Source organism: Papio anubis, chromosome 1 (genome assembly GCF_008728515.1).
Source record: "Papio anubis isolate 15944 chromosome 1, Panubis1.0, whole genome shotgun sequence".
NCBI classification, from domain to species: Eukaryota; Metazoa; Chordata; class Mammalia; order Primates; family Cercopithecidae; genus Papio; species Papio anubis.
Window position 1 is genome coordinate 24,824,099 of NC_044976.1, and position 142,564 is coordinate 24,966,662.

At 48.1% G+C, this 142,564-nt stretch overlaps 1 protein-coding gene, 1 non-coding gene and 2 pseudogenes across 6 annotated transcripts; 2 read left to right on the forward strand and 2 right to left on the reverse strand.

Annotated features, from left to right (window-relative positions):
* Nucleotides 1-8,352: 8,352 nt before the first annotated feature.
* LOC101007318 lies at nucleotides 8,353-9,793 on the reverse strand (annotated as a pseudogene).
* Nucleotides 9,794-18,568: 8,775 nt separating this feature from the next.
* Nucleotides 18,569-64,158, forward strand: RPS6KA1 (ribosomal protein S6 kinase A1). 5 transcript variants are annotated; one of them, XM_003891392.4, is made up of 22 exons: nucleotides 18,569-18,801; nucleotides 25,713-25,757; nucleotides 35,716-35,832; nucleotides 36,038-36,119; nucleotides 40,315-40,395; nucleotides 40,562-40,641; nucleotides 42,482-42,588; nucleotides 43,304-43,341; nucleotides 43,685-43,827; nucleotides 44,241-44,311; nucleotides 44,619-44,707; nucleotides 45,735-45,799; nucleotides 46,074-46,176; nucleotides 48,144-48,274; nucleotides 50,078-50,203; nucleotides 50,398-50,487; nucleotides 50,843-51,001; nucleotides 60,190-60,351; nucleotides 60,589-60,665; nucleotides 60,890-61,007; nucleotides 61,920-62,057; nucleotides 63,209-64,158. In XM_003891392.4, exons 1-22 carry the CDS (start codon nucleotides 18,739-18,741, stop codon nucleotides 63,329-63,331), a joined length of 2,208 nt encoding a protein of 735 aa, XP_003891441.1. In that variant the 5' UTR covers nucleotides 18,569-18,738; the 3' UTR covers nucleotides 63,332-64,158. The 5 variants fall into 5 exon arrangements, with proteins under 5 accessions (XP_003891441.1, XP_009200878.1, XP_021793760.1 ...); XM_009202614.4 differs by lacking the exons at nucleotides 18,569-18,801; nucleotides 25,713-25,757 and adding an exon at nucleotides 31,644-32,019; XM_003891391.5 differs by lacking the exons at nucleotides 18,569-18,801; nucleotides 25,713-25,757 and adding an exon at nucleotides 34,269-34,886.
* A 25,763-nt stretch (nucleotides 64,159-89,921) lies between these two features.
* LOC116272119 lies at nucleotides 89,922-89,960 on the forward strand (annotated as a pseudogene).
* A 47,479-nt stretch (nucleotides 89,961-137,439) lies between these two features.
* LOC116272455 lies at nucleotides 137,440-137,543 on the reverse strand. The gene has a single exon (XR_004181132.1). It is a non-coding gene; the product is annotated as a small nucleolar RNA U13 (small nucleolar RNA).
* Nucleotides 137,544-142,564: the final 5,021 nt, after the last annotated feature.

Consider the following 142,564-nt stretch of genomic DNA (forward strand, 5'->3'; position numbering starts at 1 on the left):
ACTTTTCTTTTTTTGAGACAGAGTCTCGCTCTATCGCCCAGGCTGGAGTGCAGTGGCCTGATCTCGGCTCACTGCAACCTCCACCTCCCAGGTTAAAGCAATTCTACCTCAGCCTCCCAAGTAGCTGCAACTACAGATGCCCGCCACCACGCCTGGCAAATTTTTAAAAAATTTTTAGTAGAGACGGGGTTTCACCGTGTTAGCCAGGATGGTCTTGATCTACTGACCTTGTGATCCGCCCACCTCGACCTCCCAAAGTGCTAGGATTACAGGTGTAAGCCACCGTTCCTGGCCTGTGCCTCACTTTTCTTATCTGTAACATTGGGTAATTATAGCACTTTACAGGATTTTTGCAAGGGTTAAATGAGCAAGGTCAGGACTAGGGGGAGGTTAATGAGGTACTCCTTTTAAAGCACAAAATTTAAGGAGACATCAAAAATCTCAATAATCAAGACAATAACTGGGTTTTTTTTTCTTTTTTTCATTTTTTTAAGAAAGAGGCTAGGCATGGTGGCTCACGCTTCCCTGAGCACTTTAGGAGGCTGAGGAGGGCAGACAACTTGAGCCCAGGAGTTTGAGCCCAGCCTGGGCAACATGCCAAACTCCGCCTCTACAAAAAATACAAAAATTAGCTAGACATGGTGGTGCATGCCTGTGGTCCCAGCTACTAGGGAGGCTGAGGTGGGCGGATTGCTTGAGCCGGGGAAGTCGAGGCTCCAGTGAGCCACGAGTGTGCCACTGCATTCTAGCATGGGAGACAGAGTAAGACCGTGTCTCAAAAAAATAAAATAAAGGCCAGGCACGGTGGCTTATGCCTGTAATCCCAGCACTTTGGAAGGCCAAAGTGGGTGGATCACCTGAGGTCAGGAGTTCAAGACCAGCCTGGCCAACACGGTGAAACCCCATCTCTACTAAAATTATAAAAATTAGCTGGGTGTGGTGGTGCACGCCTGTAATCTAAGCTACTCGGGAGGCTAAGATAGGAGAGTCACTTGAGCCTGGAAAGTGGAGGTTACAGTGAACCAAAATCACTCCACTGCACTCTAGCTCAGGAGACAGAGTGAGACTTCATCTCAAAATAAATAAATAAATAAATACATACATACATACATACATACATACATAAAATCAAATAAAAAAGAGACGGAGTCTCACTATGTTACTCAGGCTGTTCTCAAAATCCTGGGATCAAGTGATGCTCCCCCTCAGCCTCTCAAAGTGCTGGGATTACAGGCATTAGCTACCATGCCCAGCCAATAATCAAGACATATATTTTAGTATAATTTTGTTTTTCTTTTTTTTGAGATGGAGTCTCTCTCTGTTGCCCAGCCTGGAGTGCAGTGGTGTAGTCTCAGCTCACTGCAACCTCCACCCCCTGGGTTCAAATGATTCTCCTGCCTCAGCCTCCCGAGTAGCTGGGATTACAGGCACATGCCACCATGCCCGGATAATTTTTGTAATTTTAGTAGACACAAGATTTCAACATGTTGGCCAGGCTGGTCTTGAACTCCTGGCCTCAAGTGATCTACCCACCTCAGCCTCCCAAAGTGCTGAGATTACAGGCATGAGCCCCTATGCCCAGCCTTAATGTAATTTTTAAAACTCAAAAATATTGCAAAAAACTCCATGATGAACAAAACATCAACATTTTAAATAATGACTGAATTTGACACTTGGGTGGGCACTTGCATGACTGGGGTTTACTGGTCTCACCCTAATCTCAGTCTTGTGGGATCCTGTCTGTATTGAAATTTTTAAATGAGATGCTACATATCAAACCTTAGAACAGTGTCTGGCACCATGCAAGTACTCAGTAAAATTATAATGATGAGGCCAGGTGCAGTGAATCACTCCTGTAATCCCAGTACTTCGGGAAGCCAAGGCAGGAGGATCACTTGAGCCCAGGAGTTTGAAACCAGCCTGGGCAACATAGCAAGACCCTGTCTCTACGAAAATAAAAATTAAGGCCAGGCACGGTGGCTTACAAGTGTAATCCTAGCACTTTGGGAGGCCAAGGTGGGTGGATCACGAGGTCTAGCAACTCGAGACCAACCCGGCCAACATGGCAAAACCCTGTCTCTACTAAAAATACAAAAAATTAGCTGGGTGTGGTGGCACACACCTGTAGTCCCAGCTACTCAGGAGGCTGAGGCAGGAGAATTGCTTGAACCTGGGAGGCAGAGGTTGCAGTGAGCAGAGATCACACCATTGCACTCCAGCCTGGGTGACAGCGCAAGACTCTATCTCAAAAAAAAAAAAAAAAAAAAAAAAAAGTAGTCAGGTGTGGTGGTTAACGCCTGTAGTACTAGCTCCTTGGTAGGCTGAGATGAAAGAATCACTTCAGCCCAGGAGTTTGAGGCTACAGTGAGCTCCACCACACTTCAGCCTGGGTGACAGGGCAAGACCTGTGTCCAAAATAGATAAATAAATAAAATGATGATTATGATGGATAACATAATGATGTAAGCCACTGTGGGTCCTATTCTGTCTTCAGGTCAATGGTACACATAATGTATTTGACACACAGAATCATATTTTAACCTCCATATGTCAGAATTTTTATCAGTAACAATTATGAAATAAAACAAATAATCATGGCCAGAAAGTAAACATAGTGAAAATCTTATTTTTTATTTTTATTTTTTTTGAGATGGAGTCTCGCTCTGTTGCCTGGGATGGAGTGCAGTGGCGCGATCTTGGCTTACAGAAAGCTCTGCCTCCCAGGTTTATGCTATTCTCCTGCCTCAGCCTCCCGAGTAGCTGGGACTACAGGTGCCCGCCACCATGCCCAGCTAATTTTTTTGTATTTTTAATACAGATGGGGTTTCACCATGTTAGCCAGGATGGTCTCGATCTCCTGTCCTCATGATCCACCTGCCTCGGCCTCCCAAAGTGCTGGGATTACAGGTGTGGGCCACCATGCCTGGCCAAAAAATTTATTTTATTTAACTACATACATATACTCAAACTAATAAAAATGTCTTGAAAATGAAATAAAAAGCCGGGCGCAGTGGCTCAAGCCTGTAATCCCAGCACTTTGGGAGGCTGAGACGGGCAGATCACGAGGTCAGGAGATCGAGACCATCCTGGCTAACATGGTGAAACCCCGTCTCTACTAAAAATACAAAAAACTAGCCGGGCGCGGTGGCGGGTGCCTGTAGTCCCAGCTACTCCGGAGGCTGAGGCAGGAGGATGGTGTAAATCCGGGAGGCGGAGCTTGCAGTGAGCTGAGATCAGGCCACTGCACTCCAGCCCGGGTGACAGAGCAAGACTCCGTATCAAAAAAAAAAAAAAAAAAAAAGAAAATGAAATAAAAATTACACTCCATAATGGAAATGTAGGGGGCTATGCATGGTGGCTCATACCTGTAATCCTAGCAGTTTGGGAGGCTGAGGCAGGTGGATGGCTTGAGCCCAGGAGTTCAAGACCAGCCTGGGCAACATGGCAAAACCCTGTCTCTACAAAAATTGCAAAGATTGGCTGGGCACAGTGGCTCACGCCCGCAGTCCTAGCACTTTGACAGGCCAAAGCGGGTGAATCACCTGAGGTCAGGAGTTCGAGACCAGCCTGGCCAACATGGTGAAACCCCATCTCTTCTAAAAATACAAAAATTAACTGGGCATGGTGGTACATGCCTGTAATCCCAGCTACTTGGGAGGCTGAGGCAGGAGAATCGCTTGAACCTGGGAGGTGGAGGTTACAGTGAGCTGAGATTGTGCCACTGCACTCCAGCCTGGGCAACAAGAGTAAAACTCCATCTCAAAAAAAAAAAAAAAATTAGCTAGGCATGGTGGTGGGCATCTGCAGTCCCAGCTACCCGAGAGGCTGAAGCAGGAGGATTACCAGAGCCAGGGAAGTCAAGGCTGCAGTAAGCTATAATCACACCACTGCACTCCAGCCTGGGTGACAGGGCAAGACCCTATCTCGAAAAAAAAAGAAAAAACAAATGTTGGGGAGGGCGGGCACAGTGGCTCACACCTGTAATCCCAGAACTTTGGGAGACTGAGGTGGGTGAATCACTTGAGCCCAGGAGTTTGAGACCAGCCTGGGCAACATGGTGAAACCCCATCTCTACCAAAAATACAAAAATTAGCCAGTGTCATAACTTGGTCTCAAAATAAATAAATAAATAGATTTAAAAAATTTTTTAAGCACAAAAGGGAAAAAAGTAATGGACTAATAGTTTTTAATTATATTTATGGATTTTTTTTTTTTTTTTTTTTTTTTTTTTTACAAAAGGGAACATACGTACACCCAAAAAGAAATACCTCCAAAAATGTGGACTTGGCTGGGTGCAGAGAATAATTTGCACAAAGAATGACAGAATTGAAGCAATTCAAATTTTTTTCCCTTGCTTTTTTTTTTTTTTTTGGTTTGAGACGGCGTCTTGCTCTGTAGCCCAGGCTGGGGTGCACTGGCACCATCTTGGCTCCCTGCAAGCTCCACCTCCCACGTTCACGCCATTCTCCTGCCTCAGCCTCCTGAGTAGCTGGGACTACAGGCACCCGCCACCACGCCTGGCTAATTTTTTGTATTTTCAGTAAAGATGGGGTTTCACTGTGTTAGTCAGGATGGTCTCGATCTCCTGGCCTCGTGATCCACCCGCCTTGGCCTCCCAAAGTGTTGGGATTACAGGCGTGAGCCACTGCGCCCGGCTCTTCCCTTGTTTTTGCAGTTACTGTGCTATCACTGTTGATTTCAAATTTGTTGTTTAAATGCAAGGATGTGGAGACATGAACTACTCCCAAAGTGAGCTCCCATGATTTCGACCCACTGGGGACTCTCAAACTAAAGGTGTTTTGTAGCTGACTCCCTGGGTGCTGGGGGCCAAGTGTATAACTCAAAGTTATCCAAATTAGCTTCCATGTAGAATATATTACTTATTAAACGTTAGGTAATAAAAACATATGAATCTGCAGCTTACATATATTCCTAAAACTTACAGTAGTCCCTCTGCTTTGGGAGGCCGCGGTGGGAGGATCCCTTGAGCCCAGGAATTCGAGGCTGCAGCGAGCTGTGATTGTGCCACTGCCCTTCAGCCTGGCTGACAGAGGGAAACTCTGTCTCTTAAAACCCCCCCCCCAAAAAAAAAAAGAAAAAGAGCAAAAAACAAAAACCTCACAGCAATCACAACAATTAGTACTTTGACCAACAGAGGGATCTCTTTAGGAAGGATGATTTTACCACCAACATTATTTAGAATTGCCAAGCCATGGTGATAGTAAAAAGCAGACCTACCCAGTTTCATTGATGTTTCTATTTTATCTTTTTTTTTTTTTTTTTTTTTTGTAGAGATGGGGTTTCGCCATGTTGCCCAGGTTGGTCTTGAACTCCTGGGCTCAAGCAATCCGCCTGTCTCAGCCTCCCAAAGTGTTGGGAGTACAGGCGTGAGCCATGGCACCTGGCCTCACTAATGTTTTAAAATTCTCTACAGACAAAGCATGCCTTATTTCTTCCACATGGCAGACTCACCACCACCCTTACCTGATTCACCTCTGCCTCAGGCTACCAGTTTCCCATCTTTGGCCAAGACAAAGGCCCCTTCCAAAGCTGACAACATTCCACTACTTTTTTTTTTTTGAGATGGAGTCTCGCCCTGTCACCCAGACTGGAGTGCAATGGCACGATCTCAGCTCACTGCAACCTCTGCCTCCTGGGTTCAAGCCACTTTCCTGCCCCAGCCTTCCAAGTAGCTGGGATTGCAGGCGTGCACCACCACTCCCCGCTAATCTTTAGTAGAGACAGGGTTTCACCATGTTGGCCAGGCATGGTCTCGAACTCCTGACTTTGTGATCCACCCACCTCAGCCTCCCAAAGTGCTGGAATTACAAGCATGAGCCACTGCGCCCAGTCCTTTTTTTTTTTTTTTTTTTGAGATGGAGTCTTGCTCTGTCACCCAGGCGGGAGTGCAGTGGCGTGAATTTTTATTTCCCGGTTTCAAGTGATTCTCCTGCCTCAGTCTCCCAAGTAGCTGGGATTATAGGCGTGCACCTTGATGCCCGGCTAATTTTTGTAGTTTTAGTAGAGACGGGATCTCGCCATGTTGGCCAGGCTGGTCTCAAACTCCTGACCTCAAATGATCCATCCGCTTCAGTCTTGCAAAGTGCTGGGATTACAGGCATGAACCACCGCACCTGGCCAACTTTCTTTTATTAATTCTTTCTTTTATAAAAAGAGACAAAGACTACCTCTAAATCCACTCTTTCTAATTTTGGCTCCACAAGCTATTTCCAGCCAATGACCCTGGGTACGTCAGTTCATCTCTTTAAGCCTGTTTTCTCATCTGGAAATGGAAGTAACAGTCCCTGCCCATGCCTTACCCCTGTGAGGGCTCCATTAAGCAGTGGGGGAGAAGAGTGTTTAGAAAGAGGGAGGCACCACCCAGGTGGCAGGTGTACACAGATGGCAGGCCTTGACAACAAAGTTGATTATGTTCTTCTGAGGTCACTGGATCCAGGATCTGGGAGAGGGGAAGGGGATCTGGTGGGTGCTAGACTGCAATCACTGAGTTAGATTTTTTCCTTCCAGGAAAAGGCTAGATCCTCTTGGCCAGGAGGCAGAGGACTGATCACCATGACCTGGCCTGCTCTGCTGCTGGATCAGAGCCTGACTGGATAGAGAAGTTCTCTTCCAGTGGAAGGTGGCCAAGGAGTAGGGTACAAAGAAACACTGAAGCCCACTGGCTCTTGTCCTGGGAAGCACCCGGAAAAGAGCTTACCTATTTGTTTAACTGTCTTCCCCAAAGAAAATGTAACTTTTTTTTTTTTTTTTTTTTTTTGGAGACAGGGCCTCATTCTGTCTCCCAGGCTGGAGTGCAGTGCCATAATCATTGCTCAGTGCAGCCTTAACATCTCAGGTTCAAACTATCCTCCTGCCTCAGCCTTCTGATTAGCCGGGACTACAGGCACATGGCACCAGGCATTTTTGTAGAGACGGGGTTTCACTGTGTTGCCCAGGCTGGCCTCAAACTCCTGGGCTCAAGCAAGCCTGCCTCAATCTCCCAAACTGCTGGAATTACAGGCATTAGCCACCGTGTCTAGCCAGAGAATGTAACTTTCTAGAGCGGGAGTCTTTTTTTGGGGGGAGCTCAAACAGCAGAAATTTATTTCTCACAGTTCTAGAGGTTGGGAAATCCAAGATCAAGGTGCTACCAAGGTAGATTTCATTCTGAGGACTCTTCCCTTGACTTGTCATCAGCCACCATCTTGCTGTGTGCTCACATGACCACATGACCTCTTCTTTGTGAGCTTGAGAGACAGGGAGTAAGCTATCTGGTGCCTCTTCTTATTAGGCACTGTCTTAGTCCATCTAGGCTGCTACAACAAAATACTTTACAGTGGGTAATTTATCAAAGACGGAAATTTATTTCTCCCAGTTCTGGAGGCTAGGAAGTCCAGGATCAAGGCCCCAGAAGATTTGGTGTCTAGTGATGACCAGTTCCTCATCCAGAGCACTTTCTATGTGTCCTCACACGGCAGAAAGGCAAGGCAGCTCTCTGGTGCCTCCTTTTTTTTTTTTTAATTTCTATTTATTTATTTTTAGACAGAGTTTACCTCTTTTTGCCCAGGTGATCCGCCTGCCTCAGCCTCCCAAAGTGCTGGGATTACAGGCATGAGCCACTACACCCGGCCTCTGGTACCTCTTTTTTTTTTTTTTTTTTTATACTTTACATTCTGTGATACATGTGCAGAACATGTAGGTCTGTTACACAGGTATACACATGCCATGGTGGTTTCCTGCACCCATCAACCCGTCATCTACATTAGGTATTTCTCTTAATGCTGTCCCTCCCCTAACCTACCTCACCCCCTGAACAAACTTTTTTCCAAAAGAGCCAGCTAGTAAATATTTTAGGCTTTTCAGGCCATATGGTCTCTGTTGCAAGTACTCAACTCTGCTGTTGTAGTGAGAAAGCAGCCATAGACGATACGTAAACGGAGCGTGGCTGTGTTCCAATAAAACTTTATTTATGGATACTACAGTATGAATTTCATATAACTTTCACATGTCATGAAATATTCTTCTTTTGACTTTTAAAATGATTTAAAAATCTAAAAACCATTAACTTGCGAGCATACAAACACAGTAGGCCAGATTTATCGTGTGGGCCACAGTTTGTGTGCCTCTATCCTAGAGGGCAGAGACCGTCTTCTCCACTGCTGTATTCCCAGTGCCTAGAACAGTGCCTGGCATGTAGCTGGTGCTCAGTAACTATTTGTTGGTGATCAGCTGCTCCCTCTTCTGCCCCTTTTAACTCCAATTCCCTCCCCAACTCTTCCTGCTACTATATCACCTCTGCTGTCACCTCCTGTCCTCTCTGATGCCAGCAACCAAATTCAGCCTCACCCCCGGACTCCAGGACAGTGGTACTGCTCTGTGGAGGAGCTCACTGCCTAATTCTCCGCCTTGCTCTCCTTCACTCTCTGCAGTCCTGGACCATCCCACCTGCATGCTTCTGTTCCTCCTCTTCCTCTCTGACCACTCCCCCTTTTTTTTTTTTTTTTTTTTTGCCAATTGCAGTGACTTTATTTTAAAGGGTTTTCAGACTTATAGAAAGGGGCTTTTTAGATGGGGCTGTGTCACTAGTCAACCATCTTCACTGTGGAGTCCTAATCACTATGACGCTTGTTTTGTAGATCACAAGGATTCATTCAAATTGTCTCTTCCATTCCTTCATAATAGGTTACGTAGTCCGAAAGTACACCCCTCCTTCTCTAGTACATTGCATTCAAACAGGTTGCTGCTACTTCTCTATTGTCATTCATCTTTTCATCATCTTCTTATTCCTCTTAGCACAGTTGGGGCATAACATATTATCTTCTATGCCTGGGGCGGGGGGGGGGTTGGGAAAATGCAGACAGGTGACAAGAAGAGAGAAATCATCCTCCTGTGAGTGGTAGGCACCCAGGCCTGACCTGCATGAAACTGCAGGCGCACCCAACCCTTTGTGTCTGCCGAGAGAAGTCTGCCATGGACCACACACCACCTGACTCCAGAGGCTTGCATCAAAAAGGCCTCAAGAGAAACAGGAATGGAACATGAATTCACAGCCTTAGGCTGAACAGCCCTTGCAGCAATTCTTGCCCGTGATGCCAACATGGCTCCCTCGCTGAAGTTATCACTTCAACTGTATTAGTCTCTTCTGCTCTCTCATTCATCTCATAAGTTTTCTGAAGCCTTGCTGTCTTGGTCACTGCCTTGCATTTCCTCGAACATCGCTGTAATCTGGTCCCTTGTGACACTTCAGGTATATCTTGCTGTTGTTCAGGGCAAGCATGCCTACAGACCCTCAGATAAACTTCGATTTTCTTGCCATTGGTACTCAAACTGAGTTGTTGACACCAGTCCCGCAAAGAGTCCCAACACACCTTATTAATGGGAGGCAAAATGGTTGGCAAGGGAAGAGCTGGTATTTTGCATCTAGCTTTTTGTGGAGCTGTAAATTGTTCATTTGTTTGAAGTAGATGACCTTGATTGTATTTCATAGGCTTCTCCAGTTTGACACCAGAAGTTGAAGAAACACTTGGTTCCGTTTGTTCCATATTTGGATCATCTTTAACTGGCACCAATGTCAAAATCACACTTTCCTCATCATCTACTTCCCCCTCAAAGAAATTCTTCTTGCTGCTATCCAAATTTGAGTCTGACATTTTCAGCAACACCCGTCTTGCCCATTCGGTGATATGTTGTTTCAAAAATTAGGCCGGGCAAGATGGCTCATGCCTGTAATCCCAGCACTGTGGGAGGCCCAGGCAGGCAGATCACTTGAGTCCAGGAGTTCGAGATCAGCCTGGGAAACATGGCGAGACCCCTGTCTCTACCAAAAAATACAAAAATTAGGCAGGCGTTGTGGCGTGTGCCTGTAATCCCACCTACTTGGGAGGGGGTAGTGGGAGGACTACCACTCCCTCTTTTTTTTTTTTTTTGGCAACGCAGTCTCACTCTGTGGCCCAGGCTGGAGTGCAATGGCACAATCTCGGCTCACTGCAACCTCCACCTCATGGGTTCAAGTGATTCTCCTGCTCAGCCTCCCGAGTGGCTGGAACTACAGGCGTGTGCCACCACGCCTGGCTAATTTTTGTATTTTTAGTAGAGATGGGTTTCACCATGTTGGCCAGGCTTGAAACCACTCCCTCTTTGGCTTCATTGTCTACCAGTCCCTGACCACAGTCAGGGGAGTTCCTCTAGGCTGAGGCCTCATGCCTTCACTGCACACAAGTGCAGAACCCACTCAGTGAACCCCAGGCCCCAGTCTCTGGCTCTCCCGCTTCTTTGCAGGGGGAAGAATTTGGAGAAAAGAAGGAAGTCTGTGATTGTCACCTACCATTTCTTTTTTTCTTTTTCTTTTCTTTTTTTTTTTTGAGACAGAGTCTCACTCTGTTGCTCAGGTTGGAGTGCAGTGGTGAGATCTTGGCTCACCGCAAGCTCCACCTCCCGGGTTCACGCCATTCTCCTGCCTCAGCCTCCCAAGTAGCTGGGACTACAGGCGCCCGCCACCACACCTGGCTAATTTTTTGTAGTTTTAGTAGAGACGGGGTTTCACCGTGTTAGCCAGGATGGTCTCGATCTCCTGACCTCGTGATCCACCCACCTCGGCCTCCCAAAGTGCTGGGATTATAGGCATGAGCCACCACGCCTGGCTGTCACCTACCATTTCTATGGAGCACCTATCGTGTGCCAGGTGCTACACAGGTATTTTATTGCCTGATCTCACTTAATACTCATAACCACCTCTAGTTTTCCAAGGCACAAACTGAGGCTCAGAGGGGTTAACTGAAATACTCAAAGTCACACAGCTAGGAGGTAGCCAGACTGGGATTAGAGCCAGGGTTGGTGTGGCTCCATTCACAAGTACATTTTGAGGGCCTATAGTATATCATATGTATCCAGAGAAACAGCAGTAAACAGACAAGTGCTGCCTCATGGAGCTTTGTTCTAGTGGGAGAAACAAACAGGTAAATATATAACAGCACTGCTAGTAAAGAGGTTTGCCATGAAAAATAAAAAGATAACATAGGTTATATCGCTGTTATGGAGAGCTTTTTTTTTTTTTTCAGACAGTCTCGCTCTGTCACTCAGGCTGCAGTGCAATGGCGCAATCTTGGCTCACTGCAAACTCTGCCTTCTGGGTTCAAGTGATTCTCCTGCCTCAGCCTCCCAGGGAGCTGGGATAACAGGCGTGCACGCCAACACGACTGGCTGATTTTTGTATTTTTAGTAGAGACGGGGTTTCACCGTGTTGGCCAGACTGGTCTCAAACTTCTGACCTCAAGTGATCCGCCCACCTCAGCCTCCCAAAGTGCTGGGATTACATGCGTGAGCCACCGTGCCTGGCCAAGGGGAACTATTTTAGATAAGAAAAGCAAAGTCCTCTCCAGGAGGTGACATTTGAGCAGAGGTGTGAATGAAGTAAGAGAGTGAACCCTGAGAACTGGAGAAAGAACGTTCCAGGTGGAGGGCGCAGCAGGAGCAGAGCCTGATGGGAGCATACCGGGCATGTCCAGTGATCCGCAAAGATACCTGGTGGCAGGAGGGCAGCAAACTAGGGACAGAGTGGTAGGAGAGGGTGACCGAGGGAGTGGGCTGGGGCCTGGGGGCCTTCTCAGATTTGGCCAAGACTTCGGATTTTGTTTGAACTGTGATGGGGGAGGCACAGGAGGGTTTCAAGCAGAAAGATGACACCTGACACCATTCCCATCCCTCAGATGAGGGATGAGACAGACAAGAGACTCTGCCCCCTGGCTCCATCACTGCCACCCACTGTGTGCACACTGAGCTCTCCTGGACCCCCTTCTGAACTTAGCATAGTGAAGTGATCAAGAGCACTGGCTTTCAGGTCTGAGAGAAGTGAGTTCCCAGCCCAGCTGCAATACTTACTGGCTGTCTGACCATGGGCAATCCTGTTCCTCTCTAAGCCTCAGTTTTCTCATCTGGAAAATGGGGACAAATGGGAACAATAATTTTTTTTTTTTTTTTAAACTGAATCTCGCTCTGTTGCCCAGGCTGGAGTGCAGTGGTGCAATCTCGGCTCATTGCAAGCTCCACCTCCTGGGTTCATGCCATTCTCCTGCCTCAGCCTCCCGAGTAGCTGGGACTACAGGCGCCCACCACCACGCCCGGCTAATTTTTTGTATTTTTAGTAGAGACAGGGTTTCACCGTGTTAGCCAGGATGGTCTCGATCTCCTGACCTCGTGGTCCGCCTACCTCGGCCTCCCAAAGTGCTGGGATTACAGGCGTGAGCCACCCCGCCCAGCCGATGACAATAATTTTTGTCTCATGGCATTGTATCGTTGGGGTGGTTTGATGATCTCTTACTTGTAAAACACTCAGCTCCAGGCAGGCTACATAGTGCTCTCTCAATAAGCACTCATAGTTTGTTACGATTTTTTTTTTTAAGTTTTTTGAGGCAGGATCTTGCTCTTTTGCCCAGGCTGCAGTGCAGTGGCTCAATCATAGCTCACTGCAACCTCAAACTCCTGGGCTCAAGCTATCCTCTGGCCTCAGCCTCCAAGTAGCTAGGACTACGAGTGCGTGCCACCATGCCTGGCTAATATTTTTGTTTTTAGTAGAGATGGGATCTTGCTATGTTGCCTAGGCTAGCCTCAAACTCCTGGTCTCAGGCAATCCTCTTGGCTCAGCCTCCCAAAGTGCTGGAATTACCAGCATGAGCCACTGCACCCCACTTGTGATTATTATTATTTAAAGTCTCAGCTCTGTTCTGGCACTTTGTAACAGCTCATTAAAGGTAACTATCATTATGATTATTCTCCTCACCCTGTTCCACCTGTTAAAGACACATTAGCCAGGAACCCCCTTTACTGAGAGGCCAAGAAAGAATAATGATGACAGACCCTCTCCCCAGGGCAGGTCCCTTCCAGAACCTCTGCTCTTGAACATTATAGAAAAACCTCGGCCGGGTGTGGAGGCTAACGCCTGTAATCCCAGCACTTTGGGAGGCCAAGGCGGGCAGATCACAAGGTCAGGAGATCAAGACCATCCCGGCTAACACGGTGAAACCCTGTCTCTACTAAAAATACAAAAATTTAGCCAGGCGTGGTGGCACATGCCTGTAGTCCCAGCTACTCGGGAGGCTGAGGCAGGAGAATCGCTTGAACTCAGGAGGCAGTGAGCCGAGATCGTGCCATTGCACTCCAGCCTGGGGGACAAGGGCGAAACTCTGTCTCAAAAAAAAAAAAAAAAAAAAAAGCCAGATGTTAATCAAATAGTCACATAAACACATGTAAGAAAGTACAACTTTGAGAAGCACTGTAAAGTATTGATTGCTATGGGCATGAGTACTATGGAGGTGAGGACAAATGTCCTGGAGGAAGTGATGTAGAGCTGAGCTGGCTTGAAGAACACAGAATACTGTTTCAAGTACAAGGAGTGACATGTGCAAAAGCCCTGTGGCAGAACTGAAGGAAAGCCAGTGTGGCTGCAGCCGCGAGAGAGGTGGAACAACGTGTGCACTGAAACTGCAGCAGCATCAGCACTTGTGGATTACGGTTTGTTCTGCACAGCTCTCTGATGAGTGAGTGCTATGCCTACCCCAGAGATGGGCAAGATGACCTGGAGAAGCTCTCCAGGTAGAGCCCAGATGTCCTTTGGGCTCCATTCTTACCAGCATGATCCACTCGTGGGAGAGGGGACACAGGAAGTGAAGCTTATTCATAAAAGGTTGAAAGCACAACCAATCAATCAGTCCTTAAGTGAGAGGATGCACTTGACAGGGAGATTACTTTGAGAGGGAGAAGAAAGAGGGTCAGGGGCCCAGGATGGGGGAAAGCTGAAGGTAGAACCACTCCTGCTTTCCCTCACTTCCTCTATTCCTGCCATCCACCCCACCTCTCTGGCCCAGCCCGTCACCCTTCTTCTGTGGGTCTCAGTGTCTCTCTTCCTAACTTAAATGTGGCTGACTGCAAGTCAGGTATCTGGCATCTGTGTGCGATCTGTTTCAACTCCTGAGTACGATTACTGGATCTAGCAAATCAAAATACATGATGCCCAGTTAAATTTGAATTTCAGACAAACAACACATAAACTTTTAGTCAAAATATGTTCAAGTATAACAGCTCAAACTGGGAGCAGCAAGAGCTGGGGCATCACAAACTGCTTCCAGGTAACTGAACTGGATGATCCCCACACTGATGTGAATAATGGCTTCCATCTCTGGTCCAGGCTGCTGTCTGTTTTGTCACCTTTTCTCATTAGGGAGGTGGAGACTATGTGAACAAAAGAACACACTCTGGGCTGGGCATGGTGGCTCAGGCCTGTAATCCCAGCATTTTGGGAGGTCGATGGGGGCAGATCACCTGAGGTCAGAATCTCAAGACCAGCCTGGTCACCATGGTGAAACCCCATCTCTATTGAAAATACAAAAAAATTAGCTGGACGTGGTGGCAGGCACCTGTAATCCCAGCTACTCGAGAGGCTGAGGCAGGAGAATGGCTTGAACCCGGGACGTAAAGGCTGCAGTGGGCTGAGATCATACCATTGCACTCCAGCCTGGGCAACAAGAGTGAAACTCTGTCTAATAAATAAATAAATAACACACTCTGGAGCCAGACTGTCAGGTTGTCTCTCCGCTCTGCCATTTTTCAGTCCTGTGGCTTTTTTGTTTTTTTTTTTAGATGGAGTTTCCCTCTTGTCACCAAGGCTGGAGTACAATGGCACAATCTCAGCTCACTAAAACCTCCACCTCCCAGGTTCAAGCGATTCTCCTGCATCAGCCTCCTCAGTTACTAGGATTACAGGCACCTGCCACCACGTCGAGCTTTTTTTTTTTTTTTTTTTTTTTGTATTTTTAGTAGACACAGGATTTCACCGTTTGGCCAGGCTGGTCTGGAACTCCTGACCTCAGGTGATCCACCCGCCTTGGCCTCCCAAAGGGCTGGGATTACAGGTGTGAGCCACCGTGCCTGGCCACAGTCCTGTGGCCTTGGAGGGACCCAAGTAATGGGATGCTTACTTTCTCTGCCCTCAGTTTCCTCATCTGTACACTGGAGAGAATAATAGCACATAACCCATAAGATTACAAGGATTACCTTAGTTTATGCAGATAAAAAATGTGTAGAACAGTGCCTGGTCCATAGTAAGTGCTATGTTAGTGTTAGCTGTCATTATTTATTTAGTTACACCACAATGAATGTAAACTCCATACCGGCAAATACTTTATTTATTATGTATTTTATTATTTATTTTTCAGCAATGGGGTCTCACTCTGTTGCCCAGGCTGGAATGAAATAGCGTGATCATAGCTCACTAGAGTCTCGAATTCCTGAGCTCGATGGATCATTCTACCTCAGCCTCCTGAGTAGCTAGGATTACAGGCACCCAACTAAGGACTTTGATTTATTCATTGCTATATTCTCAGCCTCTAGTAGAAAGCCTGAGCCATGCCCCCTGGTGTGCTGAGGCAAAAGGATTGCTTGAGGTCAGGAGTTCAAGGCTGTAGTGTGCTATGGTTGCCTCTATGAATAGTCACTGCACTCCAGCCTGGGCAACACAGCGAGACTCCATCTTTAAAAATAATAATAATAGGTCGGGCGCAGTGGCTCATGCCTGTAATCCCAGCACTTTGGGAGGCCAAGGCGAGCAGATCACGAGGTCAGGAGATCGAGACCATACTGGCAAACATGGTGAAACCTTGTCTCTACTAAAAAATATATACATAAAATTAGCCAGGTGTGGTGGCACACGCCTATACAAAAATTATCCAGGTGTGGTGGCACATGCCTATAGTCCCTGCTACTTGGGAGGCTGAGGCAGGAGAATTGTTTGAACCCCGGAGGCAGAGGTTACAGTGAGCCAAGATCAGGCCACTGCACTGCACTCCAGCCTGGGCGACAGAGTGAGACTCCATCTCAAAATAATAATAATAAAAAGAAGGCTTGACTTACAATACATGCTCAGAAAGAGGGCCTAGTGTGTAATATATAGCCATAAATAAACCAGGTGTGGTGGCTGTAATTCCAGCATTTTGGGAGGCTGGAGGATCGCTTGAGGCTAGGAGTTTAAGACCAGCCTGGGCAAGATAGTGAGATTCCATCTCTACAAAAACAAAACATATAGAAAATTAGCTGGGGGCCTGGTGCAGTGGCTCACGCTTGTAATCCCAGCACTTTGGGAGGCCAAGGCGGGAGGATCATGAGGTCAGGAGATTGAGACCATCCCAGCTAATACAGTGAAACCCCGTCTCTACTGAAAATACAAAATGTTAGCCGAGCATGGTGGCATGCACCTGTAGTCCCAGCTACTCGGCAGGCTGAGGCAGGAGAATTGCTTGAACCTGGGAGGTAGAGGTTGCAGTGAGCTGAGATTGAGCCACTGCACTCCAGCTTGGGTGACAGAGCGAGACTCTATCTCAAAAGAAAATAAAAAAAAATTAGCTGGGCATGGTGGCACACACCTGAAATGCTAGCTACTTGTGGGAGATAGGAGGATCACTTGAGCCCAGAAGTTCAAGGCTGCAGTGAGCTATGATCTTACCACTGCACTGTAGCCTGGGCAACAGAGTGAGACCCTGTCTCTAAAAAACAAATAAAAAATATATAGATGTATGGCGTAACCCTGGGAGGCGGAGCTTGCAGTGAGCTGAGATCCGGCCACTGCACTCCAGCCTGGGCGACAGAGCGAGACTCCGCCTCAAAAAAAAAAAAAAAAAAAAATATATATATATATATAGATGTAAATAATTTATTGAATTAAAATGAATCTTGTCCTATATACCTGAAAGATTGAGATTATAATTCCCGTTTTATAGATGGAGAAATTGAGGTTTAGAGCCGTAAAATGAGTTTCCCAATGTTAAGAAGGTAGCAGAGCTGGAAGTCAAACCCAGATTTGTTGGGTTCCAAAGTCCTTTCCACTCAAAATTCAGTTCAACAGCGGAGGTCCTACCCTGGGAAAGCCATGGAAAAGGGGGAGCGTGTGGATTCTGGAGAAATCCTCATCCACTTTGATTTTTTTTTTTTTTTTTTTTTTTTTTTTTTTTTGAGATGGAGTCTCCCTCTGTCGTCCAGGCTGGAGTGCAGTGGCACTATCTGGGTTCACTGCAAGCTCCGCCTCCTGGGTTCACGCCATTCTCCTGCCTAAGCTTCCCGAGTAGCTGGGACTATAGGTGCCCGCCACCACGCCTGACTAATTTTTTGTATTTTTAGTAGAGACAGGGTTTCACCATGTTAGCCAGGATGGTTTGGATCTCCTGACCTCGTGATCCGCCCGTCTCGGCCTCCCAAAGTGCTCGGATTACAGGTGTGACACTGATTTTTTTAAGCCTTAGTCTGTTCTCAACTTCTTGTGTGACCTTGGGTAAGTCACTTCATCTTTCTGAGCCTGTTTCATGATTTGTAAACTAGGTGGTGGTAATCACTCAAGGAAATCACATGGCTCGCAGGAAGCTTTTGATAAACATTCCTTCCCATCCCCCTGCCTTACAACAGCTTTGCAGATAACTGACCAGTCTTCCTGCCTGCTAAACCAGCAAGCTTGTCCCTCCAGCAAGCTCACTCCTCACACGTGAATACATCTCACCACACCCGGACCCCTAAGACTCTTCAGGTGGAGGCTGAATCTCTCTGGGGGAACCAGTTTCCTGGCCTTTCACTCCGAGTCCCACCAAGCCACAGTTCATCCTGGGAGCCTGGTCCCTCCTCAGAGAGTCGCAAACCTAAACCAGTCCAGAGCTGGGGCTGCAGGTGACTCCAGGGAGACCTGGCCTGAAAGGACTCCCTTCAAAGGGCAGAGCACAGATTGCAAAAACGCATATTAAGAAATCACTCTTGGCGGGGCGCAGTAGCTCACTCCTGTAATCCCAGCACTTTGGGAGGCCGAGGCAGGAGGATCGCTTGAGCCCAGGAGTCAGAGACCAGCCTAGGTAACAGCGAAACTTCATGTCTCTCTCTCTCTCACTATATACACACATACATACCTATATATGTGTATATATATTTATTTATGGATGTAATATTTATATACATTATGTAAAATCAGTCGATCAAACAATCAATCACTCTATGGTGGCGCTGTGGGTCCTGATTGTGGTAACAACTGCTGATGCCTATCTGGGCCTGGGGCACTGAGATCGCCCGGAGATCCCAGTGTTAGCTTCAGTGCGGGATAGAAATTAGTAGAGGACAGGGGATCTCTAGGGCCTGGTGAGTTGAGGGCCTAAGGGGAGCAGGTCCCAGGCTCCTTCCAAGCCTCAGCCCAGATCAGGCCCAGGAACCCAGTGTGAATGTGTGTGCGGGGGGTGGGGACAGGGTGCTTCCCTCCCCTTGGAAGGAGAAGGAACATCTGGGCTGGGATTCCAAATGAGCTGAGCGGGGGAGAACGGTGGCCCTGGTGTGGTGTGTCCAGGGGAACACCGCTGCGAGGGAAGAAGCCAGCAGGGCCTCTCGGGCTGAGCCAAGCGCGGGCCGGGGGCTTGCGGCGGGGACCCGGCCGGCCCTCGGGGCGCGGCGGGGGCGGGGGTCCGCGCTGGGAATGCCGCGCCGCGGGGGCTGGGGCGGGGCTTCTCCGGCTCCGCCCCCGCGCAGGTAGCCAATGGGCGCGGCGGCGCCGGGTGACGGAGGGAGCCGAAGTGCTAGTGCCGCGGCGGCGGCTGCGGACGGCCCAGCCGGAGCGCGAGGGGCTCGGGGGGGCGCGGCGGTTCGGGTCGCAGAGCCAGGGACCCCTGGACCCGGGAGGCGGCGCAGCCGGCGCCGCCGGAGGAGCGCTGGTGGCCCGGCGGCGGCGCGATGCCGCTCGCCCAGCTCAAGGAGCCCTGGCCGCTCATGGAGCTAGTGCCGCTGGACCCGGAGGTGAGTGAGCTGGGCGGGGGACGGGCGCCCGCGGCCGGCGAGCCCGGATCCTCACAGGGGCGGGGCGGCCCGAAGCGCCGCTGTAGCCCGGCAGGCGCCCGCGAGGGCGCGAGTGCCCTCCGATTTCTTGCCCACTGTCCGGCTCCACCCCCCTATGCCCCGGGTGTTCGTGTGCGAGGGACAGTTCCGCCAAGCGCCGACTACCTCCCCGCCATAGCCAGGAGAGGGGATCCTATGGGGCGCTGAGATCTGGCCGCCTTCACCCCACATCTAGGACCCGTCCCGGCATCTGTCCAGAGCTGTCGGAGCTTCCTCCATTAGTGCAAACGGGGAGATCTTCAGTGCCAGATGTCTGGGATTCTATCAGAGACAGGGGTTATGGGACCCCCCACTTCTCCCAGGGCCTTCCGCCAAGAGCCCTGCATCTGGCTTCATCGCCGCTGAGCCTAGAAGGATTTCCCCTCTTGACCCCTGGCGGTTGTGGAGTGTGGGATGGCACCACCCTTCTGGGACTGGAACTCCTGATTTTCTTTGCCCTGAGGCTAGGGCCAGAGGACACCTGTGTTCCCTACCCTGGGCTGTGGAGAAGAGAGTGGGGAAGAGCCCTTAGACCTTGTGAAGATGATTCCTGGCAGGGCGTGGGGGGATCTTGGTGCCTGCCTCTCTTCTTATGCCCCTTCCGGTAGGAAGGGCTGGGCCCTTGGGGAGTTTGGCTTCTGCCAGCCCAGATTCCCCAGACAACTCAGCTCCTTCTCTCCCAGAAGCAGCTCCTGTCCTCCCTTGAGGACTCTGTAGCTCCAGTCCCTAAGCGTGCAGAAGGCCACCTCTTCCTGTGCCTTTTGACCCCAGGGTCAAGGTCAAGCTCCCGAACGAGCTGGTGGAAAACTTCCTCCTTAACCTCTTGCTGGGAAGGAAGCAGGTGATACTGTCCTTCCCAGGTGATTGTTGCGGGTATGCAGGGAGGGAATGGAGGCCTCATTTGAGCCCAGGATCTGAGATGACTTTCTTCCAGGTTGGGCCTGGAGACCCTGCCTCAGTCCCCTCTGCCCTCTCTTACCTAGGGCAGCCACCAAGTGTCCTGCCTCTCAGGACCACAGCCTAAGATCAGGGTGAGCACCCAGGGTCCCCAGCCCCCAGGGTGTGCTGCCCCTTTAAAGGGATGGCCGACACTGGCTATTGGAGGGTGGGCGCGGCAGGATTAGGTAACCAACCTGAAGGCGCAATTTGGAGTAAATTGCTCTGGGATTCCTGCCATGGGGATTTTACAGGCACTGCTAGGCTGCTCAGAGGTTCTCTCGCTGACTCACCCTCTGAGGTGAGGAACACTGCCCTCTGCAGCCCCTGTACTGCCACCCCCTACTAGGACTGGGGCATAAGGTCCAGGGGGTGGTGCTCAGAGGTGGATTCCTTTGCCCAGGCACGCCCCGGGACCAGGCCTCCAAAGGGGAAGGTAGGGCTGGGAAAGGCTGGGGAGAGACTATGCTGATAGGGAGGGTGGACACCCAGGAGCTCGATCCTCGGTCTGGGGCACTACTTCCTGCTCCTCTTTAGGGAATCCTGAGGCAGGGGCCAGCTTCCCAAGGGGCCAGATTTAACTGGGAAACTATCTCAGTTTTGAGTTCTGTAACACCTGAGGTCTGTGAGAGGCGAAGACCAGCGGACTTCCTGAGATTCGTGGGACAGGGGGACGCGATTTCCTCAGGAGTTTCGCTCCAGAAACGCTGTGTGATCCTCAGTCAGTCCTCAGCCTGTCTGGGCCTCTGCTTCTCCAGTGGCAAGTGCTAGGTTCTAGCCTCCACTTCTTGGGCCTGAGAGGGTGCAGAGTGTTGAGTACTGTTGTCTGGTCCCCCCTCCCCCACTCCTGGAGGTGCCAGGCGACTGGGTGTTATTGTTTGGGTAACAGGAGCCACAGGGCAGCCACGGTGCAGGTTGGGCTGTTCTCACTGGAGAACAGGGCCTCGCTGTTCTTAGCCCAGGTGACTTGTAAGCGATACAGCCGCCTGACCTGCAGGTACAGGCACCACCGCTGCTGGCAGCTCCTAGCCAGGAAGGAGGCAGGTGAGGGGCTGGTGGGGGGCTTTTCACAGGGACCTAGGATCTGGACTGCTCTGCCCTCCCACAGTGCTGCTGAAAATGGGCCGCTGGGAGGCAGGGCCTGGCCCAGGGTGCAGCCCAGGTGGAGTAATCTATGGGAAGTGTGGGTGAGGATTCTGCCTGAGCTTCGCTTAGCCTTGTTGAAAGCAGTAGTAGCCTTGTCCCCGGGCCCAGTTCTGCCATGTACAGAGCTTTACTATGTGCCACTCATTCTGCCTTACGAATGTCACCCCACTTTAATTCTCACAACAGCTTCTCAAGGTAGGGATTATTAGCCCCATTTTCAGATGGGGCAACTGAACTCAGGCTTATGCGTTAATATCAGAGCCAGGATTGCAACCAAGATCTCTCTCTCTTTCACCAAGTGGGAGAGAGGCTCAGGGATGGGGAAGGGCTGGAGCCACACTAGCCCAGGGGGAAGGTGCTCCAAGAGAGGCTCCGGATGTTGGCAGACTCTCCTTATCCTGCAGGGCCCTTGTCCAGTCTTTGCCGAGGGCTGGCAGTGCCAGCCAGCCCTGGCACCTGGCCCCCAGCCTCCAGCAGTGAGCAGGGCTGCCAATGCTGGGCTCAGAACCCAGCTCCTGGGGCTGCTTCCTGCCTGTGGGGCACGTGCTGTCCTTCTCCATCTGCTGCCCAGCTTCTCCAGACGCTGCCCTGGGCCCCTCTTTCCAAGACAGAGCTGCTTGGGTGGGAAGGAAGGATGCCGGTTGGAACCCACTTCTGACATCTTGGAACTGGGGGCAGTGGTCTGGGGCCCTGGGCATCTGCCCTCATGAGCAGTGCTCTCTGAGGAAGAGGGTGGAGGGTGGGTCTCCAACCTCTAAGAGGCCAAAGGACTCCTAAGACAAGGTCCTTCATTCAGTACTCTGCAAGATCAGCACCATTGTCCCCATTCAGTCATTTATTTAGCACTTAGGTGATAAGTACTATTTCAAACAACAAAGTGCAGATGTCAGCAAGGTACACCTGCCCTCATGATACAGATAAGGAAACTGAGACTTTATTTATTTATTTATTTTTTGAGGTAGAGTCTTGCTCCGTTGCCAGGCTGGAGTGCAGTGGTGCGATCTCGGTTCACTGCAACCTCCACCTCCCGGGTTCAAGCGATTCTCCTGCCTCAGCCTCCTGAGTACCTGGGACTACAGGCCCGCGTCACTGCACCCAGCTAATTTTTGTATTTTTAGTAGAGTCAGGGTTTCACCATGTTGGCCAGGATGGTCTCCATCTCCTGACCTCGTGATCCGCCTGCCTCAGCCTCCCAAAGTGCTGGAATTGCAGGCATAAGCCAGTGCGCACAGCCGAAACGGAGACTTTAGAAAGTGATATGAGGCCACGCGTGGTGGCTCACGCCTGTAATTCTAGCACTTTGGGAGGCTGAGGCAGGTGGATCACCTGAGGCCAGGAGTTTGAGACCAGCTGGGCCAACATGGCAAAACCCTGCCTCTACTAAAAATACAAAAATTAGCCATGCGTGGTGGTACGGCCTATAATCCCAGCTACTTGGGAGGCTGAGGCAGGAGAATTGCTTGAATCCGAGGGGGTGGAGGTTGCAGTGAGCTGAGATTGCACCACTGCACTCCAGCCTGGGCAAAAGAGCAAAACTGTCTCTAAAAATGAAATAAAAATAAAAAGTGATATGACAGACCCAAGGACGGAATAAGTGGCTGGCAGAGCTAGGATTAGTGGCTGTATCTTTGTGGCTGCATAGCTGTGTTCTTTCAAGGATCCTATGCAGCAGTCAGGCCAGAGGGGCAGATGACCCAGGACCCGGGCTCTGAGTGGGAAGCTGGCACCCCGCAACTCCCCTGACCCCCCTACCAGTCTGTTCCCCAGGGCTGCCTGTTTCCCTACTCTTACAGGTTTGGCGTTTCGTAAGAATGACACCCAAGCCAGAGATATAGGGAGTGGAGGCAGCCAGACTGCCTTGGGGGGGTCCCTAAATCATCCAGGCCACTGCTCAAGAAGCCCATACCTCTGGGTACACCTACCCCTTCGTCCCCTCCCTCAGTAGACTTGCAGACACATGACTTTGGGTTATGGTCACGTGTCTCCCACCTGCCTGCTGAGGGACCTCGGGTGAGTCCCTTAACTCTCTGAGCCTTATCTGAAAAATAGGAGTAATAGGACCTGCTCTGGCCTCCTTGCTCTCTTTGCTGGGTTGAACTTTCATTGGATAAACCACATGCTGGACTCTGGCTGGGTGCCAAGGAGTTGATGATGGACAAGCCATGGCCCCTTCCTGAGTTAACCTGCAGCGTGCTTGGTGCTATGGGGGTAGAGAGGAGGGAGGAAAGAACATGAGGCTGTGTGGACAGGGGTGACATTTGAATTCAGTCCTGATAAAAGACCAGGAGTTTGCCAAAGTGACAAGGCAGGAAAGACTTTCTTGGTAGAGGCAGCCACCACACAAATGCTGGGGATATAAAATAGACTGTTTTCAGGGTCTCCAGTTGTTCAGTTTAGCTCAAAAATACGGCCCAATGATAAGAATGGCTGTTGTTTGTAGGCCAGTTACATGCCAGGTATATACATTTATAGGCATTATTTCATTTACTTCTTGTAGCCACCAATGAAGTATGTTACTTTGATCCTCATTTCACAGATGGGGAAACTGAAGCCCCCATAAATGAACTAACCTTCTAGGGGTCATGCAGGTGGTAGAAGCCAGAATTTGAACCCATAAGGTCAGGTTGCAAAACCTACATTCCTAGTGATTGTGCTGGGCAGTTGAAGATGATGGCCTCGAATTCTATGCTAAGGAGCTGGGACTTGAATCTACAGTCCGTGGAGGCCATGGAGGGGTTTGGGGCCTGGTACGTAGCAGATTCTCAGCAAATCTTGACTGAGTGAGTTGAGTGCAGTAGTTGCACTTAATTTTAGGAATAATGAAGGTTTGGAGTGGGGAAGGCCATGGGGCAGGGAGCTGGTGGGTAGGCTGTTCTGATCATCTGCAGGAATTATGTCAAGAGTCTAGAATGCCGGGTGAAGTGGGGCTCAGTCTACAAAAGCATCCCTACCCCAGCCCAGCCTCTGGGCCCTGGCCAACCCATCCCTTCTCCCCAGGCTGCTGAGAGATGACAGTGTGTGTATGGATGTGTGTGTGGAGGGGCCTCTAGAACATTTGGCCCCTGGGGAGAGATTAGGGGCATTAAAGGGGCTCAGGGGGCAGGATGTCCTGGGAGTGGCAATGGGGAGCTCTTCCAGGGGCAGGGAGATTATGTAATGGGTAGAGCACAGCTGTGCCTGCTACTGCCAAGCAGGGCTACAGCTGCCCCATGGAACCAGCTCCTGGCTCCAAAGTCCAGATCCAGAGCTGTTCTAGAGCAGGCCTTCCTAGCCGTTGGGAACCTCCTGTCTGCCTCACCACACTCTCCCTGTTCCAGGAGGGGTGGGGCGATTTCTTCAAGCTTCCAAATACCTAGATAGGGTAGGTTACTCACCTCACATCACACAGGAAACAGATGCGCTGGGTTTGACACACCCTAGCGTATTTAATAACCACCTGAGAGTGAAGTCTGGGGGCTGGAAAAGGCAAGACTGACCAGAGAGGGGCTCTGGGCTCTGGGCTGTCATTCAGCTGACCTTTTTTGAGCACCTCCTGGATTTGGGACCAGATTTTTAATCCCCACTCACGAGTTGTGTGACCATAGGCATCATCACTAGGTACCTTCAGAGCCTCAGTTTCCTTCTCTGCCAAATGGGGCCAGGGCCTCCTTCCCAGGGCTGTCGTGAGGATTAAATGGTGCCACAGGACCCAGGTGCAGTGGCTCATGCCTGTAATCCCAGCACTTTGGGAGGCTGAGGCGGGCGGATCACCTGAGGTCAGGAGTTTGAGACCAGCCTGGACAACATGGTGAAACCCCGTCTTTACTAAAAAAAAATACAAAAATTGTATTTTTAAAGCCAGGCATGGTGGCATATGCCTGTAATCCCAGCTACTTGGGAGGCTGAGGCAGGAGGATCACTTGAACCTGGAGGCAGAGGTTGCAGTGAGCTGAGATTGCACCACTGCACTCCAACCTGAGCAACAGAGCAAAACTGTGTCTAAAAAAAAAAAAAGAAAAGAAAATGATGCCACAGGTGCGAGGCACTGAGCCCACTGCCTGCCATGTGGCAGAGGCTTGGAAGAGAGCAGCTGTTAGCACCAAGCCCTCATCTCTGCCCTCCCGGGACTCCCCGTCTATTAGGAAGGGCAGGCCTGTGTGTAAATAGTCTCTGCAGTGTGACAAGTGCTACAGTGAAGGCTGAAGTGGAGGCAGCAGTCATTCTGCCTGGCAAGGTCAGGGGAGGGGTCCTAGAGTGGGGCAGGGCAAGGATAGTAGCCATCATCTCTGGGTTGCACACTTTCCCAGACTTTGTCTCCTTCTACCCTTGCAGCAACTCTGGGAAGTCAGTGTAACTACCCCACCCCATGTTACAGATGGGGAAACTGAGTCCTCTCACAGTTGACTAGTTTGTACAAAGTTTGTATCTGGTAGAGCTGGAAGCCACACATGACCCTTCCTTTCTCCCTGGGAGGAGGTGACATTTGAACTAAGTCTTCAGAGATGAAGTGTTTGCCAGGCAGACAGCATGAGGGTGAGAATGCTGGCCCCTGGGAATGTTCTGCCTGAGTCATGAGGGGCCATTGCCACAATCCTTGGTCTCTGTGCCCTCACCGTGAAAGTGGAGGTGGAGGGACCCACCCAGGACTCCTGCCCCACCACCATGGCCTCCATGGCTATTGGGAGCAGCTAAGGGTGGGGTGCCCCATGGAGTCTTTCTCCCAAGCGTGTAAGTTCTGACAGTGCTCCCCCAATCTCCTTTCTCTTTTCCAGAATGGACAGACCTCAGGGGAAGAAGCTGGACTTCAGCCATCCAAGGTGAGGACCAGGGCCAGCACCCTGGGCGAGGGGCTGTGGAGGGTCCTGTTTGCATGGCCTTGGAGGAGGTTGAGGGCCCCAGCCTCTAGCCCCTTTGCCCAGCTCAGCTGTCCTTCTCAGGGCCCACCGAATCCTTGTGGCAACCTTGGGCATAGAAATCACTTGTTCCAACCTTCCTATTTTGTAGGTGAGGCAACTGTGGCCCAGAAAGGGTCAGGAGCAGAATCCAGGTCAGGGCTCTGGTTACCTGTTACCCAGGCCAGGATGTACCTGTGGTTTATGTACTCGTGGAATTCATGCTGGCTCTAAGGAGTGATGGGAGGGGCTCAGGCCAGCTGTGCTGCTCCTTGTGGTGGAGCTGTGCTTGTCAAAAGCCTAGAAGTGAGCATCTGGGCACGTGAGCTGAAAAGGGGGTGCTGGTGGCTTCTCAAGGCTAACCAGGCCCATTGCCTGGCATGTGGCACTCATGGCATTTCTTAGGGCTTCCACTTCCAGTCTGGGGCTCATTCCCTCACCCCTGCTATCTCTGCTTCCCCTGGGCCCCTTCCTATAGCTTCCTACCCCCTGTTGCAGGTTTTGTGTGTTGCCAAAAGCACCAGGGACTAGGTGACAGTGTGTGACCCTGGGGAGGTTCCTTGTACACTCTGGGCCTTGGCTTTCTCATCTCTATATTGGAAAAGACCACATCCCCTTCCCAGGGTGGCCGTGAGGTCACAGGAGATGCTGGCTGTGGAGGGTCTTTGGAAGCTGCCTAGGCAGGGTCAGAGCATGGACTCTGGTGTTAGAGCAAATCTGGGTTCCAGTCCTGGCTCCATCCCCACCATTTAACCAGAAGCTCTTCTCCCTTCTGAGTCTCAGTTTCCTGAGCTGTAAGTTGGGGAAATAGTGCCTATCTCACAGGAGCAATGTGAAGGACAATGAGGTAGTAACTGCCTGGCACATGGCAGCTTTGGTGCCAGCACCGAAAATGTCCTTGTATATTGCTCAGCTCAGCTTCCTGCCAGTGGCCCCACCTTCCAGACCTAGGTTGTCTTGAGCACCAGACCTGCCATAAGCTTGACCTTTGAGATGGATTCAGAATTAGTCCTGATGTTTACCTTGACTTAGCTTCCTAAGATGAGGTGACTGAGCTGGGTAGGGTAGGGCAGGTGAGGGAAGCAGGCTCCCACCCTCTTCTCTGTGGGTTGCTGTGGCAACCTTGGACCAGCAGAGGCCAGTAAATAGTGTGGACTGGGCCCCTTGGTTTATCTCAGCCCATGTCTGCAGAATCTCCTCCCACAAAGTAGCTACCTCTCGTTGCCTAGTAACAAAATGAAGAAGCTGTAGGTTCCCAGTGAAGAAACAGGGTGTTCAGATCTCAGGGCTGAGGTTCTGGGGGTTGCAGAGGAGCTTGCAGCATTTAGGGACCTGTGCTGAGTACAGCTTCTCACCTCAAGAACTGGAGGGGCTGACTGGGAGATGGTAGGAGCTTGCCCAGGCAGGTAATGTTTTGCTCCCAAGCCTATGACTCTTGCTCTAGAGCAGAAGATCGTGGAGTGGGAAGAGAGACAGGGCTGGAGATGGTTGGGACAGGGAGTCTCGAATGCCACTTAAGGAAGAGAAAGAGTTTAACCTATGCCTAGCATCATACCAGGCGCTTTGCATTTAGTTCTCACTACATCCTTGGAGGTAGACTGTTACTATCCCCATTTTACAGATGAGAAAATTGAGGTTCAACATCACAGCTAGTGGGCAATGAAGACAAGTCTTGTTTGGCTTCAAGGTCATTCCTCATAGTCCAGAGAACCCTGAGTGCTGAAGAGGAGGAGCATTGACTTTCTGTGATCCCAAGTGGGACCAGTCCTGGGCACCTGCTCATCCATCTGTTGCCCCAGCCACCAGTGTCCCTAATGCCCACTTCTGGGCTTAATACACCAGGGGGCGCTCAAACTGTGGTCTGGACCTCATCACTTTGTGCGGTGAAATGAGCTGGCAATGGGACACTTTATCCTAATGAAACATTCGGTGCACCCTGTTGTACACAGGAGGGCCTAAAATGAAGTCAACATCCCCCACCCTCCGGGAGCTCCCAATCTTTGGGCAGAGGGTGGAGACAGGAAAGCCGTGTGGTTTAGGCGCTATGATGGGGCGAGAGCGCAGCTGTGGGCACATAGAACCTCCGCTCTGTGCCAGGCCCCATGTTGGACAGAGACGTATACCACCACCTTCCAGGTGCCCACATTTCTCTCCATAGCATGATGAGATGAGCATGTCCCCGGGAACCCAGCTGATGGCATCTGAGTTCGGGGCTGAGTGTGAACCAGAGACATGGTCATTGCTGTGCATGGCCGAGGAAGAAGAGTTGGGGTGGGCTGTAGGGCACAGGCCATGTTCCCTGCGGAAATGGCATTTGGTTGGGGCTCGAAAGGCAGGATTTGGGCAGCTAGAGAAAGAATTGGGTCTTCCAGGTGGCAAAGAGGCAGGGAAGGGAGTCAGGGATTCTAAGTTCAGAATCCTGCACCTATTTTTTATTTGCCTTGTAACCTTGGGCAAGTCACTTGCCCTGCTGAGGCTCGGGTTCTCTCCTGAAAAATAAAAGGAGAATAAAGCCTATTTCTCAGGGCCACCTGGAAAAGAGAATGTGGTGCATATAAATTAAAGTATCTAACAGGGCTTGTGGCACAATATTGCTGTTTAATGCTTGTTTATTTTATTCATTTCAGGCAGAAAGCGGGATTCGGGATTTGGGTTTTAGCAGCAATACTGTGGATAGCCATCAGGGTGAGAACTCTGTGGATCCCCTCAGCACCTAGATGCATCTGGTACCCTCAGGCACACCAGAGCTCCATTTGTCCTCCCTCCCTTCCTGGGAGTGGACTGGGCATCCCAGGCCCCCTCCCCCAGCTATCTCCGGAGCTGGACCCCTTTGAAGCGCCTGCAGGTCTATTTTGAGAGCTGAGCGTCTCCCCTCCCCTCCTCTCTTCCTGTTTATGAAACCCTGATCCCTCCCGGATCCCTCCTGCTCCCCTGGCCAGAGCTTAGGCAGGATGTGACTGTGGACTTCAGGGAGGCTTGGGCAGCCTCAGGTGTTGGGAGGAACTTCCCTGGGCCTGGCCAGAGAAGGCCAGCCACTGTCCTAGTACCTGGGGCCCTGTGTCTGGGCTCTGTCCCTTCAGCCTGCCCAAGGGAGACCCCACAGCAGTAAGACTAAGTAAACCTGGGAGAAGTTTTGTTTCCAACATCCCCTTGTCTCTGTGGCCCCTTTTGCTTCTAGAAACAATCTGAGAGTGGAGCATATTGTTCCAACCTTCATTTTACAGAGGAGGAAACCAAGGTTCATACAGGGAAACAGATTTGCCGGGAGCACTCAGCTAGTGAGTGGCCAGCTCTTCCTGACATCCCACCCTGCCTGCCCCCCTGGCCTTAAGCCCCTTGCTCACACAGGTCTTTCTCTACCTGAAGTGTCTTTTTTTTCCTCCTTTCTGCCTTGCCAACACTTGTTCATCCTCAGGACCCAGCTGGGCTGCCCCTCTGGAAGGTCTTTCTTGACTTCACCCATTGGCAGATAGTCACCACCTTTGGGCACCCACAGCACCTTGATTATGGCTGTCTCAGGATAGTTGTGGTTTTTTGGTTTTGTTTTTGTTTTGAGGCAGGGCCTCCCTGTGTTGCCCAGGCTGGAGTACAGTAGTGCAACTACAGCTCACTGTAGCCTTGACCTCCTAGGCTCAAGTGATCCTCCTACCTTAGCTACCAGAGTATCTGGGACTACACACGCATGCCACTATGCCCAGCCAGGAGTTCAACACAAGCCTGGGCAATACAGGGAGACCCATCCTCTACAAAAAAAATTTATTTTTTTTTTTGAGATGGAGTTTTGCTTTTGTTGCCCAGGCTGGAGTGCAATGGCACGATCTTGGCTCACTGCAACCTCTGCCTTCCAGGTTCAAGCGATTCTCCTGCCTCAGCCTCCCCAGTAGCTGGGATTACAGGCATGTGCCACCATACCTGGCTAATTTTGTATTTTTAGTAGAGATGGGGTTTCTCCATGTTGGTCAGGCTGGTCTCGAACTCCTGACCTCAGTTGATCCGCCTGCCTCAGTCCCCCAAAGTGCTGGGATTACAGGCATAAGCCACTGCGCCTGGCCCTCTACAAAATATTTTTTAAAAATTAACCAGATGTGGTGGTGCGCACTTGTCCTCCCAGCTTACTCCAGAGGCTAAGGTGGGAGCCTGAGAGGCTGCAGTGAACCATGATTACGCCACTGCACTCCAGCCTGGGCAACAGAGTGAGACTCTGTCTCAAAAAAAAAAAAAAAAAAGATGCTGGACACAGTGGCTCACACCTGTAATCCCAACACTTTGGGAGGCCAAGGCAGGCAGATCGCCTGAGCTTAGGAGTTCGAGACCACCCTGGGCAACATGAAACCCTGTCTCTACTAAAATACAAAAAATGAGCCAGGCATTGTGGAGTGTGCCTGTAGTCCCAGCTACTCGGGAGGCTGAGGCATGAGAATCACTTTGAGCCCAGGAGACGGAGGTTGCAGTGAGCTGAGATCTCACCACGGCACTCCAGCCTGGGCAGCAGAGTGAGACTCCCTCTCAAAAAAAAAAAAAAAAAGAAAGGCTGCATGTGTAACTGCTCCATCAGTAGGAGGCACACTTATCATCTCTCCATGCCAGGCCTGACCTAGTGTTGGAGGCCAGCTCCCCTTCAAGGCTGCCAGGGAGCTGTGGACCCCTCCTCACCTGCCTGGTGGCATGCTGGGAGATGTGTCTGAGGACATCTGTCCCACCTGAGAGAGGGGGTAGTGCCTGGGAGGGCCCTGCAAATGCTGCCAGCTGGGGAAGGGGCTGTTGGTGTCCGTTAGGGACAGGATTGGCAGGTGGGCTTGGCTACAGCTGGTAGGGTGGGGACCCTGGAGACCAGGAATCAGGCCCGGGGGCTCTGGGCTTCTCTTCCAGCTGCCCTGTAGGAGGAAGTAAATAAAGAGGAAGTCCCTATGCGGGGGATGGGGCAGGGACCAAGGGATGTGGGCTGGTGGCTGTCCTCCCCCCGCCCGCCACCAGAGGCCTCAGGGCCCACACAGCCTTCAGCAAAGGCAGTTCTGAGACTGTTTCCTTCCTGTTGCCCCTTCTGGTACCCTGCTGGCCACAGAGGCTAGTGTGGACTGGGCCCCTTGGTTTATCTCAGTCTGTGTCTGGAGACTGTCCTCCCACAAAGTAGCTACGTCTCTACCTTCTTTCTTTGCATCTGAGAGACCAGGGGTTGGTAGGGAGGGTGAGCTTTGGGGCTCCGAGAACTGCCCCAGCCTCCAAACTGGTCTGAGGAAGGTGGAGAGCAATGAGAGGCTTGGCTGAGGGAGGCATCTTTCACAATCTCCCAGCAGCCATCCACCCGCAGACTCTGCAAGGACAGGGAAGGGAAGTCTGTGTGTGCGTGGGGGCGTGTGTTTCTGCATAGGGGTTGTCTGTGGACAGCGTTTCCGATCACTGGCCTGAGTGTGTGTGTGTGTGTGTGTGTGTGTGTGTGTGTGTGTTCCTGTGCTGTACTGGTGTGAGTGATGAAGTGAGACCACGTAGAAAGGGGCTGGGCCCGGCCAACCCCTGCCCCATAGCTGCCTGCTTCTCCTCTCAGACCTCTGTGAGGTCCTTGGTTGGGCTTTCTGCCCACCTTACCCATCCTGGGGCTTGGGACTGGCAACCATCTTCGGGGCAGCTGAGCAGGGCAGGACCGGGGCCACTGGTGCCTGCTTTCTGGGCTGCCATTGTGGGTGGGCCTAGCCATGGGAAGGGTGCTATGGGGGGTGGGAGACAGTATCTAAGCTCTGGGCTGGACAGTCAGACAGTGGCCTTTGCTGACTTTTGCCCCACATTCTTTCAGGTCCCCCCCCTCACGTGGATGTTTGCGGGTGCTGATATGCCCACTGTGTCACCGCCTTATCGCCTTGTGACTTCTGTCTCTGCTCTTGTCTGTCCTCCTTAGAGTCAGAGGACATAGGGAGAAGTGTGACCCTGGGCCTTCCCTGGGGTCATGGGCTTGGGGTCTGCAGTGTCCCCTCCTCTGCAGAGGAGCCTGACCCATCTTCTGCCCCTCCTCCCTGCAGAGGGGGAAGTGAGAAGGAGGGGGGCCAGAGACCCTGCCTTCTGGGCCAGGAAGGCTAAAAAAAAGCAGAAGTAAGAAGAGTAACGGGGCCCTCTGGCCACCAGCCTGAGCCCCACCATGCAGACCCCGGCAGATTTCCCCAGAGTTGAGAGAGACTTGGTTCCCTGTCCCAGAAAGGTGAGCGGAAGAGTCGCCTGCCTCCAGCAGTGTCTGTCACCGTGACTGGGCAAGGAATGGGTTTGGGGGTGGCTCTGTCCCCTGGGGTTTCTGGGTGATTTCCTGCTTCTGTCCCCAGGGAGTGCTCTCAGTCAGAGGCAGACAGATGAGGTAGAGGCTCAGATCTCAGGGTGGGGTGTGCAGGTATTGCTGTGTGTCCTTGGCCCCCCCCTCAGTCCCTCTTTGCGCCAGGCTTTCTGCCTGTCCCGCCAGGAGGTTACACTCGGGTCTGATTTGACTGCGGCTTTCTGGTGTTTTTGTGGGGCTGTTCCACCCACTCCTCCATCTGTCAGACAAGATTGTGTCTCCGAGGGCCAGGACCTATAGTGGGAGGTCCCAGGTGGACTCTGGTACTGAAGGAGAAGGGGGTTTGGGTAGACGGATGGGCAGGACGTGGCTCTGGCTGATTTACCTGCCCACCCTTTCCTGGCATTTGATGCCTGCTGACCCCAGGCCAGGCAGTAAGCAGGGAGGCACCTGGGTCCAAGCTAGCTCTGCCACTGTTTGCTTTGAGCCTCGGTGAGTCACTGTCTTCTGAGCCTCAGTTCCCTGTTCCTGGAATGAGGATACCAGTTTTTAGGATATGATCAGAGTCAAAGACATCAGATTGCACTCAGGAGATAGTCCTCTCAGCCACTATCTGGGCCCTCCTCAGGTCCTGGCATAGGAGGAAAATCCTAGGGAAATGGAAAACCTCAGAGGTGGGTCTGTAAGAAATACCAGAGTCCTCTCCTGAATGGTGAGAGTTTGCAGATTGTATCCCCTCATCTCTTTCCCCACCCCAGGTACAGCAGCAAGAACCCACAGTTCCGCCCTTAACCCCTTCCTGGGGATCCCTGCCCTGCTGCCTGCCTGTGTATCTGCCAGGTGTCAGACCTATCTGCCCTAGGTATTGTCAGTCTGCTTGGGGCTCGTTGACTCTCCTGCTGTCTCTCTTTGCTGCCTTCCTGTGTCTGTGGTTGGGTTCCAATCTCTCTCTCCACTTGATAAGTGCCTGACTTCACCTGTTGGGCACATGTCACATGTTAGGTGCCTGTTGTTCATGTCCCCTTCTGTCTCTGCCTGTTGGGTTTATGTCTTCATCTGTCTCTGCCTATTGGATACATGTCCCCTTCTGTCTCTGCCTATTGGATACCTGTCCCCTTCTGTCTCTGCCTGTTGGGTTTATGTCCCCTTCTGTCATTGCCTGTTGGGTTCGTGTCACCATCTGTCTCTGCCTGTTGGATACATGTCCCCCTCTGTCATTGCCTGTTGAGGTTTGTTTTTTTTTTTCCCAAGGCAGTCTCGCTCTGTTGCCCAGGCTGGAGTGCACTGATGCGATCTTGGCTCACTGCAACCTCTGCCTCCCGGGTTCACGCCATTCTCCAGCCTCATCCTCCCAAGTAGCTGAGACTACAGGCGCCTGCCACCACGCCTAGCTAATTTTTGTATTTTTAGTAGAGACAGGGTTTCACCATGTAGGCCAGGATGATCTCGATCTCCTGACCTCGTGATCCACCTGCCTCGGCCTCCTAAAGTGCTGGGATTACAGGCGTGAGCCACCGTGCCCAGCCTGCCTGTTGGGTTTATGTCCCCTTCTGTCATTGCCTGTTGGGTTGGAATTCTCTTCTGTCCCTGCCTATTGGAGATGTGTTCCTTCTGCCTTTGCCTGTTGGGTTCATGTCCTCATCTGTCTTTACCTATTGGGTACATGTCCCCTTCTGTCTCTGCCTGTTGGGCTTGTGCCCCATCTGTCTCTGCCTGTTGGGTTTGTATCCTTATCTGCCTACACACATTGGGGATGAGTCTCTGTCCACCTCTGTCTGTTAGATATGAGTCCCCTCCTGCTTCCCCTTATTGGGTACACATCTCCATCTGTTTTCTATTGGATATGAATTCCTCCTGCCTCTGCCTGTTGGGTGCGTGTCCTTATCCATCCCTGCCTGTTGGGTATGTGTTCTCTCCTGTTCCTGCCTGTTGGATGCCATTCTTCTTTTTTTTTTTTTTTGAGACAGAGTCTCACTCTGTTGCCCAGGCTGGAGTGCGGTGGCGTGATCTCGGCTTACTGCAAGCTCCACCTTCCGGGTTCACACCATTCTCCTGCCTCCGCCTCCCGAGTAGCTGGGACTACAGGCGCCCGCCACCACACCCAGCTAATTTTTTGTATTTTTAGTAGAGACGGGGTTTCATTGTGTTAGCCAGGATGGTCTCGATCTCCTGACCTCATGATCCGCCTGCCTCGGCCTCCCAGAGTGCTAGGATTACAGACATGATGGATGCCATTCTTATCTGTTTCCACCTGTTGGGTGCCTGCTTCTGCCTGTTGAGTGTCTCTCTTCGTCTGCCTCCACATATGAGGCACCTGTCTTTGCCTGTTGGTTACCTGTTTGCTGTTGGGTACCTCTCTGCTGTTGGGTACCTGTCTGCTCAGCAGCTGCACTGGCAGAGGGCTTTCCCTTTGCAGACCCACAGGGAGGATGGGGGAATGGCCAGAGGGCAGCCCTCAGGCACTGAGGAGTGGGGGAGAGAGAGGAAGGGAACGTGGTGAGGGTGTAGGCCTGGTGCTGGGAAACCACAGGCCCTGAGTGATTGGCTCCCCTGGGCCGGGCCCAGCCCCCGCCCTCACCCTGCACATCCGCCTTGGTCCCGGCCACCACCGCGGCAGCCCCGGACTCTGCCTGCTCCTGCCATGGTGCTGTGGCCCTGCTGGGCGGATGGAGCAGGATCCCAAGCCGCCCCGTCTGCGGCTCTGGGCCCTGCTCCCCTGGCTGCCCAGGAAGCAGCGGCCCAGGATCAGCCAGACCTCTCTGCCTGTCCCTGGCCCTGGCTCTGGCCCCCAGCAGGACTCGGTGAGTGTACCCAGATGTCTGGTCCTGGCCTGGCTGTGTCCCTCGCAGCAGGTGCCTGGGAAGCCAGCTTAGTGTAATCTGGCTTTGGGCTGTCCTGGCCCAGGCCTGGCCCTGCGGGGTGACTGGACCCTGCCCAGACTTGCTTCCTGGGTAAGTGAGGAGGTACTTCAGGGCTTCAAGGCAATGGCAGCAGATTAGAGGGAGGGTAGAGTCCTGGAATGGCTAGGACGTGGCAAGGGGCTTCTAGTAGGTTTGTATGAAGGAAGTTTGGGAAGATGAGCCATGCAGTCTCTGGCCTTAATTCTGACCTGCCCCAGGCCAGCACTTACCAAGTTGATTGGGGAGTTTGGGTGACTCTTGGGTCTTTGTGCACGTCAGCCCTGTCCTACTGACCAGAGGGATCCCCTCATCCCATCCTGACCAGGAACGAAGGCCCAGCTCTACCTCCCCATATGAGAACAAACCTACTTCCTATTGTGGCAACCCTAAAGCAGCAGGGGGAGGGAAGCCCCACAGGCAGACCTGGGGCAGGTCTCTGGGTCTCAACCAGAGCCTGAGGTTGACTCAGCCTGGCCATGCCTGGGCATCCCTTTGAGCCTAATCAGGCCAGAGCATCGGGAGCAATAGGAGTGGTGCCTCTTCTGTTTGACCTCCCCAGCCTTTGAGGCCCTTTTGAAATCAATGACCTTGGAGGCTGGCCCTTCAGGGAAGTCGTCTGTTGGGCCTTTAGGTCTCATCTGCTGAGGTCTGGTGGGAATGGCCTTGGGCAGGGGAACTCCTGCTGCCCGGATGGGGCCCACCATGCCCACCAGCTCTGTCCCTCCATCAGGATGAGGGCGTCCTCAAGGAGATCTCCATCACGCACCACGTCAAGGCTGGCTCTGAGAAGGCTGATCCATCCCATTTCGAGCTCCTCAAGGTTCTGGGCCAGGGATCGTTTGGCAAAGTGAGTCATGAGCCCGTGGCTGTGAAGGCAACCCTCATCATGTTAGAGGTGGGGGTCAAGGGTCACCTAGGGGCCCAAAGGATCAGAGGTCACCTTGGTACCCAGGGAGAACAAAAAGACCAGCTTGGGGCTCAGAGAAGATGGAGGTCAGCCTGGGCGCAGACCTCTCCCATCTTCTGCCCTGCTTCCCTCTCTGCCTTCTCAGGTCTTCCTGGTACGGAAAGTCACCCGGCCTGACAGTGGGCACCTGTATGCTATGAAGGTGCTGAAGAAGGCGACGCTGAAAGGTGAGTAGGGACACCTCCCTGTGCAGAACCCAGGCTGGGCCGAGGGAGGCAGCCCAGACTTCAGGGGCCTTGGGTCTGGCAAGGGAGACAGCTCTGTCTTCAGGAGCACCTAGTTCAAAGGTGGAGAAACAGGCCTATTTCTCAGCCATCTCTCCCCACCCAGTCCCCCGCCCCCTAAGCCAAGTGCCAATGACTGGCTGTGAAGGTCTGGATGGTGGTAATAGGGTAAATGTAATATGTTTGTCAGGGGGCAGGGCCCTCAGCTACTTAGCTGGTCAAGCAGAGGCGTTCTGACTGTTGATGCTAGCAGAGTCTGAGGGAGACCTCTGTGGCCCCTAACTCAGGGGCCTGAGAGAAGGGCGTGAGTGAAGAGGCAGGGAGCCCAGGGAGGCAGCTGGGCCAGGCGAGAGAGGGTGAGTCCAGGCAGGGCCACAGAGCTGGATGGCAGAGAGGTTCAGAAGGGAACCCTGGGCCAAGGTTAGAGTTCTGGGGACTTACAAAGGATATGAGGATGGTTGGTAGTGGGCTTTGGGTTGAACACTGACCCCGTGGCCTGGGAGCCTGTGTGACCACTGACCTGGCGGAGTTGCAGCCGGGTGCCCTTCCTTGACCAAGTCTCCCTTTAAATAAAAGTCACGGCCGGGCGCGGCGGCTCACACCTGTAATCCCAGCACTGTGGGAGGCCAAGGCGGGTGGATCATTTGAGGTCAGGAGTTCAAGACCTGGCCAACATGTTGATACCCTGTCTCTACTAAAAGTACAAAGAAATGAGCTGGGTGTGGTGGTGCGCCCCTGTAATCCCAGTCAGAGCCAAGTCCTAGCTGGGGAGGTCGTGGGGGCAGTAGGAGGCGTCAGCCTTAAGGATGTTATGGGTGGCTTTGGTCTCCTAAGGCCAGCCTGGTGGGGGTGGGAGTCATCCCCCAGGAGGTATGATGGCAGCTTCAGAGGGAGGAGAAAGATGAAAAGCCTGGGTTCCTGCTGTGAAGGGCTTGCAGGCTGGGCGGGAGAGGCTAAGCATACCCGACAGTGCGGTGCAGCCGGTGCTGAGACTGGTGTGCGTGGATATCCGACGGGCTGGGGAGCTGGGAGTGGTGGTGCAGCCTTGCAGAGGGTGAGACCAGAGGCCAAGGGGACACCTAAGAAGCAGTAAGCCTTGAAGGACGAGTGGATTTCTCCAGACCAAAAATGGTCGAGGAAGAGACCCTGGGAAGGAGAAACTGTTTGCCTGACCTAAAGTACAGAGGTGGTTTGAAAATGTAAGGTAGGCTGGGCGCCATGGCTCATACCTGTAATCCTAGCACTTTGGAAGGCTGAGGCGAGTGGATCACTTGAGGTCAGGAGTTTGAGACCAGTCTGGCCAACATGGGAAAACCCCATCTCTACTAAAATACAAAAATTAGCTGGGTTTGCTGGTTTGCACCTATAGTCCCAGCTACTCAGGAGGTTGAGGCACAAGAATCGCTTGAACCCAGGAGGTGGAGGTTGCAGCGAGTAAAGATCGCAGCACCATACTCCAGCCTAGGCGATGAGAGCAAAACTCCATCTCAAAAAAACAAAACAAAACAAAACAAAGGAAAAAGAAAATGTAAGGTGACCAAAATAGTTAACTCTGGTGTGGTCCCTGTCGTGTCTAGTGAGGAAAATACAAAAATTAAAATAGAGGAAGGGGCCCACAGATGTGAAAAGTGCTCTGAAGGGAACCAGCTCTGTAGCCCTGTGTGCTGACACAGAAGGCGTGTTGGAAGGCAGCTGCAGCTTCTACTTGTAGCAAGGGCCGAGGATTGTGTCCCGAACAAGACTCTGGAAAGACGTGCAGGAGGAGCACATTGGCCAGATCTCCTAAGATAAGCAACTGTGAGCATCAATTCTAGAATGGCAGTGACGATTGAATAGAATTCATACTAGATGGATGGACTAGTGAAGGCTTTGGGACTATGAGGCTGGAGAGGAAACTGCCGATCCAGTACATGGACCAAAAAAGCCTTTAGTTTTGCACTGTGTGTATTGCTCAGACATTTTGTCTGGTCTTAGTAAGCATTCCTTAGCCTTCCACCTCTCCTTTTAATAGAAGTCAAGGCCGGGTGTGGTGGCTTACGCCTGCAATCCCAGCACTTTGGGAGGCCAAGGTGGGTGGATCATTTGAGGTCAGGAGTTCAAGACCAGCCTGGCCAACATGGTGAAACCCTGTCTCTACTAAAAATACAAAAAAAAAAATGAGCTGGGTGTGGTGCGCCTGTAATCCCAGCTACTCGGGAGGCTGAGGCACAAGAATTACTTGAATCTGGGAGGCAGAGGTTGCAGTGAGCCAAGATCACACCACTGCACTCCAGCTTGAGTGACAGAGTGAGACCCTGTCTCATAAAAAACAAACAAAAAAACAAAGGCCACATGAGAGGTCTCAGTCAAGGGATAATCAATATTCTAATAAACTTAAGTTGAAACACAGTGCCCAAAATGAACCTAAGCAGCCAAGTCCAAAAGCCTGTTTTTTTTTTTTTTCTTTCCCAAGACAGAGTCTCGGCACATGCCACCAGGCTGGCTACTTTTTTGTATTTTTTACTAGAGACAGGGTTTCACCACGTTGGCCAGGATGGTCTCGACCTCCTGACCTCATGATCCGCCTGCCTTGGCCTCCCAAAGTGCTGGGATTACAGGCGTGAGCCACCACACCTGGCCCTAAAATTTGTATTTTTTTTTTTTTTGAGACGGAATCTCACTCTGTCGCCCAGGCTAGAGTGCAGTGGCGCGATCTCGGCTCACTGCAACCTCCGCCTCCCAGGTTCAAGCCATTCTCCTGCCTCAGCCTCCCGAGTAGCTGGGACTACAGGTGCCGCCACCACGCCCGGCTAATTTTTTTTGTATTTTTAGTAGAGACGGGGTTTCACCGTGTTAGCCAGGATGGTCTCGATCTCCTGACCTCGTGATCCGCCCGCCTCGGCCTCCCAAAGTGCTGGGATTACAGGCGTGAAAAATTTGTATTTTTAATGCAGACAGGGTTTCACCATGTTGGCCAGACTAGTCTTGAACTCCTGACCCCAAGTGATCCACCTGCCTTGGCCTCCCAAAGTGCTGGGATTACAGGTATGAGCCACCCCCGGCCCAGAAGCCTGTTCTAATCACACTAGAAAAATCAATAGGCCGGGCGTGGTGGCTCAAGCCTGTAATCCCAGCACTTTGGGAGGCCGAGACGGGCGGATCACGAGGTCAGGAGATCGAGACCATCCTGGCTAACGTGGTGAAACCCCGTCTCTACTAAAAACAAAATACAAAAAACTAGCCGGGCGAGGTGGCGGGCGCCTGTAGTCCCAGCTACTCGGGAGGCTGAGACAGGAGAATGGCGTAAACCCGGGAGGTGGAGCTTGCAGTGAGCTGAGATCCGGCCACTGCACTCCAGCCTGGGTGACAGAGCGAGAGCAAGACTCTGTCTCAAAAAAAAAAAAAGAAAAATCAATAAAACATGATACTTGGTGGGCTTCAATAAATTTAGAAGGCAACCTGAAAAAGAGAAGAGTGCTCTGAAGGAGAAGCACTATAGGAATCCAGAAGGCCCTAACTCAGCTTGGCAAATTAAGGAGTGCTTCCTAGAGGAGGTGAGGCCTAAGCTGAGCCAAAGAACCTGCTGAGAATCAGAACTGCCCGACAACTTTTATTCTTTTAAAAAAAAAAAAAACATATATGAAGGGTGCCCGCCTAGACCCATGGATCGGGATTTTAGGCCCAGGGAATCTGCCTCTCTAGCTCCCCAGGTAGCCGTTCTTACCAGCCCCGACTGGAATTTGGGAATTTTTATGCCAGATGGAAAGCAGGGCTGGTGAAGGCGTGCCAGGGGGAGGTGCAGAGGCAAAGTCTGAGGATGTGACAAAACAGAGCACCTGGGGAGCAGGTTGCTCAGACTGGCTGGTTAACAGGCCTTGATGGGGCGTGGTGGGAGAAGGGACCAGAGAGAAGGGCAGGGTGCCAAGGCCCCAGTTGTGGGCACTGCTATGAGGGGTGGGAGCAAGGAGCCAGCCAAGGAGCCAGAAACAGACTGGGAAGGAAGAAACCTGAGGATTGAGTGTCCCCAAAGCCCTGGGTGAGGGGGCCTTGGGAGCTCAGGCCTGGAGGAACAAGTGGAAAAGAGATCCCTTAGCGGGGGCTTGGGAGTGACTGTGTTGAGTGTCTAGACTACTGGTGACTTCCTTTCTCGTCTGGCCAGTACGTGACCGTGTCCGGACCAAGATGGAGAGAGACATCCTGGCTGATGTAAACCACCCATTCGTGGTGAAGCTGCACTATGGTAAAGCTGCAGGCCCTATCTGAGCTCCTACCCTACCCATCTTGCACCCTTGCCTGTGGTCTGTACACTCTCCCACCGCCTGCCTGGTAGGCCAAGGGAGCCAGGGCTGAAGGGGCAGGTCGTAAGGCCCGGGTGACTCTACCATTGCCTTTCTTCCTCTCCCCAGCCTTCCAGACCGAGGGCAAGCTGTATCTCATTCTGGACTTCCTGCGTGGTGGGGACCTCTTCACACGGCTCTCAAAAGAGGTGAGCTGACATCTACTGCCAGAGGGCCCCGGGATGGAGCTGGGGGACAACAAGGTCTCCCATCCCAGGGCCCTGTACAGAATGTGTTTAGATGGCTTGAATCTGGAACCACCCAGGCCTGCCTAGCAGCCCCTGGCCCAGGAAATACCATTCGCCCTCGGATGGAGGCCATACGCTGGCAAGGTCTCTGAGAGTTTCTCCCAAGGAAACTCTGGGGAGCTAAGGGTTCCTCTCACCTCCGCACCTGCATTCTTCCAGGGCTGCTCTGAGCAGAGGTGTGAAGATAGGGGAGAAGCCCAAAGTCACCCAGAGAGCCAGGCACTTCAGCAGTCATCTCCCATATGTCATCCAACAGGATTTTGAACCAATATAAAAGGATTTGAGGCTGGGCGCAGTGGCTCACACCTGTAATCCCAGCACTTTGGGAGGCCGAGGCGGGTGGATCAGGAGGTTAGGAGATCGAGACCATCACCAAGCCCAACATGGTGAAACCCGTCTCTACTAAAAATACAAAAATTAGCTGGGTATGAAAGGTGCCTGTAATCCCAGCTACTCCAGGAAGCAGAGGCACCAGAATCAGCTTGAACCGGGAGGCAGAGGTTGCAGTGAACCAAGATGGAGCCTTGCCTCCAACGACAAATGAGACTCCGTCTCAAAAATAAAAAAAGATTTGAGCTAGAAAATGGGGTCATTCATACAATTCAGACTTTAAAGAGAATCTAGCCTTTTTTGTTTTTTTTTAATTGTAATTTTTTTTTTTTTTTTTTTTGAGATGGAGTTTTGCAGCTCTTGTCACCCCAAGCTGGAGTGCAATAGCAGGATCTCAAACTCCCTGCAACTCAGCCTCCTGGATTCAAGCGATTCCTCCCACTCTCGACACTCGGTAGCTGGGATGACGAGTGCATGCCACCATGCCTCGAACCCAGCCACATTTTGGGCCGGTGGGGCATATGATAGCCAGGCTAACCTCGAACTCCTGACCTCAGGTGATCTGCCTGCCTCAGCCTCCCAAAGTGCTGGCTGGGATTATAGGTGTGAGCCACGGCACCCGGCTTAAATTGTTATTTTCCCGAGTAGCTGGGATGACAGGTTCATGCCACCATGCCTGGTTAATTTTTGTATTTTTAGTGGAGATGGGGTTTCTCCATGTTGGCCAGGCTGGTCTCGAACTCCTGACCTCAGGTGATCCGCCTGCCTCAGCCTCCCAAAGTGCTGGCTGGGATTATAGGCATGAGCCACCGTGCTTGGCTTAAATTGTTATTTTAATGTTTGAATAGGAAATACATTTACATGATTCAAAAGAAAAATATTCACGAAGAAGTCTTACTCCCGCCCCAGCCCCCTCTATCCCCACCCATAAACGTTATTATTGCTTTCTTGTTTAACTTTCCCATGTTTCTTTTGCAAACAAATCTGATATATGTTCATTCCTACCCCCACTTCCTTATGTAAAAAGTACTATTCTGTATACACTGTTCTGTACCTTGCTTTTTTCAAGATAGTACATCTTGGAGCTCACTCCATCTTAGAACATGGAGAAACTCCATGTTCTAGTTTATAGCTGCAAAGCACTCCATTATGCAGGGGATACAACTGATTCCAGCCTTCTACTCTTGGACCCTTGGCCTGTTTCCAACCCCTTCTATTTCCGAACGATGCCACAATGAGTGGTTTGCATATTAGTCATTTCATACTTTGTATGACAAGAAGGCTATATGGCCTGGGGTCTCCAAGGGTCCTCCCAGGGTGGCCCTTCAGGACCAGGAAGCTGCTGACTGCCCAGTGCCCCAGCTCTTAAGGAAGAGGAGGGCCTGCTGAAGACCCCTCCTGTGTTTTGCAGGTGATGTTCACGGAGGAGGATGTGAAGTTTTACCTGGCCGAGCTAGCTCTGGGCCTGGATCACCTGCACAGCCTGGGTATCATTTACAGAGACCTCAAGCCTGAGAAGTGAGTGAAGCCTCCAGCCCCACCCCTGCCTCCCCAGGGGAGGCCTCTTCTAGGACAGGGCCATCCTAAGGTGGGTGGGCATGGCTTTCTCCAGGAACGTTCTCCTGTCTTGGGCAATCTGAGGAATGGGTGAGTGGGGTGGGTGGTAGTGCCAGCTGCCCAGTCACTAATGCTACCGTTCCCAAGGGCCAGGTACCTTCCATGCAGGTAATGTTGCCCATCTTTTTTTTCTAATCTAGTGTGACATTGGAGATGCTACCTTTAGAGGTCTTTCCTTGATACAGCCCTGTAGAATTTTCCCTAATATCTAACTACCCTCAAATGATAACTAAGGAGCCAGGGGCAGGTGGTGAGTTGGAATAAGATCTGGGTTTAGCGTTAGGTAGCCTTGTATTCAAATCCTGTCTCCACCTACTAGCTAGACCTACTAGCTTGATGACTGTAGAGCTACTTAACTGCCCTAAGCCTTAGTTTCCCCATTAGCAAAATGGGGCCCTAATAGTACCTGCCTCACACAGTTGCTTCAAGGATTAGCAAAAAAGATAGGCAACATCCCTGCATGGCACTGCTGCCACCCTGCAACGCCCACCCTGTCCTCAGAGATAACTGGGTGGGGCACCTCCTCCGGGCTGAGCCCAACTCCCACAGCCCTGTGGTGACACCACCACCCCCACGGCCACAGCTGAGGAGCCCTGACCCTATTCCTCTATTACAGCATCCTTCTGGATGAGGAGGGCCACATCAAACTCACTGGTGAGTGGAGGCCGCCTGCCCCCTTGGGCCCCAGGGGAGGGCAGGGCAAGGTCCTAATAGGTCTCGCTGAGTGCTGGGGCCTCATTCTTCCTGAGAAGCTGTGCCTGTTACTTGGAAGTGTTCGAAAACTCAGGCCTCAGACTTGGAACACCCTCAGCTGGAATCCCAGCCCCTCATTGTGTAACGCAGGGCAGGTCACCTGACCTCTCTGGGCCTTAACTTCCTCCTGAGTGTCATGGGGGTGATGGCTTCTGGCCTCTGGGCATGGGGGTTGGGTGTGCAAAGGGTGGCAGCAAGGAAGGCAGGGTTCCTGAGGTGTGTCCTCCTGCCCTCCTTGCTGTAGACTTTGGCCTGAGCAAGGAGGCCATTGACCACGAGAAGAAGGCCTACTCCTTCTGTGGGACAGTGGAGTACATGGCCCCCGAGGTCGTCAACCGCCAGGGCCACTCCCACAGTGCGGATTGGTGGTCCTATGGGGTGTTGATGGTGAGTGCCCAGACAGGGGTAAAGGATCCAGCCCAAGCCTCTGGCCTCAGTCTCCCCATCTGTACAGTGAGGGGGTTGATCATCTCTAGGGCTCTCCCCGTCTCCTCTCACAGCCAAGCTGGCCTCACTCTATATTCAGCTGTGGTTTTCTTCCTTGGAAGGATCCCAGGCTTGACCCCACCTGGGACACACCTAACCCAGTGCTGGCCTTCTCCCCAGCCTCGCGCCCCCACTGCTGCGCCTGGTGGTCTGGGTTGGCAGAGGCGAGAGGGACGGACGCAATTCGTGCTCCAGGAAGACTTGGATGTATCAGCAAGAATCCTGGGACTAGGGCAGAGGGGCCTGGATGGGAGGAGGCGGGAGGTGTGTGGGAGACAGGGATCAGAGCCTGAATAGACCCTTGTCCTCTGCAGTTTGAGATGCTGACAGGCTCCCTGCCCTTCCAGGGGAAGGACCGGAAGGAAACCATGACATTGATTCTGAAGTAAGCCCCAGCCCTGCCCTGATAACAATGGACTCCTCCAAGCCCCAGCCCCAGTTTGGGGGTCAGAATATTATTACCCTGTCCCTGCCTCAGATTCCCTTTCTAATGAGACTCTCCTCTGGGTTAAACATTATACCTTCCTTTTTCATCCATAGGGGCCTGTGGGTGGGAACCCTGAAGTCTTTGGGAAGTGAATTAGTGGATGGCTTGTCTAGACCGAGCTGAGAACTAAACCTGGACAGGGGCCGGGGGAGATGGGGCCTCTGGGGCGGGGCTCGGCCTTGATGAGTCCCGGGGGCTGTTTCAGGGCGAAGCTAGGCATGCCCCAGTTTCTGAGCACCGAAGCCCAGAGCCTCTTGCGGGCCCTGTTCAAGCGGAATCCTGCCAACCGGCTCGGTAAGCAGCCCCAGCTCAGGGGAGGGGATGTGGCGATGGGGAGCCGGGTACAGCTGCAGCCTAGGCCACAGGGCCACATCTGGGCTGAAAGGGGCCGTTGTGCTTTGTGTGGGCAGACAATGCCGCGGGCCACCCTGCCTTCTGGCTCCATGTGTGGTGTTGTGGAGGGGGGAGCTGACCTGTGTGTAGGGGGAAGGCAGGAACTGAGTCATCCCTACTCCCTCTGGGGACAAGGACAGAGGCCCCTACACAGCTTCTCCGCCAAGGCTGCTGGCACAAGAGAAAGAGCATGAGCTCAGGAGTCAGAAGGCACAGGTCCCAATCCCGGCTCTGTGTCAGGTCCCCACTGCCTGGCACGAAACAGTCCCTGTATAAATATTTGTTAAACGAATGAGGCCACTTATGAACTAAGTAACCCCGGGCAGGTGACTTCACCTCTCTACACCCAAGTTCCTCGTCTCAATGGGAGATGATGATCCCAAGCTTGCTTCAGGGCTCTGTTGATGAAATGAGGTTGCGTGAACATGCCGGCATGTAGTAGGTGTCCAGTGTGTGCTGGCTTCCCTGGCTCCTGGGTTCATCTGGTCCATGACCAGCTGTGTAAGGTCCAGTCCAGGCCCCTGGGGTTGAATGGAGTGACAACCTGTTCTATGGTTGAAAATGTCAATAGGATAAGAGGAACAGAGATGAGGCTTGCGTTGGAATGAGGTGGGGCTCTCTGTAGGTCTCAGAGCAAGCTCAGCTTCTGTTCTGACTGTGTGGCCTTGGAGAAGTTGCCTAAAGTCTCTGGGCCTTCCTCCTCCCACTAGTACATTGGAACTTCTTCATCAGAAGCTCCAGAAAGTGGAAAATGCTGAGTAGGTGACAGGCCTTAGGGTGATGGCTGGGTAGATTTGAGGCAGAGTGAGCCCATTTTCCCCTCTGCTCCAGCAGCTGGTCCCAGAGCCCTGTGAGGCTGCTTGGCGGGCAGGGTGGTGTCTGGGGGTTGCGCCACCCAGGCTCAGACCCTTCATTTGGGCTCTTTCAGGCTCTGGCCCTGATGGGGCAGAGGAAATCAAGCGGCATGTCTTCTACTCCACCATTGACTGGAATGTGAGTGTGTCCACCCACGCCAGGGCTCCGGCCATCCTGGCCACAGGAAGGGTGGTGGGAGGGGAGCCTCTGCTAGCAAGGGCCCCAGACGCAGGAGCAGAGGGTCACAGCCTGCCCTTGAGGACAAGGGCTGGCCTCCTGAGGGCAAGCAATTATGCTGTTGTCTGCTGGGCAACATGGCCTATGTTCCAAGCCCAGCACCTCCTCCTGCATGGGGCTCCTGGTGGGCTGTTGAGGGTGCTGTGGTGACCAGGGTGCCCATCCCACTGTGCAGAAGCTATACCGTCGTGAGATCAAGCCACCCTTCAAGCCAGCAGTGGCTCAGCCTGATGACACCTTCTACTTTGACACTGAGTTCACGTCCCGCACACCCAAGGGTGCGTCTCTTATCTGTTTTGTCTGTCTTGGGCTGGTACAGGAGAGAAGCCGGGAGTCGGTGGCAGCTTGCGGGGCAGAGATAGTCAGGGACACTGACAGGCCGAGGTGTGTGGATGGGCAGGCGGGTGAGTTTCTGGCTCCGTGGGACTCTGACTTTCGCCCTGTCTCACTCTGCCTGACTCTCTCACTCTGGGGTTCTGTGGGTCTCTTTGTGTCTGGTGAGAGAGTAGGAGTCGGGGTGTGTGGGTGGTGAAGGCCACAGTAGAAAAGTCGGGATCCCTGCCAGGGGCACCTTCCAACCCACTGGGAAGACCAAACACATCAGGCTTACCATCACGTCAGGGAGAAGGAATCTGACCCAGCCACACTGTGTGGTGGCTGAGCAGAGGTGACAGTGCCCATAGATCAGGGACAGGCATGGTAATCAGCTTTGGCTGCCCTGACTACCGGGCCTCCGTGTACTTACCTGGAACAAGGGCACAGCCACAAACCCACTCATTTCCTGGGGTTGCTGCAAAGAGCCAGTGAAGGAGCTTCTGGGAAGGAGCTGGGTGAATCCTAACTTTCTGGCCAGATATTGACAGTGGATGTGGGGTGGAATGTTCTGGGAGGCCTCCTATAAGGGCATGTTTTAGGAGAGGGAGTACTTTTCTTTTTTTTCTTTTCTTTTTCCTTTTCTTTTGTTTCTTTTCGAGATGGAGTCTCGCTCTGTTGCCCAGGCTGGAGTGCAGTGGCGCCGTATCGGCTCATTGCAACCTCCGCCTCCTGGGTTCAAGCGATTCCCCTGCCTCAGCCTCCTGAGTAGCTGGGATTACAGGCATGTGCCAGCACGCCTGGCTAATTTTTGTTTGTTTGTTTGTTTGTTTGTTTGAGACGAAGTCTCACTCTGCTGCCCAGGCTGAAGTGCAGTGGCCGGATCTCAGCTCACTGCAAGCTCCGCCTCCTGGGTTTACGCCATTCTCCTGCCTCAGCCTCCCTGGTAGCTGGGACTACAGGCGCCCGCCACCTCGCCTGGCTAGTTTTTTGTATTTTTTTTTTTAGTAGAGACGGGGTTTCACCGTGTTAGCCAGGATGGTCTCGATCTCCTGACCTCGTGATCCGCCCTTCTTGGCCTCCCAAAGTGCTAGGATTACAGGCTTGAGCCACCCCGCCTGGCCAATTTTTGTATTTTTAGTAGAGACGGGGTTTCACCATGTTGGCCAAGCTGGTCTGGAACTCCTAACCTCAAGTGATCCACGATGGGGTGCTTTTCTCACTGTACTTGCACACCTCTGATGACAGGGACAGCAGTTCTCTAAGCAGTCCGCTGGGCAGTGTGACAGGTGCAGCTTTGTAGGAGTCAGGGGCCAGAGAAGCAGCATGAGGCAAGGCTTCTCAGAGGAGGGAGCGAGTGAGCTGAGTCTTGAAGGATAGGCAAGCAATGGATTATCTAGTTAAAGGGAACAGTGTGTGCAAGGGCTCAGAGACCCCTTTAAGGATCTGGGAAGTCCAACGTGGCTCAGCTGTGGTGTGGAGAGAGAGAAGAGGAGGATCACAAGGCCCTCCATTGCCAGACTCAGAAGCTGGGCTTACTCCTGAAGGCAGAGGGGCACCTTTGAAAGGTGCGGGCAGGGTGGCAGATTTGTGGTTGGAACCTTCCCTTTGGCTACTGTGCAGAGATGGACCTGAAGGGGCTGATGTAAGACGGAGAAGCTGGGGAGGGAGCATCCAGGAAGGGATGAACTGTCTTGGCCTGGGATGGAAGTGGATGTGAGAGTCTTTAATGTTCCTCATGCATCAGGACTGGACTGGTCTAAACACATATGAGCAGTCGGGCTAAGGCCTGGGATGGACAGGCCCTCTGCAGGCTCCCGCCATGGCCAGCCCCTGAGGCAGGTCTGAGGCCCTGTGCTCCCCCTTTGCTGGGCTGCCTCAGGGTCGAAGGGACCTCCTCAGGTACCCTCACATTCCCCTCCCGCCCCTACAGATTCCCCAGGCATCCCCCCTAGCGCTGGGGCCCATCAGCTGTTCCGGGGCTTCAGCTTCGTGGCCACTGGCCTGATGGAGGACGACGGCAAGCCTCGCGCCCCGCAGGCACCCCTGCACTCGGTGGTACAGGTGAGGGGGGCAGGGGGCTGCTGCTCCGTTATCCTTTTCTAAAGAATGGCTGTGAATACAGGCTCTGAGTTGGACAGAACCGGGTTCATACCCTCGTGCCACTGTGGGACCCGTAGGGTCTCCAACATAAAACAGGGACAGTAAGGCCCACCTCACACTGTGGCCCTGATAATTGGATGATGATATGGCTATACATTTCCCAGCACAGAGCAGGGTCTGGGTACGTGCCAGGGGGTGCCCAGGGTGGTGGTGCAGAGTGACTGTCGTGTCTCTGGCATAAGGGTAGCGAAGAACTTGTATCTCTTCACACTTGTTCCCCATTTGTACACTTCCACTGCCTCATGAAAGTTTCAGGTTGAGAGGCAAGAATGTAGACTGTGGAGCTCATTGCATGGGTTCCAGATTCACAAGATAATGGACGTTGGGGTTTTTTTTGTTTGTTTTTGAGACGTAGTCTTGCTCTGTTGCCCAGGCTGGAGTGCAGTGGCACAATCTCAGCTCACTGCAGCCTCCACCTCCCAGGTTCAAGCAGTTCTCCTGCCTCAGCCTCCCGAATAGCTGGGACTACAGATGTACACCACCACACCCAGCTAATTTTGTTGTTGTTGTATTTTTAGTAGAGACGGGATTTTACCATGTTGGCTAGGTGTCAAACTCCTGACGTCAAGTGATCCACCCACCTCAGCCTCCCAAAGTGCTGAGATTACAGACATGAGCACCCGACCAGATAATGGACTTTAGATGAGATACTTCCCTTCCTGGTGCCTCAGTTTCCTTATCTGTAAATGGGGAAATGATAGAATCTTCCTCCATAGAGCTATTATGAGGATTATTAGAGTTAATACATGTAAAGTTAAAGTGGGCTGGGCACGGTGGCTCATGCCTGTAATCCCAGCACTTTGGGAGGTCGAGGAGGATGGATTGCTTGAGGCAGGAATTTAAACAGACCCGTCTGGCCAACATGGTGAAACCCCATCTCTAAAACTACAAAAATCTGACGGGCGTGTTGGCATGTGCCTATAGTCCCAGCTACTTGGGAGGCTGAGACACGAGAATTGCTTGAACCCGGGAGGCAGAGGTTGCAGTGAGCCGAGAATGCACCACTGCACTCCAGCCTAGTAACAGCGCAAGACTCTATCTCAAAAAATAAATAAATAAAAAATAAAGTTAAGGTGACTATGTAATTTATTTTCCAAACTGGGACATCTTTATCCAGGACAAATATTAAATCAGACTGGATGCAAGGACCGCAGGCGCAAGCCAGGGCTGGCTGCGGGGCATGTAGTCACCTGATGAAAGTGCTTAGAATACTGCCTGGCACGCAGCACACACTAAGCACCATTCAGCATTGCTATGGCTAATGTCCCAGAACCTTGAGACACCCCCTGAGTTGAGCTGTGACACCCCAGAAAGGGGAGGCAAGTCACTCAAAGCCATACTTAGTGGCACAGCTGGAACTCAGCTCAGGGCTCCTGTGTCCCTCCCAGGCCTGCCCAGGCTTTTCAGAACTAAAGTCCTCTCCATGTGTGTTGTGACCCTCTTGCCCACTCCCTACACTGCCCTCTGACCACAGGCTGCAGTCCAGGCAGGCTGGGAGCCAGCGAGTATGCCCAACATATAGAGTAGAAAACTGAGGCCCAGAGAGGGGCAGGCTGTCACCTGCAGTCACATGGCCAACACTCTACCCCAAGTCTCCTGGCCCTTCCCCGGTGCTGTCTCTACTGAGCCAAGACCTTGAATGCTGGGAGATGACCCTTAGCACTCTGGAGCCAGGGGTCAGCCACAATTTTTGGTCTCCTACAGCAACTCCATGGGAAGAACCTGGTTTTTAGCGACGGCTACGTGGTAAAGGAGACGATTGGTGTGGGCTCCTACTCTGTGTGCAAGCGCTGTGTCCACAAGGCCACCAACATGGAGTATGCTGTCAAGGTGGGCCTCCTGACCACGTCTCAGCCAAGGCTGCCGGGCCGGGGGCAGGTCCCCGTCTGTTGGGGAGGGGTGGTGCCTGAGCTCTGCAGATGTATGAAAGATTGTGTGGCCGAGACCTCCAGGCCTGCTCCATGGCAGGGAAGGACCCTGGAGCCTGTCACCCTGACACTGCCACATGCACCCACTTTCTTCAGGTCATTGATAAGAGCAAGCGGGATCCTTCAGAAGAGATTGAGATTCTTCTGCGGTACGGCCAGCACCCCAACATCATTACTCTGAAAGATGTGAGTGGGGTGGGGACCAGGAACTCGACTCTCCAGGATTTGTCTCAGGGTTGCCATTCCTTTGACTTCTCATCCTCTTTCCAGTGGTCATGTGGAGGGGAAAGAGGTCCCTTGGTCCCTCCAGTCTGCCCATACCCCAAGGGCCCTCCTTCAGACTCAGGCATTTTCTGAGGACGTTCTTGCCTATCAGGGGACCAGTGTCAGCATCCTCCTTTTGGGGAAGGCGGGGCCACTGAAGAGCGAGCAGAATACCTGCCTAAGGCTCATGTCATTCTTCCCTGCTCTGGGGCGCTGCTGACCAGGGGGCCCAGGCCTGGCACTGGGGAGAAGAGCCTGATGGTGAGGTCTTCGGCAGGTGTACGATGATGGCAAACACGTGTACCTGGTGACAGAGCTGATGCGGGGTGGGGAGCTGCTGGACAAGATCCTGCGGCAGAAGTTCTTCTCGGAGCGGGAGGCCAGCTTCGTCCTGCACACCATCGGCAAAACTGTGGAGTATCTGCACTCACAGGGGGTGAGTCTGGATTCAGGGAGGCGGTAGGGGGATGCCAAGGGTCATACCATCAGCAGAGCACATGAACCACATGCTGGCCCAGGAATGGCAACCTCCAGCTAGCCAAATTGAGGGAAGACTAGGCTGGGTCGGGGGATGCGTGTAAAGGAGGGAGGGAGAGATGTGGTCAATCGTGAAAGGGAAGGTATGGAAAGTTATTCAGTATCTACTGTGTGCCAGTCACCATGGTAAGGTTTAGCATAAGATGAAGTTTCCAGGCCAGGCGCAGTGGCTCATGCCTGTAATCCCAGCACCTTGGGAGGCCAACGCAGGTGGATCACTTGAGGTCAGGAGTTTGACACCAGCCTGGCCAACATGGTGAAACCCGGTCTCTACTAAAATACAAAAAAATTAGCCGGGTTTGGTGGCAGGCGCCTGTAATCTCAGCTACTTGGGAGGCTGAGGCAGGAGAATGACTTGAACCTGGGAGGTGGAGGTTGCAGTGAGCCAAGATCACACCATCGCACTCCAGCCTGGGCAATAGAGCGAAACTCCATCTAATAAATAAATAAATACATAAATAAGATAAAGTTTCCTTACATTATCTCAATTGGTTTTCACAACAACTCTGAGATAGATGCTGTTACTGGTCCCACTTCACAGGTAAGAAGACCAGAGCTCAGAGATGAAAGTTCATTTGCTCAAGATTACATAGCCAGGGAAGAATGGAAGAATTTCAGACTGAAGAATTTAGGTGGGGAGTGGGTTTTGAGTTAGGAAGCAGCAGGGTCACCATGGGGGAGGTGCAAGGCTTCAGGGAGGTGAATTCGACTATGGGTTCAGTTGCTAAGGCAGAGGAAATGGATGCAGGAGGAAATTCTGCTGGAAACGTAGCAGGGAACTACAGAAGAGGTGTAGGTCCAAATGGCAGAGTTTGGCCTTTATTACTGCACAAGGCAGGTGAGCACTAGATGATGGTGAGGTAGGAAAGTTCATTACAGTGGATTAAAGCCCAAAACAGTAGCATTACTTTTTCTCTGCATGAGGTGATGTTTTAGGGTACATCTGATCAGACAACATGGGGGTTAAGAATGTAGGCTCTGGGCCAGGCGCGGTGGCTCACGCCTGTAATCTCAGCACTTTGGGAGGCTGAGGCGGGCGGATCACGAGGTCAGGAGATCAAGACCATCCTGACTAACACGGTGAAACCCCGTCTCTACTAAAAATACAAAAAAATTAGCTGGGCGTGGTGATGGGCGCCTGTGGTCCCAGCTACTCGGGAGACTGAGGCAGGAGAATGGCGTGAACCCGGGAGGCGGAGCTTGCAGTGAGCCAAGATCGCGCCACTGCACTCCAGCCTGGGCGATAGAGCGATCTCTCGAGAAAAAAAAAAAAAAGAATGCAGGCTCTGAATCCACCTAGCTGAGTCCAGGTCTTGGTGTATGAGGTTATTAACTTGTTTTCACATAGTACCCAGTCCATAGACACATTTCCCGTATTGTCCTGGTTTTTTTTGTTTTTGTTTTTGTTTTTAATTGTTGGAGATGAAGTCTCGCTCTTGTCACCCAGGCTGAAATGCAATGGCATGATCTTGGTTCACTGCAATATCTGCCTCCCAGGTTCAAGTGACTCTCCTGCCTCAGCCTCCCGAGTAGTTAGGATTACAGATGCCTGTCAGAATGCCTGGCTAATTTTTTGTATTTTTAGTAGAAACGGGGTTTCACCATGTTGGCCAGGCTGGTCTCAAACTCCTGACCTCAGGTGGTCCGCCCACCTCGGCCTCCCAAAGTGCTGGGATTACAGGTGTGAGCCACCATGCCTGGCTCCCTATTGTCCTTTCAAAAATGTCTTTTTTGACTGGTTTATTGAAATCAGAATACCTGTAAGTTCCACACATTTCATTCAGTTGGTAAATCTCTCCCCTTTTTTTTTGAGACAGAGTCTCACTCTGTTGCCTAGGCTGGAATGCAGTGACACAATCACAGTTCACTGCAGCCTTGACCTCCTTGGGCTCAAGCGATCCTCCCACTTCAGCCTCCCAAATAGCGGGGACCACAGGCACGCACCACCACACCTGGCTAATTTTGTATTTTTTGTAGAGATGGGGTTTTGCTTTGTTGCCCAGGCTGGTCTTGAACTCCTGAGCTCAAGTGATTTGCCCACCTTGGCCTCTCAAAGTGCTGGGATTACAGGCGTAAGCCACCTTACCCAGCCTCTTTTCTTTTTTTTAAACTGGAGGAAAATTTGCATAGAGTAGATTTCAAGGGTACATTTTGATGAATTTTGTTAAATGTGTACACCCATGTCGCCTCCACAGTTAGACCTCCCTTTTTTATGCCACCGACATGTTGAATATGAGTTCTGTGGAATGTCTCGTGTTCTGAATTTGTCTGTCGGCTGCCTTCTGGATCATTTACATTATTTCTCCATTGTTTATATTTCCTGTAAACTGCAAGTTGCTCTAACATCATTATTAGCTTCGGCTTTTTTGGGGGGATGGGAATGAGGTCCAGATGGTAAGGTTGGGCCGAGCATGGTGGCTCCTGCCTGTAATCGCAGCGCTTTGGGAGGCCAAGGTGGGCAGATCACTTGAGGACAGGAGTTTAAGACCACTCTGGCCAATATGGTGAAACCCCATCTCTACCAAAAATATGGAAATTAGCCGGGCATGGTGGCACATGCCTGTAATCCCAGCTACTCTGGTGACTGAGGCACGAGAATCGCTTGAACCTGGGAGGCAGAGGTTGCAGTGAGCTGAAATCACACCACTGCACTCCAGTCTGGATGACAGAGCAAAACCCTGTCTCAAATAAAAAATAAAAATAAAAATAAAAGAAGGCCGAGGTCATCCAATCTATGGAGGTACACTTCAGTGCATCACATCCACGAGCACAGTGTCACGCTGCCCGCCTTTAACCATGGCAGGTGGTAGCTGTCCCATCTCCTTATTGTAAAGATCCTCATCGAATGGTTTCATCCTTTCAGAATCTTGCCTGAGTCGAGTATTTCATTAGGGTTGCGAAAGTGGCGATGCCTGATTATGTCTAATGTTTTAGGGGAAATTCCGTAAAAAAGAATTTCACCTCTTAACCAAAGCTCCAATTTGGTTACCCCCTGTGCTTTTAATGGTCATGTTTGAAGTGGCTTTGGTTTTTGAAATGCCAGTGCAATAGACTAATATTTAAACATGTCAAGTCAGAGAGCGTGTTTCCTTTTTCTGTTTTGTTCTTAAGTGAGTACTCATTAAACTTAAGAAGGTTTAGAAGACAGGCAAGCCAGTGTACTCATGGGTCACCTGAAGCTCAAAGTAAGGAAGAACTTTCTGAAGAGGGGAGCTGCCTCCAGAGACAGTGAGCCCCTTCTGCCAGGGATGTGCAAAGCTCCAAGTATAGATAACCACTTGGTGAGGATGTTGTTGGAGGAAGTTGTCTCCTTCCCGAAGCTGGGAGTGTGTGTGTGTCTCCAAAGTTTCTGGCTCTTTGCTAATACCGGGGCAGGTGATGAGGAATGGGAAGCTCTTCTTGTTGACATATTTGGAGGGGATGCTCTGGGTTGCTTTGTTGACAGCAGTAGCTGCGGTCTGTAAGCTGGGAATCCCACAGGAGCTGAGGGATGGGAAGGGGATGACCAGGCAGCAGGGTCCACCGGGACCCCTGTTTGTTTGAATATTGTATTTGTATTGAAGCATTGCGTAAACACTGAGAAGTGCACAAATCATGACGGACAAGTCAATAAATTTTCAAAAAGTGAATACACCTGTGTAACCAGTACCCAGATCAATAAACAAAGCATTTCCAGTTCCCTTAGAGGCCCCCACCTGAGGATAACCATCCTAAGCTAAATTCTAATAGGTTCATTTTGCCCGTTTTTTAATTTATTTTATTTTTTATTTTTATTTATCTATTTATTTTTGCTCTTCTTGCCCAGGCTGGAGTGCAATGGCATGGTCTTGGCTCACTGCAACCTCTGCCTCCCAGGTTAAAGCAATTCTCCTGTCTCAGCCTCCCAAGTAGCTGGGATTATAGGTGCCTGCCACCACAACCAGCTAATTTTGTTTGTTTGTTTGTTTGTTTGTTTTGAGACAGAGTCTCGCTCGCCCAGGCTTTAGTACAGTGGCGTGATCTCAGCTCACTAAAAGCTCCACCTCCCGAGTTCACGGCACGCCATTCTCCTGCCTCAGCCTCCCGAATAGGTGGAGCTACAGGCGCCCGCCACCATGCCCGGCTAATTTTTTGTATTTTTAGTAGAGATGGGGTTTCACCATGTTAGCCAGGATGGTCTCAATCTCCTGAGCTCGTGATCCACCCGCCTGGGACTCCCAAGGTGCTGGGATTGTAGACGGTGAACCACTGTACCCAGCTCATTGTAGTTTTAATTTGCATTTTTCTGATGATTAATGAAGTTGAGGACCTCTTCAAATGTTTATTGCCATTCGGACAACCTCTTTTATGAAATGCCTCTTCAAGTCTTTTGTCCATTTTTAAAAATTGGTTGTCTTTCCTTTGCATCTTACGTGGCAGGAGTTCATAATTTAATACATGGAGTCTTCGTAAGTCGCCAGTCTCCCTCTATGTTGTTTCTATAAGGTTGTGGACTCTATAATAGAGAGGGTTTCTCCCTTTAACCAGATGATTCACTTAGAACAACTTCGCCTCTTGTTTGGCCAGTCACAGGTGCCTAAATGCACATCTTCTCACGCTGCTCCTGAAGATGTTGCTGCCACTGCTGCTGGTGGTAGCTAATGCCACGTGCCACTTTCCACGGGTCAGGCAGGGTTCTGTGCACTTTACATATTAACTTTTTTTTTTTTTTTTTTTTGAGACAGCGTCTCACTCTGTCACCCCAGCTGGAGTACAGTGGCGTGATCATGGCTCACTGCAGCCTTGACCTCCCAGGCTCAAGTGATCCTCCCTCCTCAGCAACCTGCAGCCCGCATATTTGGGACTACAGGTGTGCCACCACACCTGGCTAATTTTTAAATTTTTTTTTGTAGAGATGGGGTCTCACCATGTTGCCCAGGTTGGCCTCAAACTCCTGGGCTCAAGCAATTCTCCCACCTCAGCCTCCCAAACTGCTGAGATTACAGGTGTGAGCCACTGCACCCAGCCCAGAGCCTATGCTGCTTTGGACAGCATCTGGTCTCTAGGTTTTGTTTGTTTGTTTTTGAGATGAGTCTCGCTCTGTTGCCCAGGTTGGAATGCAATGGCACGGTCTCGGCTCACTGCAACCTCCATCTCCCAGGTTCAGGTGATTGTCCTGCCTCGGCCTCCTGACTAGCTGGGGACTACGGGCGCGTGCGACCACACCCGGCTAACTTTTGTATTTTTTGGTAGAGACGGGGTTTCTCCATGTTGTCAGGCTGGTCTTAAACTCCCAACCTCGTGATCTGCTGCCTCGGCCTCCCAAAGTGCTGGGATTACAGGCGTGAGCCATGGTACCCGGCCTGGTCTCTAGTGCTTCTTCACAAGCAGTCACTCTGTCTTAACATCCAGCATGGTAGACGGGTTCAGTCCAAGGCAGTTCTGGGGTTACTGTGATGTCTGTCATTTCCCAAGCCCCTTGCTAAATATTCCTGTCCTTCCCTATAAGCCTGGGGTTGAATACTATTATCAGCCCCATTTTACAAGTGAGGAAACTGAGGGCTAAAGATGTTAAATGTCGTGCCCAAAACCACACAGCCATGAGTGGATGGTAAAGCCAGGATTCACACCCTGGCCTGCCCGACTCCTTCCTGTGACTGGAATCCCAACTCTCCTGGAGGTCACGGCCTATTGCTCCAGTGCCTGCATTCAGCCTACACATATATTTTGTTTGGCCTGCAAGATAAGGAGTGTTTTTTGATTTGAGGTGTGGTTTAGTAAGGCTTTGGTAATTTGGCTGCTTCTAAAAACACTGGGTCCGAGTTGCTGTGTAGCGACTGTCAGCTGCAGAGCCAGGTAGCCACTGCCCTCTGCGAACTGCTTGGAGGTTCCCGCTCTGCCTGGCTTCACTCATTACTTGCCCAACACGTTGATTTTCTGTGCAGTGAGATGTGAGACTATACTTTTCCTCCTGCCACATACACTCCTGAGGGTCAGGTATCAGAATCACCTGTGGGGCTTTTTAAAGCTGTGCTTCCCCTCCCCTACTCACCATCCCTACTATTCTACCACAGGCAGTGGTGAGACAGTTTCCTATAGGAATTTGTAGTTTCTCTATGTTGTATTAGGGTAGGAAAAAAGATCAACAACTTGAGCCGGGTGTGGTAGCTCAAACCTGTAATCCCAGCACTTTGGGAGGCTGAGGTAGGTGGATTGCCTGAGGTCAGGAGTTCGAGACCAGCCTGGCCAACATGATGAAACCCCGTCTCTACTAAAAATACAAAGAATTAGCTGGGCATGGTAGCAGATGCCTGTAATCCCAGCTCCTCGGGAGGCTGAGGCAGGAGAATTGCTTGAGCCTGGGAGGCAGAGGTTACACTGAGCTGAGATCACGCCATTGCACTCCAGCCTGGGCAACAAAAGCGAAACTCCATCTCAAAAAAATTAATTAAAAAAAAGGTCAACTTCCATATCCCTGTGTCCCAGTAGTGTCATGTGTGCCACACTAAACTGGAAAGACTATGGAATTAAGGTCAGAACTGGGTTCTGGTCTTGCCTCTGCCTCTAACTTGCATGCAAGTTAGTTGTCCTCTCAGGCCGGATGTAGTAGCTCACACCTGTAATCCCAGCACTTTAGGAGGCCATGGTGGGAAGATCACTTGAGGCCAGAGTTTAAAACCAGCCTAACCAACAGGGTGAAACCCTGTCTCTATAATACAAAAATTAGCCAGGCATGGTGGTGCACACCTGTAATTCCAGCTACCTGGGAAGCTGAGACATGAGAATTGCTTGAACCCAGGAGATGGAGGTTGCAGTGAGTCAAGATTATCCCGCTGGCGAGACTCCATCTCAAAAAGAAAAAGAAAATTGTCCTCTCAGAGCCTTGGTTTTCTCCTCTGTAGAATGGAGCTAGTAATTCCTGTCCACCCACCGAGGTGCAGTGGGTGGCTCCAGTGAGATCATGACTGGTAACGTTCTTTGTAAACTGGGAGTTTACTTGCGTAGCTGGTGTCCTCAGCCAAGCTGAGCATCCCTGACCTCTAGGAAGAGTCCACATTCCTGGGGGCCTGGCCTTGTGCTGTGGGCCATATGATCGTGTTTGAAGGAGAGAGCCCACAGGACTTTCTCCGAGGCTTGGATACAGTGCATTGCTGGGGCCACCCTAACAGTGTGGCCCTTTCCCCCTCATCTACCTGGCACTCTTCTCCCTATGGAGGTGGACTGTACTGGGCCATATCTACCTTCTCCATGGGCTCCACAGGCACTGCTGGAGGGCTTGGGGATCAACTGAGACTATGAAAGGACTATCTGAATAAAACCAACTAGCCTGCAAAACTCTACTAATCTAACCTTCAAGGTGTCTGTCTCTGTGTTTCAGAGGTGTGATTTGTTCATTCATTGCACAAAATTCACTTAGCATTTGCTCTGTGCTAGGCCGTGCACTGGGTGCTGAAGGTGAACGGGCATTCCACAGACGTAGGGTTATGATCGTTACCGAAGGAGCCCCTGGTGGCCTGAACTCAGGGGACCTGAGGGATGCAGTGGACAGTGAGGCTGGTACAGATGATGGCTGTGCCTCCCATGTCAGGGTAGGGACTTTGGACTTTATGTTGCAGGTAGGGAGCCTTCAACGGTTTTTTGACAACGCCCAGGGAGGTTTCTGGACATTAGCTTAGGGGAGGAGGAGCAGGAAGATGAGAACATGAGGAGTTTAGTGTGGGATGTGTTTGAGTTTGAGGCTCTGTGGAACATCCAGTGGTTGCCGTGTGGTAGGCAGCTGGATTTATGAGCCAAGACTCAGGAAAGTTCTGGACTAGGGTTAGAGATCTGAGAAGTATTGGTAATTGATAGAGGATTGACTATGAATGGAACTGTACAGGCCAGGCACAGTTACTCACACCTGTAATCCCAGCACTTTGAGAGGCCCAGGCAGGAGGATCACTTGAGCCCAGGTGTTCAAGAACAGCCTGGGCAACATAGCGAGACCCTGTCTCTGCAAAAAGTGTTTTAAAAATTAGCTGAGTGTGGTGGCACACGCCTCTAGTCCCAGCTACTCGGGAGGTTGAGGTGGGAGGATCACTTGAGCTCAGAGGTTGAGGCTGCAGTGAGCCATGAATCATGCTGCTGTACTCCAGCCTGGGCAACACAGACCCTGTCTCACAACAAAACATAACAAAACAAAACAAAACAAAGCCTTACAGAGTGGGAGGAGGAGAAGAATGAACTGTGGGGTGGTTCAGCTCCCTCAAGTTACAGATGAGCAAATGGCCCCAGAAGATAGCCGTTTGCTTATGGCCTCAGCAGTGTCATTCATCCATTCATTCAACAGATATTTATTGAATACCTGACATGTACTAGGAGCTAGTTTGAGTGCTGGGATACAGCAGTGAGCAAAACACTCATGGAGCTTACATTCTAGTGGGCAGACTCAGAAAGCAAATTAAATATTATGTTAAGTAGGGAAATGCTACAAATAAAAGTAAAGCAGTGTATCCTTAGATTCTAAAGATAAGGAAAATAGGGCCGGGCATGGTGGCTCACACCTGTAATCCTAGCACTTTGGGAGGCTGAGGCGGGCAGATCACTTGAGGTCAGGAGTTTGAGACCAGCCTGGCCAACATGGTGAAACCCCATCTCTACTAAAAATACAAAAATCAGCCAGGTATGGCAGTGGGTGCCTGTAATCCCAGCTACTTGAGAGGCTGAGGCAGGAGAATTGCTTGAGCTTGGGAGGCAGAGGCTGCGGTGAGCTGGGATTGTGCCACTGCACTCCAGCCTGCGCGATAGAGGGAGACTGTCTCAAAAAAAAAAAAAAAAAAAAAGACTTTTAAGATTTTGACCTAAGTAGTAGGAAGGATGGAGTTGCCACAAGGTAAGATAATGTGATGAGTAGGTTTTAGGGGAGAACTGGGAGTTCAGTTTTGGACAGGTTAACTTAGAGCTACCTGTGGACACCTATACAGAGTCAGTAGCAGCAGCAATAAGATCCTCATTTCAGCCCCTTCCCCTTCTCTTGGATGCCAGGTCTGTGCACTCGTCCTGTCTGGGTAACTTTCTCATCCCTGGCAGCTGACCTGGGCCACTGGCCACCTCCCCACACTGAGAACTGACCCCAGCCCCTGCCCGTAGGTTGTGCACAGGGACCTGAAGCCCAGCAACATCCTGTATGTGGACGAGTCCGGGAATCCCGAGTGCCTGCGCATCTGTGACTTTGGTTTTGCCAAACAGCTGCGGGCTGAGAATGGGCTCCTCATGACACCTTGCTACACAGCCAACTTCGTGGCGCCGGAGGTGAGTGGCGCGGCCTCCTCAGCTGTAAGAGTGAGGGGGAACTGGAGGCCTTGTGCCCCCTCCTAGAGGCCCCACATTGGCCAGGACTCGAGTCTCTGTGACCTTGGCCCAGCTGGCAAGGGGAGATCTAGCCTGTGCCTGGGACCCTTGTCCTGCCCTTGAGGGGAGTAGCAGGAAACATCTGTGGTGACTTTCTACTGCCCCCCAGACTGACCACCTCCCCTGCCCTGTTGCCAGGTGCTGAAGCGCCAGGGTTATGATGAAGGCTGTGACATCTGGAGCCTGGGCATTCTGCTCTACACCATGCTGGCGGGGTGAGTGCCCCTGGCCTGGACCCTTCCCCAGTCTAGGGCTGGGCGGTGCTTGTCTGATAGGAATGGCTCAGCCAGCTCTGACTCAGGATGGTCTGGAAATAGAGACTTGCTCCTGCCTCTGGGAGCTCTACCTTGGGAGTACCCCATCTGAGGGGGAGACAGTCTCCCCCAGCTCCAGGATGGAGGCCAGAGTCTGTACCCAGTCCGTGGGGGCTTTTCTGCAGGTACACTCCATTTGCCAATGGTCCCAGTGACACACCAGAGGAAATCCTAACCCGGATCGGCAGTGGGAAGTTTACCCTCAGTGGGGGAAACTGGAACACAGTTTCAGAGACAGCCAAGGTGAGTCTGTACTACCTGTGTGGGCTTATTTGGAGGAGGGAGGCAGGGTCCCATCCCAGGGCTTTTCAGCAGTTCATGAACAGCCTCATTTCTCCAAGTGGATGTTCCACAAATCCCTGGTGCTGTATTTCTCCAAGTGGAAGATTCCCAGGCAGACCACCACCATCCCCGCACCTTGGGGTAACTTGGTGATCATTTATTGGCCCTTCTCATTCTGGGCCCAGGGCTGCATCATCGGTCCGGGCCTTGTGGAAGCCTAGTGTAGTGAGGGATGCTACCTAGTTTGCACACAAGGAGCAGAGATGCCTGGAGGCACAGATAGGCCGACCCTCTTGGCCAAGGGTGTGGACCGTGGAGACACAGAGTAGAGCAATTGGCCATGCCACGCAGAGCCTCCTTGGAGGAAGTCGCATGTGAGCTTTCAGTATTAGCAACAGTGTTTGGTTATTGGGAACCTGTATGCCAGACAGAGTTGAACCCTCTCTGTACGGCCACCTCACATCAACCTGCGAGGCAGGGAGTGGTTATTCCTATTTCTCAGCAGGGAAACTGAGGCTCAGAGAGTTTAAGAAACTTGCCCAAGGCACTCACTTGATGAGTGCAAAAGGCAGGTTTTGAACCTGATCTATCTGAGCCCAAACCTGAGGCTTTTCCCACCTTCCCACATGGCTTTTTGAAGGCAAAGGAGAAATGGAAGGGTGTTCCAGGACAAAGGGCCTAGAGCAGCGAAGGCCCAGAGACAGGAACCTTGACTATGTGCGGGGAGCCCTGGAGCAGAGTGGAGAATGGATCCCAGGGGCTGCTGCAAGGGTTCAGGCGGGAGCTAGCAGAAGATGGTTACCCTCCTGTGTCCCATTAGGGGCCTGCTCCCCTGCAGCCCTCCCACCACCCCCTTGCCCACTGTGTCCCCAGGACCTGGTGTCCAAGATGCTACACGTGGATCCCCACCAGCGCCTCACAGCTAAGCAGGTTCTGCAGCATCCATGGGTCACCCAGAAAGACAAGCTTCCCCAAAGCCAGCTGTCCCACCAGGACCTACAGCTTGTGAAGGTATGGCCACCCTTGGGCTGCTGGGCATCTAGGGGGTCAGCCCAAGGTGGCACGGTCAGGGACTTGTGGCAGAGCCAGGCAATTCCATGTCTGTACGGAGCACCATGAGGTGGAACATAGGAGAAGAAGACACAGCCCTGCTGTCAGAGAGCTTAACACACTACAGTGTCACGGTGCATTCATGGCCCCCAGTCCTCTGGAAGACACAGCTGCTGACCTCTGAACCCTCCAGTCTTAAGGGGGTTGGACCCATGACCATAAAGGACCACTGAGGCTGGATTAACAGTGGGCTAGGCTGGGCGCGGTGGCTCACGCCTGTAATCCCAGCACTTTGGGAGGCCGAGGAGGGTGGATCACGAGGTCAGGAGTTCAAGACCAGCCTGACCAACATGGTGAAATGCCATCTCTACTAAAAATACAAAAATTAGCCAGGCGTGGTGGCAGGCTCCTGTAATCCCAGCATTCAGGAGGCTGAGGCAGGAGAATCGCTTGAACCCAGGGGGCGGAGGTTGTAGTGAGCCAAGATTGTGCCACTGCGCTCTACTCTGGGTGACAAAGTGACTCCATCTCAAAAAACAAACAAACAAACAAAAAACAAAACAGTGGGCTATGGGGCTGGGCGCGGTGGCTCACGCCTGTAATCCCAGCATTTTGGGAGGCCAAGGCGGGTGGATCACTTGAAGTCAGGAGTTCAAGACCAGCCTGGCCAAGATGGTGAAACCCCATCTCTACTAAAAATACAAAAATTAGCCTGGTGCAGTGGCAGGTGCCTGTAACATCCCAGCACTTTGGGAGGCTGAGGCAGGTGGATCACCTGAAGTCAGGAGTTCAAGACCAGCCTGGCCAACATGGTGAAACGCTGTCTCTACTAAAAATACAAAAATTAGCTGGGCGTAGTAGCGGGTACCTGTAATCCCAGCTACTTGGGAGGCTGAGGCAGGAGAATCGCTTGAACCCAGGAGGTGGAAGTTGCGATGAGCCAAGATCGTGCCACTGCACTCCAACCTTGCCTGTCTAAAAACAAAAATAAAACAAAACAGAAAACAGTGGGCTGTGGAACACTGAGCGGGGCTGGCCTACCCTTGGGGCATGCATCCCCTCCCCACTACATCTCCCACCATTATGAACTGACCTCCCCGCTTCTCTTTCAGGGAGCCATGGCTGCCACATACTCGGCACTCAACAGCTCCAAGCCCACCCCCCAGCTGAAGCCCATCGAGTCATCCATCCTGGCCCAGCGGCGAGTGAGGAAGTTGCCATCCACCACCCTGTGAGGCACCAGGGCATTCAGGCCGCAGGGCAGTGCTAGCTTGACGGAGGCAGCATGCTTCCCAGAGGGAGAGCAGGCCGGAGCCACAGGGCCAGAGGGAGCTGGAACCCGAGGGGCCGGGGAAGCCGCCAGCCCAGAACACCCCTAGTGAGGGTGTGAGAAGTGCCTTCTCCTTCCCCAGGATGGACTCTTCTCGGCTCAGGCTCTGCTGGTGGAAAGCGATTCACTGTACAAACTCTTTTTTTATGGAAAAAATGGCATCAACCACCATGGATTTTTACAAGATCCATTTGCCTTTCTGGGAGCAGAAACAGCCATTGCGGCCCAAGGAGGGGAACTGAGTCACACTGAGGCTCTCTGAGACTCTTTAGAGCAGCTTTGGGATCCCACCCTGGGGACCCCCACGATTGGCCATCTGTAGCCATCTGCACACAGCTCCGAGACAGTCCAGTGTCACCTCTCTCAGAGCCTCTGGCTGGTTATTAGAACTCATTCTATCCCCAGTCAGCTCCTTTTCCGTTCTGTTCTGCTGGGAGTTCTAGAACCACTTCCTGCTACAGGAGGGGACTCATGCCCTGCTGGCTTCCAGCTTCAGGCACCAGCATCCACCTCGGCCCCACCAGTGGATCCCCTGTGGTCAGGCTGGGCAGCCCCAGAGAGAGGATGTGGAAAGCACTTTTTGGCTGACTTCTTTTGGGGTTGGCAACAGGACAGAGTTCACGGGAGGCCAGTGGGTGGGCCATGAGGGACAGGGGCTTTTTTCATTTCTTCCTCTGCTGGTTACTCAGGGTTCATCTGTCCATGGCCTTTCTAATAAACTGTTGAGTTGAAGCATGCTCTCCTCCACTGTTCATCCCTGAATTTACCCTCTCTCTGCTATTGGATGTTGAAGACATTGGCAGTGACAGAAAATGGGCCAGGGCCAATTAGCCCAGCTGCTTGGAACCAGGTCATCTGGGGAGTGTGTGGGAATCCTGCTGGTCTGGCCCACGCGTCCCTGCCAGGGGATTCCATTATGGTATTGATAACAGTGTTACTAGCCACTGGTGACCAAGTGCCAGGTACTATGCCTGGGCCTCACATGAATATCTCATTTAATCTTGACCCTGTGAGATGCTCTGTATTATCCCTGTTTTTTTTTTTTTTTTTTTTTTTTTTGAGACGGAGTCTCGCTATCGCCCAGGCTGGAGTGCAGTGGCCGGATCTCAGCTCACTGCAAGCTCCGCCTCCTGGGTTTACGCCATTCTCCTGCCTCAGCCTCCCGAGTAGCTGGGACTACAGGCGCCCGCCACCTCGCCCGGCTAGTTTTTTGTTTTTTTTAGTAGAGACGGGGTTTCACCGTGTTAGCCAGGATGGTCTCGATCTCCTGACCTCGTGATCCGCCCATCTCGGCCTCCCAAAGTGTATCCCTGTTTTATAGATGGGGAAACAGGCTCAAGTTGGGGAATGACATTTTCTCATGCAGTATTTTTCTGAGCATCCATTCTGGCCCTGTACTGGATGCTGATGAACCAGGTACAGAACAAGGCCATTGTGTCCAGGGGTCTTACCTCCCAGTAGGGGAGATGGACACTTAACAAGCCAAGGTCAGCTACTGAGAAGACATGTGCGGAATTAAACTTGGGTGAGAAATTGGGTGGTCAGGGAAGGCCATTCTGGGGAGGTAACCCAGGAGCTGAGATCTGAATGGTGAGAAGGGGTCAGCCAAGACTGGGAGGCAGAGGGCAGAAAGGACAAAGTCCATGAGGGGGAAACAGGCTTGGTGTGCTCAGGGATGAGAGGAGGCTGATGTAGCTGTGACCCCCAGAGCCAGGCGTTCGCCCAAGATGAGGCGGGAGAGGAGGCAGAAACTAGTTGTGCTAGGCATTGTAGGCCAGGATTAAGTGTGTGTTTAATTCTGAGTGAGGTGCAAGCTCCTAAAATAATTTAGGCAGGAAAGTGACATGATTTGATCATGATTTGATTCACATTTTTAAAAGATCCCTCTGGGCCAGATGCGGTGGTTCACACCTGTTATCCCACCACTTTGGGAGGCCAAGGCAGGCAGATCACTTGAGGTCAGGAGCTCAAGACCAGCCTGGCTAGCATGGCGAAACTCTCCCTACTAAAAATACAAAAATTAGCTGGGGGTGGTGGTGCACGCCTGTAGTCCCAGCAACTCGCAAGGCTGTGGCATGAGAATTGCTTGAACCTGGGAGGCAGAGGTTGCAGTGAACCACGATCACACCACCGGCAACAGAGCGAGACTGTCTCAAAAAAATAAAAGATCATTCCAGCTGCTCTGTAGATAATTTGCAGTGAGGTGGGGAGGCAGGAGGGAAGCAGGGTGACCAGGTTGGTGGCTACTGCAGTAGCCCAGGCAAGAGATGAGGTGGCTTGGACTAGGGTGGTGGAGTGGAGATAGGGATGGAGTGGATGGGGTCAGGATATGCTCTGGAGGTAAAGTAGATAGCACTTGCTGGCAGTTTGCATGCAGAGGATAAGAGAAACAGGAGATTCAAGGATATTTTCTAGATTTTAGGGGAAAGAGTTTTGGGGGAAGCATTGGAGAGGAGTAGATTTGAGGAAAATTTTTAGAGCTCTCTGAAAAGTAACTTTTAAATATCCAAATGGCAGGGCATGGTGGCTCATGCCTGTAATCCCAGCACTTTGGGAGGCTGAGGCAGGTGGATAACCTGAGGTCGAGAGTTCGAGACCAGCCTGACCAACGTGGAGAAACCCCGTCTCTACTAAATAAAAAAAAATACAAAATTAGCCAAGCGTGGTGGCGCATGCCTACTTGGGAGGCTGAGGCAGGAGAATCACTTGAACCCAGGAGGCCGAGGTTGCGGTGAGCTGAGCTGAGATCGCACCATTGCACTCCAGCCTGGGCAACAAGAGTAAAACTCTGTCTCAAAAAAAAAAAAAAAAAAAAAAATCCAAATGGAAAATTAGAAGTTGAAGTTCTAGGGAGAGATCTGGACTGGAAAGATAAATTTGGGAGTCATTAGCTTGGAGAAAGTTTGCAAAGCCAAGAGACGGGGCTTCTCAGAGTGTGGTCCATGGACCAGCAGCATCAGCATCATCTGGGAGCTGAGTAGAAGCGCTGAATCTCAGGCCCGTCCCCAGACCTGGTTAATAGAAATCTATGTTATAACAAAGTCTACATGTGATTTCTATGCATATTAAAGCTTGAGAAGTGCTGTTCTAGGGACTGAGCAAAGACGAGGGGGTCAGGGGATGCCTGTGCTGAGCCCTGGAGCACCAGCAAGGGAGACTCAGGGATGACAACCAGAGGACCCCCCCACCCCCAGACTGGCAAGATTCCAAGCCTTATGAACCAGGCCTTGGTTTCCATTACTTCTAGCCTCCCCACTTTACAGATTTTAGAAAGCCAGGGCCTTAGAGGTGAATAAGTCCTGTTATGATGGAAGGAGATTCTGATAACAGCAGCTAAGTTTTGGAGCTGGCTTAAGTGTACAGATTCGAAGCCTGGCAGCCTCCCCACAGGAGCAAAGAGGGTGCTGTTGGGGCCCCATGGGCTCAGAAGTCCTCCTGTGGGCAACCAGTGACACTTACGTGGTACTTAGCCCCAACCCACGTCCTGTGTGTTTCACTTATTGGAGACTTGGTTTCCTTATCTTGGAACCAACATTTCCTGTCCCACCCATCACCCAGGGTTGTCTCCCCTGGACCCCATCACCCAGCTGGAATCCTGAGCATCACCCTGCCTCCTTCCCCCCACTTCTGCATCCTGGCACCATCAATTCTGTTTCCTAAATATTTGGAGGATCCATCCCCTCCTCTCCATCCTCCCTGCCCTTCTCATATTTTTGTTCTTTCAGTAGCCTACTAAATCCAGACTTTTGTGTCCCCAACATCCTCCATTTACAATCACAAATCTGACCCAGCATCTGCCCTGAAGTGACTCCTCACTGTTTACAAGATAGAGCTGAGGCATCCTCACTTGAATTCAGTGTCCTGTGTGATCTGGCCCCACCAAGACCCCAGTGTCAGCTCTGTAACTTGTCCCCAAACTGCTCACAAGACCCAAACCTGCCATGCTTCTGCCTCCGCTGGATTCTGCTGCCACATGTGCCCCACTAATTTCTCATCCTTTAGGAAAATTCAAATGACACCTCCAGGGAGCCAACTAGGACACCCCAAACTGTGGTGACCTTCCTTTGGGGTCCCCAGACCCCCCTCCATGCCCCATTTCTGTGTATACCACACTTTTGGAAACAGCTGATGATGTGTTTTCTCCCCACTAGTCTGTGAACCTGAGGGTGTGGGCTGTGCTTTGTTCATTCCATATCCTGTGCACCTGGCGCACAGTTTTTTGGTCCTCAGCTAGTGTTTGTTGAATGGGTGAGTGAACGAGAGTGGACTTGATGGTGCTGGGGGAAGCACAGAGCTGGAACCTGGAAAGGCATCTGGGGTGGAAGGGAAGCTGATGCTCTGAGGCATTGAGCAGTTAGTGTCTTGCCCCAGGCACCTAAGGGAAGATTCAAGAACCAGGAAATGGTGGTGGATGGGTGGGTGGCATGGGAGTCCCTAGGTTTCTCAGCAGCCAAACCCCAAAACCCTAATACTTCACCTCTATGGGCTTCAGTTTCTGCACTTGCTAAATGGGGATAATTCCTGCCCACCTCACAGCTTCACCTGAAGATCAAATGAGTGTGTGAATATGAATGTGTTTAGGAAGGTAAAAAGCTTTGCAATTAGGCTTATGATAGTTTTTACAGGTCGGGACAGTCCCCCAAGAACTCACTGGACTCCAGAAACGCAGTGCCCAGCCACCAGCACCTCCAGTAGGAACTTTCCTCTCTGAGTGCTGACTGCCTGGACAAAACCCACTAATAGGCCGGGCATGGTGGATCACGCTTATAGTTGCAGCACTTTGGGAGGCCAAAGCAGGAGTATCATTTGAGGCCAGGAGTTCATGACCATTCTGGGCAATGTAGTGAGACCCAAGACCCTGTTTCTATTTAAAGAAAAAAAAAGTAAAAATGTTTTTTAAACCAACTAATGGGAGTGTATATTCAGGGCAACTTGAATCTATGCTCCCTAGGAATAAATATTTTAAATAAGAAAAAAAAAAACACTAATAGCAATAACCCAGCTTGGGAAAACAGATGATCAATCCTCATGTCCCCAAGTTCCACAGTCACTCTTCCTTTTTTTTGAGAGTCTTGTTCTGTCACCCAAGCTTGCTGCAACCTCTGCTTCACGGGTTCCAGTGATCCTCCCACCTCAGCCTAACAAGATGGGACTACAGGTGTGCGCCCCCATAGCCAGCTAATTTATTTTCTTTTTTAGAAACAGGGTCTCGCTATGTTGCCCAGGCTGGCCACCCTTCCCTTTAATGCCCAGATAACAACCCCTGAGCACTCACCCTTCAGAATGTCCCCTCCCATAAAATAGTGGCTCCCATCAATCAAATGCTCATGATGGAGTGCTGGGCACCAAGTGCTTTCCTTGCTTTATTTCATTTGATCCTCATTATGAGGGAGATGTGATAATTTCACACACAAGAAAATTGAGGATCGGAAATTAAATGACTTGCTCGAGTACCCAGCTAAGAGGCAGAGCAGGACTCAAATCGAAATCTGTGTTTCTGAAACTCACACTTCACTGGTGTGCTGTCCAGCCTCTCTGCTTCTGAAAATGCCCAAGACCTAGTTCCACGTTCCACAGATCTGTCTGGTGATGACCCTTCCCCTCAGCCAGCCAGGTGATCATAAAGTTCCCATAACATTGGGTTCTGGTGTCAATTAGAGGACACAGTCGGAAAGTTCTATTTCCCAGCTGGCAAGGTGTAGAAAACAAGATGGGGAATTTGGGGAGTTTCCTACAGACATTCTCAGAAGGTAGAGAGTTCCCACCACCTGTGCTGCACACGCAGAGCACTAATGACGTGTTGAGGTCTTACAGGAGATTCCTCTTCCCTTAGGGGACTGTTTAGATGATCTCACATGTCCCCTTTGGGTAGGGGACTCAGATTCTCAGTTGTTGGTACAGACATCAAAATCCCTGAGCATTTTTTGCATTTTACCCACTTATGTATCATGTTTTCCATGATTACTTCAGGCCCCCATAAAGAAAAGGCTGGTTTCCTACATATGTTAAATAATTAAACCAGTTAGCACCTTGGTTAACACATGGATTTAATTCACTCACTCACCCTGTAATGAAAGGCCACAAAGAACACGCCCATCAGTGATTGGTCATTTGTTCATTGGCCATGGTAGGCACAAGGTCTTGAGTTCCTTCTTTAACCAGGCAGAGTATACACATCATCCCTAATACACAAAGCAATCTAATGAGGGAGGCATTACAATTTCCATTATTTATTTATTTAGTTATTTATTTTTTGAGATGGAGTCTCACTTGGTCACTCAGGCTGGAGTACAATGGGACAGTCTCGAGTCACTGCAACCTCTGCCTCCCGGGTTCAAATTATTCTCCTACCTCAGTCTCCCAAGTAGCTGGGACTATAAGTGCGTACCACCATACCCAGCTAATTTTTGTATTTTTAGTAGAGACGGGGTTTCACTATGTTGGCCGGGCTGGTCTTGGACTCCTGATCTCGTGATCCACCTGCCTCGGCCTCCCAAAGTGCTGGGATTACAGGCGTGAGCCACTGCACCCAGCCTACGATTTCCATTTTATGACAAGGAAACTGAGGCTAAGGGAGGACACTTGCCCACAATCCCCAAGCAAGGAAGTGGCTCAGCCAGGTTTTGAACTGAGGCGTATCTGGCTCCAAGCTCATATGTGTCCTACTATTCAATCCTGGTGCACAGGCTAAATCTCTTCCCACAGTGACTCATAAAATCTCACAGTCAGAAGGGCTCTAAAGGCCTAGACTCAACCCCCACCCACTATAGGAATCTCCCACAGAGGGTTTCCACTTTCTGTTCGAATACCACCAGCGATGGAGAATCCACCACATCACAAGGCAGTCCCCCACACAGTTGGAAAGTTCCTCCACTTTGAACTGACGACTTCTGAGTAGCTTCCACTTCTTGTGGGGGGTTCCCACTAACTCCTGGGGACCCAAGGGAGAAATGATTCAACAGAAGCAGGAGAGAGATCTACATGAGCACCCCACCCCCAGTGGAGGTAGCTGCAGGTGGCAGGCAAAGGAGTGGTACTAAGGCTAAGCCAAGGAGAGGGAAAGACCCAGAGAAGTGAGCAGGAGGCCCTCGTGGGCCATCATCCTCCAGGGCCTTTGCAGTGGCCCCCACCTTTTCCCTCCCACCTCAGCTCCTGCCCCACTCACCTGTGAAGGCAGCAGTGGGTAATGGGAACAGGCAGAGCTAGACAGACCTGAGGTCATACCCCAGCCCTAATGCTGACCTGCTGTGTGACCTTGGGCAAGTTGCTTCACTATTCTTACTTTTCAACTGTCAAACAGGGTGATAGTGAGCATTAAAGGAGAGGGTGTTGGCTGGGCACGGTGGCTCATGCCTGTAATCCCAGCACTTTGGGAGGCTGAAGCTGGCGGATCATTGGAGGCCAGGAGTTCGAGACCAGCCTGGCTAACATGGTGAAACCCCATCTATACTAAACACACACACACAGACAAATTAGCCAGGCGAGGTGGCAAGTGCCTGTAATCCGAGCTATTCGTGAGGCTGAGACAAGAATCGCTTGAACCTGAGAGGCAGAGACAGCAGTGAGCCAAGATCGCGCCACTGCACTCCAGCCTGGGTGACAGAGTGAGACTCTGAAGTCTCAAAATTTAAAAATAAAATAATAAAATAAAGGGGAGAGCGTGTGAAGTGTGTACAGAGCTGCTCAGTTATAAGTAAACAACACGAGGACGTGGGAAGCAGGCTAGAGTAGTGTGGTTAAGTACAGACCTGGGGTTAGGCTGTCCTGGTTTTGTTATTTAACTTTTTTCTTGAGGGACAAACAGTCCTGGCTTACAATTCAACTTTGACCACTTGCTTGTGGACCTTGGGCGAGCCATTTAATCTCTCTACCTTGATTTACTCATATTATTCCTTTATTTATTTTTTAGAGGCAGAGTCTTATTCTGCCTTGTCACCCAGGCTGGAGTGCAGTGGTATGATCATGGCTCACTGTAACCTCAACCTCCCAGATTCAAGCAATCCTCCCACTTCAGCCTCCTCAGTAGCTTAGACCACAGGCACGGACCAACATGCCTGGCTAATTTTTGTTTTATTTTATTATTTTATTTTTTTGTAGAGATGGGTTCTCGCCATGTTGCCTGGACTGGTCTTGAACTCCTGGGCTCAAGTAATCCTCCTGCCTCGGCCTCCCAAAGTGCTGCGATTACAGGTCTGAGCCAACGCGCCCTGCCTTCCCACCGTTTTAAGTAGAAGGAATCATATCCAGAACCCGGACAGGTCAGCTCATTTAAGCATCCTTGCCCCATGAAAAGAGGGAGCCCTTTCATGATGACCTTTTCTCTCTTTCCAGAATCTCTCTCTGAGTTATAACTCATGTTTATGACTCAGTCTGAGACTTCTTTTTATAATTTCCTCTGTTTCTCTTCCCTTCGTCTGCTCCCCACCACCCCCGCCCGCTGTGGGCTGAGTTGAGAAACCGAGGGGTGATGACACATGTCGGAGCTGGGCATGAGGCCTGCACTTAGGATGGGCCTGGGGTCACCCATCTGTTGCAGAATCTTCTTACCAGACCTGGACTTGGGCAAAGTCATTCCTGTAGTCATTAGGAAGCATTTCAGCTACTGGGTCCTTTGTGGATTTCTGTGAGTGAGGGTTGGGATCAGAAGACACAAATGAGGTCAAATCTCAACAGCAGACATCACTAACTATGTGATCTTGGGCAAGTCACTTGGCCTAAGTCTTATTTCCCTCATCTGCAGACCATCATCAGAGAGTTATGGAGGAGATACAAAGAAATAATGAGAATAAAGGCTCTGGCAGGGATCAGATCCAGAAAAAATGATGGCTGAGTTGCCATAATGCTTGATAGAACCTTCAGGCCTAATGAGATGCTCCAGAACCAAGGGATCTTAATTCAGGGTCCATGGCATCCCAGGCATGGGGATATATGTAAAACGACCTGTATATCTTCCTGGGAGGAGAGGGTACAGGGTTTGTCATCAGATTCTCAAAGGAATTCAAGATCTCCTAAATGTTAAGAAACATTTTATCCAGGGGAGCAGATAACTAACACTTTTACTTTTCAAGCATGTAGAACAGCAGTCCTGCCGCAGCACTGTGCAATAGTTCTTTCAGTAGGCTTAACATTCCAGGCTGGGCAGTAGCTCGGACCTATAACCCCAACACTTTGGGAGGCCGAGGCAGGTGTATGGCTTGAGCCCAGGAGTTTGAGACCAGCCTCGGCAACATGGTGAAACCCCCTTTATACCAAAAATACAAAAAAATTAGTCAGGCATGGTGGGGTGTGACTGTGGTCCCAGCTATTTGGAAAGCTGAGAAAAGCTGAGGTGGGAGGATCCCTGGAGCCAGGGAAATTGAGGCTGCAGTGAGCCATGATTGCATCACTGCATTCCAGCCTGGGTGATAAACTAGGCATACACACACACACACACACACACACACACACATATATATAAAATTTAAAAAACACAAAAATTAAAAACTTATGTTCCAGACATAGAAGATACTAAAATGAGAGCAATTGGCTTCTTGACTTTCTGGAGCATTGAACTTCAGAGAGGTTAAATGATTTAGCCAAGGTCACACAGTGCTAAAGGAAGCCTGATGCTGGAATTGGACCCCCAAGTCTCTGACTGCAAAGTTGGCCACTTTGTGTCTTGATAGAGGGGCCTTCCCAGGGGTCAAAATCCTTCTGGTTGGCTGAGACCAACAAGATCAGCATTCTATAAGGCCTGGGAATGGTCACTGGTTGGGGTCACAATGAGGGCCTCTGCTAGGGAGATGAGTCTGAACTACCAGCTCACCTCCTGGGGGTGCTGATGAGCTGCCTGTAGATTAACTGGGGTTGTTAATCACCCATGATTCAGGGAGAAGGGGTTATCTTGCTAACCGCAGACTGACAGACCATGAGGGAACTCCACGTGTGTATTTATAGCAACAATACTGAGGTTTAATTTATACACAATAAAATGCATAGATTGGCTGGGCGCGGTGGCTCACGCCTGTAATCCCAGCACTTTGGGAGGCCGAGGTGGGCGGATCACCTGAGGGTCAGCCTGACCAACATGGAGAAACCCCGTCTCTACTGAAAATACAAAATTAACCGGGCGTGGTGGTGCATGCCTGTAATCCCAGTTACTAAGGAGGCTGAGGCAGGAGAATCGCTTGAACCCGGAGGTGGAGGTTGTGGTGAGCCAAGATTGTGCCATTGCACTCCAGCCTGGGCAACAAGAGCAAAACTCTGTCTCAAAAAATAATAATAATAAATAAGTAAATTTAAAAATAAAAAATAATAAAAATAATAAAATGCATAGATTTTAAAAGTACAATTGAATGAGTTTGGACAAACTCATACACGTATGAAACCCACACCACTCTCAAGGTATAGAAAGTTTTCATTATGCAGAGAATTCCTTGTGTCCCCTCTCAATTCCTTCGGTGCCAGAGGCAATCACTGTTCTGATTTTTGTCACCATAAGTTAGTTTTGCCTGTTCTAGAACTCAATAAAAATTGAATCGTCCAGTGTATACTTTTTGTGTCTGACTTTTTCCATTCAACATAACATCTGTGAAGATTCATCAATCTTGTTGTATGTCAATAGCTCATTCTCTGTTGTTGCTGAAGTGGTATTCTATTGAATGAAAATGCCACAGTTTAATTCATTCATCTGTTGATGGACATTCTTTTTATCCCCCAGTTTTGGGCTAATATAAACATTTATGTACGAGTCTTTGTGTGGACACATGTTTATATTTCTCTCGGGTAAATAGAAGCAGTATTGCCATGTCACAAGATAGGTGAATGTTTAATTATATAAAAAGTTACTAGGCTGGGTATGTTGGCTCACGCCTATAATCCCAGCACTTTGGGAGGCCAAGGTGGACGGATTGCTCGAGTTCAGGAGTTAAGACCAGCCTTGGCAACATGGTAAAACCCCATCTCTACAAAAAAAAAAAAAAAAAAAAAATTAGCTGGGCATGGTGACAAAACTGTAGTCCCTACTACTCAGGGGGCTGAGGTGGGAGGATTGCTTGACCCCAGGAGGTTGAGACTGCAGTGAGCCATGATCACGCCACTGCACTCCAGCCTGGCTGACAGAGTGAGATCCTGTCTCGAAAAGAAAAAAAAAATTACTAAATTGTTTTCCAAAGCAGTTGTGCCATTTTACACTCCCACCAGGAATGTATAACAGTTCCTGTTGCTTCAAACCCCTTGCCAGCCTTTGGTATTATTAATCTTTTTTTTTTTTGAGACAGAGCTTTTGATCTTGTTGCTCAGGCTGGAGTGCACTGGCGCGATCTTGGCTCACTGCAACCTCCGCCTCTCAGGGTCAAGCAATTATCCTGCCCCAGCCTCCTGAGTAGCTGGGATTACAGGTGTGCACCACCACACCCTGCTAATTGTTTTGTATTTTCAGTAAAGATGGGGTTTCACCATGTTGGCCAGGCTGGTCTTGAACTGCTGACCTCAGGTGATCCACCTGCCTCAGCCTCCCAGAGTGCTGGGATTACAAGTGTGAGCCAACATGCCGGTGAGTTTTTTTTTTTTTTTTTTTTTTTTGAGACAGAGTCTTGCTGGAGTGCAGTGGCACAATCTTGGCTCACTGCAACCGCCACCTCCCAGGTTCAAGCGATTCTTCTGCCTCAGTCTCCCAAATAGCTGGGATTACAGGCATGCACCACCATGCCCGGCTAATTTTTGTGTTTTGAGTAGAGACGGGGTTTCACCATATTAGCCAGGCTGGTCTCAAACTCCTGACCTCATGATCCGCCCGCCCGGCCACACCCTGTGATATTACTAATTTTTTTAACTTTAGTCATTCAAGTGGGTATGAAGTGATTTATCTTTGAGGATTTAATTTGCATATCTCTAATGACTAATGACATTAAGCATCTTTTGGTGTGCTTATTGAATATTCCTGTATACTTCTTCATCTATTCAAAATTTTTGAGCCATTTAAAAAATTGTGCTGGGGCCAGGCCCAGTGGCTCATGCCTGTAATCCCAGCACTTTGGGAGGCCAAGGCGGGCAGATCACCTGCAGTCAGGAGTTCGAGACCAGCCTGGCCAACATGGTGAAACCCAGTCTCTATTAAAAAAAAAAAATACAAAATTAGCTGGGTGTGGTGTTGCACACCTGTAATCCCAGCTACTTGAGAGGCTGAGGCAGGAGAATCACTTGAACCTGGGAGGTGGCAGTTGTAGTGAGCCAAGCTCGCACCATTGCACTCCAGCCAGGGCAAAAAGAGCAAAATTCCATCTCAAAAAACAAAACAAAAAAAAAAAATTGTGTTGGCTGTGCATGGTGGTGGCTCATGCCTGTAATCCCAGCACTTTGGGAGGCCGAGGCGGGTGGACTACCTGAGGTCAGGAGTTTGAGACCAGCCTGGCCAACATGGTGAAATCCCATCTCTACTGAAAATACAAAAATTAGCCAGGCGCAGTGGCAGTTGCCTGCAATCCCAGCTACTTGAAAGGCTGAGGCAGAAGAATCGCTTGAACCTGGGAGGTGAAGTTTGCAGTGAGCCTAGATCACACCACTGCACTCCAGCCTGGGTGACAGAGCAAGACTCCGTCTCAAATAATAATAATAATAATACAATAAATAAATAAAAATAAAAAGTTGTGTTGTTGGCCACTCATGGTGGCTCATGCCTGTAATCCCAGCAATTTGGGAGGCCAAGGCAGGAGGATCACTTGAGCCCAGTAGTTTGAGAACAGCCTGGGCAACATAGTGAGACTTTGTCACTACAAAAAAATTTTTTTTACTTAGCTGGGCACAGTATCACATGCCTGTGGTCCTAGTTACTTGGGAAGCTGAGCCGAGAGGACTGCTTAGGCCTGGGAGGTCGAAGCTGCAGTGAACTGTGATCATGCCACTGCACTCCAGCCTAGACGACTGAGTCTCGGAAAAAAAAAAAAAAAGGTTAGAAACCTACAAGAGGAGAGGTTAAATAACTTACTCAAGGACACAGGTAGTAAGAGACAGAGATGGGATTAAATCTAGGTCAGCCTCACCTGGAACTTCCTGCTCCTAATCCTTACTACTTTACTGTCTCTGTAATTTAAGACCCAGGTGATGGTTAGCCTGGAAATTTTTTTTTTTTTTTTAATTTTTTTGAGATGGAGTCTCACTCTGTCGCCCAGGCTGGAGTGCAGTGGTGTGATCTAGGCTCACTGCAAGCTCCGCCTCCCGGATTCATTTATACCATTCTCCTGCCTCAGTCTCCGGAGTAGCTGGGACTACAGGCGCCCACCACCATGCCCAGCTAAGTTTTTGTATTTTTAGTAGAGATGGGGTTTCACCATGTTAGCCAGGATAGTCTCGATCTCCTGACCTTGTGATCTGCCCGCCTCGGCCTCCCAAAGTGCTGTGATTACAGGTGTGAGCCACCACGCCCGGCCTAGCCTGGAAATTTTAAAGATCTGCAAAGTTTTCTAATAGGATTGCATGAGATCTATTGCTTAACTTGAGGAGAGTCTACATCTTAACAATACTGACTCTTCCAATTCATGAAATATCTATTTAGATTTAATTTTTCTCAGCAATGTTTTATAGACTTTAGTGTACAGGATTTATATATCTTTTATTAAATTTGTCCTGAAGTATTTGATATTTTAAACATAATATCGTCAATGGCATTTTTTTTTAAATTTTAGTTTCCAATTTTGTGTTGCTAGTGTATAGTATTATAATTGATTTTTTTTTTTTTTTGAGATGGAGTCTCCCAGGTTGGAGTGCAGTGGCACCGTCTAAGCTCACCGCAACCTCTGCCTCCTGGGTTCAAGTGATTCTCCTGCCTCAGCCCCCTGAGTAGCTGGGATTACAGGCGTGTGCCACCACACCTGGCTAATTTTTTAAATTTTCAGTAGAGACAGGATTTTCACCATGTTGGCCAGGCTGGTCTTGAACTCCTGACCTCCAGTGATCCACCTGCCTTGGCCTCCCAAAGTGCTGGGATTACAGGCATGAGCCACCATGTCTGGCCAACTTCGTTTTTTTTTTTTTTTTTTTGAGACAGAGTCTTGCTCTGTCACCCAGTCTGGAGTGCAGTGCTTGAGAATCTCAGCTCACTGCAACCTCTGCCTCCCAGGTTCAAGCGATTCTCCTGTCTCAGCCTCCTGAGTAGCTGAGATTACAGGCACGCACCACTACACCTGGCTAATTTTTGTATTTTTAGTAGAGACAGGGTTTCACCATGTTGGCCAGGCTGATCTCGAACTCCTGACCTCATGATCAGCCCCCCTCGGCCTCCCAAAGTGCTGGGATTACAGGTGTGAGCCACTGCACCCAGCTTACTTAGTTTTAATAGCTATTTTTAGGTTCCTTAGCATTTTCTACAGAGATAATCTTTTTTTTTTTTTCTTTTTTGAGATGGGGTCTCACTGTTGCCCAGGCTGGAGTGCAGTGGCGCAATCTCAGCCCACTGCAACCACCGCCTCCTGGGTTCAAGTGATTCTCCTGCCTCAGCTTCCAGAGTAGCTGGGACTACAGGCACATGCCACCATGCCCACTAATTTTGTAGTTTTAGTACAGATGGGGTTTCACTATATTGGTTGGGCTGGTCTTGAACTCCTGACCTCGATGATCCACCCGCCTCAGCCTCCCAAAGTGCTGGGATTATAGGCATGAGCCACTGTGCCTGGCCAAGATAATCTTGTTCTTTGCAAATAAATATAGTTTTACCCATTCCCTTCAAATCTTTTTTTTTAATTGCATTTTTAAAAATTCATTACTTATTTATTTATTTTATTTTATTTATTTATTTATTTTTTTGAGATGAAGTCTCGGTCTGTCGCCCAGGCTGGAGTGCAGTGGCTGGATCTCAGCTCACTGCAAGCTCCGCCTCCCAGGTTCACGCCATTCTCCTGCCTCAGCCTCCCAAGTAGCTGGGACTACAGGCGCTCACCACCTCGCCTGGCTAGTTTTTTGTATTTTTTAGTAGAGACGGGGTTTCACCATGTTAGCCAGGATGGTCTCGATCTCCTGACCTCGTGATCCACCCACCTCGGCCTCCCAAAGTGCTGGGATTACAGGCGTGAGCCACCGCGCCTGGCTCCTTTCAAATCTATATGCCTTTTATTTCTTTTTTCTTGCCTTATTGCACTGGCTAGAATTGTTAGTACAATAGTAAACAAAACATCCTTACCTTCTTGATATTAGGAGGAATGCATTCAATCTTTCATCATTAAGTATGATGTTATCTGTATTATTCTAAATACTCTTTATCAGGCTAAAGAAGTTTCCTTCTCTTCCTACTTTGCTGAGAATTTTTACATGAAATTTCTCAAATGCTTTTTTCTTTACGTATTGAGGTGATCGTAAGTTTTGCTTTGTTTTTTAGTTGGTTAATGAGGCGAATTACATAGATTTAAAATGTTAAACCATCATTTCATTCCTGAGATAGATAGCTACTCAGATTATTTCTTCTTCTTTTTAAAAAATTTTTATTATTATTATTTTTTTGAAACAGGGTCTCACTCTGTCACCAAGGTTGGAGTGCAGTGGTACAATAATGGTTTACCTCTGCCTCAATCTCCTGGAGCCAATCAGTCCTCCTACCTCAGCCTCACAAAGCACCGGGATTACAGGCGTGAGCCACCACACCTGATGTGCAACATGTTTTTTTGTTTTTTTTTGTTTTTTTTTTGTTTTTTTGAGAGGGAGTCTCGCTCTGTCGCCCAGGCTGGGATGCAGTGGCCAGATCTCAGCTCACTGCAAGCTCCGCCTCCCGGGTTTACGCCATTCTCCTGCCTCAGCCTCCCGAGTAGCTGGGACTACAGGCGCCCGCCACCTCGCCCGGCTAGTTATTTTTTGTATTTTTTAGTTGAGATGGGGTTTCACCTTGTTAGCCAGGATGGTCTCGATCTCCTGACCTCGTGATCCTCCCGTCTCGGCCTCCCAAAGTGCTGGGATTACAGGCTTGAGCCACCGCGCCCGGCCAACATGTTTTATTTATTTATTTAATTTTTTTGGAGACAGAGTCTTGCCTTATCCCCTAGGCTGCAGTGCAGTGGCATGATCTCAACTCACTGCAACCTCCGCCTCCTGAGTTCAAGCGATTCTCCTGCCTCAGCCTCCTGAGTAGCTGGGATTACAGGCATGCGCCACCACGCCTGGCTAATTTTGTATTTTTGGTAGAGATAGGGTTTCTTCACGTTGGTCAGGCTGGTCTCAAACTCCTGACCTCATGTGATCTGCCCGCCTCAGCCTCCCAAAGTGCTGGGATTACAGGCATGAGCCACTGCACGTAGCCCGCAACATGTTTTAGAAAGCTAAAATTAGCTGGGCATGGTGGCTTACAACTGTAATCCCAGCACTTTGGGAGGCTAAGGTGGGTGTAGTGCTTTAGCCCAGGAGTTTGAGACCAGCCTGGGCAACATGGCAAAACCCCATCTCTATAAACACTTAAAAAGTTAACTGGGCATGGTGGCATCTGCCTGTAGTCCCAGTTAATTGGAAAGCTGAGGTGGGAGGATTGCTTGAGCCTGGGAGGTTGAGGCTGCAGTGAGCCAAAATCCCACCACCACACTCCAGCCTGGGCAGCAGAGAGAGATCCTGTTTCAAAAAAAAAAAGAAGGAAAGAACAATGAAATTTACTTAGTAGGGCCGGACACAGCGGCTCACGCCTGTAATCCCAATACTTTGGAAGGCTGAGGCGGGCAGATCACACCTAGCCAAGAGCTTAAGAACAGCCTAGGCCGGGCGCGGTGGCTCACGCCTGTAATCCCAGCACTTTGGGAGGCCGAGACGGGCGGATCATGAGGTCAGGAGATCGAGACCATCCTGGCTAACACGGTGAAACCCCGTCTCTACTAAAAAAATACAAAAAACTAGCCGGGTGAGGTGGCGGCGCCTGTAGTCCCAGCTACTTGGGAGGCTGAGGCAGGAGAATGGCGGGAACCCGGGAGGCGGAGCTTGCAGTGAGCGGAGATCCGGCCACTGCCTCCAGCCTGGGTGACAGAGCGAGACTCCGTCTCAAAAAAAAAAAGACCAGCCTGGCCAACATGGCGAAACTCCGTCTCTACTAAAAATACAAAAAATAGCTGGGCGTGGTGGTGTGTGCCTGTAATCCCAGCTACTCTAGTGGCCGAGGCAGGAGAATTGCTTGAACCTGGGAGGCGCAGGTTGCAGTGAGCCAAGATCACGCCACTGCACTCCAGCTTGGACTACAGAGTGAGACTCTGTCTCAAAAAAAGAAAAATAAAATAAGTTTATTTATTATACCACATATTGCAATGATGGCATCTGCTCATTTGTCATTCAACAAACGTTTCTTGAGCGCTCACCTGGCATGTAATTTTTTGGAGGAAAATTTATGACTTTGGTTTGCTATTTGTCAAAAGGCACTCTCTGTTCCTTCCTCCTGTTTACCTTATGCTAAGCAGTTTACTAGAAGCTTTAAATGCTTTGGCTCATTTAATCATCAAAACAACCTAGCTAAGTAGATATTATTATTTCCTTTTATACATGAATAAAATGGAATATCAGATAAATCAAATGGAATCAACTTAAATAAAAAAAACTTTAATCCCTTAATCAATAGTTTACATTTATTGAGTGCTTATCAGGTGCCAAGCACTGTAATAAACGCTTTATAAGTATTATTGCCTCTATTTACTTACGGAGTGAAGGCTTTGAATATACTCATTTTACTAATGAGTATGAGGTTAAATTACCTACTATCCAAGGTCATCCAACCAGCACTGTACTTCACATTAGAAAACCTGTGTTCATACCTTGTTTTTACAGTGTGGTCTTGTCATCTTACAGTCACTGAACAGCTCTGAGCTTTAGTTTCGTTTGCTTTTTAGCTTTAAGTTTTTAATGATTATATCATCTCAAAAGATTGTTTTAAAGGCCTGAAAGGAATTCCTATACCTGTAAGCACTGCACATGTATTATTCAAGCAAACATTGGTCACCAATTATGTGAAAAGCATATACTAGGTATTAGAGGATGCATTAAAAATAATTTATTGTTCTTATGTGGTTTATAGAGATGAGATTAGATATAAATATAAATAAAGACTACAGATAAAAAGGAATCCCCTTCTCACAATTAAATTGGGCTATCCTAAATTGGACTGTGAAATCAGACAGATCCAGATCCAGACAAACCCAGGTTTGAAACCTCAGCTTCACCACCCACTGGCTGTGTGACTTTGAGCAAATTACCCAAACTTTCTTCTTTCTCTTCTTCTTCTCCTTCTTTTCTTCTTCTTATTCCTCTTCCTCCCTCTTCCTCTTCCTCTCTTCTTCTTCTTCTCCTCCTCTGCCTCCTCCTCCTCGTCCTCCTCTTCCTTCTTCTTTTTTGAAACAGGGTCTTGCTTTGTTGCCCAGGCTGGAGTACAGTGTCTCCATCTTGGCTCACTGCAACCTCCACCTCCCGGGTTCAAGCGATTTTTCTGCCTCAGCCTCCCGAGTAGCTGGGATTACAGGCATGCACCACCACTCGTGGCTCATTTTTGTGTTTTTAGTAGAGACGGGGTTTCACCATGTTGGCCAGGCTGGTCTCGAACTCCTGACCTTGTGATCCACCCGCCTTGGCCTCCCAAAGTGCTGGGATTACAGGTGTGAGCCACCACGCCTGGCCCAAGTTTTTGTTTTAAGGTTAATTCAATTTTCTTTTTTGTTCTAAGAAAGCTTTTTCTACCAAAAGGTCTCAAAGATTTTTCTCTTATTTTCTTGCAAAAGTTTTAGCTTTTATGATTAGGTCTATGATTCATTTCAATTTAATTTTTATGGTATATACTGTATGAGTATGATAAAAGCATTGAAATTGTTTTTTCCTTATGGATATCTAATTGTTTCTGCATCATTTTTAGAAAAGACTATCCTTTCTTAACACATTTGCTGAAAACCAACTTACATGTGTGAGTCTGTTCCTGAACTCTCTATTCTGTTATATTGATCTATAGATCTTTCTAATAGCACAGTTTTGATTACCATGCTTTACAGTGCTTATAACTAAGTCTTGAAACTGGGTAGCTTAAGTCTTCCTCTCTTGCATCTTTTTTTTGGGGGGATAGAGATGGGGTCTCCCCCTATAGTGCTCAGGCTGGTCTTGAACTCCTAGGCTCAAGCGATTCTCTCACCTTGGCCTCCCAAAGTGCTGGGATTACAGGCATGAGCCATCATGCCCGTGCCCCCTGCTTTTCTTTTTTTTAAAGAGACAGGGTCTCACTGTGTTATCCAGGCTGGCGTGCAGTGGCTATTCACAGGCACAATTCCACTACTGATCAGCACAGGAGTTTCGACCTGCTCAGTTTCCAACTTGGGCTAGTTCACCACTCCTTGGGCAACCTGGTGGTCCCCCAGCTCCCAGGAGGTCACCATATTGCAGAACTTAGTGCAAACAGACACCTGATGGACATAGCACACTATGGCCCAGAATTCTTGGACTCAAGCCCTCCTCCTGCCTCAGCCCCCCAAGTAGCTGGGACAACAGGGTGCGCCACTGCACCTGGCTCTTTTATTTTTAAAAAAATTTTTCTCTCTCCCCCTTGATTTTGTGCAGTTTCACTATGATGAGATTCTTCTTCTTTTTATTTTATTTTATTTTTTTTTTTTTTGAGATGAAATTTCACTCATTGCCCAGGCTGGAGTTCAATGGCACGATCTCAGTTCACTGCAATCTCTGCCCCCCGAGGTTCAAGCGATTCTCCTGCCTCAACCACCACAGTAGCTGGGATTCCAAGCATGCGCCACTATGCCTGGCTAATTTTTTGTATTTTCAGTAGAGAGGGGGGTTTCCCCGTGTTGGCCAGGCTTGTCTCAAACTTCCGACCTCAAGTGATCCACCCGCCTTGGCTTCCCCAAGTGCTGGGATTACAGGCATGAACCACCACGCCCAGCTCTTCTTTTTTTTTTTTTTTAATAAGGCTAGCTAAGTGGAGCAGTGGGAGTAAAGAAGGAACAAATAAATCTGCAACTGATTGTGATCAATTAGTTGCAAACACCACTGCAGTTGGACCAGCTATCTTTTTTAAATATCAACCTAGGAGCAGAATAATTGGCACAGAAACTACTGTCATAATTAATTTGACTATATGCTGGCTGATTGCTCTCCAGAATGGCTGCACTAATCTATACTCCCATCAGGGTCCCTATATACCTCATTTTGGCTGACACTTAGCATTACTCAGATTTCTAGTTTTTGCCAATCTAACGGCAAATTATGTGATATATCCATGTTGTTTCTTTAAGCAGCTTTACTGAATTGACATACAATAAACTGCAAAGGGTACAATTTGATGAGTTTTGACATTTGCATACACCTGTGAAAACTATCTTTACAATAAAGTTGTATGAGTATGAGTGTATCCGTCATCCCCAAAAGCTTCCTCATGCTCCTTTTTTTTTTTTGCGGGAGGGGAGTTTGTGTTTTTTTGTTTTTGGTTTTGTTTTGAGACGGAGTTTCGCTCTTGTTGCCCAGGCTGGAGTACAATGGTACGATCTCGGCTCACTGCAACCTCCACCTCCCGGGTTCAAATGATTCTCCTGTCTTAGCCTCCTGAGTAGCTGGCATTACAGGCATGTGCCACCACACCCGGCTAATTTTTGTATTTTTAGTAGAGACAGGATTTCTCCATGTTGGTCAGGCTGGTCTTGAACTCCCAACTTCAGGTGATCCGCCCGCCTCAGTCTCCCAAAGTGTTGGGAACTACAGGCGTGAGCCACTGCTCCTGGCCTGTTTTGGGTTTTGTTTTGTTTTTTTGTTGAGACTGAGTCTTGCTCTGTCGTCATATTGGACTGCAGCAGCGCTGTCTCGGCTTACTACAACCTCTGCCTCCCAGGCTCAAGTGATTCTACTGCCTCTACCTTCTGAGTAGCTGGGATTACAGGCAGCTGCCACTACGCCCAGCTAATTTTTATATTTTTAGTAGACATGAGATTTCACCACGTTGGGCAGGCTGGTCTTGAACTCCTGACCTCAAAGTGATCTGCTTGTCTTGGCCTCCCAAAGTGCTGGGATTACAGGCATGAGCCATCGCCCCCGGACCCTCATGCCCCTTTGAGTCTGAGCTTTTTCATCTCCAAAGTGCAGCTTAGTTGTGAGGATGTATGGTGTTAGCTTAGCGTGGAGCCTGGCACACAGAAAGCACTGGGGAAATAGAGCTTATATTACCGCAAACGTACAGCTGGGTAGTTAAGTATACACGCCCTAAAGCCAGACTGCCTGTGTTCAAACCTTATTCATTTCCTTGGGCAAATTTTTCAAAGTCTCTGGGAATCAACTTCTCCATCTGTAAAATGGGAATGATTATATGCTACCTACCTCACAGGGCTGTTAGGATTAAAAGAGTTAATATGTGTGAAAATATTTTTCTTCTTTTTCATAAGTAATTGAATGATTTTTGCTCTATTTTTTGAAATTTTGAAAATATTCATTAGCACCTTCTCTGACATGTAGGGATTTGGAATTCCAACTTGGGAGCCTCTGAATTGAGTGTAGTTTCTCAGTGGTCTCCTTGCAAATTTGGTACTATTAGGTCTCTGATGAAAGCGGTGATGGTAATTCTCAGAGTCACCACAAGAGGGAATAGAAATTTACTCTTGTGGCTTGTGAAGACAATTCAATTATATTTCTGATCTACCCACTTGGAAATAACAATTTGATATCTGAGCATCCAGCCCCTTCTTGGTATGTTACATACGGGACTTATGCAAGTAACTTAGTGTTTTGACTATCCTGAGTCTCTGGTTGAGCACTACAACGCACATATGAACAAAAGGACTCACAGCCTTTGGAGCATAACCTGTTAACAAGTAGCAGTAGAAGTACTAAAATAATAACAATGGCTAACATTTATTAAGTTAACACATGTTTGGCACTATTCTGTTTTCCATTAACCTATCCTATTATGATAGGCATTCTCATTATCTTATTTCCTCACTTTAAAGGTAAGAATATTGGGGTCTAGAGGTGAGGAAACTTGCCAAAGATCACATGGTCATTAGAATGATGTATAGTTAATGAAAGATAATTTCATAGTAGGAGAAAAAAAGACACTATTTTAATAAAATGTTGTTTTGTTTTGTTTTTTTTTTTGATACAGTCTTACCCTCAAAAGACAATTAAATATATGTACTTTACTCTTAGAGAGTTTGTGTAAATAAACTAGCTTTTGTAAAAAGCACCTGACAAGTTCTGACATATAGTAGGAACTAAGGACACGCTTAGTTGGAGGCCTGGGGAACCTTGGAAGCAGACCCTGAGACAGGATTTCTCAGTAAGAGATGTTTGTTTGTTTGATTGATTGTTTAGAGACAGAGTCTCACTCTGTCACCCAGGCTGGAGTGCAGTAGCACAGTCATGACTCTGTAGCCAGCCTTGACTCCCAGGTCAATTGATCCTCCTGCCTCAGCTTCCCAAGTAGCTGGGACTGTAGGCATGTGCCACCACGCCCAGCTAATTTTCTTAATTTCTGTAGAGATGAAATCTCACTGTGTTGCCCAGGCTGGTCTTGAACTTCTGGGCTCAAGCGATCCTCACCTTGGCCTCTCAAAGTGCTGGGATTACAGGCATGAGCCATCATGCCCAACCTTTTCTTTCTTTCTTTCTTTCTTTTTGGCGGGGGTGGGGTAGAGACAGGGTCTTAAGGAAATACTCCAAGGAGACGTCAGTAGGGCACAGGAGAAGTTGAGCTGGGAAGGGAAAAAGCAAAAAGCCAAGCAAAGGTGAGATTTCAAGCAAAGTTCTCGAGAGAGTAGTTTAATCCCTATTAATCACCGAGACAGCTCAAGAGTATAAATTCTACCCAGAGGCAAGAATGCCAGTCTTTCAGACTCCCGCATTTAATCAGTCATTTGCTAGAGACCAGGTAATAGGGAAGGAACAAAAACCATTCTAGTAACTTGAGGATCTTCCTCTTTTGAAGTGTCTCAGGAGCTGGTTACTGGGAGCAAAAACAAACAGAAGCCAAAGGAGGGTCAGGAGGAACTGGTAGGAGATCTGAGAGGATCTGGGCAGATGACAGTATACAGGGTCGTGGTTTTCGCTTCTGAGAAAAACTGGGCTCAAATTCTTGCTTTGCCACTTACCAGCTGTCTGCTGTTTCCCTTTCTTCATCCATAAAGCGGTCACAGTAATTAATGCCTGCCCTTACTTCCTCATATGATCAAAAAAGATCAAATGGAACAGTACAGAGAAAGCCCTTTGAAAGTTAAAATGCTAGGCTGGACATGGTGGCTTATGCCTGTAATCCCAGTACTTTGGGAGGCTGAGGAGGGCGAATTGCTTGATCTCAAGCATTCCAGAACAGCCTGGGCAATATGGCAAAACCCCATCTCTACCAAAAATATAAAAATTAGTCGCGTGTGGTGGTGGGTGCCTGTAGTTCTAGCTACTCAGGAGGCTGAGGTGGAAGAATTATCTGAGCCCGTGAGGTCAAGGCTGTAGTGAGCTATGATTGTGCCCCTGCACTCCAGCTTGGGTGACAGAGTGAGACTTTGTCTCAAAAATAAGTATATTAATTAAATTTAAATAAACAAACAAAGAAACAACAAAAAAGTTAAAATGCTAAATAAATTCTACATGATTTATTCCACAGACGTTTACTAAGCATTTACTATAAACCAGGCACAGTTCTAGGTGCTGAGATTCACAATCTAGTAGGAAATTCATAAGCTATTAAGGAGCTTTTTATTCTAGTGAGGGAGACAGATAAGGAAATAGAAAATTATATGACCTTGGGATAAGTGATGTCATTAAAGTATGTTGGGGAAGGGGAGCCAGTGGCACAAAAGAGGATATGACCAGTTCTACCAAGGGGCAGAGAATCAGCAGAGATTCCCAGAGGAGCTGACATCCAGCTACCCAAAAGATGGGCATGGTTTGTCACGTATATGTGGCCAGAAAGGGCGTTTCTGGTAAGGAAAACAGCGCAAGCAAAATCAAAGAGGTATAAAGTAGACTGATAAAACAGGAAATTTAAATTCAACCCAGAGGCCTTGAATGTCAGGACTAGGATCCTGAACGTAATCCTATAAGAAAGTGAGACCTGGCCAGGTGCAGTGGCTCATGGCTGTAATCCCAGCACTTTAATTCGAGACCAGCCTGGCCAACATGATGAAACCCCATCTCTACTAAAAATACAAGAATTAGCTGGGCATGGTGGCAGGTGCCTGTAATCTCAGCTACTCAGGAGGCTGAGGCAGGAGAATTGCTTGAACTGGGGAGGCGGAGGATTGCGCCATTGCACTCCAGCCTGGGCGACAAGAGCGAGACTAAAAAAAAAAAAGAAAAGAAAGTGAGAGCCATTGAAGGATTCTGAGCTGGGGAATGGCTTGACCAATTTTGTATTGGAAAATGATTACTCTGACTGGCAGTGATGTGAACAATGCCCTGGAGAAAGGAAGACCAGATCAGAGACAATTAGAGCGGTAGACAATGAAGAGCCCAGGGGAAGCACTCATATGACATAGATTACTGAGTGGAGAATGTGCCTTTTAATAGGATTATAAATATTATTATTATTATTTTGCCAAGAGTGAGGGAAAATTAAAGTTTCATATTTTCTCTATTAATCTCAAGGAAGAAACCAGGGATATGGGTGAGACTGGGGAGAACCAGCCGGGCCCAGTGGCTAACGCTTGTAATCCCAGCACTTTGGGAGACCAAAGTGGGTGGATTACCTGTGGTTAGGAGTTCGAGGCCAGCCTGGCCAACATGTCAAAACCCCGTCTCTACTAAAAATACAAAAAATCAGTCAGACGTGGTGGCACGTGCTTGTTGAGGCAGGATAATCACTTGAACCTGGGGGGCGGAGGTTGCAGTGAGCCAAGATTCCACCACTGCACTGCTGCCTGGATGACAGAGTGAGACTCTATCTCAAACAAAACAAAACAAACAAACAAAAAGATTGGGGAAAACCTGTAGACAAAATAAAATATTAATAATAAATCAGGGCTGGGAGCGGTGCCTCATGCCTATAATCCTCGCACTTTGGGAGGCTGAGGCAGGCAGATCACCTGAGGTCAGGAATTCAAGACCAGCCTGGTTAACATGGTGAAAACTCGTCTCTACTAAAAATACAAAAAATTAACCAGGCATGGTGGCGCGTGCCTGTAATCCCAGCTACTTGGGAGGCTGAGGTAGGAGAATTGCTTAAACCCGGGAGGCAGAGGTTGCAGTGAGCCAAGATTGTGCCATTGCACTCCAGCCTGGGCAACAGAGTGAGTCTCAAAATATAATAATAATAATTTTAAAATAAAAAAATAAATCAGCCCAGGCACAGTGGTTCATACCTGTAATCCCAGCAGTTTGGGAGGCCGAGGCAGAAGTATTACTTGAGCTCAGGAGATCGAGACCAGCCTCTCCTGTAGAGACAGGGAGATACTATCTCTACAAAAAATACAAAATTAGCTGAGCATAGTGGTGTAGCCCTAGCTACTTGGGAGGCTGAGGTGGGAGGATCACTTGAGTCTGGGAGGTCGAGGCTGCAGTGAACCATGAACGCACCACTGCGCTCCAGCTTGGACAACAGGGTGAACTTTGTCTCAACAAAATTTTTTTAAATAAAAATAAAAATTAGCTGGGTGGGGTGGTGCACATCTGTGGTACCAGCTACTTGGGAGGCTGAGGTGGGAGGAACACTTGAGCCCAGGAGTTAGAGGCTGCAGTGAGCCATAATCATGCCACTGTACTCCAACTTGGGCAACAGAGCAAACCCTGTCTCAAAAAAAATAAATAAATAGAAAGTGAGGCTGGGCTCGGTGGTTTATGCCTGTAATCCCAGCACTATTACATGCCTGTAATCTCCAGCACTCAGAGGCCGAGGCGGGTGGATCACCTGAGGTCACGAGTTTGAGACCAGCCTGGCCAACATCGTGAAATCCCTTCTCTACTAAAATAATAGCTATTATTAATAAATAGTAATAATACAAAAATTAGCCTGGCGTGGTGGCACGCACCTGTAATCCCAGATACTCGGGAGGCTGAGTCGGGAGAATCACTTGAACCCAGGAGGTAGGGGTTGTAGTGAGCCAAGATCACGACACCTCACTCCAGCCTGGGCAACAGAGTGACACTCCATCTCAAAAAAAAGAAAGAAAAGAAAAGATAAAAAGAAAAGAACAAAATAAAAGAAAAAAGAAAAGAGATACTTAAAAAAATTTTTTTAGGCCGGGTGCGGTGGCTCAAGCCTGTAATCCCAGCACTTTGGGAGGCCGAGACGGGCGGATCACGAGGTCAGGAGATCGAGACCATCCTGGCTAACACGGTGAAACCCCGTCTCTACTAAAAAATAAAAAAAAAAACTAGCCGGGCGAGGTGGCGGGCACCTGTAGTCCCAGCTATTCGGGAGACTGAGGCAGGAGAATGGCGTAAACCCGGGAGGCGGAGCTTGCAGTGAGCCGAGATCCGCCCACGGCACTCCAGCCTGGGCTACAGAGTGAGACTCCATCTCAAAAAAAAAAAAAAAAAATTAAAAAAAAAGGAAGATTTTTGTTCTTCCCGTCGGAAGGTTTTCCAGAGAAGAGAACCATCTTCAGTGTTACAGCTCTTTTAGAATTTGTCTAAGAGACAAATTTCAGTGAACACTGGAAAACGTGATAGGCAAATTTATTTATTTATTTATTTATTTATTTTTGAGACAGAGTCTCGCTCTGCCGCCCAGGCTAGAGGTGCAGTGGCCGGATGTCCGCTCACTGCAAGCTCCGCCTCCCGGGTTAACGCCATTCTCCTGCCTCAGCCTCCCGAGTAGCTGGGACTACAGGAGCCCGCCACCACGCCCGGCTAATTTTTGGTATTTTTTTAAGTAGAGACAGGGTTTCACCATGTTAGCCAGCATGGTCTGGATCTCCTGACCTCGTGATCCGCCCGTCTCGGCCTCCCAAAGTGCTGGGATTACAGGCGTGAGCCACCGCGCCCGACCCTGAGAGACAAATTCTAAAAGAGGTGTAATGCTGAAAATTTTAACTATACCAATACCCATAATCAACTGATGGACGTCTGGGAGCTGAGCTTTCCAGCATTTTGCTTCCTCTGTCCAGTTCTCTGCTGTTGTTTCTCTTTTGAACAGCAGATGGCAGGATAATCCCACAACAGGTGGTTATGATTTAATTTAATTGCAATGAGAAGAAAATTGCTTCTTTCCCCACATGTATTTCTTTCCTGAGATAAACAGCACATAGGGTATCTGCCTCTTTATTGGAAGTAAGATATGTAAGAAGGTAGCTTTTCAGCCAGGAACATCAAGGTAACTAACATAAATTCTGAGCCTTAGATTATTACACTGTGCAAAACCAACTTTCTGAGAAAGGAGCAAACGGAGGTTGAAAGCCAACTGTTAAAATTCCACATATTCTAGGTTTCCTCAGTTAATAATCATAAAAAGTTTACAGCAGAAAGTCACAGAGGCCCTTCTGTTGCAATTGTTAGGGTTTAGAGTCAGTGGGAACACCCTTCTCACCCAGGGGATTTTAAAAGCCAATCCCACCCCCTTCCCACAATCCTCTCCTCTAACACTCATTTCCCATCCCCTCACAAAATTGCCAGGGTAATTGACTCTTAGATGAGATGAGTTTGACTTTCTACCCTGATTTTGTAACAGAAGTTCTTTTGGTGAGGTTCTTTGTTTGAAAATGCACAATAAAAATGGCTTTAGAATGACTTCAGAGAACTCTTTCTTTTTCTGGTGCCAATAACAGATTCCAAAGCAGCTATTATTCTATTATTTGAGGTGGGCGATAGGATCCCTTGAGACTGTTTAAGTATCGGTTTTCAAAGTGCCTAGGAACCTGAAATGTCCTGTATGGTATATTTGCAGGTGCACAATTGGCCAAGTGCTCCAGGGGTTATAAAGGTTGCCTTCCTGTAGTTGGAATAGACATATTTAGCCTCTTACTGAAATTGAAGGCTGCAATGTCGATAACAAATCTGATTCTAACTCTCCTGTGTCACTTCAGCCCAAAGGTGCCTTTGTCTCCCAGAAGAAAGAGGTTAGAGGTAAGTGAATGGCCCTTAACCAGAGCCATATAGAAAACATTGCTAAGGAAGACTTCTGTCCTGAGAGTGGAGGTTTAGGGCTGTTGTGTGTGAAGCAAATTTGCTTTGTTCACGCCAATCTGACTGAATGCAAGTATTGCTGAGGTGACCGGAGCTGAGGAGCAGCAAACTGCTTTAAAAGCAGCTTTCAGTGGGAAACTTTAAGCATACAATGACTTTCTTTTTGTTAAACATAATTCTCCAACCTTGCTTTTTATTGCACTAACCAAAATAAATCTGGATAAACTTAAAAGGCTGCCTCGATGTCAGTAAGAAAATGGATATTGTCTCTCCCAAAAGTGTTTGAATGATAGTACATAATCCTAGCTACATCCAGATAAGAATACACCTCCGTCTGTAGAAAGCTTTCCTGGAACGGAATATCACCGAGTATTCACTTTGGGGCTTGATGGTTCCAGCCCGTCTTACTAAAACTTCTAAAGAAATAGTTTGCCTGGTCTTTCACTCCTCCATTTGTAGTTAATACTTATGTCTACTTAGTGGTGTTCTGAACTCCTTTTATTTCTCAAGGTCTCTGGCATTTGATGATACCTGTGTAGCAGGAGCTTTCATCATACCAAACACAGGGTGGTGTTTAGTGGAGAAGGGGCCAGGAGAGAGGAAAAAAGCCTCGGCTTTTCCCTAAGTTACTTAACTTGGAGAACCAGTGGGCTCCTTTTAAGATTAAATGTGTCTTTAAAATACCAGGATCTTCAGTTATGAAGATATGGACGAAACTGCCTCCTCTAGACAAACCTGAGGTGGGGGATGTAGGTGTCACATTCAAATAAAAAAGGTGCCTCTCAACAGGAAAGATTTAATCAGCTCTCCTTCCCAGGATCGGCTGCCAGGTTTGAACGTTTACTTGTCTGTGTTCCAGGCAGGAGAACTGCTAATTATGGGAGCAATTCCCATGGCTACAGAGAAGAACTGTCTGAGCTGGGGAGTCAAAGCTCTGATCAAGAGGGGACTGAGAGGAAAAAAGCCCCCAACATTCTCAGAGAAAATTCTGGAGTTGACAAGATACATGCCTTCTCTGCAGGAATGCCCCCGATATCTGGCATTTGAAGATCTAGAAACATCCTTCCCTTCACCTTCCTAACTTATGTGTTAAGAATCCCTTTGTTTGACAAACAGAATTTTCAAAGCAGTTTCTTTCATTCAAACACTACCTGATAAGTTTGTTTTGGAAAAAACACAGAATGAGGACTTTACTAAGAGTGATTCTCACAAATGACGGTACCTGAAAAGAGGCAAACTTTTTTCAGGGCAGCCAAAATGGCACAAGATTTGGAACCTGTTGCCTCATCCTTGGCAAAGAGACCACTGGATCCTTTCCGCTCTGTGTAAAATAAGCTGTGTCAAAGTTTACTTTTCTTGTGGCACAAAATCTAGAGTCACAGTGAGCTTCTTCATCATTAGCTTCAATTTATATTCTGCCTCTCTTCTTTGTCCATTATTCAGGGCACCTGCTCTCTGTCCCTCCCCCACTACTCCAGCTGTCTGTCTGTCTCATTTGTGTCAATTAGGAATTCAATACTGCTTGATTTAATTGAATGACTTTCCCTGTACAGAATCCCAACTACAGACAGGGCATCAACCATCACTCCCATTCCCCAGAATAAAAAACTCTAAAAAGCCAAAGGCATGCAAGCATGCCTAAGAAAAGAGCAAGAGGTCCTTGCTAGCTTTGCCAATGAGCCTGAGAAAGATGGCAAGACTGCATTTCCTGACACCCAGTTATGTATTTGGTGGCCTACCAAGAGTCAGCACTGCATCCAAGATCATTCGAGTCTACTCTATTTAGTAAAGGTTTTCAAAGAGGATCTTAAGGCTTAGAAACCAAGAACCAACTGGAATAAATAAACTTTGTATACCACTTCCTAGTATACAACATGCTTTCCCATCCTCAGAAGAATGACTTTGTCTTTCTGTTAATTCAGCAATTGAAAACATCGGTCCTATTCTTTAGTCAACTGCCTCTATTCACCTACTATGTGCCAGGCAGTGCTACTGGAGCTGCAAACATTGTCCTAAGAGCAGAAAATAAAATAAAGTTCTTATTCTCATGCAACTTACATTCTAATGGGAAGGATCAAAATAATAGATAAGTAAACCTATAGTGTATTAAATGATAAGGAGGGTATTGAGAATCATAAAGCAGCGTTAAGGGAGATAGAAATTATGGTTTGGGCAGACCCAAACCATAATTTTTTAGTTTACAAAAGGTAGAGAGAAAAAACTCACTGATGAGGTGATTTGAGCTGAGACATAAAAGAAGAGGGAGAACAAGCCATACAAACATGAGGGAGAGGAGCTGCCAAGCAGAAGGCAGAGCAAATGCACAGGTCCTGACACAGGAGTTTCCTTCTTGAAGGAGACCAGTGTAGCTAAATAGAATAAGCCAAGAGAAAGATGTAAGAGAGGTCAGGAAAGTGGGAGTGGAGGGGGCAGACTTGTAAGGCCTTGTAAATCATTGTAGGGTCGTTGTTTATTTTGTTTTGTTTTGTTTTAGACAGACTCTCGCTCTTTTGCCCAGGCTGGCTAGAGTGCAGTGGCACAGTCTCGGCTCATTACAACCTCTGCCTCCCAGGTTCAAGCAATTCTCCTGCCTCAGCCTCCCGAGTAGCTGGGATTACAGGTGTGCACCACCACACCCAGCTAACTTTCATATTTTTAGTATAGACAGGGTTTCACCATGTTGGCCAGGCTGGCCTTGAACTCCTGGGCTCAAGTGATCTGCCCGCCTTGGCCTCCCAAAGTGCTGGGATTACAGGTGTGAGCCATTGTGCTCAACCTCTGTTTTTTATTCTGAGTGAGATGAGAAGTCACTGGAGGGTTTTTAGTAGGGGAGATACTTATGTTTTATGATATGACATAAAATTATTTAATTTTTTACAACGGGGTCACCCAGGCTGGAGTGTAATGACACAGTCATAGCTCACTGCAGCCTTGAACTCCTAGGCTCAAGTGATCCTCCTGCCTCAGCCTCCTAAGTAGCTAGGACTACAGGTGTGAACCACTATGCCCAGCTAATTTTTAATTTTTTTTTGAAGATATTGGGTTTCACTATGTTGCTCAGGCTGGTCTCAAACTCCTGGCCTCAAGTGATCCTCCTGCCTTGGCCTCCCAAAACACTGGGGTTACAGGCACAGGCCACCACACTCAGCCTCTAAAAAAATTTATGGGTGCATAAGTTGTAAATAAGATTTATGTTTTTAAAGGATTATTATGGCTGCTATGTAGAAAATAGAAGGTGGGGGCGCAAGAGCTGAAGCAGGGAGACCAGTTAGGAGGCAATTGCAGGAATCAAAGCAAGAAATAATGGTGGCTTGGGTCAGGGTGGTGGTAGCAGTGCAGGTGGTGACAAGTGGTCATATTTTGGAGGTAGAGGTGGCAGGATTTGCTGATGGATATGATGAGGAATATAAGAGAAATAGAGAAGAGTCAAGAATATTGTGAAGCTTTTGGCCCAAGCAACTATTAGATAATAGTGGAAAGAACAGAGTCCTTGAATCAGAAGCTGTGACAGACTAAATCTCAATTCTACAGTTTCTGGGTTGTATAATCTTGGGCAAGTCACTGAACCTCTCTGAGCATCAGTTTCTTCATCAGTAAGAAACCTTTTGAAATATTGTGGCTCGGGCCGGGCGCGGTGGCTCAAGCCTGTAATCCCAGCACTTTGGGAGGCCGAGACGGGCGGATCACAAGGTCAGGAGATCAAGACCATCCTGGCTAACACAGTGAAACCCCGTCTCTACTAAAAATACAAAAACTTAGCCGGGCGAGGTGGCGGGCGCCTGTAGTCCCAGCTACTGGGGAGGCTGAGGCAGGAGAATGGCGTGAACCCGGGAGGCGGAGCTTGCAGTGAGCTGAGATCCGGCCACTGCACTCCAGCCTGGGTGACAGAGCGAGACTCCGTCTCAAAAAAAAAAAAAAAAAAAAAAAAAAGAAATATTGTGGCTCTAGGATCTTCTCAATTCTCTCCTTATTAACTTATTCTCTAATGGCTTCCCACTGTATTTAGAATAAAATACAAACTCCTCTGAGGTCCAAGAAAGCCCTGTATGGAGTGGCCTCACCTACCTCTCCAACCTATCAGTCACATTGAGCTTCTTTTTGTGTTTGGCTGGTAACAAATAGAACCTGGTAACCCAACCCCTCCCCTCCCCTCCCCTCTCCTCCCCTCTCTTTCTTTTTTTTTCTTTTTTTTTTCTTTTTTGACAGGGTCTTGTTCCATCACTAAGGCTGAAGTGCAGAAGTGAGCTCAGAGATCATGTCACAGCTCACTGTAGCCTTGACTTACCAGGTTCAAGCAATCCTCCCACCTCAGCCTCCTGAATTGCTGGGACTATAGGCACATGCCACCACACTCAACTAATTTAAAAAAAAATTGTAGGCTGGGCACAGTGGTTCACGCCTATAATCCCAGCACTTTGGGAGGACGAGGAAAGCCAGGAGTTTGAGACCAACCTGGCCAACATGGTGAAACCCCACCTCTACTTAAAATACAAAAAATTAGCTGGGCGTGGCGGCTGGCGCCAATAGTTTCAGCTACTCTGGGGGATAAGGCGGGAGAATCGCTTGAATCCAAGAGGTGGACACTGTACTGAGCCGAGATCATGCCACAGAAGTCCAGCCTGAGAGACAGAGCGAGACACTTCTCAAAAAAAAAAAAAAATATATATATATACACACACACACACACACATATATATATTGTAGAGACTGGGGGGGGTCTCCTTATGTTGCCCAGTTGAATTCCTGGGCTCAAGCAATCCTCCCACCTTGGCCCTGCAAAGTGCTGGGATTACAGGCATGAGCCACTGCACCCAGCCGGAATTTGGTAACTTCCCATCTTTTTTTTTTTTTTTTTTTTGTCTAGAGGGAATTTCGCTCTTGTTGCCCAGGCTGGAGTATAATGGTAGGATCTTGGCTCACTGCAACCTCCGCCTCCCAGGTTCAGGCGATTCTCCTGCCTCAGCCTCCCCAATAGGTGGGATTACAGGTGTGTTCCACCACACCTAGCTAATTTTTGCATTTTTAATAGAGACAGGGTTTCACCATGTTGGTCAGCCTGGTCTCGTACTCCTAATCTCAGGTGATCCACCCTCCACAGCCTCTCAAAGTGCTGGCATTACAGGCGTGAGGCACCATGCCCAGCCATAACTTTCCATCTTAAGAACTATCACTGGCTAGGCACTGTGGCTCACATCTGTAATCCCAGCATTTTGGGAGGCCGAGGCAGGCGGATCAACAGAGGTCAGGAGTTTGAGACCAGCCTGGCCAACATGGTGAAACTCCATCTCTACTAAAAATACAAAAATTAGCCGGGCGTGGTGTTGCACGCCTGTAATCCCATCTACTTGGGAGACTGAGGCAGGAGAATCACTTGAACCCAGGAGGCAGAGGTTGCAGTGAGCCGAGATCCTGCCATTGCACTCCAGCTTGGGTGATAAGAGCGAATCTCCGTCTAAAAAAAAAAAGCACCAAATTTAAGAGAGAAAAAAGCACCAGTTCTTTATCTATATCTCCTTTTGCCTCTGGTTCAGGCATTGATAAATGGAACATTGTACTGCTTCTCAACATCTACTCTGCCCAAGGTGGAAAGCATTCCTTGTACCAGAGCCCAGTGGTAAAAAGGGTTAATATTTCTGGTGTGAGTTAGACTTCCAGCCTTTAAGACATATGCCTTAGAAACTGGTGCCACCTGTCTGTCATTTTGGTTTTAACTTTACAACTAGCTTTTCCAATACACTGTTGATATTTCTTTTTTATATAAGGCAGATGTGGTTTCACAGGGCATCTAGAGGTGGCTTAAATTCTGTAAGTAAATACTGTGGTGTAGTTGTTTTCCTAATTTGGCAACTGAAAAGGCAACTATGATAGAAGAGACATGGGATTTGAAGTAAAAAAAACCTGAGTTTTAACACTTGGCTCAACCACCTTTTTCAGCTGTGTGACCTGAGGCAAGAAAATCTCTCTAAGATATAGCATCCTCGTGTATAAACTGAGCATAATACCGGTCGTGCATATTTCTTTCCTTTTTTTTTTTTTTTTTGAGACACAGTCTTGCTCTGTTGCCCAGGCTGGAGTGCAGTGGCGTGATCTGGGCTTACTGCAAGCTCTGCCTCCCGGGTTCACGCCATCCTCCTGCCTCAGCCTCCTGAGTAGCTGGGACTACAGGCACCCGCCACCACGTCCGGCTAATTTTTTCATGTATTTTTAGTAGAGATGGGGTTTCGCCATGTTAGCCAGGATGGTCTCGATCTCCTGACCTCGTGATCTACCTGCTTTGGCCTCCCAAAGTGCTGGGATTACAGGTGTGAGCTACCGCGCCCAGCCTAGTCGTGCATATTTCACGTTGTCATTCTAACAACCGCATTAGAGAAACTTTTTCATTTTTAAAAAACAAATAGCTGGACATGGTGGCCCAAGCCTGTAATCCCAGCACTTTGAGAAGCCAAGGTGGGAGGATCGCTTAAGCTGGGGAGGCTGCAACAAGCTGTGATCACGCCACTGCACTCCAGCCTGGGCAACAGAGTGAGATCCTGCTTCAAAAAAAAAATTCAATGCCTAATTTTTCTTGTGACTGTTTTTTTAGTTGAAGTAATTAACAGAAATGAGAATCTTTCATCTGAAAGTCACAATGAATTTTATTTGTTAGGAAATAACAAATAAAGTTAGGAATTCCAAATAAAGTTAGGAATTTTGTTTTCCCAGATATGTGCATAGCTTGTTTGCTTCCTCACCTTCTTCAAGTCTTTACTGTAGTGTCACCTTCTCAGTGAGATCTTCCCTGCCCATTCAGTTTAAAATTTAAACCTTCCCCCAACACTCATTTCCCATTCTCTGCTTATTTTTTCTCCACAGCACTTATCATTTAACATATATCATTATTTTGTTTCTATATCTCTCTCATCACCCCTTCGCCACCTCTCCCATAATGTAACCTCCATGAATTTTGTTCATTGTTTTATCCCTAGCGTATAGGACAATACTTGAGACATAATAGGCATTCAATATTTGCTGAAGGAATATAAAGAACACTCATGAGTTTTCTCTTTGAATCTAATAGTGTGAGAATATGGAAAATCCACAATATGGCATTTCAGCAAAACAGTGATGGGGCTTTGCAACCCAAATGTTTCTTCTAACAATACCCATAGCAGACCAGCATGTCCACATCTAAATTGCTCAGCTCTGAGAATAATGGAAACTTTTAAAGTCACTGTTTATTTTACTTAGAATTGTAAACTACAGGAAGAAGCAGAGTGGTGTCCAGGGGGTCATCTTGTAAGAGAATGCTCTCCCAAATCTCGGGCTCTGGGCAGTCTGCCTGTCAAGTAAGATTGGGGGTCATTAAGATAATCCTCTCTTCTCACTTTCAGAGGATTCCCTCTATAACACAAGTACCCCAGGAGGGGAATCACAGCTTAATCCTTCTTCATTTAACACTTGAGCTGGATTTAGGATATGAGGTGAGGAGTGGGCAGGAAGATTCATTTTACTAATTTTGTAACGCCTGGGGCAGAATTTGACCAGCTTTTTCCCCACACCAAAGTCTCCTTCACCCTAAATATCACTCCACAAACAAATGCTATAGACTGCAATTGATTGAGAATAGGAAACTGTTTTTAATCAGCTACAATTCTATCGACCTCTTCTACTCTGCAATTGTAATTACCAAGAGATCACAGACGTAGAGGAGATTCTGTTTCCGTTTCCAACAGACCAAACCGGTGCCACAGAGAGTGAACCAGATTATCTGCCTTCCAATTTGTGCCCTAAAGTGTGGACTTACTTGTAGAGTGCCCACCTATGAGGTCACCATGTAGTATAAATAAATATATACTGTATATGTAGTTTACACCCAAATGTTTGTACTCAAGTTGAGTGTCTTCTATGGCAAGTGCTATGAGCAGTGATTCCCCAACTCCTATCAGGGGATTAGTTAGGTACCTGAGTGCATGCAAAAAATACAGATTCCTGGCCGGGCGCGGTGGCTCAAGCCTGTAATCCCAGCACTTTGGGAGGCCGAGACGGGTGGATCACGAGGTCAGGAGATCGAGACCATCCTGGCTAACACGGTGAAACCCCGTCTCTACTAAAAATACAAAAAACTAGCCGGGCGAGGTGGCGGGCGCCTGTAGTCCCAGCTACTCGGGAGGCTGAGGCAGGAGAATGGCGTAAACCCGGGAGGCGGAGCTTGCAGTGAGCTGAGATCCGGCCACTGCACTCCAGCCCGGGCTACAGAGCAAAAACTCCGTCTCAAAAAAAAAAAAAAAAAAAAAAAAAAAAAAAAAAAACAGATTCCTTAAGCCCATCTTAGTTCTAACAAAACAAAATCTCCGGGAGGATACATCCTGATCATTTGTTTTTTAAATAAGCATCCAGTGATTATCATGAATGGCCAGTGAGGAATCACTGCGAGGGATACCCAAGAAATACCTGACTCTAGGGACTTTATATAGTTTATTTGGAAAGTTAGACCTGAGATATGAAATAACTGAACCTGATTTTCACTAGAGTGGTCAACAATTTGGTACATTACATAATGCTACTGATGTGTAGACAGGAAGGGAGAAATTAGTGGTGGGGAAGACTGAGTTGAGGAAATAAGACCCTGGTGGGCCTCAATGTTCAGATAGGACTTGAATAAAGGAGAGAGAAGCATGTGGAGGGAAATCAGTAGGGAAATGAACAAAGGTTCGGAGGCAGGAACATAGGGGCATGTTCTCAGGACACTGAGTTTTGCCAAATTAGAATATATACTTTGATGAAGAGTTAGAAATAGTGATTGATAAGTAGGGTTGGGACAGAATATACAAGGTCTTGGAAGTCAGGCAAAAAAGCTTAACGTGACTGAGATGGGAACATAGGAAAATCAAATCACCAACCTAGTAAAATACATTCTGAGTGGTAGAAATGGCATGGGTTTTGGTACACACTTAAGAGTTAAGTGGGCCGGCCAGGCGCAGTGGCTCACGCCTATAATCCCAGCACTTTGGGAGGCCGAGTTGGGTGGATCACTCAAGGTCAGGAGTTCAAGACCAGCCTGGTCAACATGGGGAAACCCCATCTCAACTAAAAGTATAAAAATTAGCCAGGTGTGGTGGTGCATGCCTGGAATCCCAGCTACTCAAGAGGGTGAGGCAGGAGAATCGCTTGAACCCGGGAGGTGGAGGTTGCAGTGAACCGAGATCGTGCCACTGCACACCAGCCTGGGTGACAGAATGAGACTCCATCTCAACAAAAAGAAAGAAAGAAAGAAAAAGAAAGAAAGGAAAGAAAGGAAGGAAAGAAAAGAAAGGGAAAGAAAGAAAGAGTTAAGCAGGCCAAGCACGGTGGCTCACACCTGTAATCCCAGCACTTTGGGAGGCTGAGGAGGGTGGATCACCTGAGGTCAGGAGTTCGAGATCAGTCTGGCCAACATATAGTGAAGCCCCATCTCTACTAAAAATACAAAAATTAGCTGGACGTAGTAGCACATACCTGTAGTCCCAGCTACTTGGGAAGCTGAGGCAGGAGAATCACTTGAACCCGGGAGGCGAAGGTTGCAGTGGGCTGAGATTGTGACACTGCACTCCAGCGTGCGTGACAGAGTGACAGAGTTTAAGACCCCATCTCTAAAAAAAAAAAAAAAAAGGTCTATCCCCTCTTTTCCTCTTAATTGAGGTACTCTCCAGTAAGGCAGTAAGGGAAAACTTATCAGAGGGACCTGTCATAGGATAACTGTTGTCTGTCTTCTGGACCAAGTCTCAAATACAAACCTCTTCAATCTCTGATACAAATTTCCTTTGCCCCTTCCGACTGAAATCAGTGGAAAAGTTTCCAGGGAAGTGAAAAAGCTGCTTCACAACTTAGAGCAATACTTCAAATGTTAGAAACTCATCTGGGTCTGCCCGAAACCCTAAAGTAGTTTTCTAAATCTTAAACATATATTGGTCTGGAAATTCCCCATAGCTCACAAAGCACTTACCTACACTGAATATGAAGGCATTGCTTCCAATTCTCCTGGTAAAATAAGTCGTGGGGCTGGGCACAGTATCTCACCCCTGTAATCCCAGCACTTTGGGAGACCAAGGCAGGAGGATCACTTGAGGCCAAGTCTTTGAGACCAGCTTGGGCAATAGAGCAAGACCCTGTACCTCACGCCCCCCGATCACTCCTGATCCCCCAAAAAAAGGCTGGGCACAGTGGCTTACACCTGTAATCTCAGCACTTTGGGAGGCCAAGGCAAGAGACTCACTTGAGTCTACGAGTTCAAGACCAGCCTAGGCAACAGGGAGACCCCATCTCTACAAATAATTTAATTTTTTATTTATTACTATTTTTGAGACAGAGTTTCGCCCTTGTTGCCCAGGCTGGAGTGCAATGACGCAATCTCAGCTCACCGCAACTTCCGCCTCCCGGGTTCAAGCAATTCTCCTGCCTTAGCCTCCCAAGTAGCTGGGATTATAGGCATGCGCCACCATGCCTGGCTAATTTTGTATTTTTAGTAGACACGAGGTTTCTCCATGTTGGTCAGGCTGATCTTGAACTCCCCATCTCAGGTGATCCGCCCGCCTCGGCCTCCCAAAGTGCTGGGATTACAGGTATGAGTCACCGCACGCAGCCTAAAAATAATTTTTAAATTAGCCCGGCATTGTGGTGCGCACCTGTGGTCCCAGCTACTCAAGGAGCTGAAGTGGGAGGACTGTCTGAGCCTGGGAGATTGAGGCTGCAGTGAGTTGTGACTGAGCCACCGCACTCCAGCCTAGGAAACATAGACCCTGTCTCTAACCAAAAAAAAAAAAAAAAAAAAAAGAAAGAAAAAGAAGAAGAAAAAGAAATTGTGAACTATGATCCTACAGAAAAACATTTTGAAGATACACGGGCACGGGGGTAATGATATGTACCTAAGTAGTTAGGCTTTTTCCTTTTCTCTTCTATTTCTTTGCTCACTAAACAAGAAGTTTCAGAAGTCAATGCTCAAGCCAGAAAGCCAAGCTTCTGGGTGATTGAGGATTTTCTGGTTTCAGATTAAACAGAAAACTAAATTAGCAAATTAATTGTTGGATGTATTTTCCTGGGCCCTTCATCAGCTGCTGCAGGACCAGTAACCAATGAAAGATGACTTCTGGCTGCCCTGGAGAGGGGGCAGGGTTCAGAATCAGGTTCTGCTAGCTACCAAGTGTCAGACATGTTAATTTCAAATTACCTTTGTACAGCTTGGTGTCAAAATGATTAAAGCATGAAGAGAAAAACAGAACCAAAGGAGAAAGAAGGGAAATCATTTACCTTGCATTTGAAGCAAGGACACTTGCCATTCCATTTCAGCTGGCTTTCTCCCACAAGTTATGGAAATTCTAAGCTTTAGTTAGGCCCTTTAGTGATCACCTAAGATAGGAGGACGGCATTTCCTTTGTATAATGTCACTATCTCCATATGGCAGAGTCTATATCACAAACACTAACATGGTCACATTTTCTTCCCCTTTCCTCCCAATAAAACTTTACTCTGATAACCTTGGGCTCTACACGTCAGGAACTGTACTAAGTATGCTTTACATTTAAAGTATCAAGTCGGGCGCAGTGGCTCACACCTGTAATCCCAGCACTTTGGGAGGCCAAGGCGGGCAGACTACAAGGTCAGGAGTTCGAGACCAGCTATGGCCAATATGACAAAACCGCGTCTCTACTAAAAAAAAAAAAAACAAAAATTAGCCGGGAGTGGTGGCGGACGCCTGTAGTCCTAGCTACTTGGGAGGCTGAGGCAGGAGAATCACTTGAACCCAGGAGGCGGAGGTTGTAGTGAGCCGAGATCAGGCTACTACACTCCAGCCTGGGAGACAGAGCGAGGGCTCAAAAAAATAAAAATAAAGTATCAAATAATCCTTGCAACGTGCTTTGTGTTATTATTCCATTTACAGATGACAAAACTGAGGCTTGGAGTGGTAAAAACCAATTGCTCTAGTCACTTAGCAGAGGCAGAGGTGGGATTCTAGTCTCAGGTTTGTCTGACTACAGAGCCATAGTGCCTCCTCCCAATTTTCCCTTTTGGATTGGAGGAACCAAGAATTTGGTTCTGATTGTTAAGACAACTTCATTGTTTCTTTTAACAGTCATGGGTGTCTTCTTTTTGTCTAAAGATGCTGCTGAGGTCAGCCTTATTTTCCATAAAAATAACAGTTTTTACAGAACCAGTTTCCCAGGGTGAACAGGTAACCACTCACTGGTTGGCTTGTCTTTGTCTCCCAATACCCAGCTTTTCCAGTTGGTTTCATGGGCTTCATGACACTTTTTGCTCAAAATGAGTCATCTCATCTGATTTTTGTATGTGAAGTATGAGGCTGACCTCAGTTGCTACTGCTTTTCAACCATCCACGCAAAGCTGCACTGCTTGAGTTCTCTCAGTCTGCCAGATTTGATTATTTTCCTCACCCTTCCTATAGCCACTCACTTCACATTATCTGATTATTTAATGTTATATTTTTTCTTTTTGAGAGAGAGAGAGAGTCTCACTCTGTTGTCCAGGCTGGAGTGTGGTGGCACAATCTTGGCTCACTGCAACCTCTGCCTCCTCAGTTCAAGCGATTCTTGGTCACTTCACATTATCTTTTTTCATTATCTTTTTTTTCCTCGTTTTTTTTTTTTGAGACAAAGTCTTACTCCGTCGCCCAAGCTAGAGTGCTGTGATGCGATCTTGGCTCACTGCAACCTTCGCCTCCTGGGTTCAAGCAATTCTCCTGCCTCAGCCTACCGAGTGGCTGGGACTACAGGCACACGTCACCATGCCCGGCTAATTTTTGTATTTTTAGTAGAGGCAGGGTTTAACCATGTTGGCCAGGCTGGTCTCGAACTCCTGACCTCGTGATCTACCCACCTTGGCCTCCCAAAGTGCTGGGATTACAGGCATGACCCACTGTGCCCCGCCCATATTATTTTAACATGTTGTTGGCCTCTGGAATTGCAGTGTGGTGTTATTATTCTTTTTTTTTTTTTTTTTGAGACAGAGTCTTTCTTGATCTCTGCTCACTGCAATATCCACTTCCCAGGTTCAAGTAATTCCTGTGCCTCAGCCTCCCGAGTAGCTGGGACTACAGGTGCCCACCACCACACCCAGCTAATTTTTTTGTATTTTTAGTAGAGATGGGGTTTTTTCATGTTGGCCAGGCTTGTCTCGAACTCCCGGGCTCAAGTGATCTGCCCACCTCGGCCTCCCAAAGTGCTGAGATTACAGGCATGAGCTGCTGCACCTGGCCACAATTTTTTTTTTTTTTCTTTTTGAGACGGAGTCTTGCTCTGTCACCCAGGCTGGAGTGCAGTGGCGTGATCTCGGCTCACTGCAACCTCTGCCTCCTGGCCTCACGCCATTCTCCTGCCTCAGCCTCCCAAGCATCTGGGACTACAGGCGCCCGCCACCACGCCCGGCTAGTGTTTTTGTATTTTTAGTACAGATGGGGTTTCACCGTGTTAGCCAGGATGGTCTCGATCTCCTGACCTCGTGATCCGCCCGCCTCAGCCTCCCAAAGTGCTGGGATTACAGGCTTGAGCCATCGCGCCCGGCCCACAATTCAATTTTTAAGATTCTGGTGGTGTAGAAGTCACAATATTGCTCCCTGGACACTACTAAGTAAGTTTTAGGTACACAAGAATATCCCAAGGATGCTGAAGTGATACCAAAGCCACCATTCAGAATAATATTGATAATGTCTGATAATATTGATAAAATTGATAATAAATTGATAATATTGAAACAGTATTTTCAATTGCCCACTGATAAATTTAGAAATATTGAACCTCAGAACTTCAAGAATGTTATCAGCTGACTTTTGGAGAGTGCTAGGTGCTTTTCAACAACCTAATGAGGTAGGTTATATTATTTTCCCCCTTTTTACAGTGTACAAGTGAAGCACAGAATAAGGATGAAAGGGCACCTTAAACATTATATGACAGTGACAATTCACATTTTGAATGCCTCCATTGAGTGATGTGCAGCTTATTACATTCTAAGGCAGCCTATTTAATATTTACATGACTTCTTCCATATTCTGAGCTAAAATATATGTTTCTGAAGTTCCTATCTCTTAGTTCTGGAGCCTTGGGGCATTCCAAGACAAGTCTAATTTCTTTGTACGTAATAGTCTATTAGGTGTTTCAAGATGGTCTTTGATCAGTCATGAATTTTCAAGTCTTCTTCATAAGCCGGGGTTTGTGAAGAAGTTCCCTCACCATCTCGGTTGGTTGTTCTACTACATCCTTTTAAAAGAGAACATATTGCTTAGGTGTGGTCCAATACAGAATAAATTGAGCCTCTTTCCATGTTCCAGATGCTATATTTCTATTAATCCAGGCTAAAATTTGAATTAATTTTTTTTCTTTTGGTCTCATCTTCTAATACCATCACTTATTTGAAGAAAACCACCAACCTGACTCGCCACCACCTCCCCTTGCCATGTACTTGATTTTCATGTTTATGCTCCTCTTTCTAGTTCTGTCATAACACACCCACACAGTTCTCTTCTGCATGACCTTGATCCTCATTCTTTGCAGTGTGGTACTGATCTCTCCATGTGCAAATATGTTACACTTATTTTCTCTCAGCTTCCTTCCATCGCCTTCTCTCATCCCACTTCACCTCCTGGTTTCTACCTTTCCAACATCAGATAATCCAAGTCAGAAAAACTGTCTTGCTTTTTTATGATGTAAGGTAGGCGTGTTCTGAAACATTTTGTCTTTTTTGAGACAGTCTCACTCAGTCACCCAGGCTGGAGTGCAGTGGCACCATCTCAGCTCAATGAAACCTCTACTTCCCAGACTCAAGCAATTCTCATGCCTCAGCCTCCCGAGTAGCTGGGACTACAGGTACATGACACCACGCCTGGCTAATTTTTTTATTTTTAGTAGAGACGGGGTTTCACCATGTTGGCCAGGCTGGTGTCAAACTCCTGGCTTCAAGCGACCCGAGAGCCTCAGCCTTTCAAAGCGCTGGGATTATAGGCGTAAGCCACTGTGCCCAGCTTGAAACATTATTAACCAGTGAGGCTGGGTGTGTTTGTCCTGGTTAACACTTACAATGCATATCCTGACAGTCTGAGGCTAGCTTCCGAGAGAGTAATCTGATTTGGGAATGCTTTTCCTAAGTAGATCTCCACATATTTCACTTCACCAGAGATCCAAGGGAAAAAAATATGGCCCAGGACTTAGTCACATAGAAGATATTCTAAATGCAAAAGCTGGTAAATTAATGATACTCGTCACTCTATGAATATTTAAACTTATAAACAGCTTGGGTGATGTGGAAAACATAATGGAAACAGTCTGGGTTCAAATCCTAGCTCTGTTGCTTCCAGGCTAGGTGTTCTCGGGCCAGCTTACTTCCCTGTGTCTCCATGTACTATCTGTAATATAGTGGCAACAATTCAGTTGTACTCACTTCTTAGCCCTGTTTGGGCTAATTGAAATAATTTTTTTTTTTTTTTTTTTTTTAAGACGCAGTCTCGCTCTGTCACCCAGGCTGGAGTGCAGTGGCCGGATCTCAGCTCACTGCAAGCTCCGCCTCCCGGGTTTATGCCATTCTCCTGCCTCAGCCTCCCGAGTAGCTGGGACTACAGGAGCCCGCCACCTTGCCTGACTAGTTTTTTGTATTTTTTTTAGTAGAGACGGGGTTTCACCCTGTTAGCCAGGATGGTCTCGATCTCCTGACCTTGTGATCCGCCCGTCTCGGCCTCCCAAAGTGCTGGGATTACAGGCTTGAGCCACCGCGCCCAGCCAATTGATATAATTTTTAATTTAATTTTTTTTTTTTTTTTTTTTTTGAGTCAGAGTCTCACTGTCGCCCAGGCTGGAGTACAGTGGCATCATCTCGGCTCACTGCAACCTCCACCTCCCAGGTTCAGGCGATTCTCCTGTCTCAGCCTCCCGAGTAGCTGGGACTACAGGCACGCGCCACCATGCCCAGCTAACTTTTGGATTTTTAGTAGAGATGGAGTTTCACCATGTTGACTAGGCTGGTCTCGAACTCCTGACATCTGGTGATCCACCCGCCTCAGCCTCCCAAAGTGCTGGGATTACAGGCGTGAGCCACCACACTCTGCCTAATTTTATTTTTTTGAGATAGCGTCTCCCTTTGTCACCCAGGCTGGAATGCAGTGGTCCCAACCTGGCTCACTGCAGCTTCGACCTCTCCAGCTCAAGCAATTCTACTGCCTCAACCTCCTGAGTAAGCTGGGACCACAGGCACGCACCACCACACCTGGGTAACTTTTTATTTATTTTATTATTATTTTTTGAGACAGCATCTCGCTGTTGCCTAGGCTGGAGTGCAGTGGTGTGATCTCCGCTCACCGCAAGCTCTGCATCTCGGGTTCATGCCATTCTCCTGCCTCAGCCTCCTGAGTAACTGGCCCAGCTAATTTTTGTATTTTTGGTGGAGATGGGGTTTCACCATGTTAGCCAGGATGGTCTCGATCTCCTGACCTCGTGATCCACCCGCCTCGGCCTCCCAAAGTGCTGGGATTACATGCCTGAGCCACCGCACCCGGCAACTTTTTATTTTTAGTCGAGACAAGGTCTCACTGTGTTGTCCGGACTAGTCTCGAACTCCTGGGCTCAAGCGATTTGAGGAGTTAATTCTTATAAAGGGCTTAGAACAATGTCTGGCTCACAGCTATTATTATTGTTCCTGCATGTAAGATAATTTAAAGGTAGAACAGAAAAATTATTTCTTTCAGGCACTTGGGTTTTCTGCCTGCATCTTTACAATCCTGGATTCTTGAAGCGTTGGTATTGAGGTTTTGGCTTTGTAAGGAAGTAGACATTTAGAAAAAGGCTTCAAAAGTCATTTGTGAATGAATGCCCCTCAATCTGGGGCTGGTTAAGAGCAGGGTAGAACTGTTACTTAAGAGGGAGAGTAAATGCGAGAAGAATCATAATCTATCAGGAGATGAGATCCAGCATGATCTCTTCCTTTTCTTCCTATTGAAAAAAAAAATTCAGACAAAAATGTGTAGCTGTGGCTCCTACCTGATCTAACATTAGAGTTAAGTGGTCTACGTGGCCAATATTTTGTGCTTTTTAAATCTTCGGATTAAAATAAAAAACATGAAAACACGACCTCCTTCCACTCCCTGCCACCCCCTCAATAAAACCCACTTTTTAAGTCTTGGTCATATCGCACAGAAGTCTACAAAATGTCACGGGTTCCACAGAAACATGTTTGGTTATGTTGTATGGTCTACAATATAGACGCTACACTAACACTGAAGAAATTAGTTGAGGTTGTGTCAAATCGTGTTAAAACACATTAAATAAATGCAAAGAGCCCATAACAAAGAAAGTGATTAAGCTGGTTTAACCGCATTCAGCCCACTATGCTAAATCCCCTTAGGGGGCTCAAGTTAAACAACAAATTTGGTTTCTTGGCCTAAATCTTTTTCTTCAAAGTAGCAATTTTCCTGTGATTCTGATAAGTTTGTTTTCATTTTTCAGTCCCAAGGGACGGTGGGGTGAAATATCCTATCTGATTTTAGTTGCATTTGAGGAAGAGATGGACTACAGAATAGAGGACGACGGGTTATTGGGTTCCTTGGACGATCTGAGCCACGGGAGGTGTGTGATTGTTCAGCCTCAGAAAAAGGCCAGCTAGTGACACCCGGGATGAAAATTTTATCCGGCAGTGAATCAAATAAGGCTGCGAGGGAGATAATAAGGTGTAATTATAGCAGTGCTGTTAGTGCCTGTTTATGGGGTCTGGCAGCAATTTGGTTGATCACCCCTCATTTTGAGAAATTTGTAATTTGGCAGTAAGAATTCTTGCCTTAAAATTTGGCACAAACCCTCACAGTTTAATATTGCAAAATCTGGGAAATGTTGAAATGTGGCTGCTATTCTAATTGAACTTTTTCAGGCTCTTTCGAATTCGTGTTTTTCCTGTTGGATTCAGAAACAAACGCCTCTCTTTTGAAAAGTTCATGAGGTTTTTAAAAATCACAAACTCAAGTACGCTTACAAGCGAATGTACTGCTGTAAAAAACTCTCCCGACTTAAATCTTGGTGTACAGACGAGGGAAAAGCTGTCACTCGAAAAATCCGAGTTCCTTCTGTTGGTAGCCCTTTAAAAATTCTCCACAATCAGTACTTTAATTTCATTTGGCTCAGAGCAGAGCAGCATGGTGTTGCTCTTCGTTTTACCAACCGATCGCTTCCCCCAAGATGACTCCCCGTTGTTTTAAAGTAGAAGGGAGGTCACTAAGCGAGTGAAATGTGGCCCACGCAGGCTGGACAAGTTGGCCCAACGGGCTTCTCTAAAGTAACTGGAAGTTTTCTGACAGGAAACCGGTCAGTTCTTGTGTCTCTCAGTTCTGGTTCCCACGGCCCCGGCGGCTGCTGCGCCCCCGACGCCCCTCTCGGAGCCCGGCAGGGGCGCAGAGCACTGTGGGCGGCAGGGGGCAGCAGCGGGAACCCGTTGTTCTACAGGCGGGGGATGGGGCGGGAAGCCGCCCCCCCTCCGTTTCCGCGCCCCACTCCCTCCCCTCCCCCGCTCGCGCCCGCCCTCCCCCACTCCCTCCCTCCCCCCCCTTCCCCGCTTGCGCCCTCCCTTCCATCCGCGCAGAGAAGGGCGGGGGCGCGGAGCCCTCCCCCGGGACAGGGGGCGTGTGCGTCCCCTCCATACCCCTCCCCCCGGCCCGGCTCTCCTGGCTCCCCGAGGCGGGAGTTTCCAGGAAGAGTCAGAGCGCGGCCGCACCACCTAGCGCACGGAGACATCAAGTAGTCCCTCAGAGCGACCTTGTTAGAAGGGAATTCTAGTTGCGAGGGGCTGTCGGAGTTGGAACCCCGAGAAGATACGGGGTGGCGGCCCAGCCAGAAGGATCTCAGGTAGTGAGGTCTGAGCGCCCACTTCCCTTCCTGGAGAAGGATGTGTGGGGGAGGCGGAACGAGTTCCGGCGGAGGGCTCAGGCGCGCCCGGTGGAGTGAAGCGCCGCGCAGTCGAAGGGCTCACGGAGTTGAAGTGGGCGGGAAAACCCGGAGCGGACTCACTCCGACACGCCCAGGACCTCCTGCCCTAGTCTTCGTGGGGGAGGGGAACGAAAAGAGCAAAAGAGAACAACGTGTTCCCGTCCCCGGCTTCCTAAATCCCTGCCGAGGAGACAGGAGCCCGCCCGCCACCTCGAGGGACGCGCTGCAGGCCTCTCGGATCCCGGCGGGGCGAGGAGGGCCGCGCTGCTGCCGTTCTAGCGTCCGCACCGTCGGCGCTGAACGCGCGGTCAGAAGCACGGGTCTGCGGGCTAGAGGTGCTGGGCGCGCGCATGCGTGCGGTGGGCGCGCGCTTCCCGCCCCTTTCCTGAGCGCCTTCGCCTCCCCCTTCCCCCTACGTTCCTCAGCTGCCACCTCAGAGCCTTCCCCGCATCCAGCTCTCTCTTTTCGGGAGAGGCGGCCCGTCTTGCCCATCCACTGACTAACCCCTTCACCCCAGTTTTTTCGCCCCGCCTTTCCTGAGCTTCGGTACAAACTCCGCAGCTAGAGCTCAGCTTTCACATTCCCGCCTCCGCCCTCAGTCTCCCCTCCCAACCCTGAAGCACTTCCTGCAAACTGCCTTGTTCTCGCTTCTCTCCGCCCCGCCGCCTCCTTGCCCTTACTGGATGGCTGCTCTCACGTTGGCCGGGCTTTGGGTTATGATCCTGTATTCCTGCCTTCCTCAGCAGCCGGCTGCCCCATTTTACAGATGGGGAAATGAAGGTCCACGGCTCTAACGGACTGACCCCTAAAGGCTCCTCGAGTTCCCGAAATCCAGCGCCGTAACTGCCGCTGGAAGGATAAACCCTCGACTTTCTCTAATTTAAGAAACCAGTGCCTAAACCTTTCCTCTTGGGACCCTCAAGCTTTCTGACCAGACACCACCAGCTCCGTTAGCAAAACCCATAGAAATAATTTACATCCCCTATCAACTGTGTACCTATGACTTACGTTAGAAGAAGGGCCAGTGAGAGGTTTTAGCTGGCGTATGGGGTTTTAGACGTGAGACAGGTTATTTGTTAAACAAAGTCATTTTTAAACACGATGTGTAATGCTTATTCTTACTTAGATTTTGTAATTACCCTATTCTCTGTCCCACCTCAACACTGTTCCTTCGGGTTTGAAAACATTTTCATGAAATGTCCCCCTCAAGAAAACCAAACTACCATTTTGATTTTAAAAGATACCTTTTCCTGGCCGCGTGCGGCGGCTCACGCCTGTAATCCCAGCACTTTGGGAGGCCGAGGCGGGCGGATCACGAGGTTAGAAGATCGAGACCATCCTGGCTAACACGATGAAACCCCGTCTCTACTGAAAATACAGGAAAAAAATTAGCCAGGCGTGGTGGCGAGCGCCTGTAGTCCCAGCTACTCGGGAGGCTGAGGCAGGAGAATGGCGTGAACCCAGGAGGCGAAGCTTGCAGTGAGCAAAGATCGCGCCGCTGCACTCCAGCCTGGGTGACAGAGCAAGACTCCATCTCAAAAATAAATAAATAAATAAATAAAATAAAAGATGCCTTTTCTTTTTTGTTAATATGGTTGGTTTTATTTATAAAAAAAATTTTTAAAAAATCCCAGCACTTTGGGAGGCCGAGACGGGCGGATCACGAGGTCAGGAGATCGAGACCATCCTGGCTAACACGGTGAAACCCCGTCTCTACTAAAAAATACAAAAATACTAGCCGGGCGAGGTGGCGGGCGCCTGTAGTCCCAGCTACTCGGAAGGCTGAGGCAGGAGAATGGCGTGAACCCGGGGGGCGGGGCCTGCAGTGAGCTGAGATCCGGCCACTGCACTCCAGCCTGGGCGACAGAGCGAGACTCCGTCTCAAAAAAAAAAAAAAAAGAAAAGAAAAAAGTAATCAGTCTAGTAGAGATAAAACTCTCTACCACAGGCTCATATCGGTAAAAATTATTTGGTTTTTTTCTAGAGTATTTCATTATTATTATTATTTTTTTTTTTTTTTGAGATAGAGTCTCCTTCTGTCACCCAGGCTGGAGTGCAGTGGCGTGATCTCAGCTCATTGCAACCTCCACCTCCCGTGTTCAAGCGATTCTCCTGCCTCAGCCCCCCAAGTAGCTGGGATTACAGGTGTACACCACCACCCCCGGCTAATTTTTGTATTTTTAGTAGAAATGGGGTTTCGTCATTTTGGTCAGGCTAGTCTCAAACTCTTGACCTCAGGTGATCAGCCCACCTTGCCCTCCCAAAGTGCTGGGATTACAGGCGTAAGCTACCGTGCCCAGCCTTAGTATTTCATTATTTTATCATTTAAGTTATATATTAATTGGAGTTTTCCAAAATGCTTTTTTCTCTCCTTAAGTGCTGCTCTCAGGTTCTGAATATGAGATGAAGACGTGGGAACAGTAAATAGCTAAGAATCGTCCAAATAGAAACAGGAGTAGGCAGTGATGCAATAGGAATATGAAGAATGATGACACAGTCTGATGTTAAAAAATAAGATGGTAGGAATGAATAGGAAAGAGAAATGTAAGTGTAAGGGCGGCCAGCTCTCCAAACTTTTTTAATTTTTTAGGGACAGGATCTCTCTTTGTTGTCCAGGCTGGAGAACAATGGCTCAATCATAACCCATGCCCAGCTAATTTTTAAATTTTTTTTGTAGAGACTGGTGGGAGGTTTGCCATGTTGCCCAGGCTGATCTCCAACCCCTGGCCTCAAGCAATCCTCCTGCCTCAGCCTTTCGAAGTGCTGGGATCATAGGCATGAGCCACCATGCCTGGCTAAGATTTAAAATACTAAAGAAAGATGGTAAAGCCTTAGGAATTATGTACTGTTTAGCTTTACATATGTGTTCAAATACATAGCTTTTAATTCAGGAAGGATGAAATTGTCTTGCATTTAAGCACTTGCCTACATACATAGATTTGATGAGGAGTTTTAAGGAAGACCAGTAGTAAAATCTAGTTTACACTGGATTTCAAACCTCCTAAAGTAGGAAGGGGGCAGAACCCTTTGATTTAGGTTTGACAGGCCCAAACCTTTTTTTTTTTTTTTTTGAGACAGAGTTTTGGTCTTGTTGCCTAGGCTGGAATGCAATGGCGCGATCTCGGCTCACTGCAACCTCTGCCTCCCATGTTCAAGCGATTCTCCTGCCTCAGCCTCCCGAGTAGCTGGGACTACAGGCATGCGCCACTATTATTGTCTAATTTAGTATTTTTAGTAGAGACGGGGATTCTCCATGTTGGTCAGGCTGGTCTCAAACTCCGGACCTCAGGTGGTCTGCCCGCCTTGGCCTCCCGAAGTGCTAGGATTACAGGCGTGAGCCACCGCACCCAGCCAATTTTTTGTATTTATTTTGTTTTGTTTTGTTTTGTTTTTTGTTTTTTTTTGAGGCGGAGTCTTGCTCTATCACCCAGGCTGGAGTGCAGTGGCGTGATCTCGGCTCACTGCAAACTCTGCCTCCTGGGTTCATGCCATTCTCCTGCCTTGGCCTCCCAAGTAGCTGGGAGTACAGGCACCTGCCGCCACGCCCAGCTAATTTGTTTGTATTTTTAGTACAGATGGTTTTCACAATGTTAGTCAGACTGGTCTCGAACTCCTGACCTCATGTGATCCACCCGCCTTGGCCTCTCAAAGTGCTGGGATGATAGGCGCAAGCCACAGTGCCTGGCAGACCCCAAGCTCTTATCCATTCACCCCTCAAAGAAAACCACTTTATAGACCAGGCACAGTGGTTCATGCCTGTAATCCCACTTGGGGAGGCCAAGGTTGGGGGGTGGTCACTTGAGCCCAGGAGTTTGAGATTAGCCTGGGCAACATAGCAAGACCCTGTCTCTACAAAAAATAAAAATAAATAAAATCAGCTGGGTGTGGTGGTGCTCGCTTATAGTCCTAGCTACTTTGGAGGCTGAGGCATGGGAATTGCTTGCACCTAGGAGTTGGAGGCTGCAGTGAGCTATGATCACACCACTGCACTCCACTCTGGGCAACAGCATGAGACCCTGTCTCTATAAAAATTAAATAAAGAGGCCAGGCATGGTGGCTCACGCCTGTAATCCGAGCACTTTTGGAGGTTGAGGCAGGTGGATCGCCTGAGGTCAAGAGTTCAAGACCAGCCTGACCAACATGGAGAAATCCCGTTTCTACTAAAAATACAAAGTTAGCCCTATTAAAAATACAAAATTAGCTGGGTGTCGTGGCGCCTACCTGTAATCCCAGTTACTCGGGAGGCTGAGACAGGAGAATCGCTTGAACTTGGGAGGCAGAGGTTGCAGTGAGCCGAGATCGCGCCATTGCACTCCAGCCTGGGCAACAAGAGCAAAACTCAGTCTCAAAAACAAAAAACAAACAAACAAAAAATTAAATAAAGGGCCGGGTGGCTCATTCCTGTAATCCCAGTACTTTGGGAGGCCGAGGCGGGAGGATCACGAGGTCAGGAGTTCGAGACCAGCCTGGCCAGCATGGTGAAACCCCATCTCTACTAAAAATACAAAAAATTGACTGTGCATGGTGGGGCGTGCCTGTAATCCTAGCTACTCGGAGGCTTAAGCAGGAGAATTGCTTGAACCTGGGAGATGGAGGTTGCAGGGAGCCGAGATCACGCCATTCACTGCACTCCAGCCTGGGCAACAGGGCAAGACTCCATTTAAAAAAAAAAAAAATTAAATAAAGAAAGAAAACCACTTTACAGTCAAGTGATTGAACATGTAACTGAAACCTAAGTACCTTTTGACTAATTTAGAAAGTGTTGCATTTAAACTACATTTTTCAAATTTACCTTTTTAATGTGACCTTATAAGCTTTAGTTTCTTTCGGCTCCTTTAAAATATTTCTGCCAAGCTCCTGCCTCTGTGTCCAGAGTTCCATGCAACTTCAACCTCATTGTTACATCCTGGTCTGCAAGCCGATGCCTCTTATGGGGTTGGTGATATAAGATAATGTAACTAGGTTTTCAATCCTATTTTATTTCTAATATTTAAATTCAGAACTTAAATTGGAAGAACCCCAAGAACATTGTCTTTCTTAAGTAAAATGAAAAAATTACATGTGAAAATGTGTTACCTCTTATTAAATCTAAGGTTAATTTTCAGAACTCTTGTATATTACTGTATTGAGATTAATAACCTACAACAGTGGCCCATGGACTTTAGAGTCAAAATGCTGTGGTTTATGTATTACTGAACTGGAGAACAGTGGCACTATTTAATTTCTTGAGGGAAAATCACATTGTAGACCAACACCTATGGAAAAATTGATAGCAATTGTCAGCTTTATCATAATGGAATTCAGACATTTCCTTTTATCATCAGCCTCTAGGTGAATAATAATGTAAATGTAGGGAAAGGGCAAGGTTTTCCTTACAATAGGATGACAACTAGTAAATATAAATAGAATGATGGGGTGAGAAGCTTATGCGTGGATGCTAAAACTAGTGGGTGACAGTTTGATAAGGAGAAGGTTATTTACATAGGAAAGTATCTGTCCATAAGTTACTTAATAGTTACAAAGGGAAAATAGTGGAGGAACCTCATTACCACTGCTTTAACCAAGTCATGAAACCTAACATCACTGATATTAGGAACAACTGACTTCCATGTCCCTCCTAATAAGAAGCACTGAGGACACAACATTGCTTCAATGGTAACCCTGCCTAAAATGCACAAGCTGAATCTAATCACGGAAAATTTCAGACCCACCCAAATTGAGGGCCTTTTATAGAATAACTGGCCTGTACTGTTCACAAATGTCGAGGTCAGAAAACAGAAAGAAAAGACTCAGGACCTAGTACACATTAAGGTAGACAAAAGAGACATGACAGCTAAAGGCAGTATGTGATCTTGGATTTGATTCCAGACCCGGAAAAAAAACAGTCTTAGATTATATTTTTAGGGCTCATGCCTATAACCGCTTATAACCTTGGGAGGCCAAGGCAGGAGGCTCTCTTGAGGCCAGGAATTGGAGACCAGCCTAGGCAATATAGTGAGACCTAGTCTCTACAAAAAATTTTATAAATTAGCCTGATGTGGTGGCACATGCCTGTAGTCCTAGCTACTTGGGAGGCAAGAGGATTGCTTGAGCCCAGGAGTTTGAAGTTGCAGTGAACTATGATTGAGCCATTACATTCCAGCTGGGCAACAAAACAAGACTCTGTCTCTATCAAAATAATAATATTTTTAGGACAATTAACAAAATTTAGTATGGACTATGAATTAGATAACAGTATTGCATCAATGTTAAATGTCCTGATTTTTGTATCTATACTGTGGTAACATAAGACAATGACCTTGTTCTTAAGAAATACACTCCGCCAGGCGATGTGGCTCACACCTGTAATCCCAGCACTTTGGGAGGCCGAGGCGGGTGGATCACGAGGTCAGGAGATTGAGACCATCCTGGCTAACATGGTGAAACCCTGTCTCTACTAAAAATACAAAAAATTAGCCGGACGCGGTGGCGGGCACCTGTAGTCCCAGCTACTCGAGAGGCTGAGGCAGGAGAATGGTGTGAACCCGGGAGGCGGAGTTTGCAGTGAGCCAAGATTGCGCCACTGCACTGCAGCCTGGGGCAACAGAGCGAGACTCCGTCCCAAAAAAAAAAAAAAGAAATACACTCAGGGGTAATGAGTCTTGAATATATCTCAAATGTTTCAGGAAAAAATGTGCATATATTTATAACTATGTATGTAAAGAGAGAATAATAAAGCAAATGGAGCAAAATGTAATTTATTTATGAATTTGGATAAAGGACTTCTGCGAGTTTCTTGTACTGTTTTTGAAATTTTTCTGTTGGCCGGGCGCGGTGGCTCAAGCCTGTAATCCCAGCACTTTGGGAGGCCGAGACGGGCGGATCACGAGGTCAGGAGATCGAGACCATCCTGGTTAATATGGTGAAACCCCGTCTCTACTAAAAAGTACAAAAAAAAAACTAGCCGGGCAAGGTGGCGGGCGCCTGTAGTTCCAGCTACTTGGGAGGCTGAGGCAGGAGAATGGCGTGAACCCGGGAGGCAGAGCTTGTAGTGAGCTGAGATCTGGCCACTGCACTCCAGCCTGGGCGATAGAGCAAAACTCCGTCTCAAAAAAAAAAAAAAAGAAATTTTTCTATAAGTTGGAAATTATATTGTTTTAGATCATGTGTTCCACATCTTCATTTTGAAGAGGTGAAAATTCAGATTTTGAAAGACGAAGATTTGCTGAAGGTCACACAACAATTTAGTGGCAGAGTTAGGGCCAAAACCCAGATCTCCAGAAGTCAGTCCTCCTTTTACAACACCAACTGAATCCTTTGGTGTTTGTTTGGATGGCAAAAGTTGAGCCACCCCTTTTTACTTCTCTTTTTTAGCTTTTTAGTTCCTTAGAGCTAGTTCCTTTTACTAGGGAACCAGAGTAACGTAACTAAATGCTTCTTTCAGTTCCTTCATGATTAGGCAAAGATCAGGTTGAAGTTTTTGAGCTGTGGAGTTTGGAATATCCTTTTCCTTTTGTAAACTCAATGTCTTTCTTATTGCCAGCCTTTTCCTGCATATGGTTTGTTTCTTTTATATGGAATTATTTGTACTCCCTCTCCCATAGAATGATGTATTATTGTTTAAACTTCTTTCTGTAAGCCACTGCATTTCAAGGTCTCATAAATATTATCTACTCTAAATATAATTGGCCAGATGCAGTGGCTCACATCTGTAATCCCAGCACTTTGGAAGGCCAAGGCAGGTGGATCACTTGAGGTCAGGCGTTCGAGACCAGCCTGGCCAACATGATGAAACTCCATCTCTACTAAAATTACAAAATTTAGCTGGGCATGGTGGCGTGTGCCTGTAGTCCCAGCTACCCAGGAGGCTGAGGCAGGAGAATTGCTTGAACCCGGGAGGCGGAGGTTTCCGTGAGCCGAGATCGTGCCACTGCATTCCAGCCTGGGTGACACAGAGAGACTCCATTTCAAAAAATAAAAAAAATAAAATAAAATAGGCCAGGCGCGGTGGCTCAAGCCTGTAATCCCAGCACTTTGGGAGGCCGAGGCGGGTGGATCACGAGGTCAGGAGATCAAGACCATCCTGGCTAACACGGTGAAACCCCGTCTCTACTAAAAATACAAAAAACTAGTCAGGCGAGGTGGCGGGCGCCTGTAGTCCCAGCTACTTGGGAGGCTGAGGCAGGAGAATGGCGTAAACCCGGGAGGCGGAGTTTGCAGTGAGCTGAGATCTGGCCACTGCACTCCAGCCTGGGTGACAGAGCGAGACTCCGTCTCAAAAAAAGAAAGAAAGAAAGAAAGAAAGAAAGAAAGAAAAATAAAATAAAATAATAAAAAGTTAATTGCATGGTTTTCATTTCTGTGATTCTATGGCTCAGTTTCCTTAATTGGTAGAAATCTAAGGCATAATATACTGAAAAAAAGGAAGAATATAGCATATCAGAATTATATTCTTTTTTTAAAACTTTTATTTTAGATTTGGGGATACATGTAAGTATCAGTTACATAGGTAAACTTATATCATGGGGGTTTGTTGTACAGATTATTTCATCACCCAGGATGAAACCGGTACCCAACAGTTATCTTTTCTGCTTAAACCCAGTACCCAATGGTTATCTTTTCTGCTCCTCTTCCTCCTCCCACCCTTCACCCTCCATCCTCAAATAGACCCCAGTATCTCTTGTGTTCTTCTTTGTGTTCATAAGTTCTCATCATTTAGCTCCCACTAATAAGTGAGAATATGCAGTGTCTGGTTTTCTGTTCCTGCATTAGTTTGCTAAGAATAATAGCCTCCACCTCCATCCATGTGACCACAAAAGACAGGATCGTGTTCTTTTTTATGGCTGCATCAAAATTATATTCTTAAAGGGTTTAACCTAATCACAATAATAGAACTTAATAGTTTTAGTGGTTAACTGAGTAATATCAGCTTTGTCAAAAAATTAAGATATCAAATCTATCATTTTCCACATAAATCGGCTAATTGCTAATTGTTGTCAGTGTGAGCACTCCTTGTCTCCAAATGAGATAATGTAAAATATTAAGTTGGACCATATGAAATTGTCATTTTCATAGCAATCGAATATCAACAATTTCATATGGTTCAACCTAATGGCAGTAATCATATTATGAGGTAGTGGCATATTTTATCTTGTCTTACTTCATTAGTAAAAGCACTTAAAGACGGCTCAAGAGTCACCTGCTCTTGATTCTCCAACTTCTCAGTTTTCTTTTCCTACCTTGGCTGTTCTTCTATCCTGACAATCACTGTGAGATTATTGCTAGGCTTCAGATTCTTCCAAATTTCCATCTTGGCTTACATTAGTGTTCACCACCTGGGAGCCTTTTTTTTTTTTTTTTTTTTTTGAGATGGAGTCTTGCTCTGTCACCCAGGCCCAGGCTGGAGTGCAATGGCACAATCTTGGCTTACTGCAACCTCCACCTCCCAGGTTCAAGCAATTCTCCTGCCTCAGCCTCCCGAGTAGCTGGGATTACAGGTGCCCGCCACCACACCTGGCTAATTTTTGTATTTTTAGTAGAGACAAGGTTTCACCATCTTGGCCAGGCTGGTCTTGAACTCCTGACCTCGTGATCCACCCATCTTGGCCTCCCAAAGTGCTAGGATTACAGGTGTGAACCACTTCGCCCAGCCTCTCAGCACCCACATTCTACCTGGACCTTAGATTTTCTATTTATTTATTTATGATGCTATCCCACCCTATTGCCCAGGCTAGAGTGTAGCAGTGTGATGATGGCTCACTGTAGCCTTGACCTCCTGGGCTCAGGTGATCCTCCCACCTCAGTCTCCCAACTTAGGAAGGTTAGAGTCCTTCCTAAGATTTATGGTGTTAGGCTAGGTGTGGTGGCTCACACCTGTAATCCCAGAACTTTGGGAGGCTGAGGCAGGAGAATCACTTGAGCTCAGGAGTTTGAGACCAGCCTGGGCAACATAATGAGACCTCGTCTCAATTTGTAAAAAAACAAAACAACAACAACAACAAAGGTTTATGGGGTTAGAGGCCTCCCTCAGTAAAGTCCCTCTTGGTTAAAAGTGTATTTGGCACTATGGGATGTTAATCACCATTCTTTTTGGATTAATCTGCCTTGCAATCTTTGCTGATGGTTGTGGGTGACAGGATTAGGCAAGTATAGAATCACAGGATATGGGAAGCCTTTTTCCTCCCCGAAGGGAGAAACTTGAGAGCTGATGGGACTGCTAGGAAAAAAAAAAAAAATCCCTTCCTGACTCACAAGCAGCCACCTGAGCTTTTGATTCAGTGTGGTTGCAATGGGTGGGTCTTTCTCTGGCCTCCCTAGCTCCTAGCCTTCCCCACCCCACTGCAGGCAATGCTTCTCTATCTCTCTGTCTCCTTTCCCTTTCCTATCTTTTCTGTACTCAGGGCAACTGTCCGTTCTTCCTTCTTGCCCAGAGACCACATGTTGAAATTCCTGGTTGGAGGTCATTCCACCCCATACTGAGTGGATCAAAGATGACAGGGCCCAACTGGAGGCAAGTTTGAGCCTTGCCAGTTACATATTGGCCACTAAGGGGAATGGCTAATGTCTATGTTTTGTGACAAGTATTTTGCTTTGGCTGGAATGAGAAATGTTAATTTGGTTCCGCCATGCAGCTAGTTGAGTGGCATCTTGCAAAATTGAGAGGCTTTTGCCTATGGTTCCATGAAATGGAAAACGATGATTTTCTTTCTTTCTTTCTTTTTTTTTTTTTTTTGAGACAGAGGCTCACTCTGTTGCCCAGGCTGCAGTGCAGTGGCGCGATATGAGCTCACCACAACTTCCGCCTCCCGCATTCAAGCAATTCTCCTGCCTCAGCCTCCCGAGCAGCTGGGACTACAGGCATGTGCCACCATGCCCGGCTAATTTTTGTATTTTTAGTACAGACGGGGTTTCGCTAGGTTGGCCAGGCTGGTCTGGAACTCCTGACCTCGTGATCTGCCCGCCTCGGCCTCCCAAAGTGCTGGCATTATAGGTGTGAGCCACTGTGCCCAGCGATGATTTTCCTTTGTATTGTGGCTAGGCCCCCAGGGCTATGGTGCAGCAAGCAGGGTTGCTAGGGCCACTCAGGAAAAGGGAACCTGGCCGGGAGTGGTGGTTCAAGTTGAGGTCAGGAGTTCAAGACCAGCCTGGTCAACATGATGAAACCCTGTCTCTACAAAAGTACAAAAATTAGCTGGGCATGGTGGTATGCACCTGTAATCCCAGCTATTTGGAAGGCTGAGGCAGGAGAATTGCTTGAACCCAGGAGGTGGAGGTTGCAGTGAGCCAAGACTGTGCCACTGCACTCCAGCTTGGGCGACAGAGCGAGACTCCATCTCACAAAAGAAAAAGAAAAAAAGGAAAAGGGAACCCCAGAAATTTGGCGTGCTGGCAAAAGGGTAAGAGTTTCTTACCAGTCAGACTTCTGGCCTCTCTTTCTCTGTGCAAACTGGTTGTGGGAACAGTAAAAATCATTGTCTCCTCTGCAAGTTTTTGATTAATGAAAAAAAGGATTCATGAGGCTAGTCTTAAGCTATAGCAAATCTGGTGTGCTTTGTGCTATGAATTTGTCTTTCTGTATTGTTCTGTCATAAAAAGGAGTACCTTAGAGTAGAATATGGACTTAGGACCTCATAAGCCCGCTATTCAAGCCAGCCTGGCAAACTGGTCAGTTACAAACTTTGTTGGAATCCCCTGAAACAAAAACTGGATAAAATTTCCCTCTTGTCTTGTTTTATGTCCTTGGGAGCTTGACCTTGTAACCATGTGGTGGTACTTTCTCTTGGTTTGCACCATCCAGAGGACACGAATTTTGTCATAGGTTAGCTCTAAAAATTATCTTGAGTAGTTAAAAGCCTTTGCAAGCTCAAAATTGACTGCTCTAGGCTGTCTGGGAAGAGCAATGGAAACTGCCTAATGCTGTAGCTTAGTAGCTAAGGTTTTGGCTTTTCACAATGGCACCCTGGGTTCAATTTTCAGCCTAGAGAATGAATACTTTCTGGTTGATATTTGTGTGACCTTTGCCACTTGTTGATTTCCTTCACCTCTATATACAACTTCTGATTTCCCATCTTGAAGTTTTTCTTCTCTCAGCACCTGGGAGGTTACCTTTAGTAAAGTTCAAAAGCCAGAAATATAGGCTGTTTGGCCTAGCTACAGTCTGGTAATAAGAGATTTGGTTAAAAGTCACCTTAAGTAAAAGTAGATATCCCAACTATGCATATATTAAAAGGTTTGTATGTTTTTTTCTCTTCTTGGATCTTATTTTTCTGAAGAAAAACAGTTCTTTTATTCTCAGTCAGCTGAATTGTTTTTAAAGTATACTCCTACAAATAAAATTTGGAGCATCTTCCTTTCTACCTGGTTTCTCCAAACTTTGGAAACTGTTTGTGAGTATTCTTACTTATGGCAATATAGTTATTTGCATAAGTGCAATAAGAATCTGTCTGTTGGCTGGGCATGGTGACTCATGCCTGTAATCCCAGCACTTTGGGAGGCTGAGGCAGGTGGATCACCTGAGGTCAGGAGTTAGAGACAAGCCTCGCGAACATGGTGAAACCCCATCTTTACTAAAAATACAAAAATTAGCTGGGCGTGGTGGCAGGTGCCTGTAATCCCAGCTACTCTGGAGGCTGAGGCAGGAGAATCACTTGAACCTGGGAGGCGGAGGTTGCAGTGAGCTGAGATTGTGCCACTGCACTCCAGCCTGGGTGACAGCAAAACTCTGTCTCAAAAAAAAAAAAAGAAAAAAAGAGTCTGTCTATTGTAACAGAACACAATTGGAGATACTGGTTATTTTATCAAGGCTTTGACTGGAATGGCATGCTTTCAGGTACAAACAGACTCTTTTAAGGAACTGAAGTTGACTTATAGAGCCAATAAAAACCCTTTGGGGCCTGGGCATGGTGGCTCACGCCTGTAATCCCAACACTTTGGGAGGCTGAGGTGAGCAGTTCACCTGAAGTCAGGAGTTCAAGACCAGGCTGGCCAACATTGTGAAACTCCGCCTCTACTAAAAATACAAAAATTAGCCGAGTGTGGTGGCGCATGCCTGTAATCCCAGCTACTAAGGAGGCTAAGGGAGGAGATTTGCTTGAACCAGGGCCACGAAGGTTGCAGTGAGCCAGGATCGTGCCACTGCACTCCAGCCTGGGCAACAGAGAAAGACTCTGTCTCAAAAAAAAAAAAAAACAAAAAAAAACCCATGGGAAAACAGTGTTCTCATACCTTGTCTACACAGGCCCTGTACAGCGTTACAGGGTTCCTGACCTATGGTAAGTAAGGAATGTCACTTTCTGACAGGCCTAGGAATCCCAAGTTATCTTGGGACCTCAAGAGGAGAGGAATTTACCTTACTCATATAGGTATTTGATGGCACAAACCCATGGCTGAGCTTAAGGCTTTAAAAAGTCTTATCTTGCCAGGCATGGTGGCTCATGCCTGTAATCCCAGCACTTCGGGAGGCTGAGGCAGGTGGATCACCTGAGGTCGGGAGATCGAGACCATCCTGGCTAACATGGTGAAACCCCGTTTCTACTAAAAATACGAAAAAATTAGCCGGGCATGGTGGCACATGCCTGTAATCCTAGCTACTTGAAAGGCTGAGGCAGGAGAATCACTTGAACCCGGGAGGTGGAGGTTTCGGTGAGCCGAGATTGCACCATTGCACTCCAGCCTGGGCAACAAGAGTGAAACTCTGTCTCAAAAAAAAAAAAAAGTCTTACCTGAGATTTCTCATGGAACAAAGTTCCATCAAAGCCAATTTACAAATGAGCCTATATGGGAAATTATTATTCTTGCTGTGCTTTATGCAAATAATCAGGCCAAGTATAATAAGACTAGAGCTTATTTTGCAAACAAATTAGTCCTATCATGATTTGTTTTTAATAAAAATGAAGACTGAAGAGAGAAAAATCACATTTTACGAACTATGGTACACCTGTTATTAAAGTCTAGTCTCACCAGTTGTTTTTGAGGGTTTTTTTTCCGCAACTTATACCAACCCTGGTTATTCCTGCCAATCAACCAGTGATCTCTGACTGCAGCTCAGAGGAAACAAGAGGGATAGATAGTGTAAAAATCTGGATCAGTATTCTAATTCTGGACACGTACTGGAATCAGCTAGTGATTCCATATTAGCTTGGTTCCAACAATTGCTCAGTTAATGGAAAGCCTTCTTATTTAGTTTACTTGGGATAATTTTACTTATTTTACTTTACTGTCGTGGAATATATTGCTGTTGCACCCTTTGTGTAGGAATGCAGGATAAGCTTACTCAAGGTTTTCTTTTTTCTTTTTTTTCCTCCGACCTCTCCTCCCCCTCAATGTTTTCTTAAATTGACTCCTTATTAATCTTCCAGATATCATCTTTTGTCGAAATTCATAGTTAGGAATGGTCCTTACTATACTGATGCTTCCTGACTGAGCTCCTCTCTACCCTAAATACGAGAGACCCTAGTAGTTAGGCAGGAATATCATTGTCCCTGTTTAGCCTGAAGAAGTTACGGAAGATGGATTTTTGTCCCTCTGAAACCCTTAGGATTAAGAGTCCCCTTGTAAAAGGGAGGGGAGAAATATGTCAGAGGCGTTTGAACCAGAGTGACTTTATCTTGAATAGGGGCTGAGTAAAATAAGGCTGAGACCTACTGGGCTGCATTCCCAGGAGGCTAGGCATTCTTAGTCATAGGATGAGATAGGAGGTCAGCACAAGATACAGGTCACAAAGAGCTTGCTGATAAAATAGGACATGGTAAAGAAGCCAGCCGGCCGGGCGCGGTGGCTCAAGCCTGTAATCCCAGCACTTTGGGAGGCCGAGACGGGCGGATCACGAGGTCAGGAGATCGAGACCATCCTGGCTAACACGGTGAAACCCCGTCTCTACTAAAAAATACAAAAAACTAGCCGGGCAAGGTGGCGGGCGCCTGTAGTCCCAGCTACCCGGGAGGCTGAGAAAGGAGAATGGCGTAAACCCGGGAGGAGGAGCTTGCAGTGAGCTGAGATCTGGCCACTGCACTCCAGCCTGGGCGACAGAGCGAGACTCCGTCTCAAAAAAAAAAAAAAAAAAAAAAAAAAAAAAAGAAGCCAGCCAAACCCCACAAAAACCAAGATGGTGGCCAGGCGTAGTGGCTCATGCCTGTAATCCTAGCACTTTGGGAAGCTGAAGCAGGTGGACTGCTTGAGCCCAAGAGTTTGAGACCAGCCTGGGCAACATGGCGAAACCCCATCTCTACATGAAGTTAAAATATGTATATATATATTAACCAAGTGTAGTGGCAGCCGCCTACAATTCCAGCTACTCAAAAGGCTGAGGTGAGAGGATCACCTGAGGTTGAGGCTGCAGTGAACTGTGGTTGTACTGTGGTTGTGCTACTGCACTCCAGCCTGGGCAACAGAGTGAGACCCTATCTCAAACAAAAAACCCCCCAAAACCCCAGAAACCAAGATGGCAATGAAGGTGACTTCTGGTTGTTCTCACTGCTCATTATACGCCAATCATAATTCACTAGCATGCTAAAAGACACTCCCACCAGTGCGATGACAGTTTATAAATGCCATGGCAACACTCGGAGGTTACCCTATATGGTCTAAAAGGGGAGGGACCCTCAGTTCCTGGGAAATCTCTACTGCTTTCCTGAAAAACTCATGAATGAATAATCCATCCCTTGTTTAGTACATAATCAAGAAATAACTGTAAGTATACTCAGTCAAGCAGTCCATGCTACTTATCTGCTGATGGAGTAGCCATTCTTTTATTCCTTTACTTTCTTAATAATACTTTCACGTCACTCTATGGACTCACCTCAAATTATTTCTTTCGAGAGTTCCAAAAACCCTCTCTTGGGGTCTGAATTGGGACCCATTTCTGGTAACAGTTTGGATAAGTACTGATTGATAGATGTAAGAAGTCAAGGGAGGCTTTACTTCTTTCATTTTTTTATATTATTATTATTATTATTTTTGAGACGAAGTCTCACTCTGTCGCCCAGGCTGGAGTGCAATGGTGTGATCTTGGCTCGCTGCAACCTTCACCTCCAGGGTTCAAGCAATTGTCCTGCCTCAGCCTCCCGAGTAGCTGGGATTACAGGCATGCACCATCACACCCAGCTAATTTTTGTATTTATAGTAGAGATGGGGTCTCACCATGTTGGCCAGGCTGGTCTTGAACTCCCTACCTCAGGTGATTTGCCCACCTCAGCCTCCCAAAGTGCTGGGATTACAGGCATGAGCCACCTCATATGGCCTATCATTGTTACTCTTATTATTATTTTGGGGTTGGGGGAGGCTTTACTTCTAAAGAGAAAGGTCAGTGTTTTTTATTTTCCTCCTTCTGCCATGTGGCTTTTCTAGAAATAGTCTTTGAGTTTCTTTTATTAGTTAATCTTTATCTTTTTCTTCCTCCTATAACCTTTTTTTTTTTTTTTTTTGAGACAGAGTCTTGCTCTGTCGCCCAGGTTGGAGGGCAGTGGTGCAATCTCAGCTCACCACAACCTCCACCTCCCAGGTTCAAGTGATTCTCCTGCCTCAGCCTTTCCAGTACCTGGGATTACGGGCATGTGCCACCACACCCAGCTAATTTTTTGTATTTTTAGTAGAGACGGGGTTTCACTGTGTTAGCCAGGATGGTCTCTATCTCCTGACCTCAGGTGATCCTCCTGCCTCAGCCTCCAAAAGTGCTGGAATTACAGGCATGAGCCACCGCCCGGCCCTTTCACCTTTTTATATGTAAACTAAGCCTTTGTCGAAAGCTATTTATGGCAAAGTTGTACAATTTTCTTTGGAGAGCAAAAGATGATAGGTATGTATGTGAATATCTCTGGTCTATTTTCTTTTCAAGCTTTAATCACCCTGTTATTCATAGACCTGGTTTGGAAGAAGTAGACAAGAAAGACCTCTTTTTCTTTTTTGTCGACCAGGCTGGAGTGCAATTGCGCAATCTCAGCTCACTGCAACCTCTGCCTCCCGGGTTCCAGCAATTCTCCTGCCGTAGCCTCCCAAGTAGCTGGGATTACAGGCACCTGCCACCACGCCTGGCTATTTTTTGTATTTTTAGTAAAGACGGGGTTTCACCAAGTTAGCCAGGCTGGTCTTGAACTCCTGATCTCAGGTGATCCACCTGTCTCAGCCTCCCAAAGTGCTGAAATTACAGGTGTGAACCACCGTGCCCAGCCTAAGAGAGACCTCTTTATCTGGAGTAAATGGAGCTATCATCAGTAATTGTAAATGGGTTTTAGAGACTCAATGATTTTGTGTTGAGGAAGTAACAACTCTTTTTTCTCTAATTTTATCACCTACAAACTTGCAGAGTTCTCTCCAACTATCAGTTGTTCCTGTTAGATATCTAGAGCTGAAAAGATGTAGTATTTCAGGGTGCATTCATAGTACACGGTGATGCTGAGATGTGACAAATGCATTACAAAGTCCCTTATCAAATATAAAGGAATCTCATTACTTTTGCTCATTACTCATGACTCTATTTTTGCAGATGTTCCCTATAAATATAGTGGGCAATGCATTTTTTAAATGTTCACTTTAGCTTACTTTATGAATAGTTATCTTCTATTTGTTGAATTTGTTCTAGGATGCCAGAAAAAGAGCCTAACTGGTAAACTTTAAAGAGTGATTCACTGTTGATGACTACCCTTTTCGATTTCTTCTTGACTGAAGAGCTTAGCTGATGAACTTGACTTAGTCAAGAAGCTGCCTAGAATCCACAACTGGATATGGACAACAATTGCATATATGTATTTTTGAGACAGAGTCTTGCTATGTTGCCCAAGCTGATCTAGAATTCCTGGGCTTAGGAAATTCTCCCACCTCAGCCTCCCAAGTAGCTGGGATTACAGGCTACAGGCTATAGGCTACATATGCGTGTGTGTATGTGTGTGTGTATATATATATACATATATAAATATATATATATATTTTTTTTTTCTGAGACAGGGTCTCACTCTGTCATCCAGGTTGGAGTGCAGTGGTGCTATCTCAGCTTTCTGCAACTTCCGCTTGCTGGGCTCAAGTAATTCTCCACCTGAGTAGCTGGTACTACAGGTGCAAGCCACCAACGCCTAGCTAATTTTTGTATTTTTTGTAGAGACAAGGTTTTACCATATTGCCAAGGCTGGTCTCCAAGTTCATGAGCTCAAGTGATCCACTCACCTCAGCCTTACAAAGTGCTGGGATTACAGACATGAGCCACTGTGCCTGGCTTAATAAATATTTTTAACAATCACAACAAAACACCTAGATCCATTCTACTTGTTCAGGATTTACCAATCTGTTAAAAATTGTTTCGAATGCTTGAATGTTCATAAAAACTTCTTTTTTTTTTTTTTTTGAGATGGAGTCTAACTCTGTTGCCCAGGCTGGAGTGCAGTGGCACCATCTTGGCTCACTGCAACCTCTACCTCTGAGGTTCAAGCGATTCTCCTGCCTCAGCTTCCTGAATAGCTGGGATTACAGGCACCTGCCTCCATGCCCAACTAGTTTTTGTATTTTTAGTAGAGATGGGGTTTCACTGTGTTGGCCAGGTTGGTCTTGAATTCCTGACCTCGTGATCTGCCCACTTTGGCCTCCCAAAGTACTGGGATTACAAGCGTGAGCCACCGCATCCCCGCCATAAAAACTTCTTAATAAATTGGCCAGGATGATCTTGTTCTTCCCTTCTAGCCATCTGTTAGCATTCTACATACCAGTGTTTCATTAGCCAACCATATTCCTTGAGATAATGCTAGGTGTTCAGGGTGAAGTAAATTTAGTAAACACTGTATATTACATCCCTCTCTTGGAAATAGTCATAATTCATATTAGTAAATAAAGGCCCTCAGAAGGTCTTCAGTGAAGGAAATCTGCTTAATTTTGTTTAGCTTATTGTACTTAGTAAATACTTTTTTTTTTTTCCCTGAGATAGAGTCTTGCTGTGTCGCTCACGCTGGGGTGCAGTGGTGCGATCTTTGCTCACTGCAACCTCTGCCTCCTGGGTTCAAGTGATTTTCCTGCCTCAGCCTCCTGAGTAGCTGGGATGACAGGTGCACACCACTATGCTCAGCTAATTTTTGTATTTTTAGTAGAGGTGGGGTTTTACCGTGTTGGTCAGGCTGGTCCTGACCTCATGATTTGCCCATCTCAGCCTCCCAAAGTGCTGGGATTACAGGCATGAGCCACCGTGCCTGGCCTATACTTAGTAGATACTTTTAAGTGGCAAGTTGCAATTCAAATGCCACTTTTCACATGAATTTTATTTATTTATTTATTTATTTTGAGATGGAGTCTTGCTCTGTTGCTCAGTCTGGAGTACAGTGGCGCCATCTCAGCTCACTGCAACCTCGGCCTTCCAGGTTCACGCGATTCTCCTGCTTCAGCCTCCTGAGTAGCTGGGATTACAGGCGCCCACAACCGCGCTCAGCTAGTTTTTTTGTATTTTTAGAAGAGACTGAGTTTCACCATGTTGGCCAGGCTGACCTCAGGTGACCCACCTACCTCAGCCTCCCAAAGTGCTAGGATTACAGGCGTGAGCCACCATGCCCGGAATGAATCCTTTCATGACTCCCAGAGGCAGAATCCAATGTGTCTACTAGTGAATTCACATAGCTCAGAATTACATTATAAAGTGCTATAAAAATAATGGTTTCTGATCAGGCATGGTTGCTCACATCTGAAATCCCAGCACTTTGGGAGGCCAAGGTGGGAGAGTCTCTTGAGCCCAGGATTTTGAGACCAGCTTGGGCAACCTTGTCTCTACAAAAGAAAAAAAATTTAATTAAAAAATAAGCTGAGCATAGTGGAATGCACCTGTGGTCCCACCTACTAGGGAGGCTGAGGTGGGAGGATTGCTTGAGCCCGGGAGGTTGAGGCTGCAGTGAGTCATAATCATGCCACTGTACTCTAGCCTGTGTGACAGAGTGAGACTCTGTCTCAAAGAAAAAAAAAAATTAGTTTCTGTTAATATTGTAGTGTAATATTTTTATTGCAAGCAACAGAAAAATCATCTCGAACTATCTTAAACAATTAAGGGAGGCCGGGCGTGGTGGCTCACTCCTGTAATCCCAGCACTTTGGGAGGCCAAGTCGGGTGGATCGTGAGGTTAGGAGATCGAGACCATCCTGGCTAACACAGTGAAACCCTGTCTTTACTAAAAATACTAAAAATTAGCCAGGCGCAGTGGCAGGTGCCTGTAGTCCCAGCTACTTGGGAGGCTGAGGCAGGAGAATGGCATGAACCTGGGAGGCGGAGCTTGCAGTGAGCTAAGATCGCACCACTGCACTCCAGCCTGGGCGACAGAGTGAGACTCTGTCTCAAAAAACAAAAACAAAACAAAAAACAATTAATTTAGTCATCAGCTGAAAATTCAGGCAAAGCTTTGTCCTCAGTGTTAAGGTTCAATGATGCTACCAAAGACCTAGTTTCTTTCCATTTCTCCTTCTGAAATATTTGATATCCCTAAGTGTGTGTGTGTGTGTGTGTGTGTGTGTGTGTGTGTAGACAGAGTCTCGCTCTGTCACTAAGGCTGGAGTGCAATGGCGTAATCTCAGCTCTGTGCAATCTCCGCCTTCAGCGCTCAAGCAATTCTCCTGCCTCAGCCTCCTGAGTAGCTGGGATTACAGGCGCCCACCACCGCACCCAGATAATTTTTGTATTTTTAGTAGAGACAAGGTTTCACCATGTTGGCCAGACTGGTCTCGAACTCTTGACCTCAGGTGCTCCACCTGCCTTGGCCGCCCAAAGTGCTGGGATTACAGGAGTGAGTCCGGTGCCTAAATTTGTTCTTTTGTTATGTCAGGATGGTTACAGCAGCTTCTAGGAGGGCTATCTGTGTTTTCTTCACCTCTAATAGGATGATAATATCTCTCAAGGAAACTCCTTCAGAATAACAAGAAAGTATCCTTTCCAGAAGCTCCAGCAAAGGTCTTTTTATATCTCATTGACCTGAATTAAGGTCACCTGTTCATCACTGATCTAGTCAATGTCTATGGGGATAACCATGTACTGGGCTTAAGCCACGTTATCCCTGGATGTAGGAGTGGAGTCAGCTTCCTTATATGGTTACACATAAGAGAATATGGATCCTGTTAATCGGAGGAAAGAGAAAGACTGCTGGGCGGTCGAAACCAACAAAAATCCACTACATGATGCTGACCACATTCAACTACTTCTGTATTAATGCCTTGATTAGTACACTAATGAAAATTTCTGTATAAATTAACGTTCACACAAAAACTTGTACATGAATGTTCATGGCATCAATATTTTTTGCGTGTCCATTTTTTAACTCAAAGACTTTGTTTTATTACAGTACATAGACTGGGATTGATGGGAAGATGTAGACATCATGGGCAACCATGGTTAGCATCATTAGCCCATCCCCATTGTCATGAATATATCAAAGGTGCCTCTACTCTGCATCATGGTTTTCTCAATGCCACCTATCATGTCCTGATCCTGCATCCCAATCCTGAGACAAAAGGTGCTGAGGAGCACCCTGGCCACCATGGCCACTGTGCAACCCATTATCAAAGCCCATCTCCTTGCAGTTAAAGCAGCCTGACTGGGACTGTCCCTAGGGACCCGCAACCACTGACATCTCGCTCTCAGCCTTGGTCGCTCAGTTCTCCGTAGCATCGAATTCATAATAGCCAAAAAGTGGAAACAATTCTAGTGTCCATCAACTGAAGGATAAACAAAATGTGACATAGCCACAAAATGGAATATTATTCAGCAATAAAAAGGAGTGAAATACTGATACCTGCTATAACATACATAGAACTGAAAACATTATGCTAAGTGAAAGAACCCAGTCACAACAGGCCACAAATGCGTGATTTATTTTATATAAAATATGCACAAAGTAGATTAGTGATCACCAGAGGCTAAAGGAATAGGGTTTAGGGCATGACTGCTAATGAGTAGAGGGTTTCCTTTGGGGGTGAAAGAATGTTCTGGAATTAGATAGTGGTGTGAATATACTCAAAACCACTGGATTGTACACTTTAATTTTTATTTATTTTTGAGGCAGAGTCCCAGTGAGTTGCCCAGGCTGGAGTACAGTGGCATGATATTGGCTCACTGCAACCTTTGCCTCCTGGGTTCAAGTGATTCTCATGCCTCAGCCTCCCAAGTATTTGGGATTACAGGCATGTGCCACCACGCCCGGCTAATTTTTGCATTTTTAGTAGAGACAGGATTTTACCACGTTGGCCAAGCTGGTCTCAAACTTGTGGCCTCAAGTTATCTGCCTGCCTCAACCTCCCAAAGTGGTGAGATTACAGGTGTGAGCCACCGCTCGTGGACTTCTTTTTTTTTTTTTTTTTTTGAGACGGAGTTTTGCTCTTGTTGCCCATGCTGGGGTGCAATGGCACAATCTCGGCTCACCACAATCTCCGTCTCCCAGGTTCAAGCAATTCTTCTGCCTTAGCCTCCCGAGCAGCTGGGATTACAGGCATGTGCCACCATGCCTGTCTAATTTTTTTGTGTGTTTTTAGTAGAGACAGGGTTTCTGCATGTTGGTCAGGCTGGTCTCGAACTCCTGACCTCAGGTGATCTGCCAGCCTCGGCCTCCCAAAGCGCTGGGATTGCAGGTATGAGCCACCGTGCCCGGTCTAGGCCCTCTTTCTTAAATTAGCAATGCACATGAATGCAGACCAGCATCTCTGCAGCTAAAAACCAAAAATATGTTTGAAGATTGTTTTTTAGTTGGTTTATTTTGTGATTTGCCACTTGCACGGATGCCATGTGGTCACATATCATTACAGAATTGAACTGATTAGTCCATGTTTTCCTCATTTCCACAGTATTTATTTTACCTATTTACTTGCAAAAAATTGCTTTCACTTCATTTTCAACTTTGAAAGCAAAGAGTTCAACTATGGCTTTGAATTAGTTTTGTCTGATTACTGCTTATTATATTTAAATTATTTTAAAAACACTATTACTTTGTTTTTTGTTTTTGTTTTTTTTGAGACAGAGTCTCACTCTGTTTCCCAGGCTGGAGTACAATGGCACTGGCTGAGCTCACTGCAACCTCCGCCTCCGGGGTTCAAGCGATTCTCCTGCCTCAGCCTCCCAAGTAGCTGGGATTACAGGCACCTGCCACCATGTCTGGCTAATTTTTGTATTTTTAGTGGAGACAGGATTTCATCATGTTGGCCAGGCTGGTCTCGAACTCCTGACCTTGTGATCTGCCTGCTTTGGCCTCCCAAAGTGCTGGGATTACAGGCATGAGCCACTGCGCCTGGACTTACTTTGTTTTTTTGTTTCCTGTTAGGGACAGGGTCTCACTATGTTGCCCAGGCCAATCTCAAACTCCTGGCCTCAAGCAATCCTCTTGCCGTGGCCTCCCAAAGTGCTGAGATTATAGGTATGAGCCCCCACATCTGGTCCTTAAAAACAACTATTACATTGAATTTGTGTTTCCTCCCCAGAGAATTTCAGCTTGGGTTTTTTTTGTTGTTGTTGTTTTGTTTTTTCTTTTTTGAGATGGGGGTTTCATAGCTATGTTGCCCAAGCTGATCTTGAACTCCTGGGCTCAAGGGATCCTCCAGTCTCAGCCTCCTGGAGTAGCTGGGATGGTAAGTCCCACCACACTGTTTGGCTGCCCAGAAGATTTTAATCATATTAGCATCATTGAAGTTAATGGTCTTTGTATTTAGCTCCATGAAGGCAAGATGTAGAGGAACCTATATGTGCAGGTGGAATTATTGGTGATATAAATAATCATGAATCTGAAGAAAGGGAAGACCAGAAATAAATTTATCTTCTGTGTTCTTTCTGGCTTTATTTAAACTTGCCACTCTTCCTTCTCCTTGCTACCCCAGTTTGTAAGTACCCCAGTTTGTAAGTACCCTGTTTAGTTCTACCATTCAGAAGCATTGATACTTATTTTTTTCATCACTTACTATTTCTAGGAGATACTTTTCATACCCTTTCCATCTTGTGGGTTGGGTCAGGGATGGATTAAGGCTGCAGATCCCGCTGGTTTTGTCTTGTTCTTGAGATTTTCAGGAAGCTTTGTGAAATAACTGTCCCTCTATGAAATAACACGGATGCTGCCTTTAAGAGCTGACAGCCCTAGTATGGCCAGTCATATATGCTTTTTCTTTTACTTTTCTTTTCTTTTTCTTTTTTTTTCTTTTTTTTTTGAGGCAGAGTCTCGCTCTGTCGCCCAGGCTGGAGTGCAGTGGCGCAGTCTCGGCTCACTGCAACCTCTATCTCCCAGGTTCAAGCAATTCCCTGCCTCAGCCTCCCAAGTAGCTGGGATTACAGGCAACTGCCACCACGCCCGGCTGATTTTTTTGTATTTTTAGTAGAGATGGGGTTTCACCATCTTGGCCAGGCTGCTCTTGTACTCCTGACCTCGTGATCCACCCGCCTTGGTCTCCCGAAGTGCTGGGATTTATAGGCATGAGCCACTGCGCCTGGCCCATGTATGATTTTTAAGCTAGAAAATTCCCCCCCCCCTTTTTTTTTTTTTTTTTGATACAAGGTCTTTCTCTGTCACCCAGACTGGAGTGCAGTGGTGTGATCTCAGCTCACTGAAGCCTCGAACTCCAGGGCTCAAGTGATCCTCCTGCCTCAGTCCCACAAGTAGCCGGGACTACAGGCATGTGCCATTACGCTCGGCTAATTTTTTGTGTTTTTGTGGCATCAGGGTTTCGCCATGTTGCCCAGACTCATCTCGAACTCCTGGACTCAAGTGATCCTCCTGCTTCTGCCTTCCAAAGTGCTGGGATTACAGACATGAGTCACCATGTCTGGTCTCCTCTTTCATCCTTTTTCAAACTTTTTATTTATGTTTGTATTTATTTTACCAATCTCAATTCTATATAAAAATGGAAAGAATAGTATGACCATGCCATATATGCTTTACCTAAATTTAGCAATTGTTAACACTTACCTAAGTAAAATATTAATGTTAACAATGTGTGTGTACATATATAGCAAATAGGGTAAAATATGTGTATATTTAAAACACACACATACCGGCCGGGCATGGTGGCTCAGTGGCCCAAGCCTGTAATCCCAGTACTTTGGGAGGCCGAGGCAGGTGGATTGCCTGAGGTCAGAAGTTCGAGACCAGTCTGGCCAACATGGTATAACCCCGTCTCTACTAAAAATACAAAAAATTAGCCAGGTGTGGTGGCAGGTGCCTGTAATCTCAGCTACTCGGGAGGCTGAGGCCGGAGAATCGCTTAACCCAGGAGGCGGAGGTTGGAGTGAGCCGAGATCGCACCATTGCACTCCAGGGCGACAGAGCGAGAGTCTGTCTCAAAAAACAACAATAACAACAACAACAAAAACCACACACATACATATATAGCTTTTCAAATTATTTAATGAGCCTTTCAAAAGTAAGTTGCAAGTTATAGAAATCATGACACTTTCCTTAATATGCTAAATATTTTAGCATGTATTGCTTAAAAGAAAATATATTCTCCTACTGAATTAGCTTCCTACAGCTGCCATATCAACTTACCACAAACTTGGTGACTTAAAACAACAGAAATGTGTTCTCTCACAGTTCTGGAGGCCAGAAGTCCAAAAGCAAGGTATCAGCAGGGTTGCGCTCCCCTGAAGACTCTAAGGGACAATCTGTTCTTTGACTCTTCCAGGTTTGGTGACCATCAGTATCCCTTGACTTGTGGGCATGTCACTCCAGTTTCTGCCTCCGTGGTCACATTGCCCCTTCCTCTTCTCTCTTTTCTGTGTCTCTTTTTTTTTTTTTTTTTTTTTTTGAGACGAGTCTCAGCTGTGCTCCCAGAGGTTGAGGCAGTGGCGTGATCTTGCTCACTGCAGCCTCACTTCCCGGGTTCATCACTATTCTCCGCTTCAGCCTCCCAGTTGAGACTACAGGCGCCTCACCCTCACCACGCCTGCTGTTTTTTTTGTATTTTTAGTAGAGACGGGGTTTCACCATGTTAGCCAGGATAGTCTCGATCTCCTGACCTCGTGATCCACCCGCCTCGGCCTCCCAAAGTGCTGGGATTACAGGCTTGAGCCACCGCGCCCGGCCGTTCTGTGTCTCTTATAAGGGTACTTGTCATTGGAATTAGAGACCACCCAGATAATCCAGGATGATCTCATCTCAAGATCCTTAATTATACATATGAAGATCCATTTTCTTTTTTTTTTTTTTTTTTTTTTTTGAGACGGAGTCTCGCTCTGTCGCCCAGACTGGAGTGCAGTGGCCGGATCTCAGCTCACTGCAAGCTCCGCCTCCCAGGTTTACGCTATTCTCCTGCCTCAGCCTCCCGAGTAGCTGGGACTACAGGCGCCAGCCACCTCGCCCGGCTATTTTTTTGTATTTTTTAGTAGAGACGGGGTTTCACCGTGTTAGCCAGGATGGTCTCGATCTCCTGACCTCGTGATCCGCCCGTCTCGGCCTCCCAAAGTGCTAGGATTACAGGCTTGAGCCACCGCGCCCGGCCTGGAGATCCATTTTCTAAATAGCATTCATATGTTCTGGGGATTAGAACATTGGCATATCTTTTGAGGGCAGGCACCATTCAGTTGAGTACACCTACATAACTATGATTGTCATCCTTAATAAATTTAATGCAGATACAATTTTATTATCTACTATATAATCCATATTCAGATGTTCCCAATTGTCCTCAAACTTGACTCTGTAGTTTAAAAAAAATTCAGTATTGCATTTACTCCTCAGGTCTCTTGTTTCCTTTATTCTTGAACAATTCACCCCACCTTTTTTGTTTTTCATGACATTGCCACTTTTGGAGAGGTAAGGTCTTAATTTGGATTAATCTGATTATCTTTTTTTTCTTTTTCTTTTCTTTTATTTATTTTTTATTTATTTATTTTGAGACGGAGTCTCACTGTGTCGCCCAGGCTGGAGTGCAGTGGTGTGATCTCGGCTCACTGCAACCTCCGCCTCCCAGGTTCAAGCAATTCTCCTGCCTCAACCACCCAAGTAGCTGGGATTACAGGCACCCACCACCACGCCTGGCTAATTTTTGTATTTTTAGTAGAGACAGGGTTTTACCATGTTGGCCAGGCTGGTTTCGAACTCCTGACCTCGTGATCCATCCGCCTCAGCCTCCCAAAGTGCTAGGAGGCATGAGCCACTGTGCCTGGCCCTTTTTTCTTTTTTTCATGTCAGACGGGTAATGTGCTAACATCATAACAATGTTTGTGGATGGCACATTTCACACATCCATGGGAATACCCAATCATCATGCTTATGAACTACAAAATGATCTGATTATTTCTTTATAATTAAAGGTAAATATTTTTGGCAAAAATATTATATAAGTGGCCACTCGTTCAATAAAAAATGTCCTCAGGCCAGCCTCAGTGATTCACACCTATAACCCGAGCACTTTAGGATGCTTGAACTCCAGAGTTCAAGACCAGCCTGGGGAACATAGTGAAATCTCATCTCTACAAAAAGTACAAAAATTTGGCCGATAGGGTAATCCCAGCACTTTGGGAGGCCAAGACGGGCAGATCACTTGAGGCCAGAAGTTCGAGACCAGCCTGGCCAACATGACAAAACCCCATCTCTACTAAAAATACAAAAATTAGCTGGGTGTGGTGGCACATGACTATAGTCCCAGCTACTCGGGAGGCTGAGGCATGAGCATCCCTTGAACCTGGGGGACAGAGGTTGCAGTGAGCTGAGATCGTGCCATTGCACTCCAGCCTAGGTAACAAAGCAAGACTCTGTCTCAAAAAAAAAAAAAAAAGAAAGAAAGAAAAAATTAACCGGGTATGGTGGCTCACACCTATAGTCCCAGCTACTAGGGGGCAGGCCGAGGCAGGGGATCACCTGAACTTGGGAGATCAAGGCTACAGTGAGCCGAGATTGTGCCACTACACTCCATCCTGGGTGACAATGTAAGACCCTGTCTCAAAAAAAAAAAAAAAACAAAAAAAAAGAGTGTGCTCAAAGAGTAATCAGCCACTTGCTCTGTCCCGGATATCCCTCCTAATTCTTCACTGTAGCCATTTGTTCATCTACCAAACACTTGCCAAACAGGCCTTTAAAAATGTATTATAGCGGCCGGGCGCGGTGGCTCAAGCCTGTAATCCCAGCACTTTGGGAGGCCGAGACAGGTGGATCACGAGGTCAGGAGATCGAGACCATCCTGGCTAACACGGTGAAACCCCGTCTCTACTAAGAAATACAAAAAAACTAGCCGGACGAGGTGGCGGGCGCCTGTAGCCCCAGCTACTCGGGAGGCTGAGGCCGGAGAATGGCGTGACCCCGGGAGGCGGAGCTTGCAGTGAGCTGAGATCCGGCCACTGCACTCTAGCCTGGGCTACAGAGCCAGACTCCGTCTCAAAAAAAAAAAAAAAAAAATTTATTATAGGCCGGGCGTGGTGGCTCACGCCTGTAATCCTAGCACTGTGGGAGGCCAAGGCGGGTAGATTGCCTGAGGTCAGGAGTTCAAGACTAGTCTGGCCAACATGGCGAAACCCCATCTCTACTAAAAGTACAAAAAAAAAAAAAATTAGCCAGGCATGGTGGTGTGCGCCTGTAATCCCAGCTACTTGGGAGGCTGAGGCAGGAGAATTGTTTGAACCAGGGAGGTGGAGGTTGCCGTGAGCCAAGATCGCGCCACTGCACTCCAGCCTGGGTGATGGAGCAAGTTCGAAAAAAAAAAAAAAGAAAAATGTATTGTCATTTGGACAACATAATGAGACCCTGTCTGTACAAAAACTAGAAAAATTAGCTGGGCGTGGTGGTGTGTGCCCATAGTCCCAGCTATTCAGAAATCGGAGATTAATGGATTGCTTGAGCCCAGGAAGTTGAGGCTGCAGTGAGCTATGATCACACCGCTTCACTTCAACCTGGGTGACAGAGCAAGACCCTGTCTCAGGGAAAAAAAAAAAAAAAAAGTGTATTGGTCTATTTTCACTTTTCTTTAACCCGCCCCCAAGCTTCAAAACTTCTTTTCTGTGTACAAAAATACAAATACTGGTTTGAAGACTGTACTTTCAGGGATCATTTCTTCTTTTTTTTTTTTTTTTTTGAGACTGAGTCTTGCTCTATTGCCCAGGCTGGACTGGAGTGCAGTGGCATGACCTTGGCTCACTGCAACCTCCACCTCCCAGGTTCAAGTGATTCTCATGTCTCAGCCTCCTGAGTAGCTGAGATTACAGGTGTCCACCACCATGCCCAGCTCATTTTTGTATTTTTTGTAGAGATGGGGTTTCACCATGCTGGCCAGGCTAGTCTCGAACTCCTGACCTCAAGTGATCTGCCCACCTCAGCCTCTCAAACTGCTGGGATTACAGATGTGAGCCACTGCACCTGGCCTCAGGGATCATTTCCATAGTTCATTACAAATATTGGGTTGGCGCAGGTGCATTTCTTGAACACAATACACTGAAAATTCCCATGCAGACCTTGAGAAATTATATTTAAGCTACATGGGTTGTCACTAATGTTTCTGGGATATAAGTGCAGCAACTAGTGAAAAAGAAGCCTTTCAAAGGATTAAAGAAATGATTTAAATGAGTACTTTTGGAACACTGGAAGTTTCTCACTATTGCTAAATAAGCATGTTTTAGGAAAAAAGGAAATCCACTTTGTGATTTATTCTTTGGGTAAAGTTGTATTATTCTTTTTCTTTTGTTTCTCCTTTAGTTTTAGGTTACTGTTGCTTCTCTAGAGACAGTGGATATATTTACATTAAAGTTGAAGCAACTAGACAGCAACCAGCAACAGGACCATCATGCACGGGCCAGGACCTGTGCCATGGCGTTGCTCTCAGATGCTGCTGATATTACCGATGTTGTGAGAGGTACCCTGGAGGGTGGGGCGCCCTGCCTATGCCCAGGGGGAACCTCTGGGGTTCCTGCCTCAGAAGAGCACTCTGATCTGTCTGTCTTCAGGTTCTGGGAGTTGCAGAAATGCCACCACAATCTGCAGAGCACATTGCAAGACAAGGAGAGCTGGGAGGACTCAGACCCTGACCTCATCCAAAAGCGAAAAACCAGTCCTGCCAAAGTGAATTTATTTTCTGTTTCCAAAGGCAGACTTGAGATCCCCAGCTTCAGGGTGGCTTCTGCCTGACTTCCAGAGCTCCAGCCAGTGCCTCGTCTGAAACCTCCACGTCTGGGACCCTTGGGCGGGGAAGGATCTGCCGGACACTGCTTGGAGCTGGGCTCTGGGAGCCCTCACATTTGACACCCCAGAAAGCAAATCAAGCAGTAGAAACATGAAGAAAAAAAAAGAGCTGAAGCAACTACTCGATAGCAATTTTTTCTTGCATCCTTCCAGCTTTGTACAATCAGTCACACTTCATCTCTTCTTTTCGTTCCCCCTGAAAGAGCTGCCACCACTATTGACTTTCTCTCTGGTTTTCTTTCCAGTCTCTATTTTTTTGGGACTGTGGTTAAACAGATGCATTCTCTTTCTCTTATTCTGATGAACTGTATTGCCGATGGCCTATCTGGCCACACTGCCCTCTTAATCTTTCTCAAAGGTGGCTCCTTGGTAATCACAACACTCTCCCTTGGAGTGCAACTGTTAGAACTGGTTGAAGGGGTCCCAGAGGAATGCTCTGAATTTGTTAGCAATTGCTTTGATTCCTTATTAAACTTGATGTATGTTCAAGGTCCCTGATTTTCATAGAAATTATAAAACTGTGGGCCGGGCGCAGTGGCTCAAGCCTGTAATCCCAGCACTTTGGGAGGCCGAGACAAAAAACCGTCCCTACAAAAAATACAAAAATTAGCCAGATGTGGTGGTGGGTGCCTGTAAAACAAGGTACTGGGGAGGCTGAGACAGGAGAATCACTTGAACCCAGTAATCAGAGGTTGCAGTGAGCTGAATCCGCTGCACTCCCTGTCTGGGCAGCAGGGGCAAGACTCTGTCTGCTTGGTAGCGGTGGCTCCGCCTGTAATCCCAGCACTTTGGGAGGCGAGGCCCGAGGCCGGATCACGAGGTCAGAGGTCGGGGCCATCCTAGCTAACTTCTGGTGAAACCCGTCTCTACTAAATACAAAAATTAGCGGGCTTGGTGGTGCGCCATAGTCCCAGCTAGTCGGGAGGCACAAAGAGGCAGGAGAATGCGTGAGCAGTGGTGGAGCTGCAGTGGCCGGAGGTTGCTCCCACTGCACTCAGCCTGGGTGACAGAAGCGAGACTCCGTCTCAAAAAAAAAAAAAAGACTCTGTCTCAAGAACAACAACAACAACAACAAAAAAAATAAGAGGAAGCCAGAAGCGTGATTGGCTCACACCTGTAATCAGCAGCACTCTGGAAGGCGAGGTGGGCAGATCACTTGAGACCAGGGTTCAAAGACCAGCCCTGTGGCCCAGCAACATGGTGAAACCCCTGTCTACTAAAAATAAAAAAATAAGCTGGGCATGGTGGCAGGCACCTGTAATCCCAGCTACTCGAGAGGCTGAGGCAGGAGAATTGCTTGAGCCCGAGAGGCAGAGATTTCAATGAGCCGAGATCACACCATTGCACTCCAGCCTGGGGGAAAAGAGTGAGACTTCATCTCAAAAAACATAAAAATAAAAATAATAAATGCTATTGTATGGAAAAAAATATAGAAAGTTAGAAGGGAAGGCCGGGCGCCGTGGCTCATACCTGTAATCCCAGTACTTTGTGATGCCAAGGCAGACAGATCACCTGAGGCCAGGAGTTCAAGACCAGCCGGGCCAACATGGTGAAACCCTGTCTCTACTAAATATACAAAATTTAGCCAGCAGTGGTGGCACACACCTGTAGTCCTAGCTACTCAAGAAGCTGAGGCAGGAGAATCACTTGAGCCCGGTGACGGAAGTTGCAGTGAGCCAAGATCACACCACTGAACTCCAGCCTGGATGACAGAGCAAAACTCTGTCAAAAAGAAAAAAAAAGAAAGAAAGAGAATAAAAGAAAGAAGGGATGAAAATGTGGGAAGAAAAAAATAGGAATTTGTAGGGATGGAGAGGGAGATGGGAAAAGTGTGAAGCATCCATAAAGCCAACTAATGCGTTTGATGACTTGTCTTTCAGGCAAGAAAATTTAAAAAAAAAGAGTCAGAATCTGAGAGTGCCAAATCTAGTAAGTAAAATACATTATGAAATTGCCTCTAAATGATATAATTGTCTATTCTTTCTCAAAACATACCTGTTAATTTAATTTAATTTATTTATTTTTGAGACAGAGCCTTGCTCTGTCGCCCAGGCTGGAGTGCAATGGCGTGATCTCAGCTCACCGCAACCTCTGAGTCTTGGGTTCAAGCAATTCTCCTGCCTCGGCCTCCCCAGTAGCTGGG

What these genes read in the sequence shown, in the direction of transcription:
- RPS6KA1 (XM_003891391.5), top strand. Translation starts at nt 34,752, where the DNA reads ATGGAGCAGGATCCCAAGCCGCCCCGTCTGCGGCTCTGGGCCCTGCTC. An exon ending in CTGGCCCCCAGCAGGACTCG is followed by an intron (nt 34,887 to 35,715) that starts GTGAGTGTACCC and finishes TCCCTCCATCAG; the next exon opens with GATGAGGGCGTCCTCAAGGA. An exon ending in GGTCCTATGGGGTGTTGATG is followed by an intron (nt 43,828 to 44,240) that starts GTGAGTGCCCAG and finishes TGTCCTCTGCAG; the next exon opens with TTTGAGATGCTGACAGGCTC.